This window comes from Eubalaena glacialis, chromosome 5, assembly GCF_028564815.1.
Source record: "Eubalaena glacialis isolate mEubGla1 chromosome 5, mEubGla1.1.hap2.+ XY, whole genome shotgun sequence".
In the NCBI taxonomy this organism is placed as follows: Eukaryota; Metazoa; Chordata; class Mammalia; order Artiodactyla; family Balaenidae; genus Eubalaena; species Eubalaena glacialis.
The window spans coordinates 360,928-464,674 of NC_083720.1; the positions used below are offsets into that span (position 1 = coordinate 360,928).

General features: G+C 57.9%; 3 protein-coding genes across 10 annotated transcripts; 1 reads left to right on the forward strand and 2 right to left on the reverse strand.

The window, feature by feature from the left end:
• Positions 1-4,164: 4,164 nt before the first annotated feature.
• Positions 4,165-56,525, reverse strand: GAK (cyclin G associated kinase). 4 transcript variants are annotated; one of them, XM_061191812.1, is made up of 28 exons: positions 56,263-56,525; positions 46,272-46,333; positions 45,472-45,531; positions 44,451-44,565; positions 41,325-41,467; positions 37,974-38,099; positions 36,830-36,919; positions 35,368-35,503; positions 35,024-35,136; positions 33,434-33,506; positions 31,778-31,901; positions 24,532-24,581; positions 23,850-23,998; positions 23,373-23,495; positions 22,542-22,675; positions 19,219-19,413; positions 18,785-18,902; positions 18,430-18,509; positions 14,653-14,846; positions 13,842-13,985; positions 13,358-13,750; positions 12,959-13,129; positions 12,236-12,346; positions 11,159-11,275; positions 6,185-6,409; positions 5,547-5,695; positions 4,764-4,940; positions 4,165-4,672 (listed from the first exon to the last, which is right to left on the reverse strand). In XM_061191812.1, the coding sequence occupies exons 1-28, from the start codon at positions 56,405-56,407 to the stop codon at positions 4,571-4,573; spliced, it is 3,819 nt and encodes a 1,272-aa protein (XP_061047795.1). In that variant the 5' UTR covers positions 56,408-56,525; the 3' UTR covers positions 4,165-4,570. The 4 variants fall into 4 exon arrangements, with proteins under 4 accessions (XP_061047795.1, XP_061047792.1, XP_061047794.1 ...); XM_061191809.1 differs by lacking the exons at positions 45,472-45,531; positions 46,272-46,333; positions 56,263-56,525 and adding an exon at positions 44,806-45,334 and having other exon boundaries at positions 44,451-44,599; XM_061191811.1 differs by lacking the exons at positions 13,842-13,985; positions 45,472-45,531; positions 46,272-46,333; positions 56,263-56,525 and adding an exon at positions 44,806-45,334 and having other exon boundaries at positions 44,451-44,599.
• A 112-nt stretch (positions 56,526-56,637) lies between these two features.
• Positions 56,638-83,628, forward strand: TMEM175 (transmembrane protein 175). 5 transcript variants are annotated; one of them, XM_061191841.1, is made up of 12 exons: positions 56,638-56,979; positions 71,118-71,278; positions 71,450-71,488; positions 73,093-73,190; positions 74,744-74,795; positions 74,922-74,957; positions 75,630-75,713; positions 76,073-76,237; positions 79,765-79,843; positions 79,960-80,095; positions 81,769-81,883; positions 82,087-83,628. In XM_061191841.1, exons 2-12 carry the CDS (start codon positions 71,126-71,128, stop codon positions 83,116-83,118), a joined length of 1,989 nt encoding a protein of 662 aa, XP_061047824.1. In that variant the 5' UTR covers positions 56,638-56,979; positions 71,118-71,125; the 3' UTR covers positions 83,119-83,628. The 5 variants fall into 5 exon arrangements, with proteins under 5 accessions (XP_061047824.1, XP_061047825.1, XP_061047828.1 ...); XM_061191842.1 differs by lacking the exon at positions 74,922-74,957; XM_061191845.1 differs by having other exon boundaries at positions 81,769-82,593.
• DGKQ (diacylglycerol kinase theta) lies at positions 82,853-95,049 on the reverse strand. Its single transcript, XM_061191824.1, is given in 24 exon segments — positions 82,853-84,174; positions 84,176-84,252; positions 84,559-84,711; positions 84,793-84,904; positions 84,997-85,143; positions 85,260-85,360; positions 85,632-85,810; positions 85,905-86,053; positions 86,255-86,406; positions 87,790-87,905; positions 88,503-88,541; positions 88,925-89,075; positions 89,425-89,486; positions 89,614-89,668; positions 89,806-89,896; positions 89,983-90,236; positions 90,341-90,441; positions 90,541-90,612; positions 90,690-90,843; positions 91,222-91,347; positions 91,428-91,513; positions 91,937-92,036; positions 92,755-92,834; positions 94,651-95,049. Coding segments are annotated over 24 exon segments (3,228 nt in total). The 5' UTR covers positions 94,949-95,049; the 3' UTR covers positions 82,853-83,801.
• Between the last annotated feature and the right edge of the window lie 8,698 nt (positions 95,050-103,747).

Consider the following 103,747-nt stretch of genomic DNA (forward strand, 5'->3'; position numbering starts at 1 on the left):
GTAACGTCCCCTTCCTGTCCCCCTCTCTCCTACCCCTCTCCTGATGTCGCTTTCTCCTCCTGACACCCCCTGCCAGGTTGCCCACGGGGGACCCCCAGGGGTGTCCCCGGACTCTGCTGGTTGGAGCGGGTCTATAAATGCCCACAGCTGTGTCCCTGCCCTCAGGCCAGCTGCTCCCCAGTCTGGCAGACCCAGGCCCGCCCCTCCCTGGTAGCCGTGTTCTAAAGGCTCCTGGGAAAGTCAAGGCTGGCCCCCGGGAGCAGGGGGAGGTTCTGGCCCCAAAATTGGCCCGTGGGGTCTGAGGGGGGCTTCCTGGTCCTGAAACGTCACTCTCAGGGACGAGGGTGCGTCCTGGGGGCACGAGGGCAGGTGGGTGAAGGCAGGTGGGGGGAGGGGGCAGCACATCCACGGCAGCCACAGAGACACAGATGTTTCTCCAAACTGTGGATGTCACCCAGCGAGTCCTGAGGCAGCTGTGCGTGGATGAGCCTTGAAAATCTCCTGCCAAATGAAAGCAGCACCCTCCCCCCCCAAACCTCTCCTTACTCTAGGGATCCCTGCGCCCCCGCCCTGCCCAGTGGCTGCTGTCCTGCCCTCACACCAGGCCAGGAAGGGCCCTGCCCAGCGCAAGCAGGCAGGGCGACGTCAGGCCCCAGGGTTCCCTTCATATGAGACACTGTGCCCAGGTCTCATCCATCGCCCAGCAGGTACTCCGGCTGGACGGGGGCCGCATCTGTAACAGAGAAAACAGCAGATGCGTGTGTCTGTCTGTCTGTGTCCTCTCTGTGCCCTCCTGGCAGCCGAGGGCCCCCCACTCCCACAGCCCGTCACTCTGGCACAGAAACCGCCACACTGGGGAGAGATCTGTCACAGCACCGCAGCCCAGACAGCCACCATCACCAAGACAGGCCCGGGCTGGACCACCGGGCACAGGGCGGGGCTTGGCCGGCTTCTGGCAGGGCCCAGAGCACCTGGGGGCTGGGTGGCTGCAGAGCAAGGCGCCCGGGGGTCTGCCCAACCCCTCTGGGGGTCTGAGCCGGCTTCATACTGGACAGAGGGTCTCTCTTGGGCCAGGATTCCCACCCCCGCACTCCACCTTGACCCCCCCACCCTGGGCAGAGGCGCATCTCCCAGGATCGTTCACAGGCCTGGTGACCCCGAGCTGGCCCGAGTCCCCTACACTCACCCCTACGGTGCTGGGACAGGGTGATTCCTGAGGGTCTCTGTGGGCACCTGCACCTGCCAGGCTGCCTGGGGCTCGGCCCTGCAGGGAGCGGGCTTGGCCCCAAACTGGGCAGGAAGGGAGGCCTGGGTGGAACTGCCACAGAGCAGGGGTCCCACATCACTCCAGTGCCCCGCATGGCCTGAGGGGATCTAACCCTGGGTCCCCCCAAGGCAGAGCCTGGACCAGGGCCCAGAGCAGCAATTTGTTTCTGAGGACTCAGAAAGAGTGACCAGGGCAGGCGAGAAAGCCCATGGAGGTTCGAGGCCGAGCTGGCCGCTCCCCGGGAGCCTTCCTGGGCCTGCTCGGTGGGCGCCGGGAAATACTCACTGAGCAGATGAGTCCTTCCCGCAAAGGGGCCTTTGCCGGGGATCCGGCGGGGGCGGGAGTCCAGTCCGTCTCCGGTGCTGGAGCCAAGCGCACGGGCCTCCTGCGCTTCCCACACTGCCCGAGGACCCCCAGCCCACGAAGGGGCCCCTGCGGCGGGGAGGCGCGGAAGCTTCCTCAGACCCGCGCCGCCCTGGGGGGAGGGGACCGCCCCCCGGAGCCGCGAGAACCACGAGCACCACGCAGCAAGGACCCGCTGTCAGAGTGCTTCCTGACCACAGGGACACGGCTTGATGGGCGAGGATTCACGGAGACACAGGACTCGATACCCCGGCCGGGACTCCAGGGAGGGGCGCACTCACTGCCTCTGGGAGCAGGAGGGGAGGGGCGGGGGGCCGAGGGAGGTGGGCTGGAGGGATGTACTGCTGGGACCAGGGTCATGTCCCTGGGTGACACCAGTCACCCAGGCTCTCCGGCACATGCTGGGTGGGGTCCTCTACGGAACAGGGGGCGGCCGGACTAGGGGGTCCTGGGGTAACTGATGGGTGGGCAGCACCGGGAGGCGCGTACTGTGCTGGGTCCCTGATCTGAGCCCGTCTCCAGACCCGACCTCTGCTGAGGAGCAAACCCCCCCAGGACCACGCCCGCTTCGAGTGGGGATGGGGCCAGCAGTGGCCCAGCGCAGGGTTAGGGTTAGGGTCATTCCCTGGGCCCTGAGAGGCTCACTGGAGGGGACACATGTGGTCCTTGGAGCAGCCCTGCTCGGGGTCTGTGGCCTGTAGGGATGGAGCCACCGGGGCCATCACCTCACCAAGACAGTAAATCAGAGCCGGTAGGGACGGCGGAGGGAGCGCCACACCAGAGACCCAGGGGCGGGCGGGCCCTGCAGGACCTGCGAGGGCTTCTGGCCAGGGCCCCAGAGCCACCTGGCCCTGAGCCGTGATCCAGAGCAACTTTGATGTGCAATCTTGGGCCTATTTAGGTCGTTCATTGTTTTGTTTTTTTAATAAATTTATTTTTGGCTGCATTGGATCTTTGATGCTGCGCGTGGGCTTTCTCTAGTTGCGGCGAGCGGGGGCTACTCTTCGTTGCGGTGCACGGGCTTCTCATCGCAGTGGCTTCTCTTGTTGCGGAGCACGGCCTCCAGGCGTGCGGGCTCAGTAGTTGCGGCACGCGGGCTCGGTAGTTGTGGCGCACGGGCCCAGATGCTCCGCGGCATGTGGGATCCTCCCGGACCAGGGCTCGAACCCGTGTCCCCTGCATCGGCAGGCGGATTCTTAACGACTGCGCCACCAGGGAAGTCCCATTGTTACTTAAAAGAGTATTCTTTGAAAAGAGGCCTCAGCCTGGGAAGAGCCGGGTTTAACCCTCCTGCCCACCCGCAGCAGCAGCCCCAACCCAGGTGGTTGGGTCACCTCAGTGAGGGGACAGTGCAGAGGTCCAGGCGGCCCTCGGCCTCCTCTCCTGCTCTCTGCTCAGACCCCCGACTGGGGCGGGGTTGGGGAGCAGCCCTAGGGGCAGAGGCCGTAGGGTCCTGGGGCCTCAGGACACAAAGCCAGAGCCCCTTCCTCCTCTGAACTGTCAGGAGGTGCAGGCCCACCCTCTGCCAGACCAGCGAGGCCACTGGAGGTGGAAGGCGGGGCTCCGAGCTTCAAGTCAGAGTGTTTAGCTAACCGCTGCCCTGTCTCCCAGGCGAGGCCTTGATGTGAGGATGGGTGCCTAGGAGCCCGGCACAGGGAGGGTCCTGACCCAGGTGACCCAACTCGCAAGCCCACCTGAGGGGCAGGTGGCGCCCTCTTGAATCCCTAACTTGGCATCACATCTGACTCAACAACTCACATTTTGGCTAAAGAAGAGACCGCACAGAGTTCTCAGAGACCAGCCCACAGTGCTGACTGGGCTGAGGGGCAGCTTTGGCAGGGCCTGGCCAAGCCTGCTGTCACCACGGGGATGAGGGTCGAGGTCTGTCCGCCCCGTCTCCAGGGCCCGGCCAGCAGTGCCAGGCAGCCAGGAGTAGGACGAGCCCTGCGGACAGTGGACAGACCCGCAAGAGGCTGGGAACGTCACTTCCGACCAAAACCTCGAGTCGTGTAACTGCTGTCGTTTGTCCTGACGAGTTGTCCCCCAGAGCACGGGGCAACTGGGGCTTCTCTAACAGGCCGTGACTCAAGGCCATTGCTCTTGCTTTGAATTCCCGGAACGAGAGAATCCAAAGCCCCCCACACCCTCCCGCTGTGAGGAGGAGGGACCCGGGGGACCCAGGGGGAGGGCCAGCCTCTGTGCACCTGCACCAAGACCATCTGCCTCTGCCACGTTGCAGTGACCACAGGGCATGCCCAGCACCCGACGAGGGCCAGCCCCCAGACCAAAGCCGCAGCTCATCTCATCAGTCCCCACACCTCCCGGCCTTCCTGCCTTCCTGTCATGCCTGACCACCCAGCTTGGGCTGCTGGCCGAGGCCAGACTGGGGGCCCGCAGGGGCTCAGGCCAGCAGCGGTGAGGAGCCCAACTTCGCCGGGCGGGGGTCCCTGTGATTCATCTTCACGGTCAGAGCCAAGGTCAACCAGGTGACAGCAAAAGTGCAGGGAGGTGGTGTGCAGCCCCGGAGACGAGGGTCGTCAGAAAATAGTTTAATTATGTACAGGTGGTCACCAGGCTGATTATGAGGGGAGACGTGAACGTTCACGAACGGATTCTGGAGGACAGCTGAGCAGCGCGATCTACCCAGTGGACACGCCACGGATAAAACAAATCACAGACTGTGACACATGTGGGAGGAGTGCAAATCGTCACCTTTCCTTCAGGACCAGAAGAGAAAAAGAACGAACTCGGAGGCTTTGGAATGCTTTCTCTTCCTGCGAAGGGAGTGGCGCTGGCTCTGGATCCGCTGAGCGTGGCGGGCGCGACGTGATGCCAGCTGCAGCCGCGCCAGCCCCTGCCGCCCCGGCCCCCGCGCAACCCTCCAGGGCAGCCAGCAGCTTCCAGCTCCACGAGCCGCACGTGCAGCCACGACCCGTGGGCTCAGAAGAGCGGCCGGGAGCCCTGGCTCTCGAACTCGGCCCAGGCGTCGTTGAGCTCCATGAAGATCATCCGGGCGTACTGCTCGTAGGGCTGCCCCCGGGCCTGCGGGCAGGCAGGACGGCGGTGGTGAGGGCCCGGCCCGCTCCCAGGACCCCGCCCCAGCCCCGGCGCGGAGCCCACAGCCCGTGCCCACCTTGTCCGGGTGGACCACCAGCACGGCGCGGCGGTAGTGCTTCTTCACCTGCGCGGGCGTCACCAGGTCAGCCATGCCCACGGGCGTCCAGCGGCGCTCGTCGTCCCACAGCGCCGTGTGCAGCGTGGACAGCAGGGCGCGGATGTTCCTCTCCTTGCCCTCCGTCCAGTCCAGGAGCTGAGGAGACGCCGTGCTGCTGAGCGCACGCCAGGCCCCGGCCTCTACCCACCGAGCAGCCGGCGGTCGCCCCACGGAGCAGGGATCTGACTGTGAGATGTGCGGCCCCGGCGTGGACCCCCGCCCCAGGTTCTGCACTGACCCCACCCAGGCATGGCCAATTCCATTCCCTAGGTCTGGCCGGACGGGACACAGACTAGACGGTGCGTGGAACCCAGGGATCCTTTCCTCAGTGGGACATTCACAGATGACCCGCCGTCACAGCCTTGCCCTGTCCATCCTGGGGTCCAGGCACACAGACGTCCTCGTCACCCCCGGGGTCTCTGTGGCCTACACCCCCCGGCCGGGGTCACACCTGGCTGGTCTCCAAAGGAGCAAGGAGCTTAACGAGTGTGAAGCCACACGTCCCAGCCACGTGGGGACAGTGGATCTTTCACCCCAAAACTTTCAGAAGAGCAAATAAGCGTAGATGGAAGCCACTGTCCCTGCAAGCATGTCGGACAGAGGTCCTCGTGTGTGAGAGTCGGGGCCGCGTCGGCTGTGTCCCTCTGCCCACGCTCCTGCCCAGGGTGCCCCCCACCCTGCCCCGGCCCAAGCGCCCTGCACCTTCAGCTTGAGCGGGTCTGAGTCCCGCGCCTGGTCCTGCCGCCTCATCTCGGCGATCGTCCTCGGCCCCTTCCTGTCGGCCCGGGAGGAGAAGCCCTGGTTGGACAACAGGTCTTCGAAATCGTTCTCCGACACCCTTGGCTTTGGACCTGGAGGAGAGCAGAGGCTTCAGGGGCCGCGCTAAGTGCCCGCCCAACCGCCTGCCTGCTGCCTCTGTGCTGCATGGCCAGCTCGAGCACCCTCGGGGACAGCAGGATGGCCGAGAAGATGGGAAACGTCCAAAAGAGCTGCCCGAGGCAGGAGCGCACGAGTGCGGGCGGGGTCACGGCAGGCATCGGGACCACCACCCCTGTGACAAGCGAGGCAGCCAGGCCTGGGCTGACCACCCAGCTGCCCGGCCAGCAGAGGCCGAGAAGGTTCCCAGACAGTGTGGCCTGGCCCACTGGGGGCAAGAGGGTCACCCACAGACATGCGTCTGAAATCATTAACTTCCATCCAAAGGGGCTCCCGCTGGGTCTCTTTAAACACCCTTTCCCGGGACTGGGCTCTGAACTGGACGAGGCAAAACGGGATTTCACCGTAACCGCTTCACGGCCAGCTCGAAAAACCACACAGGCGGCGAGAGAGGAAGGACTCACCGAAGCCGGGGGCACGGACCCCCCTCTCCTCCCGGCTGCCGATCACACTGAAGCTGGAGGTGTAGTTCGGCCGTGGCTGTACACTGGCTCTGGGGGTTGGCTTGGCCTGAGGGGGCCACGGGGTGCCCTGGGCTGGGGGCCGACTCATCTGCCAGGAGCCGCTGGCCTTGGGAGGGGGGACTGTTTTGGGACCGAAGCCCCCAGGAGCAGGTGCAGCGGGCGAGCCTGGGGAGACAGGTCACGTGGGGAGTGTCACTGACGGTACGCTGCCCCGGCGGGTACTCAGCCCGCGCAGGCAGAGGACACACCCTCGCGAAATGAATGTTTCAGGTCAGCCGCCAGGACGGGCGGCCTCTAGGCAGCCCCACAGCTGGCCCGTCTGCAGGGGCTGGGCCGGGCGGGCTCCCCTCCCCACTCGCTCAAATGCAGGGCTGAGTCCAGGAAGCTCAAAACCAGCACCCGGAGCCCACAGGGCCCCCGCCCAGCACCAGGCAGGCTGCTGCTCCGTGAACGCGGGCATGTGGCGTGTCACGTGTGCGTGGTTCTGGGCCACTTCACATGCGTACAGATTCACGCAAGCACTGGGTCAAGATGCCCCCGTTCTCCGTCCTGTGACCTTCACCTCAAGAACATTTTAGACGTGGAATCACAGGGCAGGCAGCCTTTGCGATGGGCTCTTCTCACTCAGGACCCACCCACCTGCCCGCTTATCGCCAGCAGCCTGGCAGGCGGACGCACCACACAAGGACCCCAGTGGGTTCCAGTCTGTGGCGATTACCCACAGGGCAGCCCTGAGCACTGCTGCGGAGACTCCCTGCTCAGCCCACGTGCGCCTCTGGGATAGACGGCGGTTGCGGGTTCAGTTTTGTGAGAACCGACGCCTGCCTCGAGTAGCCGTCCTGCACGCCCGCCAGCTCTGTGCCCGGCGCTGCACCCCATTGAGGCTCCCCGCGCCTCCAGGGCTGCCAGTGACACTAGACCTCTCCCCAGGCTGCCATTCTCTTCACCACTCACCCGTTTTCAAGTTGGATGTGTTTTGCTCTGTTTTTACTGTTCTTACGTATCCTAGATAGTTGTCAGATACGTGGTTCAAAGATATTTTTCCCACCCTGTAGCTTTTCATTCTGTTGAGAGTCTTTAGCAGGGCAAAAGATTTCTTTTTGATCAAGTCCAATTTATCCATTTTTTGCTGACGGATCATGGTCCAGGTGACACTAAAGGCTACGTCCCCACCATTTTCTCTTTTCTTCTAAAGGCTTTATAAATCTATGGCCAATTCTGAGTAATGGTCATCTACCTGCTGTTTAAGGTGTGAAGTTCAGGGTGAGGCCACTTTCTTGCTGCCCCAGCACCGTCATGAATGGTTTTGCACCTCTGGCAAAAGTCAGTTGGTCTTACTGGTGTGGGGCTACTTCCAGGTCGGTGATCTACGTGTCTGTCCTGCCCACAGCACGCAGGCACGGAGGAGGCCGGAGGCCTCGTGGGCTGAGTCTTAACCATCCCACTTCGCCTGACTCTCCAAATAAAGTCTACAATAAGCTCGTCTGTGTCTGCAGGAACCCTCACTGGCATTTCTGGTGAGGACTGTGCTGACCCCATTGACCACTGCAAGAGAACCTTCCCGATGTGGGTCGCCGGGCTGTGAGCTCGTCTGTTTACTGAGGTCTTCCCTGACTTCTTTCCCCATTTGGTTTTGTAGCTTCAGGAGTCCTGTACGTGCTTTGTAAGAGTAATATGTTATATATTTCTTTTTTTCTTCTTTTGCAGGGATTGTAAACGGTGCTGTTCTAAATTTTGGGTTCCTTGTGCGTGTTGCTAGTAAACAGAAATACCCTTGCTGTCTGTTTGTTGATCCTGTGTCCTGCGACCCTCCTGAACTCACTCTGGGACCTGAAATGCTTTCATAGACCCCCTGAGATTTCCCACACAGACAGCACATCATCCGCACATGACAACACTGCCTGTGTCCCTTCTGTCCCTTTCTTGCCTGCCTGCACCACCTGGGCCGACCCTGGGGAGTGTGTGGTCCTCTGAAATCCAGCGCAAGCCTGGCGGCAGGACTCTGCAGATGCTCCCTATCAAGTCCACGGGCTTCACATTACTGGTTTGTTGAGTGTTTATCACAAGTAGGTGTTGAACTCCGGGGAATGCCTCTTCTGCACCATCGATGTGATCACGTGACTTCCCTTCCTAGGCCAGTTAACGTTGTGTATACATATATATATGTATATATATAATTTTTTAAAAAATTATTTATTTATTTTGACTGCGTCGGGTCTTAGTTGCAGCACACGGAATCTTCTCTAGTTGTGGTGCTTGGGCTCCAGAGCATGTGGGCTCTCTAGTTGTGGCGTGTGGGCTTTCTAGTTGTGGCGCGTGGGCTCCAGAGCACATGCGGGCTCAGCAGTTGTGGTGAGCGGGCTTAGTTGCCCCGCTGCATGTGGGATCTTAGTTGCCCGACCAGGGATTGAACCCACGTCCCCTGCATTGGATGGCAGATTCTTAACCACTGGGCCACCAGGGAAGTCCCAACGTGTTGCATTCTGTTCATAGGTTTGGAGATGTTGAACCAGCCTTGCTTCCTGGAATAAACCCTACTTGGTTGTGGTGTGTGTGATTGTTTTTTTTTTAATGTGAACCATTTTTAAAGTCTCTATTGAATATGTTACAATATTGCTTCTTTGGACACGAGGGCTGTGGGATCTTAGCTCCCCGATCAGGGATCGAACCCTCACCCCCTGCATTGGAAGGCAAAGTCTTAACCACTGGACTACCAGGGGAGTCCCCTGTGTGATTCTTTTTATACACTGATGAGCTCTCTGTGCTGATGACTGGCTTTGATTTTTGTGTCTGTGTTCATGAGGGATGCTGCCCTGTGGTCTGTAGTTTCCTTTTGTATCGTCTCCATCTGGTTTTGGTATCAGAGTAATACCAGATTCATAAAATCAACTGGAAAATATTCCCTCCTCTTCCTATTTCTTGGAAAAGACTGTGTGGAATTGGTATGAATTCTTTAAACATTTGGTAAAATTCTCCAGTGAACCCAGATGGGACCGGAGATTTCCTTTATGGGAGGTTTCTAACTATGAATTCATTTTCTTTATGATTACAGACCCACTCAAACGCTCTACCTCACACGGGGCACATCTGAAGAACTTGACCACCTCACCTCAGTCCCAGGACTGGTGCCGAAGCCTTAAGTCCATTTCCCTTCAGAGCCTTTGGGGTCTGTGGACATCTTGGGTTAACCTCTCTTTTTTAATCCATCTTAGCAGAGATTTGTCAACTTTACTGATCTTCTCAGAGAACTAACTTTTTGGTCAACCCATTTTCTCTAGTTTTCATTTTCTATTTCATTGATTTGGGCTCTTTATCATTTCCTTCCATTTGCTTTGAGCTTATTTTGCTTTTCTTTTCAAACGTCTTCAGGTGATAACTCACAATACTGACGAGACGTTTCCTCTTTTCCAAACTACACGCTTAATGCTATGTGTTTCCCTCTTGGCACTGCTTTAGCTGCATAACCCAAGTTTAGATATGTCGTGTTTTCATTTTCATTCTCTTTGACACGCTGTTTTACTTTCCTTGAGACTTCCTAAATAACCCGTGTTGTTTAAAACTGTGTCATTCAGGACTTCCCTGGTGGCGCAGTAGTTAAGAATCTGCCTGCCAATGCAGGGGACACGGGTTCAAGCCCTGGTCCAGGAAGATCCCACATGCCACGGAGCAACTAAGCCCATGTGCCACAACTACTGAGCCTGTGCTCTAGAGCCTGCGAGCCACAACTACTGAGCCTGCGTGCCACAACTACTGAAGCCTGTGTGCCTAGAGCCTGTGCTCCACAACAAGAGAAGCCACCACAATAAGAAGCCCGCTCGCCGCAACCAGAGAAAAGCCCGTGTGCAGCCATGAAGACCTAATGCAGCCAAAAATAAATTTTTTTAAAAATTAAAATAAAAAAAAGTGTGTCAATTTCCAAGAGTTTGAAGATTTTTCAGTTATCTCGCTGTTACCAATTTCTAGTTTGATTCCATTTGATCATGGAATGATACGGTCTGTATGATTTCAGTTCTTTTAAGTTTGTTGACGACAGTTTATGGCCCAATACATGGCCTTTCTTGGTGGTTGCTTGGGTGCAGGAGGATGTGTGTCCTGCTGCTGTCGGGCACAGTGTCCTGTGAATGTCCCACAGCTTTGCTGACTTTCTGTCTGGTGGCTCTATCTTTGCTGACAGAGGGATGCTGAGGTCTCCAACTAGAATGTGAGTTTGTTTCTCCTTTCGGCTCCATCAGCTTCATGCAGGACTCTGTTTTCTGAGGGGGTGTGACAGAGGTCTGGGGTCACAGTGCAGAGCTGAGGGCTGGGCTCCATCCTGAGAACAGGCGTCCCGGATCCCGAGAAGTCCTTTTCACCACAGGCAGCCCCCGAGAGGCTCCGAGTGACCCCACACTGTGCTCAGACAGCCCAAGATAGAGGCAGAAAGCCCAGGACAAACCCAAACTTCCAGGAATGCTCTCAGGGAGATACTGAAACCTGAAGTGCCAGGAAGCATCTGGGGAGATGTTATTTTCACATAAAATTCCACATGCCTCCCGACTGCCAAGGGACGAGAGGCACTCCTGGCCTCCAAACAATTAACGTCCCTAAAAGTTTTCTCAGAAAAGTTACTGGCAGTGAATTCTGCTCCCTGGGGAGCGGGGCAGGCACTCTCCACGCTCCTGTGCTGAGACCGCTCCCAGATGGCCCCCCAAACACCGCTATGCCCGCGGAGGGCCAGACCCCAGCACCAGTTTTGGCAATTCCTGGTGTTATCTTGGTAACAAGCTCCTGGGATGAAGCAGATTGGGCCTTTCCTGGTGTCGCTGTGCCCTGGGCCTTGGTGGACAGGGTGAGGCCCCACCTCGGGTAGGCAGACACAACACCCCCGAGAGAGGCCTGGTGCTTTCCACGTGCCCGACATGGCCCTCAGGTTACCTTGGAGGCCGGAACTGAGGTCGCCGAGGTCCGCAAATGGGTCCTGGCTCTGAGACTTGGTCTGGCTGGCTGGGGGGCCAGGAGGGGCCGGCTGGCCTCCAGGAGAGACGAAGGGGCCTGGAGGAGGGCAGGGGCGTTAGATCCAGCACACTGGAGTAGATGCGGCCTCTGCCCTCCCATCTCACGCTCCTCAAGGCCTTGCTCAGCGTTGTCACTGCACCTGGGACGTGGCCACACTCGCAGCCCGAGCCGCCCACATGGCTCCGTGTGGGAGATCACCTGACAGCTCGTGTAAACTGTCCTGGGTTTGTCCTGCCACCTCCCGGAATCCACCTAAAGTGTGAGTGCACTTTACGACATCCGTTCATTCTAAGTACAAGGTACTGAAACGTCTAAGTAAATCACTGTCCTGCTCCTAATTCCTGTGTCATTCAAGAGTCAACTGTAAGGTCATTACAAACGATGGCAACTCATATATAAAGAGCTCTTACGAGTTAATACAAAAAAGGTGAATTTCCCGTGCAAAAAAATGATTAGAAAATGTGAAACAGTTCTCAAAAGAAATATAACCAAAAACATACAAAATAATAAACAACCTCACGCATAATGAAGAAAAGCAAATTGAAAGAACTGACAGCCTATCACACTGGCAGAGTAGTATGTTTACAGTTACAGCCCATAAATTAACAAACTTAAGAGAGAAGCATGTCACAGGCGTCACAACCACCACTGCCTTTGAAAGCAAACCACTACCGGAAACTTCCCCACGGGACAGAATCCCGACATACGGAAAGAAGGACAGACATGACGAAAGTGAGACGCCAGAAGCACTCTTGTCCCCACAGACAGGGGACAGACCAGGATAGCCTGCAGCCTCTCACGGACCCGGCAGGGCACAAGGACGCGCTAAGGAACATTCTGGGTGAAACCTTCAGAACAAGCCGAATGAGTGCCCACAGGAGCCGCATGAAGGGACGCGGGACGGTGGCAGGAGGCCCGGCCAGAGTGCCCCTGGGGCGCTGCTCCTGCCGCCTCCTCTTCTGGGGGCCGGGGTCACAGTTACGCCACGTGCCATACCTTCTGCAGCTGGTGCAGGGGCCGGGGCCTCAGCCCAGGCGTCCCATCCTCCCAGCAGGTCCGGGTGGCTGGTAGAGGCTGTCATCTTGCTGGGCTCCGCTGGCAGGTCACCTGGGAAGACAGCAGCGCTATCAGGTGTGTCCCCGGTGGGGGCGGGCACATGGCCTTCACATGGCCTCCTGGGGGCCCTAGGGGACAGGCTGGCTGCAAGCCCCATCTGCGGCAGCCTCGGGGGCGCCCTCCGTACCGCCCTCCACGTGTGGGCAGGAGGCACACCTGACGGCCGCCTGTGCGGGAGGCGGGGGGCCGAGGTGCTGGGCAGCAGCCCCTGCGTCGCTCCTGGCCTAGCGAGGCCCCAGGCAGGGCTGTGCTCACGCACCTCTGGGGCCTCCAACTGGCCTCCCTCCGTACGGGCGGAGGACACATCACACGGTCACTGCACTGACCAAGTGGATGCAGGGGGTCAGCAAGAGGAGAAGCCCACAGGGCGATGCTGAGACTAGCGTCCGCGGTCCCTCATCTGAAAGGGTCTTCAGAGAAGCCTCCTCCCGCCATGGCTGGCCACACGCCGGTGCCCCAGAGCCTGCCTTTCCACCTCCCCTGAAACCCAGCAGGGCATACAGAGTGGACACTGGCTGCGTCCCCTTTCTGGGGGAGGGAGGATCGCACTGCCCATCTCCCCCGGCCCTGTGGCCCCGTCCCCGGTGTGGAGACTGCACTTACCCAGATGCAGGAAGTCGGTGCCGCGGGCCAGGGGTGGAGCGCTGTGGGTGGCAGGGAAGGATGCAGGCAGGGCGGCTGGAGAGTCCGAATTAAGAAATTCGCCAAAGAGGTCGGGCTGGGAGTGGGGCTGGGCGTCCGGGTCAGATGGCAGGAGAGGGTCAAACGGGTCCGCTGTGGCAGGACACCAGGAAGCAGGCGGACGTGAGCGCGGGCACCACAGCGCACGCCCTCAGCCCAGAGGATCGGCTCCGGGACGGCCCTCCCACGACCCCATGGCCCCGAGAGGGAGGGGCAAGGCGCTGACCCCCGCCTGTCTCAGGAGGTCCTCTGGGGGCTCGTGGTCTCCCTGAGCGGCAGACTGCCGTGACCTCTGGGCCCACTCCTGCCGGCAGCACCTACCGGCCGGGACCGTGGTCCGTGCGCTCGGGGCAGAGGCCGGGCTGGTGAAGAGCAGGGCCGCGTCCCCACCGAGCAGACCGCCTGCGGCACCCTCTGGAGCAGCCGCCGGGGCCCCCAGGAGGCGGCTGAGCAGGTCCGCGTTGCTGGGGGGGCCCCCGTGGGCCTGCGTGGGGGGCGCCGGCCCTGCCTCGGAGTGCAGCCCCAGGAGGTCCACACCGTCCTCCTGCGGCAGGTCCGGGCCCGGCGTGTCCTCGTCGGCCACGTGCCCGCTCTCAGCCGAGAGCGTCGGGGCTTCCTCGTCAGACGGCTCGCTCACACGTCCGTCCTCGGCCGCGGCAGACGGACCCTCCTCGGCAAGGTGACCCTCTGGGCCTGTCGCGCAGTCCCCGTCCTCTGAAAAGAAGACAAGGGTGAGGCGGCTGCGGCTCAGTGCGAGGGGTCGGCACGGGGAGGCCCGGGGGCAGCGCCAGGCCCGCCTACCCACCCCGCCAGTCCAGCGTGTGCAGAAAGCGCTCGACGTCCCCGCTGCTGTGCGGCGAGTCCACCTCCGGGGGCTCGGCGTCCGCAGGCCCGGCCCCGGCGTCATACTGCGCGGAGGTGCCCGGCTGCCTGGGGAGCTCTGGTTTTCCTGCCGGAGGGGGATGTCAGGCCACCCGGCCCAGGGCAGCAGCTGGTGTGGGGCTCCGGGGCCCAGGCCCAGAGCCAGGAAGCGCTCACCACCACCAGAAACCCACACGACAACCAACCACCAGTGAATGGATCCCAGCGTCACCCAGACGCTGCCCCGGGACACGTGGGCACACGCGTACGCCGGAAAGCATACATGCACTCACACACGTGCACACACGCTATTCAGGGACACTTAGCTGTCCTCACATAAGAAAACAGAAAAAAATGCAAACCAAGAACATGAAGAAAACTGTTATGTGGCAAAGGAAGTCCCAAGTCCCACCCACCAGCGTGCTTCGGATGCTTTCAGTAACTGCTATGAAATAAGCCGACACAGCCCTGCTGAATCGGGGCGGTGGGGGGAGGAGGGGGTTGGCCAGGAACAAACTCTGCCGTGAGGCGGCCCCGCCAGCTGGTCCCAATCGAAGCCTCGACTTCTTCCAGGTCATGTTCAAAGTTGACACATGTCCAGAAAATGCACCCCCTCGAAACAGCGAGTGACTCAAACCTGACCCTCCCGGGGGTCCCAGCCCCGCCCCATGACGACCCTGGCAGGGCCACATGGCTGGGATCCAAAAGCAGACACTGGGCCACCTGCAGGCACGCCCAGAAAACAAGGGCCTCACCAAATTTAGACAGAACGCCCTGCTGCTCCTCCCGGCTGGAAAACAGGATCTTGGGGTTCAGCCCCCGCATGCTCGCACTCTCCCAGGGCGGGGCCTCGTGGCCGGGCCTATCTCTGGGCTCCACCTCCACCTCCAGGTTCACTTGAAATAAATCGGGATACTTCTCCTGAATGTCACAAGCGTCCAGGTCATACCTGCATTTGGGAGGCGAGGCACAGGTTAGGCACGACCATGGGCACTTCGGGTATCACCCCGATGTTCACCGGGAAACGAGTGCGGGGCAGGGCCGCGTGCTCCACAGGCACCCCGGCCCCTGCACTTCACGCTCGGAACGTTCAAGCCGCCACTGAGCAAAGGGTCAGAGGGACCTGCAGGGGTCTGTGCGCAGTGGGGCCCGTCCACACCCGCAGAGCAGGACCCCCGCTCCTCTGTCAGGGGAGCGCTCAGCCCTCACTCCTCAGGTTCTGGAGTTCAAATCAGGTCCTCAGAGCTTAAATGCACGTTCCCATAAAAACAACGCCAGCCATGCTGGCAAAATCCCCCAACTATTAACAGATGCCCATAAACCAACGCCTCTGGAATCTGGCTGCAGGGGTGGAGACGCACCAACCCGTTCCCACTGGGTGGGACGGGGAGGGAGGCCACCTGGGCGGCGGCCGGGGGCGCCCGGGCACGGGTGGGACACTGGTAACAGGGCAGCCTGCCAGTGGTGACTGTGGCTGCCATGTCACTGAACTGCCCTCGTTCTGTGGCTCCACCGGCCCTGCCTCGGGGTGCAGCCTCCGGTGACAGTATCGATAAACCCTAGTTCCTCAGCTAGACAACAGGCTCCCAGCTGTTCTTATTTTATGCTAACGTCTGTTTGCATTACTTACTGCTTTGTGCCTATAAGAAGAGTAAAGCAACAAAAAGAGAAACACAAAAAAGAACGCTGGGGCCCTGAAGGTCTGAGGAGCCGAGGGAGGGGCCCTGCCATCCTCTGCAATGTCCAAGAAGGGCCTCCAGGCAGAGGAGGGGCCGCAGGAGTGGTCAGGGGTGGTGGTGAGCCCACAGCAAATTTTACTTCTTACTTGCCTGGATTCAACAAAATGGGACGAGCGAGCACGCGTGACCCCAAATCCTTCCCACTCCTCACGGACACGGCCGCCTCTGCGCAAGGAGGGGAATGAGGGGTCTCTGCAGGGGCGAGGCCGGGCCCACGTGGGCGCAGGGACAGTGGCCGCACTGCCGTGTGGCCCTCTCAGGCTCCCGGCCCAGAGGCCGCCACGGGCTTCCTTCCTGAGCAGGCCAGGTGCCCACAAGAAGAAGACGACACAGGCGACGGCTCAGCCGGGCAGGGACAGCTGGCGCGGGGGCCGCAGGTGGAAAGCCCGGACAGCGCTGTCGCCAAAGGGGATCCGGTGGCCAGCGAGGGCCCGGGGAGGGGCCCATCCACGAGGAGCGGAGGCCAAGAAGCAAAGCAGGGAGAAGGCGCGCGGCCTCTACAAGCTCAGCTCCAAGGCAGCAGGGCCTCAGGGGCCACTCCGGGCACCATGCTGGTGGCCACCCACCCCCGCCTCCCTGCCCGGCCCAGCCCCAGAGACAGCCCCCCAGGCTGGGGTCTGCCCACCCGCCCAGCAGGCCAGTGAGGAAACAATGAGGTCTGTGAGCAGAGGCGCAGCCCCGCTGCCCCCAAGGGCCCGGGTTCTCAGAGGGCAGAGGGCCAGGCCCCGCTGGACAGGCCCTGAGGGGGAGCCTGCCACGCTCGGCCGGGAAACAAAGACATCGGCTTTCGTCCTGTCACCCTGCCCACTCACACCCGCTCGGCACCCCCTCCGCACTCACAGGAGGCACCCGAGGAGTTCCACAATTCTTCTGCCAAGTGTCCTCTTTCAACCACACGCGGGGCACCCCTTGCCTTTCTCCTATTAAACCGACGAGTCCACTTCTGGAGGCACGACACGCACAGCGAAGCACAAGCCTACGGACGCGCCTCAGGAAAGGTCACCCTCGTGTCAGCAGTCCGCTCAGAATAAAACACTGTCTCTTTCCAGACCCCAAGAAGGGCCACGCCCCCAGAGGCGGCCACTCCTCGGGCCTCCGGGTGGGGCCCCACGGGAGGCCCGAGAGGACGTAACAGGGTCACGGACATGACATCACAGCTCACTCTCCATCCGACTGCCGACGCCACGGGGGCCTCTTCTCCGTCTGGAGCCATCAAGCCTAAGGCCCTGGGTACGTGGCTAATGACGCCACGTGCACGTGGGAAGCGCTGAGGCAGGAGATCTTCAAAGTTCTCATCACAGGAAAACATCTAACTCCGCGTGGCTCCCACGGGGGCTCCCCCCCGTTTCCCTGCCCTCGCGGCTCTAACCTGCTTCCCTGGTGACGAGGGACGCGCAGAATGGCTCAGGTGCTTGCTGGCCGTGTGGATCAGCCAGTCAAGTCTCCTGCCTGCTTTTAAGGGGTGTCTTTCTCTTTTCGTTCTGTGCTTCTCTATGTGTCCACATCTGACACACACGCTGCAAACATCTCGTCTGCCTGAAAACGTCTTTGATTGGCTTTCGCTTCTGAAGGATGACTTCACAGGAGACAGAATTTCAAGTTGGCAACGTTCTCCTCAGGCACTTCCTGAAGACGCCCCCGACTCCGGCTCCCACCCCTGGGTTAAAAGGCAGCTGCCGGTCCCCTTACTTGGAAGGCCCCTCCCCTGGGGGCTCTGAAATGGTCGTCTTTGGTTTCCAGCAACTTGCAACATGCTGAGGAGGGGTTTCCTTCCTTCTTTTATATAAACTCCTGTTTGCCGTTTTCAGAGTTTTTGATTCTATGGTTTGATGTTTTTCATCAGTGTAAGGAAATTTTTGGCCAGTGATTTTTCCAACATTGTTTCTGTTGTGTCCTCTTCTCCTTGGACTCCAAACAAAGGCACGCCTGACCGTTTCCCAGCCCCCAACATCCCTGCGACCCCCTCTGCATCCATCTCTCTCTCACCATTGTTCCTGTGTCTACTCTGCTACCGGGCACACGGCTCAATTCTCAGTTCTAGCTGTGACGTTTCTCAGTCCGAGGGTCACACCTGCCTCCTTTTTACACGTTCCAGCTCTGCGGTGAATTCCCCCTTGTACTTCCCTGAACACACGAGACAGTCGTTAATGCCGTCTCCCAGCTCCAGCATCAGATTCACCTACGGGCCTCTCGCCCAGCTCTTCCGCTTGGTCTTCAGTCATCTGGTCTCTGAAGAGAAATGTCTGAGGACACAAGGACACCTGAAGCTCTGGGACTACCTTCCTCCAAAGGAGAAAAAACCCGAAACCTTAAAGTGTGGCATTCCTCGCCTTTGCCACGTTGGCACGTAAAAAAAAAAGCATGAGGTGCCAATGTGGAAACCACACTAAAAGACAAGAACACGGAGACTCTTAAAGGAGCAACAACGGGCAGAAACACAGACGTGCCCACAGCCCACAACGCTGACGCTGTGAGGGCGGCTGGGCGGCTCTCCCTGAGCCCTTACCACGGGCAGCCCTGGCGCGGCACTGCCCTGTGTGAGCCCTCCCGGGACCCGGGGCGTCAGAGCTCACGGCCCTCCCGGGACCCCGGGCGTCAGAGCTCACGGCTCTCCCGGGACCCCGGGGGTCAGAGCTCACGGCCCGCCCGGGACCCCGGGCGTCAGAGCTCAGCGCTCCTGGGACCCCTGCCAGTATCAATCATGCTGCACTTGTCTGCACACCAGCCACGGCTGGGGGTGCTTGTGCACCCCGACCCCTCTCGTCCGCCCCCCTCAGTGTGACGCCAACATACTTTGCAAATTTCACAGTAGCTGCATTCCGAGGCACAAACCCTGTGTGGAACTGGATCTGGAACATCTTCATGGACGCCATCTGCAGGGAGAAAGCGAACAGAAGGTCCTCAGGCCAGGAGCGCGACGCCAGGCCCTTCACGGATGACCAGCTGAGAGCCCCACGCCGGGCTCCAGGGCCGGGGACACACAGAGGCTGGGGCAGCGCCCTCGCCAACAAGCGGCTCCTTGGGCCCGTGGGGAGGCTCTGGCTGCAGTCCCCTCTGCCCCTGCCACACAGGTGGGGACACAGAGCTCTCACCGCGCTTAGAGAACCAAGCTCGCCCACGAGCCCGGGGCCGCCCGGCGCCCGCTCACCTTAGCCTGCAGCCTTCCTCCCAGGGTGGACCTCGCGTGATAGATGATGATAAGCACGTCTCCCTGGACCGTTATGCCCAGGGGAATGACCGCTTTGCCATCCTCGATCTTAAAATCCCTGGAGAACAGAACCAAGAAAAGCAGTGCACTTGGGTACGAGGCGCACCGTTCTGATTAACTGCGACCCACAGCGCCAGTTTCTTCTTGCCTCGCGGGTCTTCTGCCAAGTGACGCCAGGCGTGGGGGGAGGATGGCCCAGGAGAGGACTTCCAAGGAGCCGCCCAGCACGAAGACCCCGCGAGCTCCCCCACAGGCCCCGCCGGCCCCGCCTCCATGCCCCCCGCCCAGCCGCAGCCCCAGAGCACAGTTCCCTCCTCGACGGCCCCCAGAGGATGAGGCCGCAGGGCAAGGAAGGGCCTGAGCCCCGAGCCCACCTCAGCTTGTCGTACTCCTGGGACGTGGTGGTCATGCGCTCGTCCCCCACGTAGACCTCGCAGAAGGGCCGGCAGCCGCTCCGCTGCTTGCTGAACAGGGGCACAGGCGTCATGACCACGGCCCTCACCAGGATGGGCTTGCTGTGGGGCGTGATGGGCTCCTCTGCCACCATGTCGCACATGTACTCGATGTACCTGGAGGGCAGGAGGCACACCATGTCACACGCGTGTTCTGTGCAGGAAACGGGCGTCTCACGCGTGCTCCGTGCTCGGCCCGCGCACCGCGTCACACACTTGCTCTGTGCAGCCCACACACCACACGCGTGCTCCATATGTGCCCACGTGCCACGGCGCATCCGTGCTCCGTGGCTCTGGAGCCCATCAGGCCGCCAGTCTTTTTTCAATCGCACGTGAGCCTCTCACGCTATAAATTTCACTAAAAGCAACGCTCCAGTGTCATCTCACGAACCTTATGTTGTGATTTTCATTCAGTTCAAAATATCTTTAAATTTCCCTTGAGACTTCCTCTCTGACTCACGGGCTACTCATAGGTAGATTGTTTCACTTTGAGATATTTAAGGCTTTCCAAAGCCACCTTGCTGTCACCAATTTCTGGGTTAATTCCACGATGGTCTGGGAACATATCTGGTATGATTTCTGTTCTTCCCCATCCGTTGCGGTTTAAGAGCCCGGAACATGACCCTTCTTTCCAAGGGCTCTGCACGCACGTTTCTGTCGTGGGTGCCCTCCGTGGCTCTGAACCGACCTGCCGGCTTGTCCCACTGGTCACTGCCAGGGACGCTGTGACCGTCCACGTCCTGCTCTGTGGACTTGGAATCGGCTCCGCCAGCTCCCTTCGGGGGTTCCGCGGCTCCTCTCCGTGGCACCGCCGCAGGGCGTCCGTCTCCTGCACGGGTCTAACCCGTCTCCCGGGGAGGGGCAGGAGCCGTGACTGGCTTCAAACTGACAGCAGTCGACACTCCGTCTCGCCAGAGCACTCTGGCCGCTCCCGACGGCCGCGGTGGAGACGGCCGCGTGGCAGGAGACACGGGTGCCTCTCGCCGACAGCAAGAAGCCAGGACACCACAACCCACGTCCACAGCCCACAGCCTGACTGAGCTTGGAAGCAGATTCAAAACTGAAGAAGGAGAAGGACATGCCCCTGAGTCAAGGCTGAGCGGGACGCCTGACCCGCAGGGACGGAGGGCACAACACGGGTGTTTCAGCAGCGGAGCCTGTCGCACGTGCCCTGCACCCAACCCTCCTCCACCCCCGCCGTCAGTGCTACGGTGCAGGCCCGCAGGCAGCGTGTGCTCGGCGAGGGGCCCAACACACAGGGGACACTGAACCGGCTTCCCGGCCAGCTGGCCACCCGCCTGCCTCTCCAGCCTCGGCTTCTCCTTCCTGATCTCCTGGGTCACCCGAGCACGTCCCAGGCCGCCGCTCGCATCCTCTGCTGACGTAATGACGGCCCTTGAGAAGAACCTTCACTGTTTGCACCTCCACTCCCGCCGCCCACCTTCCGGAGCTCCTGTGCGTGGCTCTCGGCAGTGTGAACGCCAGAAGCCGAAGTGGGTTTTCCGTGTGTGTGTTTTGTTCTGAGTCCCACTTGGTGTCCTCTGAGCTTCTTGGGTTCGACGTCTGCCGTTAATTTGGGGAAATTCTCAGCAACGCCTCCTCCGTGCTCCCCCTTCCTGCTCCGTCTCCCCCGGGGGCCCCAGTGGTGCGTCTGTCAGACCATCTGAGATGGCCTGACGGGTGTTTCGGTGAATGACATCTACAGACCCCTCCGAGGTCGCGGCCCTCTCCGTTTGGGTCTTCCTTGCTCCTCCCCGCCCCCACCCCCGTCATCAGAGTCTTGAACGCACAGACCGGCGACCAGCGACTCCAAACGTCCCGTCACGGTTCCGGGTCTCAAGGGAAGGCTGCTTCGTCCGTCTGTCCCCAGGAGATGACCTCGTGCCCCCTGAGCAGCGGCCTCCCTCTCTGACCTGTCCTGCAGGGCACAGACCACCCCCCGCCGAGTGCCCTGTGGGTGGGTGCCTGTCCCTCCTTGGATTGGGGGTGAGCCGATGGCTCCAGGATGGCTCTTCTCCAACAGGTTTGAAAAAGTCGTGCATCTGAAGCGGGCACCGCTCTTTTTTAAGCTGTTGGGGCGGGCGGGGGATGACGCTCTCTACACCTGCACGTCTCCAAGGAAGCAGCCTGGGGTCTGCTGGGGGCCCCGGGGCCAGGCACACACCAGCAACAACGATACTCTCCTGGCTCTGACCCCCGACTCTGAGCGCTCCTGAGCGGCACCCCAAGCTGTTGGGGAACCACGGATGTGCCCAGATTACGGGAAGGTGACACGCTGAAAGGGTCGGCAGCCTGTCACCCACGCTCGGCGGCGCAGCCCTTGCTCCGCGGTGCAGCCCTTGCTCCGCCATGCCTTCTGCATGATGGACAGGCCCCCCCCCCCCCGAGCCACACGGAAGACACGACCGCGTGCCGGCTGTCTCGGGGTACGCCCTGCCCCCGGGCAGCGAGCCACGGGGTGGGCCTCACAAGCAGGAGTGGGTCAACCACCCCACGCCGCCATCAAGGCAGTGCAGCCACCCCGAGTGGGAGGAATGACCACAACGGCCCCTCACTGGCCTGGACGCCTTCCCGATCTCCCTGCCAGGGCAGGGGAGGGAGGCAGCAGGGCCGAGGAGGCCCCGGCTCTCCCCACTCTTGGGCCCTGTGTTGTTCACGCCAAGGCCCTCCCCATAGAGGTAGGAGATGCTCCCCCAGTACCCGAGGGGAGTGAGCAACTCCTCAGGCCTGGGCGTGAGGCTCCCCTCTCGCTGCAAGGTGGATGGAAGTGGGGAAGGCGGTCTGGGAGCAGGCAGTGGCCCCAGGGGGCAGGGGGCGGGCGGTGGCCAGCTGCAGCCCCGGGAAACCATCTCCTGTAAGTCGTCAGCAGAGACAGCCTAGAAGCTGTGTGTCTCACAGACCCTGACGTGGAGGACACACAGCGGTGCTGCCACACAGCTCCCAGATGCCACTTCCCCTACCGAATGGAGCCACCAGGCCACGTGTGCAGGGGCGGCCCCAGCGCCAGCGAGCAAGTGACCTCACGCGCTAGGAAAGCTGGCGCCCAGGCGCCGGGCAGAGGCGCAGCCCCGCTGCTCGGGAGCCCCGACAGGGCAGAGAGGCGGCCGCCCCGACTGCGCACGCAGGCCCGTGCTCCATCCAACGCCAAGGTCCACACTCGCGTGAAACCCTGCCGTCTCCCAGCGCCCACAGCTACGACCTGGCCACGGTGACGCCGCACCCAGGCCCCACGGCGGACGCCATACCTTTTGTGGGACGGCCAGATGCCCGGCGGGCAGCGCTTCATACTGAACATGTACACGGCAGCCTCCGCGGTGCTGAAGAGCCGGCAAAAGCACAGGAAAGAGCAGACGGCCACGGCAGACGCGGCCCTCCCATCCTAGGACAGAGGCACGGGGCAGGCTCAGGCGGCACTCACTCCCCCGGAGAGTCAGGGCCTGCGCCTGCGGCCGGGGCTCATCAGGGAACTCAGGAAAACCCACCTGATGAGGTGAGCATTCAGGGAGCGGACAGAACACAGGCTCCGCAGCAGAAGGCACGAGGCGGCCGAACACGTGCTGCTCTGTGTCAGGGTCCCCACCCGACCTCAGCGCTCGGCACGTCCATGCTCACCCTCACGAACCCTCTGCAGTGCCACCCCTGGTGTGATGGTCACCCACACCAGGACGGCAGTACTGACCTTCGAGGGCGGGTTCTGGCAGGTGCCCCACTGGGTGTGATACCCACAAACCCTCAGCCCCAGGATGGGCTCAGAGACGGGGTCCCAGGAGGCAGGCTGGCCTCTGTACGTGGGTGCTGCCACGAGGGGGCCTGCACCTTCCATAAAAGGGGTGGGGGGGGGACCCTCAGTGAGGGCAGTCTTCTGCCAGAAGGCCCTGCTGCCAGGGACCCGGCTGTGACCCACAGAAGGTGCCAGGAGCCGCCTGGGCCGCCAGCCGCAGACCCCAGGGCAGAACTGCTGCTCCCGGGAGTGGTGGGCGCCGGGGTCACCACTCGGGACACCCGGCCGCCCCCGCCTGACCCTCTGGATGTCCCCTCTGTCCCTTGAGTGTCCCAGGGCAGGGCAGCGTGCTCACCATGCAGTGCACCACGCAGACGTTCCCGGGGTCCTGGCGCAGCCAGGCGTGCATGTTCCTGCAGAGGCTGTACAGGCTACGGAGGCTCGGGGCCCGCCGGGCTGCCCAGCCACACTCGGAGACCTGCAGGGAGGGCAGCTCGCCAGCCGGGGCGCAGACACACGGGCCCCACCCAAAGCACCCCACCACCCCCACATCAAGTGCCGCCCCCCGGCCCCCAGGTGCGCGACAGGACTCGGGAGCCAGGCTCTGGCAGACGTGGCAGAAGGAGCGCAGCACCTGCCCTGTCTGCGCTCTGGGTCAGTATAAATACTGTAAAAAGCGTCCACGTCCCGCGCGTTTAGCCGCCCAGGAAACTGCGTGGTCTCGCGTTCCCTCTGGAGGCACCTCAGGCTCAGCGATCCTCGGGGACCCCCGATAAGACCCCGCCCCTTCCATGCCGTGTCAGGCTGAGCATCAGCCAGAGCCCGCGCTCACCCGGTTGTGGAACTTGGAGGCCCGGTACGTCCTCGGGGACAGGTTGTAGACAGCATAGCGGCCCGGGTGCTTTGAGTCCAGAAACAACCGCACGTCTTCGATGTTGTTCTTGATGGCCGACTCCACGCCTTCCGCCGGGAATGACATCACTGCAAGAGAGGAGCCCCTGCAACCTCTACAACCACAGGCCGGACGGTCGGGCACGCACGGGGACCTGCTCCTCGTGGCTGCTGACCCGAAGGTACGGTGAGTCCTGAGAAGGGGCGGAGCAGCGGCCTACAAGCCCCGCCCCACCACCCATCACATCCTCTGGGATCCCCAGACGGTGCCCCGAGACCCTCCTGAGACGCAGCTTCTGCCGCAGAGCCTGAAGCACCACAGGATCTCCCCAAGCATCTAGATTGTGGTTTTTGCCTGGAGACCCACATTTTAATACGTGTGGCCTCGCATTATTTCCCTCATGACCTCAGCGTTTCAGAAGGTTCCAGACCAGGGGGAGAAGCTGGGTTGACACTGGCATTATCCACCGCAGGGCCTAGAGGCACACTGGATGCAGGGATGGACACCCTAGGCTACATCTCGGGCGAGTGAGTGGCTGCCCAAGAGGCCAGAATCCCACGCACCGTCCTCAGACAGGAAAGAACCAGAAGTTCATCCTTATGGTTAAAGCTGGCAAACGTACCTGCAATTCTGGATGTGATGTAAGAAATATCCAAATCTCCCTTTGCATAACTGGAATTAAAAAAAAAAAAGGGGCACTTGGTTATTATAGGAAATGTCTACAGTTTATTCACAAGAGCTTAAACTGAAGCAAGTCCTTGAGAGGCCGGGGCGGGTGGGGGTGGCCCTCACCGTTCAGGCTGCAGCTCCCGGGGACACTGTACGTGCACGTTGTCAGTGTGCACGTGTGTACCTGGGTGACTGCGTGCATGCATGTGTGGGCATGTGTGGAGCTGACATCTACCTAAGAGGTGGATGAGAAATTATAAACTGCAAGGGGTGGAGAGGCGGGGGTCCCGATAGGAAGGGTCTTTAATTCTCTTACTACCAGAAGGTGGGACATAAGGAGCTGGTTAGGGAGAGAGATGACAACAAAAATGGAAGACAGAGTTTTCTGACCCAGTACAAAATGTCTGGCTAATGAGAAAAAATTACAAGGCACATGGAATGGCAAAAAGCAGAATCTGAAGAGACAGAACAAGCATCAGAGCCAGACATGGCAGGATGTTGGGATTATCAGACATGGACTTAAAACAACTGTGGTCAATGTGCTGAGGGCTCTAATGGATAAAGTAGACAGCATGGAGGACATATGGGGAATGTGAGCAGAGAGGTGGAAATCCTAAGGAAGAACCAAAAAGAAACGCCAGAGATCAGAGCCCTGCAGCAGAAATGAAGGTTGCCTTTGATGGGCTGATTAGACTGGACACGGCTGAGGAAGGAACCTCTGAGCGAAAGGACATCTCAACAGAGTCCCTGAAAACCCAAAAGCAAAGAGAAAAGGCTGAAAAGAACAGAACAAAACATCTAAGGCCTGTGGGGTTAGAAGGTGTAACATAATGGGAAACCCAGAAGGAAAAGACAGAGAAGAACAGAAGAAATACTGAAACATTTTAACTGAGAATTTCCCCAAATCAATGTCAGACACCAAACCACAGATCCAGGAAGCCCAGAGAACACCCAGCAGGACAAATGCTGGAAAAACTACACCTGGGCATGTCGGTTTCAACTTAGAGAAAATCAAAGATAAAGAAAAAAATCCCAAAGGAGCTGGGGGGGTGGGAGGGGAGGGGGACACTTTACCTACAGGGAAACTGAGATAAGAATTACATCTGACCTCTCCTTAGAAACCATGCAAGCAAAGAGTGAAGCAAGATATTTACAGCATTGAGAGAAAAACCAGCAGCCCAGGATTCTGTACGCTGAGAAATTATCCTCCAGAAGTGAGGAGAAGTAAAGACTTTCTCAGGCAGAAATTGGGGGAGTTTGTTGCCAGTAGATCTGCCTTCTAGAAATGTTAAAAAAAAAAAAAGGTCCTTAGAAAGAAGGAAAATGATAAAGGTCGGAAACTCAGATCTACTAAAGAAAGGAAGAGCATCAAAGAAGAAATAAGTGAAAGTAAAATAAAGATATTGATTTTTCTTATTTTTAATTTATCTGATAAGTTTGTTCAAAATAATAATGGCAACAATACACCCAGATAGGTATGCCTATGTACATATTTCACGTATAGACACACATACTCAAACATGCCTGTGTACAAGTGAAATGAACAATGATGCAAGAGCCAGGAGAGAGGAATTAGGATTTCTGTGGCATTATGAAGCACACCCACTGCCTGGGAAGTGATAATATGCTATTTGAAAGTGAACTTGGGTTAGCTGGTAAGTGGGCACACTCTAGGGCAACCACTGAAAACAGCAGAAAAAAGAAGTATAACTGATAAGGTCGAAAGGAGAGAAAAGGGATCGTATAAAATGCTCAATTAAAACCACAGAAGATAGAAAAAGAGCGGAAGACAAAAAAGCACCAAAGAACAACGGCGAAGACTAGAAAACAGTAACAAATAGGGTGGCTATTAATCCAACCCCAGGTGCCGCGGAGACACTGCGGGCTCGGCTGCAGCCCCGTGCAGTGAAGCAAAGGGGCCACGCGGATGGACGTTTTGGTTCCCAGCGCGTCTAAACGTTACGTTCACACAACACTGTGGTCTATTAATGTGCAACAGTGTTATGCCCAACAGACAGTGCCCATCCCTTTAATTAAAAGTGCTTTATTGCTAAGAAATGCTAACCATTGTCTGAGCCTTCAGTGAGTCTCAGCAGTAACATCAAAGACCACTGATTACAGATACCATAACAAATACAATAATGAGGAAATGTTTGAAGTACTTCGAGAATTAACAAAACGGGACACAGAGACACAAAGTGAGCAGATGCTCTTGGAAAAAGGTGCCGACAGACTCGCTTGACGCAGGGCGGCCACAGACCCTCACTGCGTAAGAAGCGCAGTAAAGCAGGGTCGGCCTGTGTACCAATAAACACTTTAAACACCAACGGTCTAAATACACCAATCAACACAGAGCTTGTCAGAGTGGATGAAAATATATGACCCAACTACGCCATCTACGAAGCAATATGAAGCTGAGCATCTCCTTGTAGTTTATTCATAGTTTGTCCCCTGTTCATTTCCTTTAGGCATTTTTCATTCTCCTATTAATTTTCATAATCCACTGTATATAATGGATACTATTCATTTGTGAGTTACATAGTTTGAACGTATTTACTCCCAATCAGTGCCACATCTTTTTGCTAAAGAAATGTGTTTTTTCAAGGAACAGAGAATTTTTAAGTTAGTTAAATTTATTAACCATTTTCTCCATGGCTTATATATTTTTTGTCACATTTAAGATATCTTCCTTACTCTGGTGTTATAAAAATGTTCCTCTATATTTTATTAGTTTTTCCTAAGAAATTGCTTTTCACAATTAGATCTTTTAACAAATCAGAACTACTGTATTTGGCTGTTATTAGACGGGACCCAATTTTTTCTTCTTCTACACAGCTACCCATGGTCTCAGCAACACAGACCCATGAGTCTGTTATTTTCTTTTAGACTCACGTTTCATGTTTTATACTATCCCTACCTAAGTACATGTCCAGCGTGAGTCTAAACACTTGTAACAACACAACAGATGTTTGAAAAAAATTGATAAAGAACAGGGTTTGTCTCTTCTTATTTTTAAAAACATTGCCGGCAATTTTGGATAACTTACATGTGAATTTTGAGATTGAAATCTGTGGAAACGACATCAGGATTTTTATTTTTATTGCAAAGAATTTATAGATTAACTGAGGAGCAACACGACCTTTACGATATGAATTCTCCTACACGTAAAGACGGCGCACTTCCCCACTCCTGTCTAATGTTTCGGTCGTCAGTGTCAGCAGGGTGCGGGGGCAGCATGCGGTGCCCTGCACAGGCCAGGCCTGAGCAGGGGTCAGTCGCGCTGCCGCGGGAACCCCCCGCCGCCCTGTGCAGCCAGCAGGAGAGTCAGCACCACGGAGACCAACTGTCCCCAAACTGACCATGAAGTAGATAAAACGCTACACCCTCAATGACCGCGCAGGCAACTTGACAGGTTTATTCCAGAATTCACGTGAAGAAACAGATGAGTGAGAACGGCCAATGTGCTTGGGGGGAGGGAGGAAGGCCTGTCGCCCAGACAACAGAGCGCGGGGCCGCGGGGCCGAGAGGGGCTCGCAGGACAACCCAGGACAGCGCCCGGCTTGGTCGTCGGCAGAGGGGCTGCGCCTGTCAGGGGGGAGTGAGCAAGAATCGAGAAAAGTCCCCAGAGGGAGGTCCAGGTGGATTAAAAAGCCAAATGTGCAACAACAAAGCTATTAAAAGGTACATTTACAGTAAATTCAGACATTTAAAATGTGTGTGTGTTTTTTTTCCACCACGCCGCGTGGCTTGTGGGATCTTAGTTGATCCCTGACCAAGGATCGAACCCGGGCCCTCGGCAGTGAAAGCACGGAGTCCTAACCACTGGACCGCCAGGGAAGTCCCTAAGATGTGTTTTAAATCAGGTCTGATCTATTTACAACTTGGGGCACGAAAGGCTTCCTAAACGAGAAGACAGACGGAAAGGGAACTGTGAAGAACTTGTGTTTTAATTAAAACGAGCAACAGACAAGAAGAAAGCATTTGCCGTGCTTACCCTGTATGAAAAAGCTAGTCTATAGAATGTAATGTAAAATCAGTAAGAAAAACAAAAACCCAACATGAAAAAGAGAGCAGGGTAAGAGCAGCAGTTCACGGGGACACGCGGCCAGAGGTTCGCGTCCCCGGGCCCACGGGGCTCCACATGGGATACCTAGTGCTGGGGAAGCTGGCGGGGCCTGGCCACCCACCCCGCTGTCCCCGAGGGGCCGGGGCACCCGTGGCAGTGGGGAGGGGCAGGTCAACACTGAGAGTGCAGACACCGCCGGGCTGGGAACTCGGGGTGCCTGGTGTGGGCGTCTGTGAGGACCTGGCACAGGGGCTCTAGGACGTGTGGACGTGTAGGGTCTGACCTAAAACTGGTGAGAAACAAATGAGACCACAGACAGGTGAGGGCTCAGGGTCAGGCCCACAAGCCAAACACGCCTCTTGGAGGCCACATGGGACAGGCTGCACACGCGGGGACGGTCCTCCTCCGGATAGACCCCAGGACTCCTGGGTCCACATACCCTGAGATGAAGGTCCTGCCTGCGGCCGAGGGGCTGGCAGTGGCCCTGGAGGGTCTCCATCACCAGGCCCTAACTGGACCTTCCTGTGGCAGGCCTGAAGCCCAGCACACAGGGCTCCGCCTGGAGGACCCCCTCAGTGAGCTCAAGCACCGTGGACGCTGCGCCTCTCTGACCCTGCAGGGTGAAGGCCGTTTCCACGTGGATCCTCTGCTCGTTTGTGGGTTTGGCGAACAAAGAACCAGGAAGCGTTCGCTGCAAATGTGCAAGCCTGTCACTGCTGGGATGCTTCCCGCTCCAGCCAGCATCCTTAGAGACCAGGTCCCCGTGCCTGGGTCCTTCCCTGTGACGGGGACGGCAGGGTGGGGTGGCCTCCCTGCTTTCAGGGAAGCCCCGGGGTCCAGCCCACCGCCTCCTGGCCTCGTGGAGGCCGCCCCTTCTGTGGGAAGGGCAGTTACAGGTCACCGTCCAGGGCCGGGGCTGTCACCGTCCCTGGGCCTTCTCAGTGGGGAGTCCCCAAATGAATGAGCTCACACTGTATTTCTAAACCAACTTCACAAACACAGGGGCTCACAGACTTCTTTCACTTCCGGCAGGCGTCCTGGGCGAAAGGCGGTACCCAGCCTGCCCCTGGTCCTCAGAGGGGCTGCAGGCAAGGCTAGCCCCGGCAGGCGTCCGGCGAGAGCAGGAGGGCTCTCCCCGTTCTCACGACTGACAGGAGTGGCCATGCGCCCCAAACGCTTGTAGAAAACGTGGTCCATGCGGAGACCTGCAGCCTGGGGAGCCGAGGGCTCAAGTGCCCCATGAGCAGCCCCACGGGCCCCAGTCTGTGGGGCCCGTCCTCGCAGCTCGGCTGGGAATTCAGTGGGTCCGTCAGTCTGTCCGTGACTCCACGGGGAGCTGAGCTGTGTCCTTTCTCTGAAACAACTCGCAGCTACAAGGACCGCTCGGCAGTGGGTCTCATGTGTCCTCCGGAGATTCAGGACCCTGGGGGTGGTCTTGGGACCCGACGCACACACCTTTCCCCTTACTCTAGGAAACCCCCGTTCCTACTCCTACGGGGACCTGCCCTCAGGTGTGTGCGGCACCATGCCACCATGTGGCCTGGTTGTGCCACCAGCCTGAGGCACATCAGGCTCACTAACGTGGCTGTGAGTCAAGTCGGGCGTGAAGGCAGCTAAATCCGGGCAGAGCACTGTCACCCCCACCCTCACAGGCAACTCTCAGGCCCGACCATTCACCCGAAACTCTGCTTTTCAGAACACGAGCAGGTACGTGATGCCCAGCGCGCCGCCCCCACCCCCAGGTGCCCATCATCATGGTTCCTGGGTGCAGAGGCCGGGGCAGCGTCCATTCTCCTCCCAGCAGCCTCCCCCGAGGCCAGGGACGCTGGGCCCACTAGAGACCTGGGGGGGTGGGGAGATGGCGTCTCAGCCGTGTGGGAACTTGGTTTCTTTCCTTGGGCGAGGCCGAGTGGCTTCTCTCACGTCCTGTTGATTGTCGTCGGGTCTGCCATTCCAGCCCGGGTCAGCCCCGAGACCCCATGATGAACCCCGCTGGGAGGAAGATGGGAGGACATGAGTGGGGCCGTGGGACCCACTGCCCTGACGTCTCCCCAGTCGGCAGAAAGTATGGGGACGGCCGCGGGCCGGGGTGCGGCCACACGCACGCAGAGCAGCCTGCTCAGCGCCGTCACATGATATCACCCCGCCCTGAGAGCGCAGCTGCAGGAACACCATGGGCAGGTGATAGGTAAGCGCCGAGCAGTCACCTCCGCCCGTCCACGCCCCGTCCGGGACCCTCTGGCCTTCGCACCCAGAGCCTCGGCCCACATGACTGCTTCCGTCTCCATGGACAAGACTCCGGAGAGCCGGGCACCATAAATGCACAGTCGTACATCTGACCCTTCCACCAGCTACGAGGTGCAGTCCGGGGTGTTGCAAAGGGCCACAGACGCAGGTGCGAGCAGGCACCCTGCACTGCCGGACCCCTGCGCTCAGTGGGAATTGAGTTTCTTCTCGTCACGTAAGGTCACATCAGAGGCAAAGCACACGGGGGCCACGGAGCCCACCGACAGCAGCACACACACGTGTGCACGCACACGCTAGCTCTCACACACAACACACGTGTGCTCCCATGCACGCACGTGCTCACACGTGGGCACACTCGTGCACAACCCGTGGGCTGTTGCTTGTGTCGCCAACAGTTGTGGACACAAAACAATGATCACGGCACAAAGAAAATGAGGCCAAGGCCCGCACGACTTGTGGAGGACCACGGGGCTCACAGACACGACAAACCACTGCCCCTGCCCCTGGACGAGGCAGGTGACACGTCAGAGGTAACCCCCAACGCTCCCGGAAACTCCCTGGTCAAAGCCGAGACCGCTCGGAGGACGGCACGAACAGGTCATGTACTGTGGTCACGGTCTCCGTGGACAGGGCCCCCCCTCAGGGAAGGGGATGCGGCCCGGAGCCAGCGCGTCTGCTTTCCCACCGTGCTCCCTCCACTGAGGGGGAAGAAGCGCAGCCGGGGACCGATGGCTGAGCCCACGCAGGGGGGCCGGGCTGGCGCTGAGCACGGGCCGCTCACCCACGGCCCCAAGGGCGGGTTCGGCCAGGCTTGGAGGCAGGGCCACACCCAGGGTCCCGAAAGCTCACCGCAGAGAACCCACGAGCCGGTGCGCCCTCGACTCACTTGGCAACGGACTGGATGACCTTGGAGGAGGTGTCCTTGATGTTGGTGAAGAGGCGCTCGGTGCTGCCCCGTAGGATGTCCAGGAGCCCGCCATAGGGCTGGTCGTACTCGGCGACCACCAGGCCTGCAAGCAGAGACGAGCCTTAGGATGTGGCAGGGCCCGCCAGAGCCACCAGCACCTGCAGCGGCCACGCGTCCCCTGACCCAGCCACCAGCGTTCCGCATCCAGGCGCAGCGCCCGCGGAGCGTGCAGCCAGGCACCCCGGGCCCTCTCGCAGGGCAGGACCTGGACACCATCGGCGGGCCGGAGCCTCTGGGCGCACGCGGCGTCCCTGGCTCCAGGACGTTCACCCCACTCACTCTGAGTGCTCGCTGGACACCAGCAGGGACCTCGCCACTGACAGACACGTGCCAGGGCCCAGCCAGGGCCACCAGCCCGCCCCCGAGGTACAGACACGCCGGCACACACAGAGGCCGCAGACGCACGGCGGAGGGGAGAGCGTGGGAGCAGGGCCGTGCGGGCACAGAAAGGCCACGGGAGCCGCAGCTCAGTGGGTCTGCGGGGGAGCGGCCTCCTGGCCGCCGCCCTGATGAGACCAGAGCGGTGGCCCACGAGGGCTCAGAGACCCCAGGGCCCTGGGGTGCGGGCTGCAGCGGTGGCTGTGGAGGCGCAGAGAGCGGGGGCGGTCTGCGGCCTCTCCGCCACCCGGGCCCTGCCTGCGCGACGCCTTCGCCGGGCGCCCCATGCGCGTGTGCGGCGTGGTCTCGGCGCCTCGAGGTGGCCCCATGGCACTGGTGGGCAAGGGGCCAGGACACAGGCTGGCCAGCTGCCGAGTGACCCCCGGGGCCGAGAGCTGCGGGAGGACCTGGGAGGTGGGCTCCGTGCCCCAACAGCGAGGTGGGCAGCGGCCTCGGGGGCACAGGGCAGAGGCAGGTCCTGGCAGGACTCCCGGGAGTTTCCTGGGCCGGGGCGCTGAGCCCTGGCTGCAGCCCACCTCCCGGGACACACCGCGTGGCACCAGCACTGGACATCCAGACCCGCCCAGCACGCTGGACGGTCGGAGCGCGAACCCCTCAGCAAACACGCCCGAGGCGTGAGAAAAGCCCACCAGCCCCACTTCTCCTGCTGCCAGAACCGTCTCCCCATCTGAGCCCCTCTCCTCAACCAGCGGACTCGGACCCTCTGGTCCCCGGCCCCCCGCACGGCCGCTCTATTTCCTCACATACCTCCTCCCGATGTGCCCGCCCTCACGGTCGCTGTGGGCTGGCCGTGGAAGGCACACCCCCATCTACCTGGGCAGGGGCCGTGCTCACCAGTGACTTGTGGGGGCAGCTGGGCCCGAGGGGCCAGAGGCCGAGGCGGCCACACAGGCAGGCACCCCATAGCCCTGTGGGCCAGCTGCCGGGGCTCGGAGGACCCGGGCTGCCCTGACAGCACAGGGAGGGGACAGCCAGTCCTCGGTCTCTGTTCTCCTTCCTTGTTCTAAACCGCAGCCTGAGTGGCAGCCCCGCTGAGTTCTGGGGGTGCTAGGGAGCCATGAACCTGAGACTGGTCCTGGGGACCCCAAACGTGCAGCCTGCCTCTCGCTGCCGGGCCCCAAGCCCGCAAAAGCAAGACTGGGTGCCCGGCGCATGGCAGGCGCGAGGAGTACTCACCTCCACCGCAGCCGCTGCCTGTGGAGCCCCCAGGAGGGGCCGCGTGCCCGTAGCCTCCATTCTGCTCCAGGAGCTGTAAGGATCCCAACGCAGGTCAGGCACAGCGCACGGCGACACGCGTTTGGGGCACATCGCTCCCCAAGTCCACCCTCCTCCACCTGATTTACTACAAAAGCCACGAAGGAACCTCCCAGTGTCTCGACAAATCTTGGACCCCAGGGCTGATCCTCGGGGTCGCCCGGCTCCATCGCCTTAACAGAGGCGGCAGCCGTGAATGCCGCCACCCACCAAGGCCACAGGCTCTGCCGTCGACACAGGAGCCGGGTGGGGTGCCGCCATGCAGCGGGGCCGCAGGCTGCACAGCGAGGCGCCATCTCCCACGGGCCAAGCCCGAGGCCGGCTGCTGCAACGACACCAAAACCTTTGCGGAGACTTGTGGCGCCCCTGGCGATGGGCTAGGCCGACCCTGGGACGTTGGTGCTGGGCTGAGCCCCACTCGAGTGCCGGCCTCGCACTTGTCTCACTTTAGGTACGTGTAGCTCCACGGCTGCTCTGTTTATAAGTTATATAGAAGTCGCTTTGCGGTTTCTCGTGGGGTTTTAAAAAACGTTCTTTTCAGCAGGTTAACGTTTTACCACGTTAGGCTCAGCAACAAGATATACGTGGTGTGGCTTCTGTGCCCTGTGGTGCATTGGAGGCGACCAGTGTTAATAGGAACGCTCCACAGGGTCTTACAAGCAACACACAGGCTGGCGTGAAGCAGGTGTGTCTGCTAGACTGACCGTGTCTTTTCCTCACAGACCCCCAGTTCTGTGGTTTCATCAGCTACGTGACAGCACACAGCCTCTCCCAAAGCGACTGCAGGCTGCCACACCTCCTCCAAAGTTCCAGGGAACGCGCCCCGAGGCTCGTCGGAGGACGCGTTGCTGCCTCTGGCTCTCCTGAGTCCTTCCCCACACGCCCGTTTATGGATTCAGCCCAATCTCCTATGCGGTGTTTTCCAGGTTTCAGAGTCTATCGGGGCCTGTGTGCCCGTGCTGCCCCGTGGGCGGCTGGCTTCTCTCCCCGCGAGGCCCCGGGCAGAAGAACCCAGAAGGGGTTTAACGTCTGACCCGCAGGCCCTGGGTTCTAGAAGCGCTAAGAGCACAACGTGCTCACGAGCCCCACTGCCCACAGGCCTGTCTCGTTCCACGGGCATCTCCGCCCACACCGCGAAGCAGGGCCAGCAGCACACGCGCAGACTGGCTGCCCCCGGATTATGGCCCCCCCTACGCCACCGGAGCCTCTGCCACCCACCAGGGGCACACGTTTTCTGTAAAGGCCACTGGGCAGCCCAGGCTGACCTCTGACGGCTACCGGCCTCTATGAATCGCACCTACTGGACATCTGGGTCCGCTTCCATCCCCTGCCCGGCCCCCGGCTCTGCTTCGAACTCCGGAGACCCCACATGGCGGCACACTTCTCCTCAGGCGACCCCGCGGCCTGGGGGCTCCTCCATGTGCGAGGGCCGCGAGCCCCCGTGGCGCCGGGTCACCCGGCTCTAAAGCGACGTCGAGACGGTGGGACCGCGTGCAGCACGCAGAGGCCTACCTCGGTGATGGGCGACTTGGGGTTCACGCTGCGGGCGGCCGCGATCTCCTGGAGCTGGTTCACCAGCTCCGTGATGGACAGCCGCTCCTCGGGGTTGACCCTGAGCATGGCACCTAGGGCAGAGGCAGCGTGTGCTCGTCCCGCGGGCGCCGAGGCCGGGGTCCTGGGCGGCAAGCACCACCTGCTCCGCAGGGGCTAGGGACCCCGGAGGCCCCGCGTTTTGCTTACGTTACTGATTTTAAAAGCAAGCGAGGGATGACAACGTGAGGAACAAAATCGCCGGAAGCAGCCACTCGGGACGTGTGTTCACAGGGGTGCCGGGGACGCCGGCAGGTGGGACTTACGGATGAGGCCGTGGAACACGGAGTAGCGTGTGTCATCGGCAGGGATCGCGTACTTCCCGTTGACGATGCGAAGCTTCGCCCCGTCCTCAAACGGGTGCTGCCCGAAGCAGAGCAGGTACAGGATGCAGCCCAGGGCCTGCGGGAGATGGGCAAGGCCTGCTGGGTCTGATCTGTGCCCCCACCCATCTGGCCACGGTCCATGCTTGCCAGGCACAGAGACTATCCCGGTCAGAGTGGCCAACAAACTCCAACCCTTCGCTCTGATCAAAAGGTCCTTCCAAGATGCAAAGTTCCTACAACCCAGTGTGGGGATCTACCGGCCGGCCGGCTGTGCAGAGGGGCACATGGCCGGGCGACTGCAAGGAAGGTGTCCCCGCCATGCTTCTCTGGGCTAACGTGAGCGCTGGGGATGAATCTGGGGGCTGTCGAGGCTCCACGGGGTCGGCCCTGAACCCAAACGTCAGTGTCCCCGCCATGTTTCCACCACAGCACCAGACACGGGAGCATGATGGGGAACCAAACCTGACCAGTGTGTTGGGGGAGCAGCCCATTCTGGGCCCAGACCAGGCCAAGCCCCGGCGCCGACTCCAGACCCGCCTTCCAACTCCCGCGTGTGTGCGTGCACGTGGTTCTTGGGCTGGGACAGGCTGAGGGCGCCCACCTGGGGTTGACCAGCTCATGTGTGTCAAAGAGTCTCCACCTACCCCCAGGACAGGGACTCATATCCACGGCGGGGCTGAGGCCAGACTCGGGCCTGATGGGCCTAGACCATGAGCCTCGAGGCGCGGGGGTTCAGGGCCATCTGTCCCTGCTCTTAGGGACACCAGGGAGGCCGCAGGACACCTCAGACGGGCAGGAGCAGTGCCCTGTGCTCGGCGCTATGCTCCCCGAGCTCTGTACCTGACTCTGAACCAAGGGGTCAGCAGATACCCACTCAGCCAGGCCCCACGCTCACCACATACAGGGACTGCCCTCCATCGATGGGACATGTTCCAGGAGACATGAAGGGTCACCCCAAGTGTGTGGCCCGACCTCACTTTGAGACCCCCTGCAAGGCATCAGGCCCGGCCATCGCTTCGGCCATCACCAGGTCAGCATATAGCTGCAAGGCCATCTGGGAGGTCCTCTATCTGGCCACGTGAACTGTGGCTTCATGAACCCCCGGCCCCGTGAAGGGGCTCCGACCAGTAGAGCTCAGGCCCAAGGGTGCAGGAGCGACCTGTCTCAGGCCCAGAGCCCGCGCAGCACCTGCACCCACTCTGCTACCCACCCCCCGACCCCACCCCACCCCCATCAGCACATCTCTGCTAACAGCATCACAAGGGCCGTTGAAAAAAAGGAAAAACAAGCCAAGAGGAAAAGAGAAGGGAGGCTGAGGGGACCAGCAGGCTGGAGCCTGCACCCCAGGGCCTTGTGCCAGCTGTGGCGGGGCTGCCCACGCACTGCGGGCAAGCGGCCTTACCCAGATGTCCTGCTTCTCGCCAATCGGAAAGTTCGAGTACAAGTCCACGATCTCCGGCGTCCTGTACATGGGAGTCGTGTTCCTGGTGATCTAAGGAAAGGACACAAACGTATCAGAGGAAAAGTCACAGGCGAGTGATAGCCGCCACGTTGCACGGTGGTCCCTGCGCCGCAGCCGCCGGCGCCCGCCAAGAGCCCTGGCCCGGGGCGGTCCCACGAGCAGCTCTGTGGCTGGGCCCCGCCGAGAGGGGGTCAAGGAACACGGGGGCCAGCACGAAGCACGTCTGGGGCATTTCTGCGCCACAGCAACCGTGGACACACAGAACCGTGACCCGTGAAGAGAACGGCGCCCACGAGTCCTCGTCAACAACGAACAGGTGGGGGCTCGGGGCACCAGGTGCGGGAGCGGGACGGGGGCGGGGCTGCGCAGCTCTGCGGATCTGCCCTGGGAAACGTGACTCAGAGCCCCACCAGGCGGCTCCAGCCCGGCCCCCGCTCACGCGGCCAAGGCTTTCCTCCCCCTCAATTCTGCCCACCACCTGGCAGGGAACGTGTCTGCAGCCCCGAGACGTGGGCGCGTCACTGGGAGCGCAGGTCCCGAGGGACAGCAGGGCGCGGGCGGCCAGGAATAGACACCTGCCTGGCGGAGCCTCCACCCAGCGCTCCTCTTCAGAACCCGGCTCCATCTCGGATCGCTCTCTTTGCTTGTGCGGCCTCCGTGGGCTGCTTGTGGGCGTGGGCCGACGGTGGCACCCTCCCTCCCCTGGCCACGGCCGCACGCGTGGGTGTCTGCGCCCGCCCAGCGCCGCCCCCTGCTCACACGTGTTCGGAGCACGCCCACCCGTCTCCCCTGTGGCTCCTGTGGGAGTTGCCCAATGTCCCTTGAAGGTAGGTTTTTACATGATTTTTTAAATTGCTGCGTTTGGGATAATGAAAAAGTCCTGGAGAGGACAGAGGTGCTGTGGAGACGTGAAAGCACTGAAGGCCACTGAACCGCGTGCTTGAAAGTGGCTAAGGTGGTAAATTTCATGTTACATTTTTTGCTACAACAAGAAACGGCAAGGAAGAAACAGCCAGGCGTGGGGTGCGGTGAGTGAGGGTGTTTCCCGGGCCTCCCGAGCCCCCCGGCCCCGGCCCACACTCACCTCCTCCTCCACCAGGGCCCGGCGCCGGGCGCTCCAGCTGTAGTCTGGGTAGTGCGATATGGTCGTGGCACTGCCGAAGTCGCACAGCTTAATGGTCCCCTGGTTACTGAGCAGTAAATTTTCAACCTGCCAAGTTCCAAAGACGGTCTTTATGAACTCGGGGTGCAGGCTGGACCGTGGACACGCATGGGGCGTGGCGCCCGGTGGGGAGAGGCTCTGAAGGCAGAGTGGCCAGGGGGCCTCCTGGGCCTGGGGACACTTCTTTCTGACCAAAGTCGGTGCATGTACCTCAAAATGGGATGCTCAGAGAAACAAACGGAAGTTAAAATCCACGACAAATCAAAAGATAACTTGACCTAGTAACGTAGGCTATACAATGAAAGCCTTTAAAAAACTTAGAAGATGAAAAAAATGAACATACCTTTTAAAAATAATCAAACACATCAATAACTAAAGAAGAAATCGAACAAAAGATACACAAAAGTCCTCTTATTCAGAAACTGTGAATAAATAAGACGAATTTTTAAATCCAAAACAAACAGGAACCCAGACTGCACTCCTAACAGGAAGGCACAGACCCACCCACGGCTCCGTAAGCCAAGTCCCACCACCAGCCCACACGCTAAGCGTGGCTTTACTTTCTGAATGGTCAAAAGAATTCAGAAGATCGGGATTCCATGACCCAGGTGAGGAGCAGCTTTACTGACCCAGCCACACCTGCTCAACCCAGCAGCCAGGATGTGCGCAGTCTACCAGCCCCACTCTGGGGAGAGTCAAAGCAATTCCAAACAGAAGCTGACAAACTGATTCAAAAATTTACAGGCCGACCCCTCTTTACTGCGCTTCTTACGCAGTGAGGGTCTGTGGCCGCCCCGCGCCAAGCGAGTCTGTCGACGCCTTTTTCCAACAGCATCTGCTCACTTTGGGTCTCTGGGTCCCGTTCTGGTAATTCTTGAAATACTTCAAACTTTTCATCATTATTGTATTTGTTATGGTATCTGTGGTCAAGTGGTCTTTGATGTTACTGCTGAGACTCGCTGAAGGCTCAGACAATGGTTAGCATTTCTTAACAACAAAACATTTTTAATTAAAGGGATGGACACTGTCTTTTGGGCATAACTCTGTTGCACGTTAATAGACCACAGTGTCACGTAGATGTAACGTTTAGATGCGCTAGGAACCAAGATGTCCGAGTGGCCCCTTTGCCGCAGTCCCCGCTTCACTGCACAGGGCTGGAGCTGAGCCCGCAGTGTCTCCTTGGCGCCTGGGTGGAGACACCAGGAGCTGACAAGAGCCCCACGGTCCCAGGGGACCAGGCGCCTGCCCATCAGCTCTGGTACAGAGGCCAAGGAGGACCAGGGCCAGGACCCACCGACAGCGCCCCCCCCCGAGGCGGCGCTGTGGGAAGGAGCCTTGGATGCCACCCGGCCAGGGTGCTGAAGACCCCCACGACAAGCCCAGGACGACTCACCCCCAAACACAAAGGAATGACCAAGAGGGTGAAAATGCAGCCGGAGGAGCGAGGTCTGCCCCACCTGCACTGACATGGGGCTGCACCACAGGACACCAGGTCCCCAGGAACAGGACAAGACAGGACAAACCCCGTCATCAGAAAGAAAGCCCAGTGGAACCCACACAACTGCCGAGACCAAACACCAAGGGCCGACCAAGCGCGGGCGTGGGGGCCGCCTTGAGCTGCAGTGGGAACGTCCATAGCAAAGACACGCACCCTTCAGCACCCAGGGACAACAGTGTCCTGGGACAAGGGCAACCCGGGGTGGAGAGCGGCGCTGCTCGCCAGGAGCACGGACGCAGGGACGGCCGGCACAGCGCCGTGGCCCTGCTCGGTGTGGGCTCCTGAGACGGACGAGCCTCAAAGTCTCGACGCCGAGCAAATGGACTGTGGGACTCCACTCCCACGACGCCCCAGAGAGCAAAAGGTAAGTCACACTGAAGAGGACGCAAGTGCACAACTGCTACCAGCGGGTGACATGCAGCCCCGGGTGTGACACTCGTGTCTGGTACATCCCTGTGTCCTTCCTGCCCCTCCACAGGGCGCCACTTGAGGACTCCCATCCTCGGGGAGCACTTGCAGGGAGTCCCCCAGCGGGGCCGGCTGCCGTGGACCCGGGCACCGAGGAGTCCAACCCAGGCTGAGCTCTCGGACACGGATTCTTTCGTGTCATCCTTCTAGTTTTTCACTTTCCTGAGACAGAGAAGAAAGACAGCTGCCCCGCCCCCACCTGAGGACGGCACTGTTCCAGACCAGCAAGGAAACCGGGAAGGCTGGCTACCGACTGGACATGAGGGAAGTAGTACAGAAGTTTCTGGGAGGGAAATGGCATGTCTGGGGTCTGCTTTACAGTGCTTTTAGCAAGTAGGACTGGGGAGGGGCGGGGAAGGTGGGGAAGGGGGTTGGGGTGCTGCTACCCTGAGCCATGGTCAGAGTTGGGGCACTAGCTTTGTGGATGCTGGATTACTGTTAAAATCAGGCCACAGACCAGGAGAAGATACTTGCAGCACATGTAACTTAAAAAGGACTGTTGTAAGAATGTACAAAAACCAACCAACAGGACCTCCCTGGTGGCGCGGTGGTTAAGAATCCGCCTGTCAACGCAGGGGACACGGGTTCGAGCCCTGGTCCGGGAAGATCCCACATGCCGCGGAGCAACTAAGCCCGTGAGCCACAACTACTGAGCCTGTGCTCTAGAGCCCGCGCGCCACAACTACTGAAGCCCACGTGCCTAGAGCCCGTGCTCCACAACAAGAGAAGCCACCACAGTGAGAAGCCCGCACACCGCAACGAAGAGTAGCCCCCGCTCGCCGCAACTAGAGAAAGCCCGCGCAGCAACAACGAAGACCCAACGCAGCCAAACGTAAATAAATAAACAAATAAAACCAACAGACGACAGAAAAACGGCAAAAAAACAGCCACTTAACTGAAGAATAAGGGGAATAAGGGCACTGATGACTATAAACACGGCAAAAGCATTCAACATCATTAATCAGGAAAAGGCAAAATCACTAAGAAGCCCCCCGACCAGGCGGCAAAATGACAAAGGGCAGCTCCACGCGCACACAGATCCCGTGTGTGCACTGGGATGGGCATGCCAGCACCCCGGCAGGGAAGCACCCCTGCCCCCGCACCAGGCAGCAGGGCTCCTGCCCCAAGGCGGATGCGGGAAGGGCGGCGGCGAGCGCAGCCCAGGGGAGCGGTCACCCACTCCTGGCTCCACACTGGGCCCCCGTGCCCGTGACCACACCCACGCAGGTGACAACACCCAGCAGAGCAAGAGGGGCTTCATCTGGACGGAGGGCTCTTGTCCCGAAACGGGAGCGTGAAGGCGGTACCTTGAGGTCTCTATGGATGATGGGCGGCTTTTGTCTGTGCATGTGCTGCACCGCCCTGCACGTCTGATAGAATATCTTCAGGACGGTATCGCACGAGAGCGGACCTTTAGATTCAATTTTCTTTAAAAATTCCACCAGCTGCCCTAAAAGAGACAATTAAATTCACATCACCACGGAGCTGTAAATGCTATGCCCGCCCCAGGCCCGCTGCCCTCCTGAGCCCACCGCGGGGGTGGGGGGGGCGCCGCCCCGCCCTCCGGCGGTCACCAAGCCCCGCAGAGGAGAGTGCAACCTCCGTCAGGGCCACAGCGAGTCACAGAGCCCTGCGTGGGAGCGCCTGCCCAGACACCAGCAGAGGCCTCTTACCCAGGGAGCCCATCGTGACGCGGCAGCTACAAGAAAAACCACCACGAGTGCGTATGTCTTTGCGAATGTCTCTAAGGAAATAATCACCATGTTTCCTTAGGTAACAACGGTCCTCCGCTGTTAAGGAGAAATCTCCACACTGAACACGCAGACAACAAGGAGTGCGGCGTGGGAAGAGCACAGAAGTGAAGAGCGAGGCTCTGGGCCCCCATCCCAGGCCCCAGGACGCCACCCTCAGGGCTCCCCCCCTCAAGGTTGTTCCTTCCTGTCTCTGAGGCCCAGGCCCCAGTCCTGCTGTAACTGGCCGCAGCCCAGACCAGTGAAGCCGGCCAGCCCCCTCCGCGGCAGCTCCCTCCACGACCGTGTGCCACGTGCCGTCTCTGCCGGGCCGGCCTCCACGGCCGCCCCCTCCCTGGTCCAGGCCTCAGGCTGCCTCAGCTGCCACGCTCCGCAGCTCAGCTTCGCACGCTAGGGCCCGCGGTCGCACTCGATGCAGCTCCAAGGGCGCCACCACACCTACAGGCCCCACAGTCAACTGGCACTCAGCCCCTCGCCCTGCGACCCTGCCTCCTGCCGACCCGCCAGCTCCCAAGCCCCTGCCACACCCTCCTGCAGCTCCCAGCACAACTGCGCAGCCCTTCCCCACCCCGACTCTGGACTCGGGCTGGGCTCTGTCTGTGCTGTGCCCTAACCCTAACCCTAACCCTCAGCGGGGGCAGGGGGCCCACAGTAGCGATGGGGCCCCAAGGGGCGATGGGCCCTCAGGAACAGACCGCCAGCCCCCCAAGATGCAGACAGGGCACAGGCCCCACGAGGTGCTGCCGAGGGGTCTAGAGCAGGGATGACAGAGCGACCGCCAGGCTGTCCGGAGGAACGGGGACGAGACGGTGCATGCACGAGGTCAGGGTTCACTGGCCTCTGACGTTCAATGAGAATTCAAGAGCGGTCTTTCTAAGGATAATTTTGTAGGTGGCACAGCGGCTGAGAGGGCACCGCGGAGGACAAGGCGGGGGTCCCAGGAAGGGGCGGGGGCTCCTGGGGCGTGTATCCAGGGTGGCCACAGCCAGACCAACCCTCAGCGGAACTGGTGCCCACGTGCCCCTCCCCCACCACTCTCAAAGACCCTGCGGCGCCTGGTGCTGGCATCAACCACCGTGCCTAGTGTTCAACCTGGGCCTCGTGCGCTGGCGCAGACGGGTGGTCCTGGCAGCACCGCCATGACTGGCGCACTCGCCGAGGTCGCTGCATCGGGGCCACCCCCGCCTCAGGCACCACCCACAGGCCCGCACTCATGAAAGGCACCCACGGCCTCCAAGCCCAAGATCAAGGCAACGCCACAGCGCAGTGAGCAGCTGGACGACAGGCGGGGACGCTGTACACGGACCCCGGTCCTCTGGAGACACCAAGGGCCCAGAGAGGGCCCCGCGGGACCCGCGCACTGAGGGCCTTCCAGAGAGCGCGTGTGAACGTGTGGGGCACAAGCGCGGGCGCAGCAGGCTCACAGGAAAGGACCCTGCTTCACAGGCTCCCACGTAACGCTGTCTTCAGTGAGCACGAGTCCTCTTGCGGGTAAAAACCAGCGACGCCAACCATCCATCAAGTGGGAGAACCAGGCGCCAGACCTGAGCTGGGCGAGTCGGCACTCACCAGCTGTGGGAACCGAGGAGCCAGCACGTGACTGGATCCCGAACACCGCTCCCTGCCGGAGCCCGGCACTCCCATGCCACCCTGTCGGAAAGCGCTGTGTGCCCCAGGTTCTGTCTTATCCGCTCAGGATGGGGACCCCCGTCCCCCTCCACTCTGGGCGGCGAGACCCCCGGTCCCCCTCCGCTCGGGGAGGGGATCCTGTGCACCCTGGTTCCCGGCTGCAGTCCGCAGCACCCCCTCCCCTAGCAGCCCCGACACCCCATCTCTGCTCTTCTTCGCGGCATGACTCCTGCGCTCACGGCCCCCCACCCCTCCTCCTGGGACACTCCTTGGGGGCAGTGACCCCTGGGGTTGCTTCCCTCCTGGGTAGCCACCTGCCTCAGTCTCCCCCACTCTCCCCTGGCCTCGTGGCGGCCCCACACGCGCTGCCTGTGACCGATGGACAAGCAGGACGTCTGGTGGCCCCTGTCCCGACTCCGGGCCCCGCAGCCAGTCCTCTACGCCCGCCGGGCCTCACGAGTCCTGCCCTGCTCCTTCCATCCACGAGCCCCAGGACGGGCTCCGGCCACCTCGCTCCCGCTGTTTTGCCCACACGGGTCCAGCACGGGGCAGACGCTCAGTGCAGGGACGAGCCGAGCCCGACCCTCCAGGCGGGGGGCCTGCTTCCACTGCAGACAGAGGCTGAGCCCACTCACTCTCCCGCTCTGCCCCTAGAACTCTCTGGAAGGCATGGGCTCCCCGCTGCCGTCAGTGGACATGGGAGTCCTCCTTTCAGAACACAGCAAGTGCAAGTGTGACCGCCTCGACGCGGGTGAGGTTGCAGCCTCGGGGCCGGCGCAGCCGCTCAAGCCCACCTCCCCGGCCTCATCTGACCGCTTCCCGACTGAGGCGGCTTCCTGCTGCCCAAGAGCCCTGACAGCACGCCTCCACCCCTTTCTCGGACCCAGCTCTGCCCTCACGCCCAGCGCGGGGACGAGGGGGGGACGCAGCCTCTCGAAGAGCTCCCACCGGACAGGGAGCCATGCTCTCTCCGTGACAGCCACCGTGTCTCCGGGAGAAGACCTCGGGAGCATCTCTCGACTGCTGTGCGGTCCCGAGCCACTGGAACCTCACCTCTGCAGAGCTCCATAAGCAGCAGGAACTCGGCCTGCCCGGTGTCCGACTCCTCTCTTCCTATTGACGCTGCAGAGCAAAACTGGACAATATTTGGGTGGCCTGAAAGTTTTTTCTGCAGGTGTCTTGTTAAAGGAGAATGCGTAAGTCTGCACGTTTAAAAACAAATACATACATACTATTAAGACGCTAAGGTCAGAACACTGAATCCAATTAGCTTACAATCTTACCGCGTCAGAGCAGGCAGAGGACAGGGAGCAGATGGGGGGCAGCCAGGACGGCAGGAAGACGCAGGAAGGAGAGGGAAGGGGCGGGGAAGGTGGGGACGAAGACCCCCACCACGCTGGCCACGCACCTGACCACAGGCCGGGCGGGACAGCAGGCGGAGGGCGTGGCACGTGTGAGGCTGCGAGAGGTGAACGAGGCTACTGGAAACCCCGTGAGGAGAGGACCCTTGGGCCCAGGCGGCCGGCAGGCTCGCAGTGGACAGAGCTTCGAGACGGAAGAGAACAGATTCTGACAGCCAAGGGCAAGACCCCAGTTCCAGGAGAACACGTGCGGGAGTGGAGAGCAGAACAGCACCAGCCCCACAGATCGACGCTCCATGCGTGGACGCCCAGGGCCCGAGTGCTCTGGGCAGGGCGAGAGGGACTCGGGGGGCTGATCAGAAGCGACACAGAGGCCCATGGGAACCAGGCCTGGTGAGGGGCCGGGGGCACAGCTACTGGCCGGGCACCGTGGGCCACAACAGGTCACGAAGGACAGGCAGAAGGGCAGAGGCAGGGGGCTGCCCATCCCCGGCTTGGAGACCTCTCAGCAGGAATGACAACGCTCCCAAGGCTACAAATCTCTTATCATCACCCTGAGAGTGAAGAAGAAGGAAGAAAACTCCTTCCTACTAGACACGTGCTACAGCTAAGTCCAGTGAAGCAAACATGGAGAGGGCATCACTGAGCAGCCTCTCGGCCGCGGTCAACCACAGCTAGACGCAGGCCTCCCCACATGACCAGGAAAAGGATACCATGAAACACACTTCCTGAATGATGGCTCTGTTCTTCTCCTCTTCGTTGGACAGTAATCTCTGTATCAGGAAATAACATACGAGCAAAGAGTAGAGGCTTTATCTTTGTGCTCTGTACCCAAGAGAACAAACACAACGCATCTAAGGGCTCCCCCGCCTATGTTTTAACATCTGACCCGCAGAGAAACTTGGCAGAAGGTTACAGACCCTTGGAAATGGTCCTTTATGATCCAAGGACATAAGAAAAACCAAAAATAGGAGGCTTTTCTCCAAACAGGCTAGAGGAAAATGAGAGGTGTGGGTGCAGTTCTGGATGCCAGAGTCCAAGTGCACACCGCCAGCTCGGCCGCACCCGAGACAGGCCACTGCCACCACAGCAGACAGGCCCTCTGCGAGTCTCAGGACAAGCTAGCACGCGTGCCCAGCACCCCAAGTGGTCCGGACGCCCCCTCCCACCCCACTCCCGTGACCCTTATTTATAGATACACTGTGAACGCTGTTTTACACGAGTGGCCTTCAAACCCCTGGTATTCGTGGAACCCTTACTTTGGCAGTTCTGACTCCCCTCCCCCTGGCTGCCCGCTGAGTCCCTGCCCCAAAGTTGGAAACCACAGCTTTACAGTCCTCTAAAGCTGCTGAGGCTTCACCATCAGAAGAAACAAGTAAAACAAATAGATACAGACTACAAAAAAGAAACAAACTAAAGAACAGGGATAAATCTCTGAAAACACTGTCACTTAGAGACTTATTTCCTTTAAAATACACCAACACCCACAAAAACGTTTGTCACCCTTTATTACCTTCAATGCATACTCTCTGCCACTTCCCAGATCTTGAGCTTCATACACAAATGCAAACCCTCCTGAAAATTAGAAAAATATACGTCAGTTCAGTGCTGTGATTTTATTTAACATTAAGCTTTAAAAATATCTTTACTAAGTAAAATCCAAACTGGACTTGTGGCTAGCAGTTTGTTTTCTGCAACAATTGTGGCCCCGATTTATATAATACTGGCTTCTAAATACCCTGCTTCACAGGAAGGAAGAGAATGAACATAGGAGTGAGATCAATGCGGGAAAATCAACACAACTGAGGCCAGTTCTATGAAAACAAATAAAAGACTAGTACCACACATGAATGTGGATGAAAGAATTCTTAACAAATCATTAATTCTAAATAAAATAAAATGTTAACAAATCAAACTCAACAACATATAAAAAAGGATAACACATCACAACTAAGCAGAGTTGGTTTAATCAATGTAATTCAATTATTTTTGGTTTAATTTGCTTACTTTTTTCTAGCTTCCTATAGTGGAAAATTTCATCATGAAATTTAAAACTCTCAGCAAACTAGGAACAGAAGGAAACTTTCTCAACCTGATGAAGGGCATCTCTGAAAGACCCACAGCAAACATCACTCAGCGGTGGAAGACCAGATGCTTCCCTCTAAGATCAGGGACAGGCAAACGCGTCTGTTCTCACCACTGCCATTCAGTATCACACTGGAAGTGCTGGCCAGTGCAATCAGGCAAGAAAAGAAATAAAAGGCATCCAGATTGAAAAGAGGTAAAAATGTTTTCCTTTGCAGACAACATGATCGTCTATGTAGACAAGCTTATACCTACACCCCAAAAGCTACTATCAGTAATAAATGAGTATAGAAAGGTTGTGGGATGCAAGAGCAACATACAAAAAAATCAACTTTATTTCTACAAACCCTAAGTCAGGCAAAGATTTCTTAGATATTAAAAAAAAAAGTATGATCCATAAATGAAAAATATGATAAATGTACTTCATTAAAGATGGTTTTACTGATTTCTGGAATACACTGTTGAGAGGGTGAAAAGACAAGCCCCTAACTGGACTTTGCAAATCACACACCTGGCAAAGGACCTCTATCCAGAAAATATAAAGAAAATCCAAAGTTCAGTTCAACAACATTTTAATGAGCAAAATATATGAAAAGACACTCAACCAAGATAAACAGCTAGCAAGTAAGCATATGAAAAAATGTTATGTCATTATCCACCAGGGGAACGCACATGTAAACAAGGATACTACTATACACCAAATAGAACATCTAAAAATTCTTAAACCGACCTACCAAACAGTGATTAAGGTGTGGAGCAACTGCATGCTTATACACCACTCACGGGAACGCAGAATGGTATCATCATTTTGGAAAACAGTTTGGAGATTTCTTTAAAAGTTAAACACACGCCAACTCTACAGCACCGTCATTACACCGCTAGTATTTACCCGGGAAAAATAAACACACGTCCACACACGGACTTGTGCACGAATGTTCACAGCAGCCCCATTTGTAATTTCCCAAACTGGAAACAACCCACATGTCCATCAATAGTGAATGGATAAACCAATCATCCCCGCACAGAACACGACTCATCAACAAATAGGATGGAACTATTGCTAACATGCAGCAACAGGATGACTCTCAAAACAATTATGCTGAAGAACAAAACTCAGGAAAAAAGAGTATATGTATATGTACACACGATTTCATTTATAGGAGACCCTAGAAAATACAGACTAATCTACAGTAACAAAAAGCAGATCAGCGGTGGCCTGGAGGTTGAGGATGGGAGGAGAGGACTGTAAGGGAAGGAGGAAAACTGTGGAGGTGATGGGTTTGTTCACCACCTTGATGACAGTGACAGCTATGTAGACATATACATACACACACATATACATATATATATATATATACACACACGGGACATATTTAAAGTGTTCTGACATATATGCAGAGTTACTGTATGTCACTTTTATCTCAATGTAGCAGTTGAAAAATTAAATAATAAGTCAATATAAAAAAATAGATGAAAGGAAATGAAAATCCAGAAAACAGAAATAGAAAAACAGATGGCTTCACTGGTGAATTCTATCAAATAGTTAAGTGAAGAAAGTACAACCACCTCGTACAAAATCCCTGCTAAGATAAGAGGAGAACATAGTTCCCGGCATATTTTTTGAGGCAGAGAAGACAATAAACATAAAATTACAGATCAAAATCACTCATTAACAAAGAAATCAAAAATCATCAGAAAATACCAGCAGTGATTCTGACAATACATGGTAAGGATAGTACATTATGACCACGTGGGATTTACCCCAGGGATGCAAGGTTGGTTCAACACTAAAAAAGCAATCACTGTAGTACACACTATTAACAGACAGTGAGGGCAGATCACCTCAACAGACACAGAGAAAGTATTTGTCCACATGCAAAATCCATTCATGATTTTTTAAAATAGTAAAATTTTTTTTAAAAGTTCAGCAAACTAGGAATTGAAGGAAACTTCTTCAACCTGAGAAGCAGCAACTACAAAAAACCGACAGCTAACACGAGACTTAAAAGTGTTTTCTTTCTAAGATCAAGAACAACGCGAGGATGTCTGCTGCTCTCAGAGCATAATGCAACATTCTATTGGAGAGCCTAATCAGTGAAAGAAAGCTAGAAAAATAAAGAGCAGAAAGGTCAGAAAGGAAGAACTAAAGCTGGTCTTGCTTGCAGATGCTAAGACCGTAAAGCAAACAATCCTAAGGACACTACCAAAAACTCCAGGACCGAAGGGCCACCGCAGCAAGGCTACAGGTCCTCTGGAACATCTCCTGGCCTCTGCCCAGCCCCAGCACTGGTCCTTTCAGCTGCGGCCGCACCCACACTACCGTGCTTCCTCCAGCACACCAAGCCCACTGCTACCCAGGGCCATTCCACTCGCCACAGCCCTGCACGGGCACCCTCGCCCCGGACGCTGGCCCAACTACCCCTCTCGCCACTCAGGTTCTGTTCCCCATCACCTTCCTGGCTCAGTCTTGTCCCAGCCACGCCCTATCCCCAACACTCTTCCTTCTTCCCAGCACTTTCCAATACCTGATGCTCTATTACACATTCATTTGGATACCTGTTTACTGTCTCTCCCACTAGGCTGCAAGCTCAGTAGGCAAAAATGTCATCCAGCTTGTTCATGTCACCAGCACTTAGGACAGAGTCTGACATATAGTGGGCAATCAGAAATGCGTGCTGAGCAAATGAGATCACGACGACAAACTCTTCAGCTATTAAAACACAGTCACGGGCTTCACTGGTGGCGCAGTGGTTAAGAATCCGCCTGCCAACGCAGGGGACACGGGTTCGAGCCCTGGTCCGTGAAAATCCCACATATGGAGCAACTAAGCCCGTGCGCCACAACTACTGAGCCTGCACTCTAGAGCCCGCGAGCCACAACGACTGAAGCCCGCGCACCTAGAGCCCGTGCTCCGCAACAAGAAAAGCCACACAATGAGAAGCCCGCGCACGGCAATGAAGAGTAGCCCCCGCTCACCGCGACTAGAGAAAGCCCACGCACAGCAACAAAGACCCAACACACCCAAAAATAAATAAATTAAATAAATAAATTAAAAACAACAACAACACAGTCACTTGTATTATATTTAACACCCCCAAAAGCAGGGCTATGCATTGTCTGTGAACACAGCACCTGCAGAGGAAACAAAAGATGAGCAGGAAGTACACGCACTACATTCATGGTGGTGGCTGCCTCTGAAGAGAAACAGAGAGATGCAACCAGGGCCAGGGGGTCAACAGAACCTTTAACATCTGTGATGCTTCACTGTTTAGAAAAAGTCTGGAACCAAATACGACTTTTTTTTAAAAAAAGCTAACATTTATTAATTCTGGATAGCAGGGACAAAGGTGTCTGTTCTGTTGTTATTCTTTCTACTTTTCTGCATTTTTAAAATTTTTCTTATTTAAAAAAAAAAACCCAATTTCAAATTTTGTTGTATAGCTACAGTAATCAAGACCGTGTGGCACTGGTGGAGGGACAGAGCAACAGAACAAAAGAGAAAAACCCCAGAAATAGAGCCACACAAATATGCCCAAATGATTTCTGACAAAGATGCAAAAGCAATTCCATGTTGGAAGCACTGTTTTTTCAATAAATGGTGCTGGAGCAATTGGACAGCTCCAGGCAAAACAAAGAACTTCAATCTAAACTTTACACCTTACATGACAATCAACTCGGAGCATACAAACGCAAAACCATGAGACAGCATAGGAGGGAAATCCTGGAGATGCAGAGCTTGGCAAAGAGTTCTCAGACTTGACAGCAAAAGCAGGATTCAGGAAGGAAAAGTGATAGAATAGACTTCCTGAAGGTTAAAACTTTGGATCCACAACAGACCGTTCAGAGGCTGGAAGACAAGCTGCAGCCTGAGAGAAAACACTTGCAAACCACATCTGACAGCGGACTCATATCTACAATATACAACGAGCTCTCAAAACTCAGCAACAAAAGACAATTCGAAAATAGGCAGAAGGCACAAAGAGACGTTTCTCCTATGGGGATGGGCAGGTGGAAATAAGCACGGTGTTAGCCTTTAGGGAAACACAAATGAAAGCCCCAATGAGCTATCACTACACACCTGCTGAATGATCAAATGAAAACACAACACAAAATGCTGGCAAAGACTCAGAGAAACTCATCACGCTTTGTAATGGACTCAGCTTTGTCTCCCCAGAAGTCACGTGTTGAAGCTCTAACCCCCAATGTGACTGTATCTGGAGAGAGGGCATTTAGGGAGATAAATAAAGTTAAAGCCCTGACCCAACAGGACTAGAGTCCTTAGAAGAAGAAGAGACACCAGAACAGCTGAGGGAAAAGACATCACCAGAGACCCTGTCAGCACATTGACCTCAGACTCCAAGCCTCCAAAATCATGAAAATGAATTTGTTGTTTACACCACCTTGTCTGCAGTGTGTACAGCAGCCCGAGCAGACTGACACTCACCAACTGCTGATGGGAATGTGAAAACAGCACAGCCGCTCTAGAACACAGGTCGGCAGTTTTCTAAAACACAAAACATGCAACTGCCATGTGACCCAGCACCTGGGCACTTATTCCAGAAAAATGAAAACACAGCCACACAAAAACCTGTACACGAGTGTTTATAGCAGCTTTATTTCAAATAACCAAAAAACCTGGAACAACCCAGATGTCCTTCAGTGGGTGAATGGTTGAGCCAACTATGGTACATCCACACCACGGAGTGCTCTGCAGAAATAAAAATGAACTAGTTACAGACACAACCACCTGGATGGATCCCCAGACAATCATGCGGCGTGAAAAAATCCAATTCCAAGAGGCTACACGATGTGTGATTTCGTTTACACAGCATTCTTCAAAGGACAAATTAGAGAGGAGGACAGATTAGTGCTTTCCAGGGGTCCAGGAGGGGCATCTGGCTGTGAAAGGCACGAGGGACCCTTGTGGGGATGGACACATCCAATCCTGGTTGTGATGGCAACTCCAGTTTTTCCAGATGCTGCCACAGGGGGAACGGGCAGCGTACGCAGACCTCTCTGCATCTTTTCTTACAACTGCACAAATCTACGATGACCTCAAAATTAAAAGTTTATGTAAAAATAGTAACACTAGCGTATAAAACGCACGAAGGAATGCCATGTTGGGCACTGCTAAGACAGTGCCCTACGCAGTCATTACCGTGAACGTTCTGGAATCGGGAAATGGCTGACCTCCTCTTCCCCACATATGGGGGGGGGCGCGTGTGTGTGCGTGTGCGTGTATTATATAAAAACAGGACACAGATCCAGAATAATAAGAAACTCCCACAACTCCTGCCCAATAAAAAATGGAAAAAAGATTTTAACAAACATTTCACACACAGAAAAGATACACGACTGGCTAACAAGCGGGTGAAAAGGTGTTGGACAGTATCACGGGGAAAATGCAGATTCGACCACTGCACCCTCTCAAGAACGGGTATAACCACGATAGGCGCTCACGAGCTGGTGGGGCGGAAGCTGGTGCAGCCACGGTGGAGAGGGTTTGGCCGTTTCATCTGAAGCTAACCCTACATCCAACCTAAAAGCCCGCACTCCACTCCTGGGCATTTTACCCAAGAGAAAGGAAAACACACAAAAACCTCATAAAAAATGTTGTTGGCAGCTTTAGTCACAATAGCCCCAAATGGGAACACCCAAAGGTCCGTGGCAGGGGAGGGACAGCAAACTGCAGCAGAAAAGGGAACCGCATTTCAAAACCATGAAGCCGCCGGTGAGAGCACCCGGGCGCGACGCCAGAGACACGCTGTCCCATAAGAGGGGACTCAGAGCCAGCAAGCGCCTGGCCGGGAGGGTGACTGGGGCCCAGAGGCTTTCTGGGGTGACAACTTTCTGCACAGGCATCTGCTACACAGGTGCGTGCACTTGTCAAAGCACCTAAAGTCTGCTTCACCCCAGGTGAATGACGCAATTCAAATTATTTTTAATAAAAGAAAATAGGCACAGCATGTGACCATGCAATTCCTGAAGGGAGCCAGAACGGCGAACAGGCACTGAAACAAGCTCAAACTCACCCATCAGAGAAGCGCAAACCAACAGAACCAGACACCACTTTTATCCACTAGCATGAGGAGGATGTGGGGAGGCTGGAGTCCGGCAGGGCCTCCGAGGAGGCTGGTGACGGTCCCTCCCACGGCGCAGGGTCGCAGACAGGGGCGGGGTGAGGTGGGGCGTGGCTGGCAGGACAGCAAGCACCAGGCCAGGGGGTGCAGCAGCATGGGAAGCAGGTCGGGTGATCTTAACACGTTTTCTCTCAGCATCGTTGGTAAGAAGCAGACACGCCTACGGAGCGGAACTCCAGGAGCCCCACTGCACACGCGCGATCGCTACCTGCCCTACAGAGAGACGCCTGCCCATGCAGACGGCAGGCGGTGTCTCTGCAGACGAGCAGGCCTGGCAGGGGGAGGAAGGAGAGCGCCTCCCCGCAGGGAGATGTCCCCACCCCAGGACCCTCCCCGGAAGACACCCCCAAAGTGTCCGTCCCCAGGGCCACCTCCCCAGCGTCCCGCTCCAGGCGCTCATGCGCCAGCAGACAGACGTGCACTGGAGAAGTACCGCAGGCCTGGCACCACGGGTGCCCAGCGGGCAGGCAAAGCCAGTGGCGGCCTCCGCGCTCAGCTCCCACCTGGCCTCCCAGCGGCACTGCTCCAGCAGCTTCTTTTACCTTGATTTCCTCTGGACACCTATTCCTCCGGGACTCACCTAAGACGACCCAGGCCTTTCCCGGGACCAGAGCCTCCCTGGAGCTCCCGCCCGACTCCACCATCACCCCCCGGGGGCACCGGCAAGCTCGCGAAGGCCCCGACCTCAGCACCGCCACGACCACAATCCACATGAAGCACAGGGACTGTGCCCCCCAAGTAGCCAGGACCCCATAAGTACTGCTCTGGTGATTACTACTGCTTTATGCTGGGTGCTATCACCACGGTTAAAGGCTGACCTTAAAGCTGCCAACGTGCCAGTGAAGGGTCAGGTGGGCCAGCTGAGAGGGCGATCACTCAGGCACAAGACGTGGGCCACCTCGTGCCAATGGCCACAACCAGCCACCGAGCCTAAGCCCCTGCTGCAAAGATCCTGGTTATCTGTGCTCTGCAGTGTCCGAAGAGGAAACGTCCCCTCGGAATCCTCCCTGGCAGAGAAGAGCCCACCTCACAAGAGTGAGTCCACAGAGCAAAGCAGCCCTACAGAGCTGGGCTGCCCTAGGGACCAAATGCTCCTAAGCAGTAGCGATCCATCCCCGTTATCCTTTCTGGCAGAAGGAAGCATGAGCATGCAGAATCCAAAACAAGAAGAAACGCAGAATGTATCCTGAAGTCCACTTGGACTGGGCATCTCTGACGTTGTGGGGACTCCCAGTAATTTGCTTTAAAAAAGTGAAAATTTAGAACAAATTTTGAAAAGATTAGAAAGCTATCTGGATCACCCAACACACAGTTCTGCCCAACAACCCATTTCAGACAAGTGCAAATTCCAAAAAGCTATGAAAACCAATGTTTTTTCCCTAAATCATTTGATAGCAAAACCTGATCTATTATAAACTCATCTGGGGCAACACCTGACATGAACTGATGGCAGGCTATTTGAAGACTTAATTATCCCACAGTGAGGATGCTTACTTATTTAATTACAGATATAGTAACACACTTGATTTTGCGACACTTTCCCAACTCCCGCGGCAGTATCCCAGGACACACAGGATACACATTATCTTTCTAAAACCTGAAGAATTCTGGAATTGTCAACATAGGCACCCAAGGGTTTTGCGTTTGGGACCTTCCCCATATTTATGCAAGACAGCCTGATTTCCCACAGCCTATGTTCTAAGGCTGCTATTTTATGTGAACGACTTCATACAGGTTTCTTACCATTCCAGTTCAGAAAAAGGCTTCACGAGCTTTAGAAGCTGTGCGCCGCCAGTTCAGTTTAAGGGGAGGAAATCTACAGTTCCTAATCGCAATGGTGACATTCAGCTCCCAACGTGCCCGGAGAGCAAAGGGAACAGGTGCGCTGCCCAGCCACCGTGGCTGCTCCCCTCTCCTTGCTCTTCATCCTGGGTGCTAAGCCACAGGCAAGAGCTGCCTTCTCCCCGTGACCCACCTCCCATCCCGCCCCTCCTCCCGCTGGCCCTGCCGCTGCACCCAGCAGGGGTGCATCCTGACCCTCCCACCTCAGCTGGGCCCACTGTCTGTCCACCCAGAGGATCCCCTGCACTGCGTTGTCCTCTGGTCATCAAAGCCTGTGTCTTACTTGAACTTCCACAAGGCAGAAACCATGTACCGTCCACTGTAAATTTCTTAAAAGAATCAAAATACTTGCCTGGTATTTTCAGAATAAATGAATTGATCTGGGGGAACTCTCATTACTAGAGATACTGGCCCCTACCTCTGAAAGAAGAGCCTGAGGTTTTCTCACTAAATCACACCCCAAATCTCTTTGTTGCTGACAGTGGAGGAAAAGTGTGTTATGATGCTAAGGCCAGAACATCACCTCAGGCCTTTAGGAATGAGGGCACCAGAACAGTCAGCCAGTATCCCACCTCAAATGGAGCACAAAGAGCAGCAAGAGTGCTAATGCAGGGGACACAGCTCTGCTTCAGCACCAGCCCCAAAGCCAACTGTGTTCAGCTGGTAAGCACCAAGGCTAGGGAAATCTGCCATGCCAGACAAAACAGAAAAATCCAGATGAGGAACTAGGACTGCGCCAACACTGGTGATAAATTCTGGGTGAAGAAGGGAGAGGACGTTCAGGAAGCTAGAGAGAGCACGCGGAAACACAGCCGACTAAAGATGGACCAGCCCAGCCTGCAAGGTTCTGTTCCGATCACACCTGTTGGCTCAGCTTGCAGTAACTTCCGTGGGATCTCACACAGAGGTCGGGGAGCGGGACGCTCAGATGGTAAGAGAGGGAAGCCCGGCTACCGGACACTGCGCTGTCTGTCCCAACACCCAAGGAGGGGAGGACTGCGGTCACCCACGCCGGAGTTCCTGTCACCCGAGGAGGGCCAGCCCTACGTCCACTGCCCCACTACCGCCCTCCATGCGAGGGAAGGGCCACGACTTAGACCCACGCCGCCGCACCGCCCGCCTCCGGACTCCAGCCTTCAGCCGTGCGGGGCCCCCTCGCTCCGCCCCTACTGTGGCCCCTCGCGCCAGGCCCCGCCTGCCCACCATTCCTTCCCGCCGCCACAGCCTCCGCTCCGGTCGCGGGTCAGCCCACACCTGCCGCCAAGACTACCTTGCCCCGGCCTGACCCCAAGCCTCCGACAAGGAAGTGCCCAAACCTAGGCCGGCCTCACCCTCAGCAGTGGCCTCCCGGCCGGCCGTGACCCTCGCCGCTGCGGCCATCCTCCCCCGGCCCTGACCCTCCCCCGGCCGGGTCCATGCCACCGGCCCCGGCTTCACCTTCGGCCAGGACCCGCCGCACCCGCAGCCGCAGCTCGCCCATCTCCACCGTCTGCCCCACGAAATCAGTCTGGTCGCGGCCGGCAGCACCACCCAGGGAGCCCGGGCCGGCCAGGAAGTCGAGCGCAGACTGCAGTAGCGACATGGTGGCGGCCCGCGGCGGGCGCCGGACAGAGGGCTCGGCGTCCAGCCGCGTCCGGGTCCACTCGGCAACCGCCGGCCGCGAACCGGACCAACTTCCGCCCGACGCCGCGACGCAGGGGCGGGAGCGCGTCGCCGCCCGGAAGAGCGCCGGCGCCTCACTTCCGCCGCGCCAGCGGCCACGCATGCGCAGGGCGGGGTGCGGGGGGGGGGGTTGGTGCGCGTGCGCGGTGCTGCCGGCCTCGGAACGGACTTCAGGTGTCACGCTAGCAGAGGGCTGCCCGCGGGTGGTCTGGCCCCCCGGCGCGGCGCTCAACCGTCCCCACGTGGCCGTTTCCGCGGAGGCTGGTGCTCGGGGGCTCCCGGGGCTGGGCCGCACGGTGGGAGGAGCGGGTCGTGTCCGCGGAGCGCCGGGGGTCCCGCAGTGTCCGTCTTTTTAACGAGTTGGTTGCTACTAAAAGACTGAAGAGCTTAATTTTAGAAACCGAGTTTTGTAGCTTCTGTAGAAAAGTCAGATCTGGCAGCATTGGACCCAGAATACCGCGTGTCACCCATCACCTAGAGCTACCCCCTCAGGTAAGACACCACCACTTGCCTGACCCCTTGGCTCGTTTGTGTGCCCGGCTGCTTCCTGTAGGTCCTGGTGTAGAGCGTTCATCCCCAAACTGAGAACTGGAGCTGAAAGCCCTAGGCAGCGTCTTAACCCGCCTAGAATTTCAAGCTACTAAAAATCTCTTTCCAGACGGGCTAACGTGCGTTATCCTTAAAAGCAGCTTCGTTCATACAGTGCTTTACTGCTTGCAGTATCCTTTTATAAGTGTTCGCCTTAATGATCCTAGATTATCTTGGAGAACGCACAGTATAGTTAATCCCGCACCCCACACCCCGCCTTTGGGTGCAAAATGTGCTCAGCAGTGTCATTACCTGGCCAGGTGGCCAGGGTCTTGTTGATACAGCTAGTGATACAGCTAGAAGTCCACACAAGTTACGTGGCTTTTTCAGCTGGTGTGTTCGTCTGGTAAATGGAATACAAGGATTGGGGGCTCAGGAAAGAGCCCAGGCTGTATTTGGTTGTCCCTAGCATGTAGGTGGCAGTTGACTTGAAGAGCGCACCAAGGGGACACCATAGTTAGAAAGAGGGTACAGTGTTCAGAGGGGAGGAGCAGCCGGGGAAGCAGGAATAAAACTAAGAGAGCTTTATGTCACCGGACCAAAGAAAGATGTTGGGGGGGGGGCTGGTAATTAAAAGTGTCAAATGTCATTTAAAAGTAGGAAAAGTAGTAAAAGATGTATGTTGGATTTAGCAACATTGAGATCTTTGGTGACCTTGCCAAGAATAAATTGTTTCATTGGAAACTCTCCATTACCCTGAGTGGAAGAATAAAGAAATGGAGAGAGAGATGGTAAGTGGAGATAACTCAGTAAGTTTGGCTATGGAGAAGAAAGTGTGGGAGCTAGAGTTATGATGGATGTTGAGAGGTTGTAGGATGGGAGATTGCTGAGCAGCCTCCAGCTGATGGAAGGGGGCCAGTCAGTGTCTGCTGGGAAAGAAGGGACAGGTGCAAAGTGGTCCCCTAGAAGGTAGGAGGGAATGCTATCCAGAGCATAGGGAAGTGTTCACTTTGGATGTAAGAAAATCACTTTTCATCATAAAAGGAAGGGAGGAAGGTGGGTTGTAGTTGCAGGTAACTTTATATGTTTATTGGACTGAAAGCAAAGGAATTCTCTGTTTTCTTCTGTTTTCACTGTGAATAAGGAGAAGAAAACACCTCCCGAAAATGGGAAGGGAGGTAAGAAAGCTAAGATTTGAGCAGTGTGGAAAAGATCTAAAATAGCTTTTGTGGAAAACCTAGTGAATAACTCACTAGAAAGCATGATGTAGTCCAGGGCTCGTTTGAGTTTGGAGGCTATGGATTTATTCTGGTATGACCTACAGTTGGGTGGAGATTTTTAATAGTGTAATTACTTTGGAGACAAGAGTCTATTCAGACTTTGTATTTCGTACTGATGGAGCACTTTTTATATTGACACTGCACTAGGTGTTATAATAACACCATCTTAATCCAGATCTGTGTCTCCAGAACACACTTCCCTCCTGAACTCTTAGACATTAGTTCTTAGGTATCTCTCATATACATGAGATAGCTCATGTATACATGTCATATATATATGTCTAAAACTGAATTTATAGTCTTCATCGCCAAACCTGTCCCTTTGTAGTAAATTTCATAACAAAAGACTATAATCAGAAGTTAAGAAGATTATTTTATAATGATGAAAGCGTAAATTCATGAAAAGACATAACAATCCTAAACAGTTCTGCCCCTGATAATAGAGCTTTTAAATACATGAAGCAAAAACTAGCAGTAGTGCAAGGAGAGATAGACAAACCCACAATTGTAGTTGGAGATTTCAATACTTCTTTCTCAGATAATGATAGAACAAATACCCAGGAAATGACCAAGCGTATGGTAGAGTTGAGTGACACCAGCAACTTGATTTAATGGACATTTGTAGAATACACGTTATCAAATCTATAAACAACATTTACCAAGATGGATCATATTCTGGGCAAATACGTTTTCTGACCACAGTGGAATTAAGCTCGATATCAATAGCATATATCTGGAAAATCATCCAAATATTTGAAAACTGACTGACTCACTTTTAAATTACCCATAGGTCAAAGGAGAAATCAAAAGGGAAATTAAAATTTTGAACTAAATGAAAATGCAGCATTTCACAATTTGTGGCTAAAACACTACTAGAAGATAGGTCTCAAATCATTCATCTTAATAAACTAGAAAAATAAGAGCAAATGAAACTCAAAGTAAGTACAAAAAGGGAAATAATAAATATCAGCAGAAATCAATGAAATAGAAGACAAAAACAATAGAGAAAATCAATGAAACCAAAAGCTGAGTCTTTGAGAAGATAAATAAAATAGAGAAATTTCTGGCCAGGTTGAACAAGGAAAAAAAAGGTTAACAATATCATGAATGAAGGTGATGACATCATTGCTAAAAGGGTAATCGGAGAACATAAACAACTTTATGCCAATAAATTCAACGACTTGTACTAAAGGAACAAATTCCTTGGAAGACAATACCAAAACTCACTCCAGAAGAAATAGATAACCTAGATAGCTCTATAACTATTAAAGCATTGAATTTGTAGTTAAAAACTTTTCCTAAAAGAAAATTCCATACCTAGATGGCTTTACTGGGAATTCTACCAAACTAAAGAAGAAATAATACCAATTCTATATAGATTTTTAAAATTGAAAGAAGGAAATATGAATGCCAGCTCATTCTATAAGGATAGCATTATTCTAATGCCGAACTTTGACATAGGCATTACAAGAAAAGAAAACTGCAGACTAATGTTCCTCATGACAAAGATATAAAAATTCTTTTAAAACATTTTTTAGCAAACTGAATCCAATACTATATAAAAAGGATAATACAACATAACCAAGTGAGGTTCATCTTAGGAATGCAAGTTGGCTTAGTATTAAAAAATGGATCAATGTAATTTACAGTATTACAGTGAAAAAGAAAACCAAATGGGTCATCTCAATAGACATAGAAAAAGCATTTGATGGGGACGTCCCTGGTGGTCCAGTGGTTGACTCCACACTACCACTCCAGGGAGCACGGGTTTGATCCCTGATGGGGTAACTAAGATCCCACATGCCGCATGGCACAGCCGGAAAAAAAAAATTAAAAAAAAAAAAAAGCATTTGACAAAATCCAGCATCCATTCCCTGATTTAAAAAAAAAAACAAAAAACTGTCGGCAAACTAGGAATAAAATGAAAACTTCCTCAACATAATAAGGGCATCTATGAAAAACCTATAGCTGACCTATGGAATGATGAAAGACTGGATTTTTTTTTCCCTCCAAGATTGGGAACAAGTCTCTGGTCTCACCATTTCTATTCAACATTGTACTAGAAATTCTAGCCAATGTAATGAGGCAAGAAAAAGAAATTAAAAGCTTCCATATTGAAAAGGAATAAGGAAGATTGTTTATTTGAAGATCACATGATCATCCATGTCAGAGTTTCCCAACCTTGGCACTACTGACATTGTGGACCAGATAATTCCTCATTGGAGTGGAGGGGTGGTGTTTCCAGTGCACTGTAGGATGTTTAGCAGCACCCCTACCTCTGCCCCCGAGATAGTAGTACACACACCACTTGTCACAACCAAAAATGTCTCCAGGAGGGACTTCCCTAGTGGTCCAGTGGTTAAGACGTCGCCTTCCAATGCAGGGGGTGAGGGTTCGATCCCTGGTCAGGGAGCTAAGATCCCACATGACTCGCAGCCAAAAAAACAAAACATAAAACAGAAGCAATATTGGAACAAATTTAATAGACTTTAAAAATGGTCCACATCAAAAAAATCTTAGGAAAAATAATGTCTCCAGGCATTGCAAATGTCCCTTGAGGGGCAAAATTGCCCTCAGTTGAGAATCATTGTTCTAGGTAAAAAATCCATGGAAACTACAGAAAGAGCTACTAGAACTAGTGACTTTAGCAAGGTTGCAGGATACAAAGTTAATATGCAAAATAAATAAAAAGTTATTGCATATTTCTAAATAACTAGCAACAAATATTGGAAGTTGAAATTAGAAAAAAAACACTATTTATAAGAGCATCAAAAGATACCAAATCTTTGGGATAAATCTAAAATAGATGTGCAAGACTTACAACTGAAAACTAAAAAGGTTTGCTCAGAGACACTAAAGACCTTAATAAGTGGAAAGATACACAGTATTCATTAATTTAGAAAATTCAGGATCGTTAGGACATCAAATTAATCTATAGATTCAATGCCATTCCAATTAAAATCCCAGCAGACTTTTATTTTAATTGACACACTGATTTTAAAATTCATTTGGAACTGCAAAAGAGCGAGAATAGCCAAAGCAAGTTTGAACAAGGACAGATTTTTATGACTTACACTATCTAATTTCAGTAATCCAAATAGTACTCCAAATAGTGTGGTGTTGGTATAAAGATATATAAGTAGATCAATGGAACAGAATAAAAAGTCCAGAAATTGGCCCATGAGTATAAATATGTTCAGTTGATTCTGAATAAGGAATAAAGGTAATTGGAGAAAGGATGGTCTTTTCAACAAACGATGCTGGAAGAATTGGATATCCATATGTTTAAAAAAAGAGTGTTAATCCATACATTGCATCATATATGAAAAAACCCATAAAACTTCTAGAAAACAATCTGTGAGAATTTCCAATATGGCACCAAAGTACAATCCATAAAAAATAGATAAACGGGCTTCCCTGGTGGCACAGTGGTTGGGAATCCGCCTGCCAATGCAGGGGACACGGGTTCCAGCCCTGATCCAGGAAGATCCCACATGCCGCGGAGCAACTAAGACTGTGAGCCACAACTACTGAGCCTGCGTGCTGCAACTACTGAAGCCTGTGCGCCCGTGGTCCGCAGCAAGAGAAGCCACTGCAATGAGAAGCCTGCACACTGCAACGAAGAGTAGCCCCCTCTCAGCGCAACTAGAGAAAGCCTGCGCACAGCAACAAAGACCCAACACAGCCAAAAATAAATTAATTAATTAAATAAATTTAAAAAAATAGATAAACAGGAGTTCATCAAACTTAAGAACTTCAAAATACATTGTTGCAGATGTGCTTCAGTAGGTGAATGGATAAACTGTGGTGCATCTATAAAATGGAGTATTATTCAGTAATAAATAGAAATGAGCTACAAGCCGCAAAAAGACACAGAGGACCTTAGAAGCACGTCACCAAGTGAGAGAAGCCAGTCTGAAAACGACACATACTGTTAGATTCCAACTGCATAACCTTCTGGAAAAGGCAAGACTGGAGACAGTGGAAAGGTCCATGGTTGCTAGGGGTTTCGGGGGGAGGGAGGGATGAATAGGGGGAGCACAGGGGATTTTTAGGGCTGTGAAATCGTTCTGTGTGGTACTATAGTGGTGAATGCAAGTCATGCATTTGTCAACACCCATAGAACTACAACACAATGATGTGTCAGTGTGTCGGTGTTGGCTCATTGACTGTGCCACACTAATGTAAGATGTTAATGGTGGGGGAAAGTGGGGGGGGAATGAACGGGTATATGGGAGTTCTCTGTACTTTCCCTTCTATTATTCTGCAGACCTAAAACTGCTAAAAAAAAGTCTGTTGATTTAAATATATATGTGTGTGTATATTTATACACAAATATATAAACATATATTTTTTTTTTACATGTTGAGAGAATGAAAAGACAGTCCATACTGGGAGAAAATATCTGATAATGGACTTGTATACGGAATATAATACATAATATATATTTATATATATGTATATATGTAAAGAAAAATACACAATCCCTGCATAATCTTTCCAATAATTTCCACACTCCTGAAGGAGCTTACAAGGCTTTTTGTGATTTAGTCCTGCCTTATACTTCAGGTACACCTCCCAATTTGAGCCTGTGCTCCAGCCTTATCAAACTCCTTGCACTTTGATGCACACCGAGCTCTCACTATTAGACACACACACATACACACAGAGTCATTATTTGTCTTTCAATAATCCTCACAGCATTATTTGAGAATTAGAAGAAACAGGACATATAAAGTACTTGGAACAATGCTTGGTACTTAGTAAATGTTGGACAGATGTCACATATTGTTCTTATTGTCATTTTGTCATAAATATCTCCAGACAGCACTCTGGCATTTCCCGTTCTGAGCTTTCCCAGACTGAGCCCGCCCAGGACACCTTTGCCCCACCGCACCCTGAGGCGTAGCCAGCACCCTGCGTGATGCTCTGCAGGGTCACGAGCCTTCAGTTACCTCCTCTCTGTTATAGGAATTTTCAACTTCTCCCTCTTCCTGCCGTCGGAATTTAAAAATTCTTCAGTCTCTTCCATCTTAAGAAAAATCATTTCTCAACTCCACTCTCCTCTGCCTTCAGTCTTATGTTCTTTCCTTTGTCACCATGAGTCTTAAAAACTTGTGTGTGATGAAGGTTAGGTGTAGCTGACATGTTTTTGAACACTTATGTGCCAGGTGCTTTTTTTTTAGCCATGTAAAATGCACATAACAAAATTTACCATCTTAACCCTTTTTGAGTGCACAGTTCAGTGGCATTAAATACATTCACATTGCTGTGCAGCCGTCACCATCATCCGTCCACAGAACTCTTCATCTTGCAAAGCTGAAACTCTGGTCCTATTAAGCAGTAACTCCCACCTCTCCCCCCAGCTCCTGCCAACCACCCTTCTACTTTCTGTCTTTATGAATTTGACTCCTCTGGGGACCTCATGTAAGTGGGATCATACAGTATTTATCCTTTTGTGACTGGCTTATTTCACTTAGCATAGTGTCCTCAAGATTCAACCATGTCATAACATGTGAGAATTTCTTCCTTTTTAAGGTTGGATAATATTCCTTTGTAGATGTAGATGCCACATTTTGTTTAGATGTTCATCTGTAGATGAGCACTGGGGTTGCTTCCACCTCTTGGCTATTGCAGACAGTACTGCTGTGATCATTGGTGTACAAATATCTCTTCGAGTTTCTGCTTTCCATTCCTTTGAGTATATACGCAGAAGTGGAATTGCTGGATCCTATGTTAATTCTCTGCTTAATTTTTTGAGGAACCTCCATACTGTTTTCCACAGCAGCCGTACCATTTACATTCCCGCCCAGCAGTGCACAAAGGTTCCGCTTTCTCCACATCCTCACCAAGAGTTGCTGTTGTCCATCATTTATTTGTATTATGGCGTTCCTGGAGGGTGACTGTCCCGTGGTTTTGATTTGCTTTTCCCTAACACAACCCAATAATGTTGAACATCTTTTCATGTGCTAATTGGCTACTAGAATATCTTCTTTGGAGAAATATCTTTTCACATCCTTTGCCCATTTTTTGAATTGGGTTGTCTTTTTACTGTTGAGTTGTAAGAGTTCTGTATATATTTTGGATGCTAGAGTCTTACTAGATACATGATTTGCAAATATTTTCTCCCATTCTATGGATTGTCTTTCACTTCTTAATAGCGTCCTTTGAAGCACAAAAGTTAAAATTTTGACGAACTCCAATTTATTTTTTGTTGTTGCTTGTGCTTTTGGTGTCATATTTAAGAACTCTTTGCCAAATGTGAGGCCACGAAGATTTTCTCCAGTGTTTTAACTCTTACATTTAGGTCTTTGATCCATTTTTAGTTAATTTTTGTATGTGGCATGAGGTAATATCCAAATTCATTCTTTTGCATGTGGGTATCCAGTTGTCCCAGCAATATTTGTTGAAAAGACTATTCTTTCCCCATTGAATGGCTTTGACACCCTATTGCAAATCAGTTAACCGTAAATGTAGTGGTTTACTTCTGAACTCTCAATTCTCTTCCATTGATCTATATATCTGTCTTTATGCCAATACTGCACTGACTTGATTACCATAGCTTTGCACTGAGTTTTGAAATTGAGAAGTGTGAGTCCTCAGCTTTGTTCTTTTTCAAGACTGTTTTGGCTACTCCTTAAATAGCCAGGGGTTCCTTAAATTTACATATGAATTTTAGGGTCAGCTTGTAAATTTCTACATGGAAGGCAGCTGGAATTTTGATAGGGATTGCATTGAATCTGTAGATCAATTTGGGAAGTATTGCCATGTTAACAATATTAAATTTTCTAATCCATGAATAGAGGATGTCTTTTCACTCTTTCAACAATGTTTTGTACTCCTTTTTTTAAAGATTATTTATTATTTATTTATTTATTTATTTATTTATTTTTGGCTGCATCAGGTCTTAGTTGCGGCATGCGGGATCTTTGTTGAGGCATGCAGGATCTTTCCTTGTGGTGCACGGGCTCTTCGTTGTGGTGCACGGGCTTCTCTCTAGTTGTGGCGTGCGGGTTTTCTCCTCTCTAGTTGTGGCGTGCAGGCTCCAGGGCACGTGGGCTCTGTAGTTGTGGCACGTGGGTTCCAGAGCGTGTGGGCTCTGTAGTTTGTGGCACACGGGCTCTAGTTGAGGCGCGTGAGCTCAGTAGTTGTGGCATGCAAGCTTAGTTGCCCCGTAGCATGTGGGATCTTAGTTCCCTGACCAGGGATCGAACCCACGTCCCCTGCATTGTAAGGCGGATTCTTTTTCACTGGACCACCAGGGGAGTCCCTGTACTCCTTTGTTAAATTTGTTCCTAAGTATTTTTGATGCTATTATAAATGTAATTGTTTTCTTAAATTTATTCTCAGATTGGTTATTGCTAGTAAATAGCAATGCAGTTTGTTTTGTATATTGATCTTATTTCCTGCAAACTTGCTGAACTCATTTATTAGTTCTAATAGTTGTCTTGTGTGGATTCCTTAGGATTTTCTATATACAGAATCACATCATCTACAAATAAAGATAGTTTTACTTCTTTCTTTCCAGGCTGTATGCCTTCTGTTTCATTGTCTTGCATAGTTGCCATGGGTAGAACCCCGAGCAGTGTTGAACAGATGTGCTGAGAGCAGACATCCTCGTCTTGTCACTGATCTGAGGGGGGTAGTTTTCAGTCTTTCACCATTGAGTGTGATATTAGCCCTTTATCAGGTTGAGGAAATTTCCTTCCATTCCTATTTTGTTGAATAGTTTTTATCATGAAGAGGTGTTAGATTTTGTCAAATGCTTTTTCTGCATTTATTAAGATGATAGTTTTTGTCTTTTTTTCTATTGATATGGTGTGTTCCAGTAATTGATTTTTTAATTTTAAACCAACCTTGCGTTCCTGGAATAAATCCCACTTAGCATGGTATATAATTATTTTTATATGTTGCAGAATCCATTTGTTAACATTTTGTTGAGGATTTTTGTGTCTATATTTGATATTTACTGACTTTTTAAAAATAAAATTTAATTGAAAGAAACTTAAACATACAAAAAGTGTAGAAAGCAATATAATGGACATCTGTTTCCCCAGATTAACCCATGCCTAAAGAAACACATTACCTTTTGTCTTATTTTTGTCAGGATGGTCTTCTTTTCCCTTCGCCCCCTCCGCCTGCTCTTCTCGGCTCCTCTCTCTCCCTCCCTTCTGTAAAGTATTAAGTTTAGGGACTTCCCTGGTACTCCAGTGGTTAAGAATCTGCCTTCCAATGCAGGGGACGCGGGTTCGATCCCCGGTCAGGGAACTAAGATCCCACATGCCGCGGGGCAACGAAGCCGGCGCGCTCTAGAGCCTGTGTGCCACAACTACTGAGCCCACGTGCCACAACTAGAGAGCCTGCGCGCTGCAATGAGAGATCCCTCATGCCGCAGCTAAGACCTGACGCAGCCAAATAAATAAACAAATAAATTTTTTTTAAAAGTTAAAAGAAAAAAGTATTAAGTTTAGTGCTGGCCAAGATGAGGAAGTCCCCTTCCGGCTGCCTCTCCCGCTGATTACAGGTAAAAACTCTGGACAAAATATTAAAAGAAAAAGTATGCAAAAGGCAACAGGTTGGAAAGGGCAGTCAAAACTTGAATCAGTGACCACACATGTGAGTTTTCCATTTTTTCACTCTTCCTCCTCGTGGCTTTGACCCTAGGCCAGTTCCCAGTTGTGGACCTGGGCAGTGAGGGCTGCTGTACCCCATCTTTCTGCCTGTAGCAACTATGAAGGGGGCCCCAACAAGCAGGAGTATGTGAGTGAGAGGCAAAGGAACTAGAATAATCCAAACAGTTTTGGAAAAAAAACAAAGTTGGAGGACTCTAGCAGATATCAAGACTTACTGTGAAGCTATAATCAAGGCAGTGTGAAACTGGCAAAGGATAAATGCATAATCAGTGGGACAGAATGGACACTCCCCAGATAGACCCACACAAATGTGGTCTGTTAGTTTTTGACCAAGGTGTGTGCAAAGGGAATTCAGTGGAGAAGGGACAGTCTTTTCAACAAGAAGTGTTGGAATAACCAGACGTCCATCTGCAAGAAAGGGAAACTTGACTATACTTTGTATGTTATATAAAAATTAACTCAAAATTGATTGTAGACCAAAAGTAAAACCTCAAACTTTAAAACTTCTAAAAGAAAACAGAAAATCTTTGTGCTCTTGGGTTAAGCAAAGCATTGTTAGATATGACACCAAGAGAATGATCCATAAATGAAAAGGTGGCGAGTTGGAATTCATCCAGATTTAAAGATTTTTTTTGATGTGGACCATCTCCAAGGTCTCCGCTGAATTTGTCACAATGCTGCCCCTGCTTTACATTTGGTTTCTTGACCTTGAGTCACGCGGGATCCCAGCTCCCCGACCAGGGACTGAACCCGCACCTCTCGCATTGGAAGGTGAAGTCTCAACCACTGGACCGCCAGGGAAGTCCCATCAGAGTTTAAAACTGACATTCTCGGGGCTTCCCTGGTGGCGCAGTGGTTGAGAATCTGCCTGCTAATGCAGGGGACACGGGTTCGAGCCCTGGTCTGGGAGGATCCCACATGCCGCGGAGCAACTAGGCCCGTGAGCCACAATTACTGAGCCTGCACGTCTGGAGCCTGTGCTCTGCAACAAGAGAGGCCGCGATAGTGAGAGGCCCACTCACCGCGATGAAGAGTGGCCCCCACTTGCCGCAACTAGAGAAAGCCCTCGCACAGAGACGAAGACTCAACACTTTTAAGACTCAGCCATAAAATAAATAATAAATAAATAAATAAATAAAGAGGATGCATTTCAAATTGTCTAAATGTAAAAAAAATTAAAAAAATAAAAAACTGACATTCTCCTGAAGACTGGTAAGAGAAGGAAAGACAAGCCACATAACTGAGAGAAAATGCCTGCGAATTACATATCTAACAACGGACTTCTAACCACGATGTGGAAGGAACTCTCAATATTCAGTAAGAATACAAATAACCCCTCAAAAGAGTGAACAAAAGATTCTAGCAGACACTTTGCCACAAAAGATGTACAGTTAAAAAGTAGGCACGTGAGAATACCCAGCTGGTCAATACGAAAGTGCAAATTAAACCACAGTGAGGTAGCACATCTCTCAGAACAGCTATAATTAAAAATTCATTAAATTTTAAAAAGACCCTCCAAACCAAGTGCTGGCGAGGGTGGGGAGCAGATGCAGCTCTCACACACTGCTGGTGGGAATGCAGAGCGGTGCAGCTACTTCGGTAAATGGTTTGGCAGTTTCTTGTAAAGTTGACACGTACTTACTAAATGACCCAGCAGACCCCTTCTGAGGTATTCGCCCAAGAGAAATAAAACAGGTGTACACAAATACCTGTGTGTAAATCTTTATAGTGGCTTTATTCTTAACTGCTAAAACCGTGAATGACCTGTTTCCCAACTGGTGGATGGATAAACAGGTACATTCATGCAGTACAATTAACTACACAGCAGTAAAAAACATGTTACTGATACTCCCCAGACATGGGTACATCTCAGATGCATTGTGCTAAGTAAAAGAAGCCAGACTCAAGAGGTTCTTTGGGGTACAAGTCCATTTATGGGACAATCTGGAAAAGGCAAAGTGACAGTAACAGAAAACACAAGCGGTGGCCAGGGTTTGGGTGGAGGAAGGCCTGCCCACAAAGGGACTGCTCGGGGACAGAACTGCTTTGTGACTGAGGCCATGGTTACACACCTTGTGCATTTGTCTAAATCTCAGTGCTGGGCACCAGAAGGAGTGATTCTTCCTGTGTGTAAACTTTAAAAAGTGAATCCAGTGAGAGAGAAATTAGAGATGCAGATGAGAGCTAGAGCCCCATCTTCACCCATCCTCCACCCCGCCCCGCCTGGATCACCGCAGTGCTGTCCTGTTTGTGTTACTGTGCTCTTCCTGGTGCGTGTGTGTACGTCGGTGGTGTGACACGACGTGTGTTCCTGCACGTGATCCATCCCGTTCAGCGTCGTGGCTCTGAGTTTTTGCATGTGGGTTGTTTCATCGGTTGTCACTTACTGTCTCAGTCTGCTCTGGCTGCCACGACAAGATGCCACAGACTGGGACCTCGGACAACAGGACTTTATTTCTCACAGTCCTGGAGGCTGGAAGGCCCAGATCAGGGTGGCAGCCAGTTCAGTTTCCCGTGAGGCCACGTCCTGGCCTGCAGACACACAGCAGAGGGAGGGAGCACGCTGGTCCCCTCCTGTCAGGGCACCCATCCCACCCTGGGCCCCACCCTCCCGGCCTCCTCTAACCCTAGTCACCTCCAGAGGCCCCACCTTCTGTCCCATCCCCCGGGGTGGGGCTCGACACGCGACACGTGCATATTCGGGGCACAAACAGCGCACAGCCCTTGGTAGCAGCTCCCTTAGCGGGTAATACTGTGCCGCCTGTCAGTCAGTCAGAACGTGTGTGACTTTCGTCGTCGAGGTGAACTGCTCCACGAGGCCCGCGGTCCCCACCTCGTGTGCGCCCTGGGGCTGGCCGCCTGGCGGCGGGCACCGCAGCCCTGCCCGGCTGCTCAGTGGTCTCCCGGTGGCTGAGGTGCCCTGCACTCCCTGCCAGCTTCTGCATCCCCTGCGCCCTCGCCGCCTCTTAACTCACTGACTTGTGCAAAGCTGACTGTCCTCTCGTCGGTTTCCTTTGCGTTTCCCAGGCTGCCGAGTATCTTACAGGTGTATCCGCACTTCGGTCTTCCTGTCCGGAAATCCCCGCGAGCCTCCTTTCTCCATCCTGGGGGCGGGGCTCTGTCTTTGTCCTGTCCTGGGAGGCTCGCGTGCTGTTAGCTTTAACGTCCAGCTGCACCTCGGAGCGCCTCCTCGCTCTCACTCTCGCTCGGGCTCCTGGCGCTCTGCCGGGGTCGGCAGTGTCCTCTTCAGGGGAAGACCAGGGCGCCCTTTCGCCTCCAGTCTTCCCTCTCGGGGGGTTCACCGCTCGGGCCACCCGTCCTGGAGGAGCCCTGGCATCCTGCGCTCTGGACCCTCCTCCTACTCCTTCCCGTGCGCCTCGGCGCAGTCCTGCCCCCACGCCACCGCGGGGCGTCTCGTCCTCTCGGAGAGCCTTTGCGGGTGACTCCAGCCCTGACCTCTTTCCCGACCTCTCGATGCTGTCCCTCTGCCCAGGCACAGCTCCGTGGCAGAGAACGCGCGCTGCCTTCAGCAAGGAGCCTGGTGCCTCACAGGGGCCACGGCCTGCCCCCGCGGAGTTCCCGCTGCGGGGCCCCGACTCCGTTCCCGGGAGGCACTGGCATCTCTTCTGCCCGGAGCCCCGTCAGCTGGCACCTCGCTTGTCTTCCCAGCCCACCTCTGATACTGAGTTGTCCAGGGAGCTCTGCCATGGGAGGTTCGCTGGCGGGTGCCCGACCAGTCCCCCAGGCCGCCTGCCAACAGGAGGAGCGAGAGCGCCCTCCAGTGGGGCAGCAGCCGGGGCAGCTGGGGCAGCTGGCTTTCCACGCAGGGCCTTGATTCCCCCAAAGGTCGCATCACGGCTGTGATGCAGGGTGCAATGGGAGCAGGGACACGGCGGTGTCTGGTTGGGGTCAAGAGTGTCACGCCCAGCCCCGGAGCACCCACCATATGTGCCGTGTGCCTTCGCCTGCCTCTCCTGTCCCTGGAGGGGACACAGTCACAGGGTGTGTCTCCCAGGTCACAGGCCCCTCTTCTAGAAGGCTGCCTGGGAGAGGAGAACGGGGCAGAGGAAGCAGCGGCAGGGCCCCTCTGCCCAGCCCCGCCCAGCAGGGTGGCTCCTCCTCGGCCCCCCTGCCCTGTGTCACGGCCCCCAGGGGCACCCCGCGGGCTCAGACCTGTGCTTCCTCCCAGGCTCCACCATGTCCGGGCCCCGGACCCCAGAGCCAGCCCTAGATGGGCAGGGAGCCTCCTCCACGGGCTCACAGGACGAGGACATGGCTGACGGGATCCAGCACTCACATCGCATGCTCAGCTTCAGCGACGCGCTTCTGTCCATCATTGCCACCGTAATGGTCCGTGCGGGGCCCCACCCAGCACGGGCCCTGACCCGGGGCCCCGAGGCTGCTGGGGGTGGGGAGGAGCAGCCCAGGACTGGCCTGAGTCCCCGGCACGTGGCATCCAGGGAGCAGTCAGTGCCCAGCCCAAGAAGTGTTCCTGGGTTCGTGTTGTGTCTGTTCTCCTAGATCCTGCCTGTGACCCACACGGAGATCTCCCCGGAGCAGGTACTTGGGACAGTCTGCAGTGTCTGGTGTGCGGGCGAGGGTCCAGGAGGCGCAGGCCCCGAGCTCGAGGCCGGGCTCCGCTCGGGCGTACCTGGCTGGGAGGGCCAGGCCGTCCGCCGCGTCCCCCAGCGATGCCATCCAGCCCCGGTGCCCTCGCGCTGAGCCCTGAGAAAGGCAGGAGCGCCTGGAGGCTGGCGCGGACTGTGCCGGCAGGCGTCACGGGGAAGCTCCCTGGGCTCTCTGTCTGTCTCGCTGGTGTGCCCCTCAGAGCAGGTGCTTGGGGAGCAGAGGGCGGCCGGCCTGCCGGGCGTGGGCCTGCGCCATGAGCAGGGAGGTGAGTGGGAAACGAGGTTTTTCCATTGCTAGTCAGTTTGGAATATTTCCATTTTATAAGTAAAATAGCCACACGTCGCAGCACCTCAGAAACCGGACGTGATTCCGGGAGACGTTCGGAGTTCGCGGGCGTGTGTGTGTGCGAGCACAGCTCTCTGGGCCCCTCACGTCGAGCGTGGGTCACCTCTGGGCTCCAGGATGCGCAGTGCTGGCCCAGGACGTGTGGCCGTGGTCTGGCTGCAGCCCAACCAGCACACTTAGCCTGGACACTGCCGGGAGTCATCTGCGGGAGGTGATATCGCTACTTCTCGTAGGGTTTGGATGAGAATTAAACAGAAATGATGGTCGAGCCTGACCTTGGCAACTGGCACCTGGCGCGGTGAGCAAAGGGCCCCATGCGGCTTCCTCTGCTCCGGGGCACCGCCTCCCCAAAGGGGGCCTGGGGGCTGCGCTCCGGCCAAGCTCAGGAAAGCCGTGTGCCCACCGGGGGCCTCGACGCTCTCCTGGCTGTGCCTGCTCCAGAACCTTCTGGGGACCTCGGTGCCACCAGTCTCAGAACAGGGTGGTGGGTGTGCATGTGAGATGCGGGAGGTGATGGGACGCGCGGGCCTGGAGCTCCTCGCCTCTCTGCGGTCGGGGTCGTGACCTCCGTTGACCCACGAGAGGGCTCTGAGCCAGAAGGTTCCGCGGTGGCGGGGAGACTCCTTCAGGGGAGGCGCCGAGGACCCTCCTGACACGAAGGAGAGGGTTCATCAAGGCCAGAGGACCCAGGGATCTGGAAACGGTGCTGCTCATGTGGTCTCAGACAACCAGCAGACACGGGCAAGGCACCGGTTTTGCATTTGGAGTGTTCGCTGACAAAGCTTAAACCCTCCCCCGGCCTGGGGGCCCAGCTTCCTGTGCAGCCCGTCACCCGGCGTCCAGACACCGCGGCCCTCTCGCCAGGCCTCGCAGTTGCTTCGGGATCACTTACCGGTGACGCCGTGACTTCGTGTGGCTGCACGGCCTGTGGCCACCCTGCCAGGATCCTGGGAGAGGCTCGGCGAATCCTCTCTGCCTCCAGAGCTGGCATTTCGGGGGGCCTGCCATGTTGGGAAGATGGGGAGCCTCCGGAGGGGCCTCAGGGACAGCCCGGGACTGAGGCTGAGCCTTGGTGGGCGGAGGTGGGGGCTCCCAGGTGCTTGTCCGGCCCCCCGGGGCCTGGTGCCTGGGGGCGGGGCCGCCGGCTGCCGTGGGTGAATCTGTCTGATGCTGATGCGCTTCTGTTCCAGGAGTTTGACAAGAGTGTCCAGAAACTTCTAGCCACGAGGATCGCTGTGTACCTGATGACCTTCCTCATCGTGACTGTGGCCTGGGCGGCACACACGAGGTACGGGCAGGCTGGGGCCTGTTTCCGGGCTGGCAGCCACATTGTGGCTGGCTGGGTGTGTGCCCAGCAGGTGTGGCCTCGCCCTGGCCGAGGGTCAGGGTGGCAGTGGGGGTGCACTCAGCGCTGATGAGCTGTCCTCGGGGTGGATGGTGGCCCCGCCCTCCGGGGCTGAGTCACAAGGGGTCACGTTAGTGGGCTGCCTCTCCCCCTCCCCCTCCCTCCCCTCCCCCTCCCCCTCCCTCCCCTCCCCCTCCCCCTCCCTCCCCCTCCCCCACCTCCCCTCCCCTCCCCTCCCCTCCCCCTCCCCTCCCCCTCCCCCTCCCCTCCCCTCCCCTCCCCTCCCCTTCCCCCTCCCCCTCCCCTCCCCCAGCCCTCCCTGCCAAGTCCTCGCTCAAGCCTCTGCTTTCTCCTCTGCACACTGCAGCAACAGGGCTTACACCCCAGGGCCGGGACAAACAGGGTGCCGGGTGCAGCACTGGCCAGGCCGCTGTGAGCCCGGGCAGGGCAAGGGCAGGGCTGTGGGCTGACCACCTCTGCTGCACTGTGACACACATGCTGTGCACGGCCCCTCCGTCCTGGTCCCTGGACTCTGGTGAGGAGGGTGAGGCCTCGGGACACACGCTCCAGGGCCCGAGCTCTCTGTTAACGAGGAAAAGGCTCCTTAGGACCCAAGGGGGACAGGGCCCCAGAGCTGTGGGCGTCACCTGAGCCCCCGATGGGGTGGGAGGACCAGGAGGGCCCCCGGAGATGGGTGGGGATGGGCTGGGGTGCTGACATCTCGGTTACAAAATGCTCCCCAGCGAGTTGCTGGGGATGCAGGAAGCCAGGAGCCTACAAGGCAGCGGCCCTCGGGTTAAAAGTGTCTCTGAACATTTATACACCACATACTTGTTTTCAGCAAAGTGGCTGTTTCTGGTGGGGACACGTGACCCTCTTTAAAGGCTTTCCTCTCCTGCCTCCTTGTTCACAGAAAGCAAGAGGCCCAAGGGCTGGCGAGAGTCAGGGGGGCCACAGCCGCCTCTGTCCAGTCCTGCCGGTGGCCGTGCGGGCCGCTGGCGGGGCCGGCTCCCCATTAGCCCCGCCCGCCCTGCAGAGTGGACAGGGCCGTACGGGCCTCATTTGCGGGCTGTTCAGCGGAGCCCACCCCCCTCTGCCAGAGGTCCCGCCTGCTGGGAGCGGCACAGACCCACACTGGGTCCGGGGCTCGGCTGCCATCTCGGGGCCACAGCCCCTACCTCTGACTTTTAGAGAAGTGCCTGGCCCCTGAGGCTGCCTCCCGGCCGCCCTTGGCCCCTGGCCGGGTGCAGACCTCCCCAATGGGGGGAGAAGGCCATGTCCTCGTGGGTCAGAACCCTGGGGGGACCGTGTGGGGGCCAGGGAGGGGCTGGGGCCTCAGGAGCTCTGCCTGCTTCCTGACTCCGTTTTCAGGCTTCTGTCCGCGTCTTCCCGTCTCGGTGTGAAACCGTCTCTGTTGTATGAGCGTCTGTATTTGATGCCGTTAGAACCATGTTTACTGACAGCATGACTTTTCCTGTTTTCCTTAAATTGTTGAGATTGTTCCAAGTTGTTGGGAAAATAGACGATACGCTTGCCCTGCTTAACCTGGTGAGTTTCTTCTTTGGTTTCTGTCTGTGCTCAGCTCCCCGGTGCCCCTGGGTGTGCGGGCTGGGACGCGCCCACTCCCAGGGCCCCGCACGCCGCCCTCAGCCCCCCTTCCTCCCTCCCTCCCAGGCCTGCATGATGACCATCACCTTCCTGCCTTTCACAGTGAGTCACAGGGATTTCCGCTCCCACTTCCACCTGGGGGTCCAGCCTGCCCTGCACTGGGCAGGAGGACTCTGACCCTAAGATGCTCCCTTCTCAGAAGCTCTCAGACCACTGGGAGGTCCAGGGCCTGGACCACGGGGTTGCAGAGAGGAGAGAAGGTTCCGGGGGAAGGGGCGACCCTGGGTTTCCAGGCTGAATGGAGTGGGGAGGCTTCCAGGGCCCCAAGCGGGGCTCTCAGGGGCAGAGACACCAGCCTGGCCTCCAAGGGTGCAGTGAGGGGCGCCCTCTCCGTGCTCCCTAAGGCTCTCGGCTCCTGCCTGAACCCCAGAGCCCATGGCCTCCTGGCCGACCTGGGCTCGTCCCCAGCACGTGACCCCTCCGTCTCCTCACCCCGCAGCGCCCTCTGATTCTGACAGAGAGCGGGGCTCTGGGTACGGAGCACGTCACAGAGAATTGGGGCCTGGGGAGTCTTTATGAATCTGATAAGCTTGCAGCTTTAAAGGCTTCAGGCGTTGGGTGTAATGGCTCTTGTGAGAGAGACGCCTCCAGGGCTCAGGCCGCTTCCACCCAAGACAGCTCTGCTGCTGACCGGGCAGAGCCCAGCTGATGCATGGGGGCTCACGGGCCCCGGGGCCCTGCGGGTTCTGATTCTGTGGGTTTTTCTGGCTGCAGTTTTCCTTGATGGTGGCCTTCCCCGAGGTGCCGCTGGGCATTCTTCTGTTCTGTGTGTGTGTGATGGCCGTCGGGGCCGTGCAGGTAGGACACCGGCACCCCGCCCCCACACCCCGTCCTCGTGGAGCAGGAGTTGTAGCGCGTGCCCGGGCCGCCCGTGGTGGGAGCTGTGCAGACGCCACCCGCCACGCAGCGCCTGCCACGGGGCACCCGCGTGGGCTGCAGCAGGACAAAGCCAGAGACGCTCGGGGCCTGGGCTTCCTGTGCCGACGTGGAGAGAGAGTGAAATGGGGCCACCGGCACCCTCGGGCGGGGCTCTCTGAGACCCACACCTGACCCCCAGAGCAGAGCGAGGGCTCCCGTCCGCTCTGCACCCCCAGAACATCCTGCAGCGAGCCCCACCCGAGACCCTGCTCGCACCCTGCAGCCCGCCTTTCCCGCAGGCGCTGATCGTGGTCTACGCCTTCCACTTCCCCCACCTGCTGAGCCCCCAGATCGAGTGCTCGGCCCACCGGGCCCTCTACCGGCAGCACATCCTGGGCATCATTCTCCGGGGCCCGGCGCTGTGCTTGGCTGCGGCCGGCTTCTCCCTCTTTTTCTACCCAGTGGTGAGTCGGGGTGGGGGGCCCACCGGGGGGCTGCTCTGCAGGGAGGAGCCCGCGTGGGTGAACACGGCACACGCCCAGTGGGCCCGGGAGGCCGTGCGCCTTCTAAAGACGTGCCTGAGTAGGAACGTGAGCCGCCGGAAGAGAGAGAAGGTGAAGAGAGAAACTCCAGAGCAGGAGAGACTGGAGTGGAGAAGAGGGAGGTGCAGGCGTGGGTGGAGCTGGGCCAGGGCCGGGCGGACGCACCCCCAGCGTCCAGGGAGAGACGGCGGCCGCGCGGGCAGAGCCGGGCGGGACTCCATCCACGGCGCCCTCGAGCCTGCAGCTTGTGCTTTTTTTTTTAAATTTACTTATTTATTTTCTCCTTTTTATTGGAGTGTAGTTGCTTTACACTGTTGTGTTAGTTCCTGCTGTACAGCAAAGTGAATCAGCTCTGCGTACACGTGCATCCCCTCTTTTTTGGATTTTCTTCCCATTTAGGTCACCGCAGAGCACTGAGGAGGGTTCCCTGTAGGTTCTCGTTAGTTACCTATTTTATGCGTGGTATCAGTAGCGTATACGGAGCTTCCGTCCTAGCCGGGCTGCAGGCGTTGAGCCGGCTGACACCCTGTGTTCAGCCCACAGCTGACTTGATAGGCATATTGTTCTGGTGAAGCTTCCATCATCCAGGAAGGAAGGTAAACCCTAACGAGCCGCCGTCTCAGAGCTGGTGGTAGAAGCTTGATGCACGGCTCCTGCCTTTACTTGAGCGCTAGTGAAGTAAAGTGAATCTTTAAACCCAAAGCATCATAAGACGTGTGAAAAAATGAACGGTTAACGTTACTTTAAACACCTAGTAAGTGTTTTAAGAGAATTCCAAGTTTAAAACAAACAGGATGGCAAGGCCTGCAGAGCCGCACCCTGGAGGATGGAGCTGGGGGCTGGGGCCCAGTATCCAGGGCACCCCAGGTCAGGCCACGGATGGGTAAAGGGGAGGGTGGACGCTGGTGTGTGAGGTGGGGGCTGGCCTCGGGTTTCTGCTCTGTCCCCTCGCCGTACAGTGGCTGCGCCTCTCGGGTGGGCCCCGCTCCTCTCGGGCGGGAGGGATGCTGCGGGGGCCCTCGGGGTCAGGCGGGGTGTCCCAGGGTGGGGCTGGCGAGGGGGCGGCACGGAGAGACAGCAGGGCAGGACTGAGGGGCCTGCTGCGTCTGGGCTTCCGGTGGGACAGCCCCTCCTGGCTCTGGGGACGAGGTCAGGGGCTGAGGGGTGGTGAGGGTCGTCGCATGGAGGACGGAGGGCACAGCTGGGATATGGTGCATGTGGCCTGGGTCAGGAGAAGCAGGCAGAGCTGAGGCCCACGGGGGCTGTGCCCACTGGCCGGGCCTGGACACTGGCCCCGGGAAGGCCTGGAGCAGGCAGGCAGGGCCCAGCGTGCTGCCGGGGGCAGTGATGAGCCTGGGCAGTGGCCACACCCTCACGGGACGACAGTAGTGGGAGGCGGGCGCTGGGCCGCCACACTGGGGAGAGGAGGGTCCTCGGTGGGGCTGGGAGGTCTGCGGCCTCAGAGGGAGCGGTCGGTCGTTTTCTCTGTGCTGCGTTTTTTGCCCCTTCCTCTCCATCCCTCCCCCTCCTTCCCCACAGTGGGGGTCTGACCCCTCGTCCCCGTGAGACAAGGCATGTCAGAGCGTCCTGGCCCCCAGGCCCACCCCCTGCAGCCTCCCCACGAGCCCACGGCCATCGTTCCAGGCGTCCTCACCAGCCCCTTCCCTCATCTGGGACACTGTGCGGGGCCCACCTTCCAGGGCCAGCCACTGCTCACTGCCCTGGCCCAGGCCGTCCTGACCTCCCTCTGGACCACCTTCCTCCAGTGGTGGCACTCGGGGCCCAGGGCCTCCCATGCCAGCACCCTGTGCTTGCTGCTCCCAGGACTCCCGCTCCTCCAGACCTGGGCAGGTCCCCACGGCCATTTAGATCTCCCCCTGCCCCGGGACTCAGGTTCCCCCTCGGGCCGTTGTGTCCCCTCCTACCCCGCAGCGCACATGCACACACACCACACACGCCGATCCTGCGTGGCCACCGTCGCCCCCCGGGGCCTCTGCGCTCACCTGTCAGGCACCTGGGACACTCCCCCCCTTGGTGTGTGTGTGTTGAGTGACGTGTATGGTGTGGTCTTCTGACGTGTGGAGACCGGAGGTCGTAAGCAGAGCTGTGATGCTGGCTGCCCCCGTCTGTCCCCGAGGTGCCCGTTGTCTCCTGAGTCCCCTCACCAGGCCAGGTGCCAGGTGACCTTGAAGCATGACTGTGAAGGACGGGGTGGAAGCCCTTCACTGAGGGGGGCCACCGGCCGAGGCGACAGGGCTGGGCGAGGAGCCTTCTGCAGCCACCTCGGGCCCGGGAGCACGACTGGCCTGCCGGCCTCCCTGTTTAAAATAATTGGGTATCCGCGTAACAAAAAATTGACCGTTGTGACCATTTTATCTGCGGCGTGCAGCTCGGCGGCATTGACCGCTGACGTCGCCGTGCATCACCTCCCGCTGGTTCTGGGACTTTTCATCCCCCCCAGACAGAAACCCTGAACCCATGAGCAGCCACTCCCTGTCTCCCCACCCCTCAGTCCCGGGAAACTGCGAGTCTGCTTTCTGTCTGTAGGGATTTGCTTATTCTGGTTCCTTCATATAAATGGAATCATGAAATAGGAGGCTTCTACGTCTGGCTTCTTTCACTCGGCATGTTTTCAAGGTGCATCCACGTCGTCGGTGTCAGGATTCCCTTCCTCCCTTCCTTTTCATTAGCCGGTAGTACCCCACTGTGTGGATGGGCCCCATCACCCACCCACGGACACTCGGTGGCTGCCGTGAGCATGGGTGTGCCCCTGCTTTCCGTGCTTTTGGGTGTGTGCCCAGAAGTGGACTTGCCGGGTCCTGTGGCAATTCCCCGTTTAGTTTCTGAGGAACCTCCACACTTCTCCAACAGCTGCGCCATTTACATTCCCACCGATGGCGCACAGGGCTCCAGCCGCCCGCCCCCCACCCACCCAACCCCCCCTCCCCACCCCCCCCACCCCCCCGGCCCAGCACAGCTGCTTCCTGTTCGCGCTGGGAGCGTCCCGAGGTGTGCGCTGCTCTCCGCGTGGTTGTGACTGGCGTTTCCCCGAGTGTTAGTGGTGCTGCGCGCCTGCCCACACGTGTCGGGGCCGCGTCTCTCTTCTTCGGAGAAATGTCAGTTGAGGTCCGTGGCCCATTTCTCAGTTGGCTTATCTGTCTCTCCGTCGTGGAGCTGTCGGGGCTCCTTATGAAGCCTGGATAGTAACCCTTTATCAGGCGTGTGGTCTGCAAACATCTCCGTTCTGTGCGATGTCTCTTCACCCCCCGGTGATGTTTTTCTGTGCACAGAAGGCTTCTGTCTTGATGACGGATGACTCACCTGTTTCGTCTCCTCTTGCTCGAGCTGCAGTCCCTTCCGGGCGGGCGGCTTTGGGGTGGGATTCCTGGCTGGGCCCCTCGGTGGAGGCACCACGCGCCCTGACGTGCCCGGTGCCCTGTCTCGTGCAGTCGTACCTGCTGATGGCGACAGTCATCTTCCTGCCCTACGTCAGCAAGGCCGCCGGCTGGTGCAGAGCCAGGCTTGTGGGTAGGTGCCAGGCGGGGCTGGAGTGTGGGGCGCAGAACACAGGCCGGGCAGGCGGCGTCCCCGCGGGGCCTCCTAGCTGGCCCGAGGCCCTGAGGACTTGGCTGCCCCTCCCACAGGCCCCAGGGAGCCCCCGGCTCGCAGCCTGGAGATCTTCACCTTCGACCTGCACGAGCCGCTCAGCAAGGAGCGGGTGGAGGCCTTCAGCGACGGGGTCTACGCCATTGTGGCCACGCTGCTCATCCTGGACATCTGGTGAGGACCCGCCGGGCCGAGACTCCTCCACCAGCCCCCACAAAGGCGCCGAGGTCTCCCGGCCCACCCTCCCCAAGGGGCTCCCACCTGAGAACCCACCTGAGAAGGGCCCGGTCCGCCTCCTTCCCAGGGCTGCCCACGCAGGGCGGGCGGCCCCCAGCCCCCCGCGTCCATCTCCTGCCCCGAGCCCGCCTCTTCCCTTCCCTGCTGCTCTTCTGCCCGGCCGGGCGGCCTCTGCAGTCTGTCACAGTTCCAGCCTTCGTTGCTGTAATTTTGTTTCTCAGTGTTTTATCTGCTGCTTTTTCAAGTCTTCCATCTTTTTTCTAAAGCCTTTTATTCCTTGGTCATACTTCAGCACATTCTTATTTCGTTAACATTAAAATGCTCTGATTTTATGTTCTGTAACTGATCACCTAAGGTCTTTTTTTTTTTTAATATAAATTTATTTATTTATTTATTTATTTATTTATGGCTGCGTTGGGTCTTCGTTGCTGCACGCGGGTTTTCTCTAGTTGCGGCGAGCGGGGGCCACTCTTCATTGCGGTGCGCGGGCTTCTCATTGCGGTGGCTTCTCTTGTTGCGGAGCACAGGCTCCAGGCGCGCAGGCTTCAGTAGTTGAGGCACGTGGGCTCAGTAGTTGTGGCTCGCGGGCTCTAGAGTGCAGGCTCAGTAGTTGTGGCGCATGGGTTTAGTTGCTCTGCAGCATGTGGGATCTTTCCAGACCAGGGCTCAAACCCGTGTCCCCTGCATTGGCAGGCGGATTCTTAACCACTGCACCACCAGGGAAGTCCCTCACCTAAGGTCTTGATGCTCCTAAATTTCTCTTAGTAGCTTTTTCCTACTGTAATTTGTGAATTTTTAAAAATTGGGAGCAAATGTCCATTGGTACCAATCTCTGAGACCTAGACCTAAGGTTCTGGGGCGATCTGGCTTTGCTTCTGCCCTGCAGCCAGGGCCATGCTGGCTTGGGTCCCCTCCTGGGTGGCAGCAAGGACCAGCTGTGGCTGGGAACCCCCGGGGCGTGGGGGCGGTCAGGGTTCTTTCCTCCACCCAGAGCCACGGCCCCGAGGACCCAGGTGGGGATCCCCAGGAAGCCCCCAGGCTCTGTCTCCTGCCCCAAGCCCCACCAGCATGCATGCAGCTGCCATCGTGGGCACAGAGGTGTGTCTGGGCTGCGTGGCTGCAGGGCGGCAGCCCCATGACCTCAGTGGGGAGAAGCCTGGGCCGGATGTGCCTTAGAATCGCTCCTTACGATAAAGTTCTGCCCAGGAATCTGAGGACCTCAAAGGCAAAGCCCTTCAGGTCTGTGGGACCGCTCCCCAAGTGGTCGGGCCACTGCAGGACGGTGGGCAGACCTCAGGAGCACCCACCCGTGGGCGCCAGAGGGGCTGCGGGCTCAGGGCCCGTGCCGCTCACCAGCCCGGGGTCCGGCGGGCAGGGCTGCGGTCAGCCAAGAAAACACAGTCTGCAGTTGAATTTGAACTTCAGGTGAACGGCGCTGTGTGTGTGAACACAGATCCGTGCAATCTCAGTGTATGCCGTTCGTTCATCTGAAGTTCAAGTGTGCGGGGGGCCGGCAGCCCACGCAGGGGCTGGGACGGGGTGGGGGCAGGCAGCCCGGAACGGACGCCTGAGGTGGGGCCGCTGCAGATGCTGTGTGTCTCACCCCTCAGTGAGGACAACGTCCCGGACTCCAAGGACGTGAAGGAGAAGTTCCACGGCAGCCTAGTGGCGGCGCTGGGTGCGTCCGGGCCGCACTTCCTGGCCTACTTCGGCTCCTTCGCCACGGTGGGTCTGCTCTGGTTCGCCCACCACTCGCTCTTCCTGCACATCCGCAAGGCCACGCAGCCCATGGGGCTGCTCAACACGCTCTCGCTGGCTTTCGTGGGCGGCCTGCCCCTGGCCTACCAGCAGACGTCGGCCTTCGCGAGGCGGCCCCACGACGAGCTGGAGAGCGTACGAGTCAGCTGCGCCATCATCTTCTTCGCCAGCATCTTCCAGTTCGCCATCTGGACCACGGCGCTGCTGCAGGAGGGGGAGACGCTGCAGCCCTCGGCGCGGTTCGGGGGCCGGGAGCACGCGTTCATGTTCGCCAAGCTCGCGCTGTACCCCTGCGCCAGCCTGCTGGCCTTCGCCTGCACCTGTGTGCTGAGCAGGTTCAGCACGGCCATCCTCCACGCCATGCAGATCGCCGTGCCCTTCGCCTTCCTCGTGTTGCGGCTGCTGGTGCGCCTGCTGCTGGCCGGCCTGCGGGGCCTGCGGGGCCTGCGGGGCCTGCGGGGTCTGGCCCGGCCAGCGCCAGGGGCCGTGGACGACGCACAGTCCCCGCTCCTCCCTGCTCCCTGCTAGCGCGGCCCCGGCCCCCGCCTGAGGTCCAAGTGTCCGGCGGGTGGCCCGGCCTCGGGTTTTGTCTTCCTTGTGAAGTTTCATGCTCTACTTCAGCCCCTCAGATTGTCTTCCACTGTTGCAGAGAAGAGTCTCGCAGGAGCGTCACTGTGTCCCACGTGCCTGTTGTCTGCCTCGACCAAGTGGAGATGAGCCGCGGGGGGCCGCAGGCGGCGGGTGGTTCCGTGGCAGCTGGGGCCGCAGCCCCGTGGTGGGTGTGGCTGTGCGACGTGGCCCCGGGTCCTCAACAGGCAGCACGTCCTGCAACAGCCCACGTCCCGCGGGCAGAAGGCCCTGGCAGCTGCTGGGCTGCCCAACCGGCCCCCACATCCCAGCCCTCCTCCCCCAACACACTGGCCTCAGGCACAGACGCAGGAGACGGCAGCAGGACAGGATGCCCAGACTATATTTGTCCCAGATATAAATTACGGTCACCTTCAGGTGATAAGTTACACATGAGGGAGGGGGTGCAGAGCCCACACAGCCCCTCCGGGCACGCACACTCGCTTATGCACAGAGGACACGTTCACCTGAACCACAATTTACAAGACAGTTCCTATCGACCAACGGGGCCCGCAAAGCAAAAGCTAATGCCGCCCCCGGGGACGCAAACCTGGGGGACACACACCGGCTACTAGAGGCACATGGCGAGGACGGGCCGCCACCCACGGCTGTTCCGATGCACGTGTCTGGGCAGTTTTGGCACAAGCTTGGCGGGTACAGGGCTGGGCGGGGCCGTGTCCGAGGTTGAGGCCGAATGTCAGGGCAAGGCCACCACCCAGGGTGCGAGGGCCCAGCGGCAAGACAGCGCCAAAGGCAAAGAGACCAGACAATCAGGAGAGGGGCTTGTGGACCCTTCTCTGGGGCTTTGGGGGCTCCCAGGCAGCTGGGGTCGGGCTCTTCTGGGGGCCAAGTCGGGACTCTGGGCCGGCTAAACTCGGGGGCTCTGTGAGTGGCCCGCCAGACAGCCACGTCTGCATCCTGCGTCGCCAAGTCTCCACGTGGAGAAGCACGGAGACCATACGAGTCCCGTCTGCCCAGCAGCGGACACGGCACCCGTGTGCTGACTGTCGGCAAGTGGGAGGCCGAGTGCCGCAATGATCATGTGCCGCGTCGACCTTGCTGATTAAAGCCGCTCCTGCTGCACGCTCTCCTCACTTCCTCTGGGCTCCCAGCCAGGCTCCTGCTACCTCCTGGGCACCACCTGGCCTCCTCGGGGCCCTCCCGTCCCAACCCTGTCGCTCCGGGGCCACCAGCCAGTTCCGGCTGGGCCGGCCAGACACCACCTGGGCCTGGAGAGGCATGTCTCCCAGGACAGCCCTCAGTGGAGAGGGGAGGCCAAAGAGCTCGTGGCCAGGGTGTCCCATGTCTGTGCCGGGCAACCCCACAGCCCAGAGAGCCAGCTGCCCTGTAGGAGCATCCAGGGGGCCAGCCCGAGGGGCACGAGGTGAGGGGCAGCACTGCCTGCCTCAAGGGGGCAGAGGGGCCCGGGGAGGAGCGCGTGCCCTCCAGGACAGTGGCCTGGGCCCCGGAGAGCCCCGTGCCCACCCATCACTGGTACGAAGGCCAGAGGGGAAGTGCCCACTGCCCACCCAGCAGTTTGTGTGGCACGGGGACGGTCAGGGCTGTGGGCGAGTACATCCACCAGCGAGCGCTGCTCCAGGACCCGCCTCTCCTTGGAGTCCCCCTCGGGCAGGTGCCCCATCTGCTCGCACGTCCTTGGGGGTCCCCGCCTTCCTGGGCTTCTGCTTGGCCTTCCTGAGCATGTGGACCTGTCCCGAGACAGGCAAGGTCTGAGGGCTGCGCAATACTGCAGGCCACCTGGTGCCAGGTCCTGGGACGGCTGCTGCCATCTCAACCCATCTTGCAGAAGGGGAAAGAGCGGGGCATGCTGTGACCGCGGCTTGTGGGGAAGGGGCTCCCTAAGGGCTGGCCGGCCTCATCCAGCCCCATGACCTCCCCGAGTCAGGGAAGAACCAGCCGCAGCAGGACTGCCGGGCACCAAGGCCACACCAGCCGCTCTGCGCAGCCAAAGCCTGCCGGCAGCAAGCCCCCTGCCCACCCCACGCCGGGCGTACCTTCGGGCCCGTGGCCGAGATGATCATGTGCCCGGGAGCCTGGACCCAGGGCTCGCCGTCCACCTGCACAGGTGTGGCCTTGAGGAGGGTGACACGGAAGTAGGACCCCTGGGCAATGCGGATGCCGGAGCGCAGCCCACCCTGGACCTGACCCTGGTGGGGGAGAGGGGGAGCCAAGCTCAGCGGGCCGCGGCGCCACAGCCCAGCCCCCCGGTCCCCCGGCCCCGCGCTCACCATGTGCACGACGCCCGTCACCCCCACCACCTCCAGCAGCCCGTCATCCATGCGCGGCTTCTTGAATCTCGAGTCACTGTCGGAGCCCCACAGGTCGGCCCCCGAGCCCCAGCTGCACCAAGAGGGAGGGGCACACAGGTCAGAGGGAGGCTGGGCGGGAGGCTGGAGGGGGGCCGGGGCCCCGGGAGCCCCACGTGCGGCCACCTGGGGATGTTGATGAAGATGAGCCCCTCGATGCTGGGCAGCTCCACCTCCTGCTGTTCGGCCTGCAGCCGGAGGGCCCTGTGCAGGCCGCGGGGGTGGCTGAGCTTCTGCAGCCCGGCCCGCACGTACACGCCCTTGTTGTGGAACCTGGCGGGGGGACCTACAGTCACGGGGGCGCCCCAGCCCCCGGCCACTGCTGGTGAACCCCCAGGAAGTACACGGTCGCCAGGGGCAGCCCCGCGCCCACCACTGCCCCATGGCACCTGCTCGTGAACTTGCCGGGCTCTTCCTCTCGCGCCTGGTGGAAGTCCAGGCTTAGCTCCGCGTCGATGCCAATCCCACAGTAGTTACTCATGTGCACGATCTGAGAACAAGACGTGTTCTCCCTTGGCCCCGGTCGGCCCCCACCAGATGCTCCCCGCCGCCCCCGGCCTCCTGTCACAGAGCTGCTCTGTCCAGTGACTGCCCCACACTCAGGTTCTGAGCCGGCCATCCCCAGGCCCGGCACCCGTGTCCACGAGGGGACAGCGCTGGCGCCAACGCCAAGGCATGGCTGGGACGAGGACGAACACCTGGACGGACGTGGTAAAGAGACACCCACCGGGTGCCACACCCCCGCCCGGGCACACCGGTACCTTGGGGGGCTCTGCGTCTGCCACGCTGTTCTCCCCACCGCCGGCCTCATGAGCGTCCAGCAGGATGGTCCAGCGGTCCACGAGCACGGCGTCCGCCTCGTCCACCGACACCAGCACGGAGAACGGGTCCTCTCCACTGTAGCCCGCCCCCCAGCGGAGGACCCGGCCAAGGTCATTCCCTGGACACCGGCAAGACACACGCTGACTCTCCACAGCCACCCCACGCCCCGCCAAGCCTGGGGCCCCATCCCCCAGCGTGCCGGCTGGCCCCACCTGTGCCCAGGGGCAGGATGGCCACGGCCGGCTCTGGGCAAGCCAGACGGTGCCGCATCTCCTCCAGGGCGGCGAGCACCCAGCCCACGGTGCCGTCCCCGCCACACACCAGCACCCGGAAGCAGGGCACCTGGGAGAACACGTGGAACCTGGCGGCAGGGAGACAGGACGTGTCCCTGCACTGGCCACGGCCGCGAACAAGCAGGGACAGGAGGTCACCCCCGGGGCAGAAGGGGCCGCAGCTCATCCCCACCCAGGGTGCCCTCGAGGGTTCCGACCCACCGAACCCCAACCTGTTCCTGCTGGCCGGGGGGGCGGGCACGGGCAGGCACCCCTTCTGGCAGGCTCACCCGGGCAGCGGCCCCCCGTTGGTCAGCTCAAAGACCTGGTGGGGGTTGAGCAGCTTCCGGAAACTGCAGAGCAGGTCACGGCCCTTGAGGCCTCCGCTTCTGGGGTTCACAAACACCAGCAGGGGGCGGCAGTCTGGGGGCAGCTTCAGGTGCTGACAGATGGGGCTGCGTTAGGGTGGGCTGGCCGGCCCCCAGAGACAGAGCCGGGCCTCCCCCAGCACGCGGCCTGGCAGTGGCGGCCCCTGACCCTCAGCCCACCTGCCTGAGCCAGTCTGGGGCCGGCCCCTCCAGAGGAAGGCCACGCAGCCACCCCACCTCACCACTGCCTGCTCGGGCTGCATCCCACAGCAGAAGGGGCGCTCACAGACCCCTGGCCGGCGGGGCGGGAAGACACTGGCCAGCCTGGAGCTCTGAGCACATCGGCCACGCCACAGCTGCCATGCCACGTGTCCTCAGACCACGCCCGCCGCCAGACCCACGTGGCCCACGAGCCTAGGCTGGAAGCCCACGCAGGACCCCGCCTGCCCCTCTCAGAGCCACCCCGCCGCCAGGCCCCCGCCCACCCACACGGCAGTCAGGAGGAGCAGCCCGGCTCGCAGGGCGGCCCCACACCTCCCCTGGGCCACGGGACAAAGCCTACCCCCAAACACAACGGCAGAAACAGCGCCCGCGCGAGTGGGCAGGGAGCAGGGGTCCCCACGTGGTGAGGACGGGGGCTGGGGTCCCCACGATGGGGGTTGCTGGGTGACAGGAGACAAACAGGCGCAGACACAGCGGGCAGCGGCCGCACACGGGCTCGGCCGTGGCTCAAGGCCGAGGACACACTGGGGTGACGTGTGAGCCACCGGGCCGAGCTGCCTGCGGTCACCACTTACCTGCTCACCCCAGGGCAGGCAGCTGCCGGGAGAGAGAAAGTGCGTGTCGGCATCACCCACCCGTCTCTGCCCGTGGAGCCGGCGGAGGGGGACCCTGACCTGCAGTGGCCGCCTCCTTGTCTGGATGGTAGAACAGGGCAGCAGAAACCTGACGACGTGGCCCACCCAGTCACAGACCCTGCACTCGTTCTGCTCTAATTCTGCTTGGCCTGAACTGGGGTCAGGTCACCTCGGGGGGTCCTTGGGGGCCAGCAGGGCCAAGGACCAGAAGCTACTACTAGGGCACACAGCGCAGGGAGGGGTCTGGGGCACTGCTGGGGCTTTGGGACAGCCTCCAGGGTCAGGGAGCATCACCTACTGGCCAGAGGAGGTCCAGGGTGCGAGCAGGGCTCCAGAGGCCTCCAGGGCAGGAAAAGTGGGGCCAGGGCCCACGACCCTGCGAGGGCCGCGCACACAGTCACAAACACAGGCCAGCCCTTAAGAGGCGGCCGCTGCAGGGCCAGTCAACCAGCGTGCAGGCCTCTCACCATCGGACCTCGGGCCCCTCCCTCGGTGTGAATCAGCCGTGCACACAGACTCGGACTTTGCTCCAGCTGACCAAGTATTAGACAAACTGGCCGTGGAAGCTATGGCCCCAGGCCCCGCCCCAGCGCCACTCACCAGCACGTCCGGGAGCACCAGGGCGGTCAGCGGCCGGCCGTGCACAGCCGTGTCCCTGACCAGCATGTACAGCCGCTCGGCCTCCGCAAAGCAGGCCACGTCCAGCACCACGGCACCTGTGGCAGGTGGGCTGTGAGCTCGGTTACCTGTCCTGCCCCCACCCACACGGTGTCTGGGCTGGGGCCTCGCCTCCTCCCGCGGCCGAATGGCCCCAGTTCTGGCCACGGCCCACCTCAGGCCAGCCCGTCCCAAGGCGTCCCCGCAATGCGTGACTCCCTCCCCTGGGGGGAGCCTCCAAGGACAGCCGAGCTCAGAGACAGGAGATGCCGGGTGGACAGAGCAAGGCCACCTGGAGGCAGGGTGGAGCAGACACGCACCGCCCAGGACCCGCGAGAGGCATGGAGCACGTTGGTAACTGCTATGGACCCACAGAGGGGAGACGGGCCTCACGGTACTGTTCTCCCACTGGGGAGATCTGAAGTTTCCCGCCATAAAAGACGGAACCCATGAGCACAAGAGGTTGTGGAGAAAGCATTCTCTGCACTTCAGTCACATTTTAGCAAAAGCATCACAGCCGTGAACCAGGAAACGAAACACCACCGTTTCCCCGGCCCACGGGTCCTAAACAAGGTGGAGCAAGAGGGCATGGCTGCCCCACCTACTCCAGGGAGTGACCTTGGACCCAACCTGACCACAGCCCGTGGGCGGCTCACCTTGTGTGGAGTAGACGTGGCTCACGGACACCAGGCCAGCTGCAAAGATGGGGGGGCGGGGCGGCAGGCTGCAGTCAGACGCCAGGGACCTGCCCCCCAGACCCCCGACCCAGGGCCGCCACCCCAGGCAGCCCCACCCGGCCTCCCAGGCCAGGAATGAGTTCACACCACCCAACAGCACAGCTCTCCCAGGAAGCGCCCCCCCACTCCAGAGGAGGTGATGGGGGCTGGGCCCCAGAGGTGAAGACAGAGACCCTCTGGGCCAGGAACCAGCTCGGCAAAGGCTCAGCCAGGGCTTGGGGGGAGCGGGGGGGCAGTGGGACGCAGCCCGGGCACGGCAGCCCAGCCCGCACACCTGCTCTCAGGACGCCCGCCCTGTCCCCCACCCGGCCAAGCGCCCGGACCAGCCCAGGCAGTCGCACCTTTGCTGGCCACAGCCTCATCCAGCAGACTGCTATACTCCTGGGGGGACCGGCCGGGGGGCAGACCACCCACGAACAGAGAGACACGTGGGGCCACCACTCTGCTCTCAGCCACGTAGAACCGCGTCTGGCTCATCTGCCGCAGGGACGTCTGCGGGGAGGAGGGACCGCTGAGCAGAGCACTAGGGGACGGGCCTCCCCAGCCCCGCCCCCCCCGCCCCCCCCACCCCCCCACCCCCCCACCCCCCCACCCCCCCACCCCCGTCCACAAAGGGGGCCGAAGGGAAGACGCCCCGGGCTAAACGCCACCGAGATGGGAAAGAAGAGGAGAGGAAGGACACACGGGGAACTTGCGAAGGGGAGGCACTGCTGGCCGGGACGCTTAGCTGCCCGCCAGCATGGCCTTGTGTCCTAAGGGCAGACAGACTCCCTCTCTACGAGGTAGAAGCCATGACCAAAGACCAGCCATTCCCCAGGGGCCAGTGTCCACACCCACTCACCTGCCGGATCTCACGAAGCCGGTCAAGCAAGGGCTCTTCGTCCGCCAGCACCGTGCGCTGGACTGCAGAGTTGAGAGACACCACTATTAGCCCCAGGCCCTGTGGCCACCTCCAAAAGCACCTGCCCTGGGACCCCGGGCGCCTAGGGGTAGGACTGGTCAGGGCTTTGACTACAGGCTGCCCGCTCACCTTGCCTGCTGCCCATGAGTACCTCCACCAGCTGGAAGCTCTTCCGCCCCTCAGCCTGTTGGGGTGGAGTTCAGGGCATCAGGCCTGGACCAGCCCTAAGGCCCCCCCCCACCCCCCCCACCCCCCCACCCCCACCTCCCGAAGACCCACATGGGGCCACCACGCCAGGCAGGGCCGGCCCAGCACACATACCTGGCGTCCAAGCAGTGGGAGGACCTCCAGCACCACAGTCCGGGCGGTGCTCTGCGGGGTCACACGGATGGACACGTAGGCCACACCCACCCTGCAGGGGACAAGCTCAGGAGCTGGGGTCGCACAGCCCCCTCCCCTCCCTCCCGCCGCAGACCCTACCCGGGACCTGGGTCTCACTTGAGCCAGGCAGGGTAGATCTTCAGGACCTCCTGGGTGCGGGGCAGAGCACAAATGATCCAGGCCTCCGGAATACGAATGACGCTGGGAATGTCTCGGGCCCCTGGGCCTCTACTGCCTTCCTCCTGGGTGGTCCCACCACTCCAGACCTTTCCCGAGGCCCCGGTGTCGCCAGCCAGAGCGGGTGCGGGGAGCGCCTGCAGCTGGAAGCCCTGAGGGTCTTCCGTGATGTAGTAGGCCCGCAGCGCCGCCTCCTTAGAGGGGGGAGTGGGGGTGGGCGTGAGCGGAGCCAGGCCACGCTGGGTCCCCGCAGCCCCCCAGGGACGGGCCTGCGAGGCGGCTGCGGGGTCCCTCTTACCAGCACCTCCTGACTCTTGGCCAGGCGGGGGACGGTGATGGCACGAAAGTGGTTTCGCTGCACCGCGTCGTTGCCGTCAAAGATCTTCAGAGTCTGCTTGCCTGGGCCACAGGGAAGTGGGTGCAAATCCGTGGAACGAGGCACGGGATGGGGGAACAGGGCATGGGATGGGGGGCTGGGCACAGCTAAGGGGCACTTACTGGACTCTAGTGCCATCACCTCTCTACCTGGGCCGGCGGGGGCGCTTCCGTCCACGCTGTCGTCTCCCTCCCCTGTGGGACGGTCACAGCTGGCCTCAGTCAAGGCCCGGCCCCCACCCCAGTCGCCCGCTCCCCGCCGCCCTGCTCACCCGGCTCTGGGGCCGTGCTCTCGGAGATCCGAAAGCAGTGCATCTTGCTGAAGTTGCGGGACAGCAGGCGCACGCACGCCGGCGGCAGGACCATGGTGCGCAGGCGCCCGAAAGTGCACTCGGGGGCGAGAGCCGCGGAGCAGACCGAGTGGGCCTGGGGGAGAGGGCACGGGCTCGAGCCTGGGGTCCTGGTACAGGAGAGGGCCTGGGTCCAGGCCGGCCCTCAGTGATTCCCCGGGGGCCCACACTGAGCTCCCACGGGCCGGTGGCGCCACCCCCAACCAGAGAGCCCTGAGTCTCCCCTGCACAACCGAACCCCACCCCAAAAGCCGGAAAACACCCCGATCTAAACGAGCTGTCCCCAGGACCCAGGATCCCCACCCACCATCCTGCTTTGCCACTGGACGATGCAGCCCGCCCCACAGGTCTTGGCCCCGACCTCCATCCCGCCCCGCCCCCAGGACCCCCGCCCCCGCCTCACGAGGACCCGCTCCTCTCCCGCCCCGCCCCCAGGGCCTCCGCCCCGCCCCACCTGGACGCCGCACCACTCGCAGCGCACGCCGGCCAGCACGTCGGACGAGCCGCAAGTCTTTCGGCAGACCTCGCAGCGCGCGCCCGAGGGCAGATTGCCCTCGCGCCAGTGGTGGAGGTGCGTGTCCTAGGGAGAGGGCTGTCAGCAGGCTCGGCGCAGCCTCTCGCACCTCCCCGGCCCTCCGGCCCCCGGCCCAGCGCACTCACGTGGTCCCGGTGCCCGTCCTGGTGGCACTGGCGGCAGTCGCTGCAGGCGAAGGGCACACAGTCGGGGTGAACGTGCAGCTCACACACTGGGGGGCGGGCAGGGTTAGGGGCCTCTCGCCGCTGCCCACCGACCCTGCCAGACCCCTTCTCGCCGGCCTCTCTGCTCCCGTCTGGGGCCGCCCCTCCCCTGACCGCACATTCTTTAACCTTTTGGGGTACGACGTGCGAGACAGGAGCAGTCCCCCCTCCCTCGGCGGGATGGGGACCAGCTTCTCCGCTTCTCTCCCCTCCGGGCCCACCTCAACACGCAGCCTGCGCCCCTGCGGTCCCCTGCACCCGCCTCCCCGCCTCCCCGCCTCCCCGCGCGGGCAGCTCCAGAATCCCCGAACCCCACCCTAGAGCTACCGCCTGACCGCAGGGAGGGCTGGGCCACCCTGGGCAGCAGAGGCCAGGTCCCTGGTGAGGAGGGAGTTAGACCCCAGAGGAGCCAGGCAGGCTCCTGGCGGTACCTTCGCAGCGAACCCCGGGTGCCTCCAGGCCCTTTCGGCACACGGCGCAGAACCTTCGCTTGTAGAGCCCCCGGGGGCCGAAGCAGTGGGCCACCGGGACCTGGAAGGAGCAGAGCTTGGCCTCAGCCTGGGCCCTAAGGCCTGGCAACCGGGTCCCCAAGCCCCACTTCCTCTCTGTCCCAGGGAGCTCCCATCACCAGCCCTGGCCACCTGCCTGACCGCTATACACCCCTCAGTCCTCCCGAGCACGATTAACGGGATGCTGTGTGTGCCTCTCAGCCCCTCGGTGCGCCCAAGAGGTCCTGCTGGGGACTGCCCTGCATGCTGACCTCCCCATTCCCTGTGCAGGACCAACTCAGGGCTGCCTGGGCCGTGATCTCAGACAGCCCCCTCTGCAGCTCAGGCCCCAGCTGGTCCTGCCCAGGCCTGATCCAGCTGCACAGGTGCTGACCACTCCCCCAGGCCTATTCCCCTCCGTGATACATTTTGGGCCACCCGGATAAAGTACAGGTGGAGGAGGCCCACCAACAGGCAGGAGGGACAGTGCTGGGTATCAGGGACCCTGGAGAAGACAGGGTCAGAACCATCGGGAAGTGAGGCCCAGCTGCTGCCCTGGGAGGGGCTCACAGGCAGGGATGCAGTCTGCAGCTCAGGGACCCAGACCAGCACAAGGGAACACTCCCACCCCAGCCCCCCAGTGCTTGGGCCACTGCCCGCCCCATCCGACATGCCGGCCTGACTCCCCACCACAAAAGCTGGCCTCCCTGACCCTCCGCACCCTCCCCCCGAAGGTACAGTAACCCATGCTCCATACGTACGTGGACCAGGCTGGGTGCCACGCTCGTACACGGGGTCTTCACGTGCTTCAGGCACTTCTCATGGGACATGAAGTTGCAGACTATGGGAATGAGAGCCCCGTGAGTTGGCCCCTGTCCTGCCCGGGAATCAAAAGACCCCAGGTCTTGGCACGCGGGAGGGAGGCCGCAGCCAGTGGGACCGCCAAGGGCCGTGGTAGGGTGCCAGCATTCTGTGACAGGGCAGATGGCCTATCACAGTGGGCCCACCCTCCCAAAACTTCCTAACCCTAACCCTAGTCATAGGGGTAGGGAGAGGGCATGGAGACAACCTGACCCTCTGTCCCACCCCAGAGAGCCCAGAGCGGGGAGCAGGGCCCTGGTGGCTCTGACCATCCTGGATGATGGTGTGTTCTGGTGTCCCGAGAGTCCCCCGTCCAGCGCCCTATACACACACGCACACACAGGCCCAGTTCTTTCAAGTCTCTGCTGGGGGTGGGTGGGCAGGTGGGCACTTGGCCAGCTCCTGCACCTCTACCTAACCCCTACACCAGCTTCACCAGGGACACCCTTCCCTCACTCTCCACAACTGCATACACCCCTAATTACCCCTCCCACGTACGATGTGCCTGCCCAGACCACAGCCAGTCTGTGATTGACCAGGATGCCCCCAGCCCCCCGAGGCAGGCAGGGTGGCTGGCCCAGTGAGGGCTGCACCTGCCCCTGCCCAGGGAGTAGACAGCCCAGAGGCTCCAACAGTGGTGAGCTATGCTCACAAGGCCCACAGGGGCAGCAAGGGGGCACCCTACCCATCCTGGGGAGGCACGGGGCCGGGTGAGGCACCCAGCCTGGCTCGGCTGTGGGCAGGCGGCACCCAGCTTCCTCCTCTGGCCCATGCAGATGGTCCCTGCTCCCCCCACATGCTGGGTGCTCCCTGGCAGGGGAAGGGGCTCTTCCTCCCACGCCCTTGTCAGGCCCCTCTGCTTGCCGAGGTCACCAGCTCATTCTCCAGAGTTGGGGAGAATGTCCGCACAGCTGCCCAGTGAAGGCCTCCACATCACCCCCATTTCCCTTCCATGAGCTTCTTCGCCCCTCAGACCTAGTGCCCACCTTCAGGAGGCCATACCCGCGAGGGAGCCCTGCCACTTCCCCTGGCAGAAGGCATCCTGTGTGAGGCGCCCAGTCTCCTCTGCAGGCTCCAGCCTGAGTGCTCCCTCTGTCCCCAGAGCCAAAGGCCTGTCTCCCTGAGCAGGGCAGAGGCTCCCCGCCCCGTCCCCTGCGGAAATGAGCAGGACTAGAAGAGCCGACCCTGGAAGCACACGTGTCAGCTGCCCAGGAGCCAGAGGAGGGAGGGCCTCCTCACCCAGCCAGGCCGGCTTGGCAGCGGGGTGTGAGCCCTGTTGGGACATGTCACACTCGGGGTGGCAGGCCTGGCCCAGCTCTCTGGGAGTCTGAGCCTGGGCAGCGCCAGCACTCAGACCCTGTGGGCAGCAGTGTGCACCCAGGAGAGAATGGACCAGCACCAGCCCAGGGGAGCCAGTGGCCGAGGCCAGCCCTGCCTGGCCACACTGCTGCCCCTTGCACCTGCTCAGGGTTGGCTGGCCTCATCCCCAGTCACTGCACCTGCCCTGCGCAGCCGCGACGTTCTTTCCCCACCTAATCCCAAGCCAGGTGAGGGCGCCTAGGGAGCAGATCTTGCCGCCGTCCTGGGGGAGGGGCCGCGGCCACTGGACGCCCCCAGACCCCCGCAGGAGCTGATCCTCATCACCTCCACGGGGAGGTCTGGGCCTGGCACACTCCTGCCCCGAGGGGCAAGGGGCTCTATCCTGGGGAGGCCATTGCTGGAAGTGCAGAGGTCAGAGGTGAGGTGCCCGTTCTGGCCCAGGTACTGGGGTCTGCGATGGGGTCGCGGGCGCTCACCGTCACACAGGATGCCGGCCAGCCCCCAGATGAAATCGGAGCAGAGGTGGCAGAAGGTGGGCTTGGTGAGCGTCACCTTCCTGAAGCTGTGACTCGGCGCGGCGGGGCCCAGGGGCCTAGCGCCCGCCCGCTCCGGCCCCGACCCTGGCCCGGACCCCGGCCCCGACCCTGGCCCGGACCCCGGCCCCGACCGCGAGCGGCTTCCGGCGCCCAGCTCCGGGCTGGAGGTCGGGCTGCCCTGGCGCGGGGAGCCGCCGCCAAGCCAGGCGCGGGCCCCGGGCTCGGCCGCCGCCGCCATCCCCGGCCAGGGCAGCCCGAGCCCCAGTGGAGGACGACTGTGGGATCAGCGCTGCGGGCAAGAGGGGCAGCCGTCCCCAGCTGTGCCCCGCGGTCCGCGCCGTGCTTCCGACTGCGCCTGCCGTCACTGCGCAGGCGCGCACCCGCGGGGCGGGGTCTGAGGCGGGGTCCCGGCCCTTGGGCGGGGCCGGGGTGGGGCCTGCGGGATGGGGGCGGGGCACGAGCGGGGCGGGCCTGCGGAGCAGTGGGTGGGCCGAGGTCCGAGCTCCGCGGCCTCCCGGGCAGGTGGATGGGTTCGGTGGCCCGACGAGGTCCGGTGGCCGGACGAGGCGGGCACACGACCTGCAGACACCGGCGCGAGGTGTTTGCACCTGCGGTGGCCCGGCACGCGCCTGCGCAGATGGACGCCTCCCACGCGGCACCGGGATCCCGTTCGCGGCTCGCGGTTGCTCAGGGCGACCCGGCAAACGTGCGGCACTGCCCCAGGTCCCCAGAGTGGGGTCTGGAGGCCAGGCCCTACCCTCGGGGGCCCCCGTCTGGAGTCAGAGGGGCGGGGAAGGGTTTGGGGTCTCGGGGTGGGGGGTCCCGGGGTGAGGTCCGGGGAGGAGCCAGGCCCTCTGGGCCCCAGTCTGGGCGTCCATGGTGGAGGAGGAAGGCGATGGAGATGGCTCTGGAGCTGGGACGGCCTGTCTGCCCTGTGTGCTCCCACCAGCCGTGCATGGGCGGCTCAGTCTGCGGGGTCTTCGGACGCGTGGACCCTGCCCCGCCGCGAGCAACCCCAGGCGCCCGGCCCCTGTCCTCAACACAGACGGGGTGGTTCCTTTCAGGAGGAGCTCCCTCCCATCATCTCTCACTTGGGAAGCCCGAGGGGCTGGCATCCTTCCCTCCGGGCCCCGACCTCGTGGGCGACCTAAAGCGACCCCACCCCGGGCCTCCCGGACCCTTCCCCGCTGTGAAAGACCCGCCCCCACCGCACTCCCAGGGAAGGCAGTGAATCCAGCCCTTGCCCTGCCCCCCAGCGTTGTCTCGAGGACGTGTGGGGGTCGCGTCCACGCGGGTCACCCTGCCCCATCGCCTGACAGCGCTCCGGGGTCCCCGCCCCTGTGGGCCTGACTGCGGATTGTAATGCGCGTCGCCGAGCCGGGCGTCGTGGGCCAAGGCGCTTCCGGGGGACCTGACTGATCCCTGCTGCGTCGTTGTGGGCTGCCCTCCCTCGAGACAGGCCCCGGCACGGCAGGGTGAGCAGGGGCTGCAGAGCCCCAGAGGAGGAGGAGAACGGGGCAGGGGACACAACCAGGGGAGGATAATGTCCGGGGGAGGGCGTAGTAGGGAGGAAATGCCTGGAAGTGTGTTAGGCCTGCTGGGAGGAGCTGCGGAGGCAGAAAAGAGGGAGGGCGGGGCCAGGGACGGGCCCAAAGACCGGAGCCAACCCCTGAGGGTGGGGGGGACTCAGCCCCCAATCCTGTTGGAGCACCGGCTGTGCACCGGGGCGCTGGGCTGGCACCCCTGCCCACCCTGGGGCTGAGTTCTGGGGCAGACAGACAAGAGCAAACTGAAAAATAAGGCGGGAAACGAACGCCACTTGGTATCTCAGTGCCTGGCCGTGGACGGAAGGAGCCAGGACTGAGCTACCAGGAGGACAAACATCCAAACAGAGGAAATGGGGTGCAAAGCCCTGGGACAGTGATGTTGGAAAGGCAAGGACATCCCTTCGCCTGGGGCTTCCCAGACGGGCCCCTGCGCCCTGGAGCATTTAGCTCGCTGCCAGCCCCCTCCCTCCTCCCCACGCCCTGAGGCCACAGGGCCCTGACTGCCCACACTCCTCCTCCTCTCCTCAGCAACCCCCAACCAGCCCCAGGCCAACCCGCTTCTTGGCCCCGGGAGGGTTGTGACCCAGCCATGGTGCCTGTAAGAAGCAGAGGTTTCTATTGAAGCCCACTCCCCATAATCCAAACCAGCTGACTTCTAAGGACGCAGGATTTCAGGACATATCTTTCTCCATTTGTGAGAAAGTGGAGTCCAGGAAAAACATCTTGAAAAGAAAAATCCACGTCTGACCATTTCCGCAGATTTTAACTGCTTTCTGATCCAGCATAGTAACTAAAATGGCAAACATACTTCCACCAAACCGTCCCCTGACCTCCTTGGAATACCTTCCAAAATAATTAGCAGTTTCTAGATGAAGCTTAAATCTAAACCTATGCTTGGGACACATAACAAAATTCCAGACAGGCAGCTTAAACAACAGACATTTATTTATCCTGGTTCTGGAGTCTGGAAGTTGGAGATCAGGGTGCTAGTGTGGTTGGTGCTGGTGAGGGCCCGCTTCCTGGCCTGCAGACACCATCTTTTGGCTGTGCTGGCACATGGGGGTGGGGACACTAATCCCATCATGGGGCCCCACCCTCATGACCTCATCCAACCCTAATTATCCTCAAAGGCCCACCTCCAAATGCCATTACATGGGGGCTAGAGTTTCGGCATATTAATCAGTGGGAGAATCAATGTTGTTTAAGCCACCCAGCTTGTGGTGCTTTGTGTGGGAACCCAGGCAAACTAATGTACACACAGACCTGCCAGCCTGCCTGGAAGGCCGGCCCAGAAACAGCCAGTCCTGCATTATTTGGTGACTGGCCTGTGTCACCCAACGTTTTGTCTTGAGTTCCACTGAGGGTCTTTTTGTTGCTGCTCACGTCACGGGCATGTGAGGGTCTGGTCCGCCGTTGGGGTCCTGCCTCTCAGTCCTTCTGCACCAGCGGGCTTGGGTGTTGGTGCCAGACTTTGGCTGTTATGGAAAATGTTTCTGGGAACATTCTCGTCCATGTGTTTGGATACCACACATACATGTCCTTGTGTCTGCTGAAGTAGGACGTGCTATGTTCACTGGTAGAAGATAATGCCAAACAGCTTTCCAAGATTCCACACAAAAATAAAAGTTCATACTTCCACCAGCAATGTGGGAGACTTTTGCCAACCCTGGACACTAACAGTGTCACAATTTCAGCCTTTCTGGTAAGGGTGCAGAGGTGTCTGTGTGGCTTTGGCTCTTGTCCGGTGGCGGTGGTGAGAGAGGCCTGCAGCTCGTCCTGGATCTGTCTGTCATCTGCAGCTCTTCCTGTGAGGCTTGGTTAGATGTCTTGGTCACCTTTCTTTTTTTAAATTTATTTATTTTTGGCTGTGTTGGGTCTTCGTTTCTGTGCGAAGGCTTTCTCTAGTTGTGGCAAGCGGGGGCCACTCTTCATCACGGTGCGCGGACCTCTCACTATCGCGGCCTCTCTTGTTGCGGAGCACAGGCTCCAGACGCGCAGGCTCAGTAGTTGTGGCTCACGGGCCTAGTTGCTCCGCGGCATGTGGGATCTTCCCAGACCAGGGCTCGAACCCGTGTCCCCTGCATTGGCAGGCAGATTCTCAACCACTGCGCCACCAGGGAAGCCCTTGGTCACCTTTCTATTGAGCTTTTTTTTCTTATTGATTTGCAGGAGTTCTTTATATATTCTGGAGGTGATTCTTTTATTGGTTACAGTCAATTGTCAGTATTCTCAAAGTCATGCTCTATGTGGTCTCCGCAAACTCTCACCCACGGCTCCTGGGGAAACACCGGGCTGCTTCCTGCCAGCCTCTCGTCACGGCGTTTTCCCCGATGAGTCAACACAAAAAGACCACTTAGTGAACAGACACCGTCGTTGGCTCGTTAAGCACCGACCCGGCCGGCAGCGCTGTCCCTCGGCCTGGACGGAGCTCGCCCGGCACACGGGTTCCTCCGCGGGGCACGTCCCGGCCTCCCGCGCTCAGGACTCTGGACGTGACGAGCCCTGGGCCGGGGGCCACGGACGCCGCAGAATCACCACCGTAAGCACAAGAGCGGAAACGCGGCACCGAAGGGGCAGGAAGAGGGCTCGCTCACGGGTGAGCAGAAGCGAGAAGGCAGGACCCGTCGCCACTGCTCCGCGCACGTCCATCCGCGGACAGCCTCGAAGGCGCCGCGAGCGTTGAGAACGGTGGGACAAGCGGGTCTTCGCGAACAGGCGGACTCGCAAAGACAGGCTCCGCGAATATCGGGAGGGACCGTGTCTGCATCCCCCCCACACCTGGCTGGTCCTGCCGCCCGCTCAGTGGTGGCTCTTGGTGAAGGCCTCCTTTGTTTCCTCTCGGCCAGCTGGGCAGCGCTTTCCCTTCTGGGGGGGGCCTTTGCGGCCTGCCCCACGAGCACCTGCCGCCCTGAGACGGCGAATACGCCCGAGTCTCAGGAAGAGGGCGGCGTGGCGTGCGACCTCGGGCGCGTCTCCACTTGGCCCATGTACCACCAGGTAAACGTGGGGCTGGGCCTGCCCAGGTGTGGGGCAGCCTGAAGTCAATGGGACTCTCTTTAAGAAAAAATGCAGAATTATTTTGATAAAATTAGAAACACACTTATTCAGAATGAGAGAAAAAAATCACAACAAATTAAGCATGAAAAATATCGATAAATGGCACAAACATCACAAAATCTAGAAAAAGCCCACACCTTTTATTCATAACTGCCTGCTACTCCACTGTGATTCTTTTTTCATCCACGTTCTTAAAAATTTTTTTGTCCCTGCTGCGTGGCTTGTGGGATCTTAGTTCCCCAACCAAGAATTGAACCCGGGCCCTTGGCAGTGAAAGCCCAGAGTCCTAACCACTGGACCGCCAGGGAATTCCCTCATCTACATTTTAAATTGTCTCTTTTTATAACAGTTTTGCAATATCATTGCCCAGGGAGAAAAGAAAAAGATAATTTAGTCCCTCCAGCATAACTGATTGAAAAAAATTGTCACTGCTATTTTACAAGACTTTCTGCTTGACAACTCGTTACTGGTTGTGTCGCATACATTGTTAGGACTACTGTCACAGCTGGAGAGAACATCGTCAAGTTTCTTCCATAAGCTGGGAAGCCTCAGGGTCGTGTGCTTTTCCTGGGCCATGACTAATCTAAAATGTCCCTGCTGATCTGACGAATCTTCTTACATCATGTCCTTGTCACACTGGCTGTTAGGGTCCACATTATCTTGTCAATGTCAGCGTTTCCTGTTAAATCAGCGGATGTTTAATCCTTTTCCAAAAGTTAGGGTGATTCACTCCTTCCTCCTGGTTAGTTGCCACGGGTGTTCCTGGAAGCTGTTTTCTACGCCAGGATGTCTAGCAGTAACTTCCTAACCAAGTGGCTGGGAGGACGTGGTGTTCTCCACTGACCCCCAACCCATGTTCCCGCAACTCAACTTCCTCTTGGCCAGATCTCGAGAGTGCCACCCCCGGCACCACCCCAGCCAGAGGGGAAGTGTGACGGGGGACCTGAGAGAGTGTGGGAACTGCTGTGGTCACTTTGTCTTCATTTAGCAAATGTTATAAAACCTTCTGGGCAGATGAAGGCCCTGTGTGAACCCAGGCGACTGCACGGACCCACGGCCTCCCTGTGGTGCCGGTGTCCATCTGTGCCCAGGGCCCCACTGTCCCCACCGCTCTGGCGTCATAGCCCCGTCTCCATAGCAGAAGCCCCTGTGCGTGTTCAAGGTGTGGGCGGGACCACATTCCCTCCACGCGGGCTGCTGGCCTCCAGCTTCTAGAGCCACGTTCCTGGCATTCCTGAGCAGCACTGCACCTTTGTTCTAAAATTTGTGCCCAGGGGACTTCCCTGATGGCACAGTGGTTAAGAATCCGCCTGCCAATGCAGGGGACACGGGTTTGAGCCCTGGTCCAGGAAGATCCCACGTGCCGTGGAGCAACTAAGCCCGTGCGCCACAACTACTGAGCCTGCGCTGTAGAGCCCGCGAACCACAGCTACTGAACCCGCGAGCCACAACTACTGAAGCCCGTGCGCCTAGAAGCCTGTGCTCCGCAACAAGAGAAGCCACTGCAATGAGAAGCCTGCGCACCGCAACGAAGGGTAGCTCCCGCTCGCTGCAACTAGAGAAAGCCCGCGCGCAGCAACAAAGACGCAACGCAGCCAAAACTAAATAAATAAATTTATTTTAAAATTAATTAATTAATTAATTAAATAAAATACAATTTGTGCCCAGGATTTGTTTTTTTTTTTTCAGGATTTGTTTTAATCAGATATGGTAAGGTGACAGAAACGGAGACAACTGCCTTTGAAGGAAGAACTTTTTTTTTTTCAGTTTTTATTTATTTATTTTTACATCTGTATTGGAGTATAATTGCTCTACAATGGTGTGTCAGTTTCTGCTTTATAACAAAGTGAATCAGCTATACATGTACATACATCCCCATATCCCCTCCCTCTTGCATCTCCCTCCCACCCTCCCCATCCCACCCCTCTAGGTGGTCACAGAGCACCGAGCTGATCTCCCTGTGCTATGCGGCTGCTTCCCACTAGCTACCTATTTTTACATTTGGTCGTGCGTATATGTCCATGCCACTCTCTCATTTCTTCCCAGCTTCCCCTCCCCCCCACACCGTGTCCTCAAGTCCATTCTCTACGTCTGCCTTGAAGGAAGAATTTATTATTCACATTTCTGAAGAGAAGGGGCCACCACATCAGGAGCATAGGTTTGGGTCAGGAGGCAGAAGCAGAAGTGAAGAGAACGTGGCCCAGAGCCTTAACTGGGGTTTTCACAGGAAGGAGTGTGTGAGGCAGCACAGGTACACATGGCAAGTTTAGGAGTGGACCGTTGGAATAATTCTGGCAGGCCTGAGCGCTAGGGGCAGTGCTGCTTGTACAGTGCCCAGCCCCGGGGAGGTCTGGGGCAGGGGGCACGTCGGCACGGGGGATGAGAGTGGCTGAGGGGCTGGTTGGGCTGTGGGCCCTGGACCGGTTCACCGTGGGGAGGCTCCGCACTGGGAGGGCTGTCTCTCCAGGACCAAGGCCCCAAATGCCAGAGCACCAAGAACACAGAAAACAAGTGAATACAGCCAATACAGTCAAAGACAGATATGGGGGGGCGGGGCGGAGAGAAGGAAACCGTTCTTCCCTGCTTAGAGATACAGGCCAGGTTTTATTTGAGAAAAAACAGGCTTTTGTTTAAGAGAAGGAAGAGGGAGAAAGATTGATGGTGCTGCCAGCAGGGCCCCTGGTCCTCTTACCAGCCAGAGACAGGGACGAAAAGCCTAACAGAAAAATAAATGAAGAAATAAATGAAGAGGGAGAAAAGGATGAAAGAAAAAACCAATATAAGGGCATAGAGGGGAGAAAATAAGGCCTAGTTCTGCCGTTCTTTTCCCTGTAAAAGTTAAGGGTCCCTCACGGTGGAAAACCACACCGTGCAGCTGTGGTCCCACTGTTAGGGCTCCACACCGGAAATCCAACACTGCTAACACCACGGCCTCCACCGACCAGCGACCAGACACTTTGCTCAGTGGGTGCCTCTCCCCACCGTTGGCTCCACCCCAAAGGGACGGCCACGCCTCTCCAGGCCACCCCGGCACCTGGCCTCCTTCCAGCACGCACCGTCCTGGCAGGCGAGCCCTTGACCAACCTTGACCGACGGCAGACGCCTTTCTCCAGGAGCACAGGTGTGGCCTCACCGTGACGACGTCCTCCTCCAAGGACAGCCACTGGACACACAGGCCCAACATCTTCTAGTCCTTGTTGAGTCCTGGTGGCCACAAATCCTTCCCCCAGACCCCCTGGCTACCTGGGGAGCCCCTTGGGATGACCTGGGTAGCAGCGGCGGGCGTCCGTGGACCGTGCAACAGCACTGCCAGCTACCCCACGTGACGGGGCTCCTCCCGTGCCCCAGCCCTGATGACGGACGGACCCAGAGCTCAGCACACCGGCTGGACTTCACGCAGCGGTCTTAGCAGCGGCTGCCCCGAACAAGTGGCCCATCTGCACATTGATCATACACTGTCCAACCACCACCTAAAAATCGCCCCCTTCAGAGGTGAGAACTCTAGGAATCTCGTCTCACAGACTCCCACACGTTTCCATGTGCACTAAGGCCACGACGTGAGGTGTGGCCAGGACATGCTACACATGTCACTTCTCAAAGTACAGTCCCTGAGGGCTCCCAGAGGGCCTGTGTGACTGAGACAAAGACTGGTCTCCTCAAACACCCCTTTTCAAATTCCAGTCCAGCAAGTGGAACCCTAGATGGGCCTCTGTCTCGTCACAGGCCTTAATCTCTCTTAATTCAAGGACCTTGGCTAACTCACACCTCACGCCAAGTTTCAAAGCTTTTCCACTGTCCTTTCCTCTGTTAAAGGGGACGTGTCCTGCCTTTGGGCACTAAAGACTCTTTGCACATAAGGATACTTTAATAATGCCCATCCCCTCCCTCTGCCTCCCCATGTGGTCCTGCCTCCTATTTCTAGGGATCTGTGTCCGTCTGTCTAAGCACACATGATTAAAACAAGTCCTGAGTGCAAATTTTAGGATGATCTTCAGATGGCTTCCTTTCTTCTGAAGTCACCATGCAGCCTCTTTCGTGTCAAATCTCCCTCTGCCTCCCCCTTACAAGGACACTCAGAGCCCACTCGGATGATCCAGGGTCATCTCCCTATCTCAAGACCCTTAACTTAGTCCCACCTGCAAAGTCCCTTCACGGTAGAAGCTCCCACTCAGAGGACATGGGGGGCCAGCCGCTCACACACCGTGTGCCCCTCACAATCCCTGGGCTACTACTGTTGTCATATGTTTCAGTCTCTGGGTATATTTCGAGCCCAACGAGATGTTATTATTGCTGTGTTATGTGTCACTCTTCATTAGACTTATAGACAATAGACCTTTCTGCTGCGTTTCCTTCCTTCCTGCCCCTCTGGGCTGCAAGGATCACTGTTCTTCTGGAAGAACACCAGTTACCATTTCCGTAAAGGAGGGTCAGTG

Excerpts from the sequence above, each read along its gene's own strand:
- GAK (XM_061191809.1), bottom strand. The coding sequence starts at position 45,245 with ATGGGCAGCCCCCTGCCTCTGCCCTTCTGCCTGTCCTTCGTGACCTGT. Across the intron at positions 24,582-31,777 it reads GTCATCCAGTCCGTTGCCAA|TTATGCAAAGGGAGATTTGG; the intron begins GTGAGTCGAGGG and ends TTTTAATTCCAG. Across the intron at positions 4,941-5,546 it reads CAGACCCGCTCAAGCTGAAG|CTCCTGGACTGGACGGAGGG; the intron begins GTGCAGGGCGCT and ends GCGTCTCCTCAG.
- TMEM175 (XM_061191841.1), top strand. The coding sequence starts at position 71,126 with ATGTCCGGGCCCCGGACCCCAGAGCCAGCCCTAGATGGGCAGGGAGCC. Across the intron at positions 76,238-79,764 it reads CCCTCTTTTTCTACCCAGTG|TCGTACCTGCTGATGGCGAC; the intron begins GTGAGTCGGGGT and ends TGTCTCGTGCAG. Across the intron at positions 81,884-82,086 it reads ACTTCGGCTCCTTCGCCACG|CATCTTCCAGTTCGCCATCT; the intron begins GTGGGTCTGCTC and ends CTTCTTCGCCAG.